The sequence below is a fragment of the Cyprinus carpio genome, chromosome A23 (assembly GCF_018340385.1).
Source record: "Cyprinus carpio isolate SPL01 chromosome A23, ASM1834038v1, whole genome shotgun sequence".
Taxonomy (NCBI): Eukaryota; Metazoa; Chordata; class Actinopteri; order Cypriniformes; family Cyprinidae; genus Cyprinus; species Cyprinus carpio.
The window spans coordinates 9574318-9715972 of record NC_056594.1 but is presented as its reverse complement, the minus strand read 5'-3'; the positions used below and the strand labels follow the sequence as shown (position 1 = coordinate 9715972).

At 37.3% G+C, this 141655-nt stretch overlaps 11 protein-coding genes across 18 annotated transcripts; 8 read left to right on the top strand and 3 right to left on the bottom strand.

Annotated features, from left to right (window-relative positions):
* The first annotated feature begins 9946 nt into the window (after window positions 1-9946).
* On the top strand, window positions 9947-15329 carry LOC109094524 (NSFL1 cofactor p47-like). Of its 2 annotated transcripts, none has more exons than XM_042712966.1 (9): window positions 9947-10103; window positions 10639-10736; window positions 10829-10897; window positions 11942-12110; window positions 12220-12315; window positions 12394-12503; window positions 12727-12864; window positions 14137-14304; window positions 14394-15329. In XM_042712966.1, the coding sequence occupies exons 1-9, from the start codon at window positions 10002-10004 to the stop codon at window positions 14554-14556; spliced, it is 1113 nt and encodes a 370-aa protein (XP_042568900.1). In that variant the 5' UTR covers window positions 9947-10001; the 3' UTR covers window positions 14557-15329. The 2 variants fall into 2 exon arrangements, with proteins under 2 accessions (XP_042568900.1, XP_042568899.1); XM_042712965.1 differs by having other exon boundaries at window positions 12391-12503.
* A 270-nt stretch (window positions 15330-15599) lies between these two features.
* LOC109093589 (epithelial membrane protein 3-like) lies at window positions 15600-17964 on the bottom strand. Of its 2 annotated transcripts, none has more exons than XM_019107308.2 (5): window positions 17638-17964; window positions 16732-16849; window positions 16526-16628; window positions 16287-16427; window positions 15600-16155 (listed from the first exon to the last, which is right to left on the bottom strand). In XM_019107308.2, the coding sequence occupies exons 2-5, from the start codon at window positions 16807-16809 to the stop codon at window positions 15980-15982; spliced, it is 498 nt and encodes a 165-aa protein (XP_018962853.1). In that variant the 5' UTR covers window positions 16810-16849; window positions 17638-17964; the 3' UTR covers window positions 15600-15979. The 2 variants fall into 2 exon arrangements, with proteins under 2 accessions (XP_018962853.1, XP_042568901.1); XM_042712967.1 differs by having other exon boundaries at window positions 16732-16824.
* A 1108-nt stretch (window positions 17965-19072) lies between these two features.
* Window positions 19073-27730, top strand: LOC109097289 (short transient receptor potential channel 4-associated protein-like). The gene is made up of 19 exons (XM_042712964.1): window positions 19073-19233; window positions 19490-19618; window positions 19716-19832; window positions 20727-20784; window positions 20912-20967; window positions 21073-21201; window positions 21455-21656; window positions 21751-21936; window positions 22020-22162; window positions 22732-22860; window positions 22957-23015; window positions 23107-23208; window positions 23314-23397; window positions 23485-23575; window positions 24142-24282; window positions 24383-24494; window positions 24577-24689; window positions 26923-27129; window positions 27219-27730. The coding sequence occupies exons 1-19, from the start codon at window positions 19111-19113 to the stop codon at window positions 27354-27356; spliced, it is 2319 nt and encodes a 772-aa protein (XP_042568898.1). The 5' UTR covers window positions 19073-19110; the 3' UTR covers window positions 27357-27730.
* Window positions 27731-29121: 1391 nt separating this feature from the next.
* LOC109060594 (myosin-7-like) lies at window positions 29122-44392 on the bottom strand. The gene is made up of 42 exons (XM_042713967.1): window positions 44237-44392; window positions 43880-44017; window positions 43415-43518; window positions 42798-42941; window positions 42490-42646; window positions 42298-42325; window positions 41984-42080; window positions 41435-41527; window positions 41284-41347; window positions 41092-41190; window positions 40843-40940; window positions 40603-40741; window positions 40407-40525; window positions 40168-40317; window positions 39259-39429; window positions 38954-39133; window positions 38609-38741; window positions 38447-38517; window positions 38042-38129; window positions 37803-37920; window positions 37457-37580; window positions 37216-37352; window positions 35404-35659; window positions 35027-35269; window positions 34762-34938; window positions 34420-34565; window positions 34221-34311; window positions 33741-34130; window positions 33437-33563; window positions 33117-33235; window positions 32548-32744; window positions 32264-32447; window positions 31996-32161; window positions 31754-31878; window positions 31539-31654; window positions 31263-31455; window positions 30489-30692; window positions 30286-30411; window positions 29830-30000; window positions 29629-29733; window positions 29448-29543; window positions 29122-29271 (listed from the first exon to the last, which is right to left on the bottom strand). Exons 2-42 carry the CDS (start codon window positions 43977-43979, stop codon window positions 29122-29124), a joined length of 5796 nt encoding a protein of 1931 aa, XP_042569901.1. The 5' UTR covers window positions 43980-44017; window positions 44237-44392.
* A 5659-nt stretch (window positions 44393-50051) lies between these two features.
* On the top strand, window positions 50052-51500 carry LOC109093414 (U8 snoRNA-decapping enzyme-like). Of its 2 annotated transcripts, none has more exons than XM_019107144.2 (5): window positions 50052-50198; window positions 50281-50411; window positions 50562-50602; window positions 50719-50944; window positions 51021-51500. In XM_019107144.2, the coding sequence occupies exons 2-5, from the start codon at window positions 50283-50285 to the stop codon at window positions 51225-51227; spliced, it is 603 nt and encodes a 200-aa protein (XP_018962689.2). In that variant the 5' UTR covers window positions 50052-50198; window positions 50281-50282; the 3' UTR covers window positions 51228-51500. The 2 variants fall into 2 exon arrangements, with proteins under 2 accessions (XP_018962689.2, XP_018962690.2); XM_019107145.2 differs by having other exon boundaries at window positions 50136-50202.
* Window positions 51501-55329: 3829 nt separating this feature from the next.
* On the top strand, window positions 55330-81901 carry LOC109093413 (SLIT-ROBO Rho GTPase-activating protein 3-like). Of its 4 annotated transcripts, none has more exons than XM_042712960.1 (24): window positions 55330-55413; window positions 62836-62986; window positions 63266-63437; window positions 63734-63896; window positions 64040-64102; window positions 65382-65555; window positions 65688-65816; window positions 66499-66720; window positions 67550-67651; window positions 67754-67939; window positions 68677-68761; window positions 69033-69060; window positions 69457-69553; window positions 73764-73824; window positions 73964-74041; window positions 74502-74630; window positions 75003-75108; window positions 75215-75445; window positions 76383-76438; window positions 76655-76826; window positions 77978-78073; window positions 78170-78349; window positions 79096-79177; window positions 80456-81901. In XM_042712960.1, the coding sequence occupies exons 2-24, from the start codon at window positions 62920-62922 to the stop codon at window positions 80660-80662; spliced, it is 2886 nt and encodes a 961-aa protein (XP_042568894.1). In that variant the 5' UTR covers window positions 55330-55413; window positions 62836-62919; the 3' UTR covers window positions 80663-81901. The 4 variants fall into 4 exon arrangements, with proteins under 4 accessions (XP_042568894.1, XP_042568896.1, XP_042568895.1 ...); XM_042712962.1 differs by lacking the exon at window positions 69457-69553 and adding an exon at window positions 73514-73541 and having other exon boundaries at window positions 62433-62986; XM_042712961.1 differs by having other exon boundaries at window positions 62433-62986; window positions 76700-76826.
* Window positions 81902-83299: 1398 nt separating this feature from the next.
* On the top strand, window positions 83300-85767 carry zgc:158296 (uncharacterized protein LOC791212 homolog). Its single transcript, XM_019102749.2, has 4 exons — window positions 83300-83575; window positions 84692-84879; window positions 84994-85181; window positions 85267-85767. Exons 2-4 carry the CDS (start codon window positions 84697-84699, stop codon window positions 85415-85417), a joined length of 522 nt encoding a protein of 173 aa, XP_018958294.1. The 5' UTR covers window positions 83300-83575; window positions 84692-84696; the 3' UTR covers window positions 85418-85767.
* An 840-nt stretch (window positions 85768-86607) lies between these two features.
* Window positions 86608-96163, top strand: LOC109088584 (NF-kappa-B essential modulator-like). Of its 2 annotated transcripts, XM_042712959.1 has the most exons (15): window positions 86608-86883; window positions 88197-88384; window positions 88468-88763; window positions 88855-88923; window positions 89117-89302; window positions 90131-90192; window positions 90388-90435; window positions 91491-91593; window positions 91703-91818; window positions 91904-92056; window positions 92164-92254; window positions 93094-93237; window positions 93373-93509; window positions 95232-95305; window positions 95490-96163. In XM_042712959.1, exons 2-15 carry the CDS (start codon window positions 88201-88203, stop codon window positions 95645-95647), a joined length of 1821 nt encoding a protein of 606 aa, XP_042568893.1. In that variant the 5' UTR covers window positions 86608-86883; window positions 88197-88200; the 3' UTR covers window positions 95648-96163. The 2 variants fall into 2 exon arrangements, with proteins under 2 accessions (XP_042568893.1, XP_018958299.1); XM_019102754.2 differs by lacking the exon at window positions 90388-90435.
* Window positions 96164-97506: 1343 nt separating this feature from the next.
* LOC109088585 (translocon-associated protein subunit delta-like) lies at window positions 97507-99679 on the top strand. The gene is made up of 6 exons (XM_019102755.2): window positions 97507-97667; window positions 97900-98018; window positions 98096-98170; window positions 98249-98338; window positions 98945-99010; window positions 99190-99679. Exons 1-6 carry the CDS (start codon window positions 97616-97618, stop codon window positions 99292-99294), a joined length of 507 nt encoding a protein of 168 aa, XP_018958300.1. The 5' UTR covers window positions 97507-97615; the 3' UTR covers window positions 99295-99679.
* A 968-nt stretch (window positions 99680-100647) lies between these two features.
* On the top strand, window positions 100648-108265 carry LOC109088583 (selenide, water dikinase 3-like). Its single transcript, XM_042712958.1, has 8 exons — window positions 100648-101165; window positions 103585-103688; window positions 103769-103876; window positions 104036-104190; window positions 104371-104461; window positions 104647-104746; window positions 105098-105310; window positions 105874-108265. The coding sequence occupies exons 1-8, from the start codon at window positions 100862-100864 to the stop codon at window positions 106146-106148; spliced, it is 1350 nt and encodes a 449-aa protein (XP_042568892.1). The 5' UTR covers window positions 100648-100861; the 3' UTR covers window positions 106149-108265.
* A 3858-nt stretch (window positions 108266-112123) lies between these two features.
* On the bottom strand, window positions 112124-126167 carry LOC109088587 (vasopressin V2 receptor-like). Its single transcript, XM_042712957.1, has 6 exons — window positions 125820-126167; window positions 117802-118188; window positions 116841-117086; window positions 116595-116741; window positions 115042-115678; window positions 112124-113679 (listed from the first exon to the last, which is right to left on the bottom strand). The coding sequence occupies exons 2-6, from the start codon at window positions 118183-118185 to the stop codon at window positions 113477-113479; spliced, it is 1617 nt and encodes a 538-aa protein (XP_042568891.1). The 5' UTR covers window positions 118186-118188; window positions 125820-126167; the 3' UTR covers window positions 112124-113476.
* Between the last annotated feature and the right edge of the window lie 15488 nt (window positions 126168-141655).

Sequence of the window (141655 nt, the reverse complement as noted above, 5' to 3'; positions counted from 1 at the left end):
ATCAGCTAAAAATATCAAACATGTCCAGTATCATCAGACCGGAAGAAGTCATAATCTGAAGTTAAAAAATCTGACTCTGGTGCCCACCATACACAACACGATTTGTTGTGAAATCTATCAACTCCACCTACCCACTATATGTAGCTCTCTGACTTTCGGTTGACTCATCTAGACTCGAAAATGGGGCAGAAGTCTAGGAAAATGGTGTAGTTTATTCCAGCCTTAAGCAGCATCCTTAGTTCATAACTGATTGATTTTGAACAGTTAAAGGGATACTCCATCCCAAAATGAAAATTTTTTCATTAATAACTCTTACCTCCATGTCGTTACAAACCCGTAAAACCTTCGTTCGTCTTCGGAACACAATTTAAGATATTTTGGATGAAAACCGGGAGGCTTGTGACTGTCCCATAGACTGCCAAATAAATAACAGTGTCAAGGTCCAGAAAAGTATGAAAATCATCGTCAGAATACTCCATCTGCCATCAGGAATTTAACCGTAATGTTATGAAGCGATTAGAATACTTTTTGTACACGAAGAAAACAAAAATAACGACTTTATTCAACAATTCCTCTCCTCTGTGTCTCTCCATATCAGTGTAGCGCCATTTTGCCAATTCTGAGCAGTACGCAGGCGGCGTACGCTCTTCTGTGTCAGCCGCGGTGCGCAGATGCGTTGTTTGCTTTGTCTGCATGGATGACATAGAAGAGCGTACGCCATCTGTGTACTGATTCTGACGATGCTTTTCATACTTTCCTGGACCTTGACACTGTTATTTATTTGGCAGTCTATGGGACAGTCTCAAGCCTCCCGGTTTTCATCCAAAATATTTTAAATTGTGTTCCGAAGACGAACAGAGCTTTTACTGGTTTGGAACGACATGGGGGTAAGTGATTAATGACAAAATTTTCATTTTCGTATCCCTTTAACATACGCAACAACTCCACACAAATAGCACTTCTCTCAAGAGATTTGCCTCATAACTGAGTTTGCTATTAGCATGTCGCTAAGCTAACGGTGCAATATTCGAATAATCCTAAACATATTGGATATAATTTTACATGTTTAATTACACTGAACTATTTTTATCTATAGTTTTCCAATATTAAATAAAATATGTGTGGAATTCTCTTGCCTCGTCTTCTCTCATAGATTTTTATCACTGAGCTCATCGCAAAGCATTGTGGAATCCATAGGCAGGTCACTAGGTTTTGAAACAACATCTGATACTACAGAATTTTTATCAAATCTAAATTCAGACCTGAGATTAGAATGTACTACCTTCCCTAGAGCTGCCTGTTTGTCCTGTCAATTTGACCAGCTTTGTTTGTCCAGTGGTTCAAAGCCTCTACCTGAACAAGACCTAATCCTGGGACCCCCTGCCACAGAGCCCTGGGGAACCTCCTCTTGGTGCACTGAGACACGGCTCAGCACAGTCAGAGGTGGAGAAGGCTTACAAACAGTTCAAGAAAAGGGTGGATGATACATACTTAAGGAACAACTTTTAGACTGTTTTTGGAATTAGCCTACTGGGTTATTTTAAGCAAAAAATGAAATTATATGTTAGCAGACTGTTATTAAACTTGGAAGTTCTGAAAGAACAAGGGGCTGTTCACATGCATTCCACTGCCCTGCTCTTCCATTATTTTTAGATGATGAATAGATGAATGTCATTGCGCTTTTCTTGCATCTTTTGCAGAGTTTTATGGAAAAGAAGTTTAACTTTAAGAAAACACATCTCCAGACCTTGCACTTTTCCTATTAGACTGCCCGCATCTCACACTTCTTAAAATGCAACAACACGTTCTGTGAGCCTCTAGGATGTTTTGCAGCATCAGAAATTTTACCAAACATTATACTTTTTTTTTTTTTTCTTCGGCATTCCTTGCAAGACATTTAAAACCCTATTGGCTATTAAAAAAAAAAGAACTGTCACTGAGCCTTTTGATATGTCTCACCCAAACAAAGAAAAATTGTGCTACCAATTTCATGGGATTTTTTAAAATATAATGTAAACATTCAAAATAGACTGTCTCATATCTACTCAGTAATGAAGTTATGTTAGAATTTGTGTAAGTGTTTTCTTAAGAGCTATTGAACTTGCAGAAAAAGAAAGAGCAAGAGAGAGGAGCAGATTATTAGCTGTGTAACCGGAGGCAGAAACAGAGGAGAGGTGTGGAATTTCACCAGTGAAAACAACTTGTGGTTGTCTAATGCATCCTTGCTTTTCTCATTGCTCATCTCGTGTGTAGCGCTGTATAGTATCACACAGGTTCTTTTCATCTCTTGATATTATGTGCTGTTATTTTTATTACTTGTCCCAGGTGCCTGCGGCCCACACTGCGCATCTTGCGACCAGTCTTGTCCAAGATGATCTGGCCTGTCCTCTGACTCACCTGAAGCCCTTCAGAGCCATGACGCAGATTGCTCCAGTAAAGGTGATCTAATCTCCGGATCACCTTGCATCAGACCTCGCTCTGTTTGGAGCGGCATGCTGCGTCTGCCCTACTGAGGGTGCTGCATTTCTGGGGCCCTGATAATGAAGCTTCCCCCTCCGACTCCTCACCTCTCCTCTCACACCCATCCTCCGTGTTTTTCATGCTGTGAGTTTATCTGAGCCTCCCAGCACATGCAGTAACGGTGCAACTATAGTAATGCAACTGTGTTATTGTTTAGTCAGCTCCTTTCTTGTTCTGAATCATTGTGGTTCAGTAAAAAAACATGTTATGTTGGTTTGTATATGGTTTATAATTTATGCGTGTGTCTGAAAATGCACAAGCCTAAGCCAAAGTTTACCTCATGTACTGATTTTGTGTCAGAACATAAAGGATTAGCTACTTGTGGCAGACTAGCGAATCGTCTCTCCTGCTGGTTTCAGATGAATTGTTTTGCTGTAGTTTGTGGCTGGTCACAGCTGCATATCTGTCATGCATACTGTCCCATTCAGACATGTTTTGGAGGGAAGATTGTGGTTGTTCAGGGAATGTAAATTACATGTTTCAAGTACCCTCACATAAAGGCGCAGAGCTTAGATGCTGCAGTATATAATACAGCCTCGTTTAGCATGTCTCAAATGATGTATGTTTATATGTTTGAAATTGAAAAAAGAAACACTATCTGCACACAAGTAAACATATCTCACGGACAAAGGACGCCTTATGAAATGCACATACCTCACAGGCACAAAATGCCTTATGAAAAATTTAATGTGCATTCGGGTGAGCTAGAGTCTTTTGAATATTTCATTAAAAGTTGTCTCTCTCTTTCTCTTGACATCATTATCCTTTGGTATGGAACTGGGACAGGATGCCACTCACTGCCACTTCCTGTCTGATAACAAAGACCAGTGGGGAGGGAGAGAGGAGAGCTGTTTTGTGGCAAGTTTTGTATTTTAAAAGTGGGCAGAGAATGGTATTTGGACAAGGCCGTTGAATAGTTTTAGACTGTATTGAAAGTTTGTACCTAAAAGTAAGTTGAATGGCATGAAAGAAACTCCTTTATATTCTATTGAGCTGTGATGTGCTTTGGTGGAACACAAAAAGAAAAACAGTGAACAGAATATTAAAAAGCATTCAACAAAACCCTTCAAACAGCATAAAAACTAAACACCATAGACCATAGGACCTGCTGTTTAAATGTAATTGCAAAAAAAGTCTCTCTCTCTCTCCTTTTTTCTCTCTTTTTTGCAAATGACACTGTTTTATATATAATGGAGGGATTTTCACTAGGGGTCTGGAGTTCCGAAATGTTTGTGAAATACATTTTACAAATTTATTTATTTTTACATTTTACAGGCCTGCTTTTTTAATGGTCACTTGGACTGTGTGTGAGTTCCCATTACATCAGCTGCATGTGTGTGCTTGTTACAGAGATTAATTTAGTCTTATGTACACTACAGACTTTGTTCAATCTCTCTTCGTTTCTAAGAAATTCACAAGTCTTTATTGTAGCTCTCATATTTCTTCCAGATCCTGTGCACCTGTTGTTTCTGCAATGTTCCCGAGTCATGGTAATAGTATGCGTGTTGATTACAGCTGTTGAAGTGCAGCTGTGTTCAGTTCTGATCCCCTTCTTTCTCTCCTTGTGTCTTACATGAAGACATGATGCTTCTTAAACACATACATTACTGTTCAAAAGTGTGGTGTCAGTAAGGTTTTTTAAATGGTTTAAGAAAAAAAAAAACTGTGCTCACCAAGACTACATTTATTTGATTAAAAAAACAGTGATGCTGTGAAATATTATTACAATTTAAAATAACTGTTTTCTGCTATATTTTAAAATGTAATTAATTCCTGTGATGGCAAAGCTGAATTTTCACCATCATTACTCTAGTTTTCAGTGTCACATGATCCTTCAGCAAATGCTGATTTGCTGTTCATGAAACATTTCTTATAATCATAAATGTTGAAAAGAGTTGTCTTTTTTTAGGATTCTTTGATGAATAGAAAGTTCAAAAGAACAGCATTTATTTGAAATAAAAAAAATTGTAACATTTATAAATATCTTTGGTCTCACATTAAAGAATCAAATGCCTAAATATGCACTGATCAGTTAAGATCAGTGAAACATACATAAAAAAGAACATACGTCTCATAAATGCTTCATTTGAATCTAACAACAAAACACAATTCAGATTAATCCCTTCAGTGCTATTAAATACACTGCCCTTCACCTCACACACATCATTTAATCTGCGTATACACACATATGCACACACACGGGTCACAGAGCAGCCAAATGTTCACTGATATCCTGGGCATGTAATTACTGGTGCAACCCAGACATCTATCCAGCCAGATGAGGTCCTCATTAGTTGCCATGGTGACTTCCCTCCTCTCACTGTATTAGTGAGCATGAGAGGCCATTGCCTGGGCATCTGGAGGAGAAATGCAGAGCTGAAGATCCTGATGCATGGAGTCTGAGCGTCTGGGAGAAGATCTGATGATGCTGTGATAGCAGGCCGTAAAGACAGGCGTAAAGGACAGACCTGCATACACATTTTGGTATGGGTTTGTCAATGTCTGTCATTTTGTGCGATGAATACACACTTTCATTGTCTTACTTGAGAGGTTCATTGTACTAATTGGGTCATAAAAACATTCACAGACTCTGACTAATTGTTGATTGCTTAAATAAATACAGGATGAGCTGCGGAAATGTCACACCTATTCTAACAGGATGTGATGTCTGTTTTCCTTTCACCTTCTGTCAGTAACAAAAGGATAGAAAAAGCACAAATTAGATTTTTTTTTTTAATTTCTCAGTTGTTTGTCTAAGACAGTGAGACTGAATGAAGTGCAAATGTAGACTTTTACATAAGAGAAATGGCAGTAATCTCAAATATATCAACAGTGTTATAGATTAGCCAAAATACATATTTCTTTATTATAAATTATTATACCAATTTCTTTAATATTACCAATTATAAATTAGCAGTTTATCATGATTTTTTTATTATCCAGCAAACTCACAAGTGTTGTTTAATTAAAGTTTTCACAGTGGTTGGGAAAGGTTGATAGAAGAAAGCTCTTGTTAGAGCACGCTAAAAATAGATAGAGTTACAGTACACTGCTACAGTAGTAGATTTACTACTCTCACTCTGTCAAATGGGCGATCAATCTGTCCTCTCTGTTTTATAACCTCTATGTTCTCTGCTGCTTTTGAAGACTGTGGGGTCTTGTAATAGCAGGGTGGGTCACACCGTGAGTCTTCTTCTCATTTTCTGAGAAGATATGATTTCACTCTGGGAGGTTTCTCCAGTTTGATGTTCCTCCTGTGATCTCTGCTGTTAAACAGGACTCAACTTTCAGAAAATAGTGGAGTGAAGCCACTTTAAAAACATCTGTGCATACATACAGGTGGATTGACAGAGAGAGATGGAAGCTGATTTATGGAAAATGGGAGGGACAAGAGTGAAACGGATGGACAGGAGGGAGGGGAGGAGGTCAGGATGAGTGAAGCTTGCAGTAGTAAAGTTGAACTCTGATTAAACTGTCAGAGTGAAAAATTGAAGGTCATAGAGAGGGGCATTTGAAATGCTATACCACACACAGTCACACACACTAAAAAGAGAGAGCATTCTTAAAAATAAAGGGTCTTTATTAACAGCCATGGTTCCAAGATAGAACCATTAAAATCCATGGAACTTTTCAAATGCAGGAAAGGTTCTTAAGAACACTCTTAAAAACAAAGGTTCCAAAACATGGTTTTTCGCAGCAGTGCCATAGAAGAACCATTTTTTGTTCCTCAAAGAAACTTTACGTGGTCAGTTCTTAAAAGGACATTTTTATAATCTAAAGAACCTTTTTCTACTATAAAGAACCTTTTGTGCTATGGAAAGTTTCCATGGATGTTAAAGGTTCTTTATGGAATCATCAATGCCAATAAAGAATTTTGTATTTTTAAGAGTGAAAAGAGATATATGTGATTGTTCTTCAGTGACGATTACAATGATGAAAAGATGGAAAAGTGTTGTAAAAGATGTCTGTAATGGGAAAGATGACAAGAGACGGGAGCATAATCTCATGGCTCTCTGGTCTACAAGCAGAGCTCTTCCTGTTGATCCAAACTTTATCTCCACATCTAACCCTATGAAGTGCTATAGAGCTCCATACAAACAGAGCTAATCCTGGAAGAGGAACAGATAGCACGGGAAAGTGGCCTTGCTAAGTAAACAGAAGTGTCCATTGATGTAAATTAAGATTAAACTAATTTGTATAGCAGTATAATTTGTTATCGTTATAATTATGAAACCATTTCCCTTGTCTACAGTGTCCAAATTTTACGTATTACAAGTATCATTCATGCTTAGGAGAGGATATCATTCATGATTTTGTCCATGCATCTGTAGTGCCCATGGGAATCGATTAGTAAAGGTGACCATCATTGGAGAAGAAGCAAACAGTGAGTTCTCTTTGGAAGCCATAAGCTCTGATAGGCTCATGGGTCAAAGGTCAGACCCCACCCAGAAAAGGATGCATTATGGTCTTATCATCACAGAAACTGATGCACGTAAAATCAGCTCCCGCTCTCTTTTAATCACCCCCATCCCGCTATATAAATGGTATATATCATCTCGCTGAACAGATCCACTTTCCTGTATGCACATTAGAGAAATCTATATGGTAAACTGATAAAGCACGACAGATGTTTTGTTGAAAAATCAGATCTCCCATGATTGTGACAAAATCAGAACTTACAATTACTCTCCTTGATATTGTAAGTGAGATTATTAATGTTGATTAATTTTATGATGGGGGGGGCAACTGCCCCATTTTCCATGCCATGTCAATTTGGACATAAAAAGTCAGAATTATGAGATAAAAGTTTTACTTAATATCTCATAATTTTTGACTTTGTGTCTCATCATTATGACTCATAATTTCTCATAACTCATAACTAGTAATGGTGACTTATTCCCTCATAATTTTGATTTTATAGTTTCATAATTATGACTTGGTATCTCATATTAACTTTATCTCATAATTAGACGTAGTACATTGTGGCGGAAATGGGTGTTCCGTGAAAACAAGCGGCGAACCACTTCTGAATTAGTTCATTAATGATTAATTGGTGAACTTGCATAAAACAATTTTGTATATAAACATCTGACACAACAGGAATAGATGCAAACTAAATTTTCTAATTCCCAGCATGCATTGCGACTTAAAATTAAGTTTAATACATAAAATGAATGCATATTTGTAGCCCTCTAAAGTCTGTGTATATGTGTGCTTGTGTTGTATAGAAGTTTTTTAGAACTCTCTGAGCATCACAGGTGCAGCTTTTGACCCTAAACGTCCTGTTTCACACTTAGTCTTCCTCTCTGATGCTCCCACTTTCCTGATCTGTCAGTAAGAACAAGCACAAATATCATACTGATAGAAACTTGTGAAAGCTTGTTATTATCTAGTTGTGCTGGTGGTACATAATACATAACCTCTCTAAAACTGATTTATATGAACATCCGCCGTCTCAGATCAGTCATATTGCTCATAGCCATCTTGCTAATTCACACTTGTCTGTCTTCTCTAGTATCACACCCAGTGAGGAAATTGCTATTTTGATATGTTAGCAGAACGTCCTTCCTCGTTCTGGCCCTGGGATACTGTCTGCAGTTTAGGGTCGCGGGCCTCTGCTTTTTGTATTGTGTGTCTTGAACTGCTCCCCTGCTCTTTAACACAACAGTGACTGGAGGCCCACAGAAGGCTGACGGGTGTTAAGGCTGGCTCTTCCTCTTTCTCCCTCGCTGAACACACCCACACTTTATCATAGTCAACAACTGTTTTAGACAGAGATGTTGCTTGTGCTTATGTTTCATTAGTGAACATTGGGCACTTTTTTTTAGACATACTTTTTGCATGATATCTGTTCAGTTTCCTGAGAATGGAACGTCAGAGAATCATGTAATTCTGATAGATTAATGCAACTTTAAAATCACATTGTTCTTGGATTCCTTTTTTTATGAGGAACAAGGGATATTCGTCAAGTAAATATCTGTAACTGATTGCAGACGAGGACACACTTTTCTAAATCAATAAGAACATGCAGCAAAAAAGCATTTAAAAGTAGAATTGTTTTCCTTTAAAGGGCCTGCAAGATGATTTAAAAAGTGCTCTGACATTTGAGGGCATATTGCTCTCTTGCAACAGCTGCAGTGAGTGTGATAGGGAAGGAAAGCTTGGGGCTGAATGATGACAGCAGTGCTCTGGTGTTTAGTCATCTACCAGAACCTGATTATCTGTGAAGATCAAACGCACTTGCAAACAAACAACAAAGCATCGCCAAGTTTCTCTCCAGAAACAATTTGTGCTGAATTAGATCCTCCCGAACTAATTTAGCACAGTGTTTAGGGACCTTTGAATCAGCAGTTGCTAATGAATGAATATTACAGGAAACAAATCCAGAGGAATCCAGGTCACACAATAAATAAGTTACTGTCTACTGAAGTGTAAAACTCGTGTGGTGTTAATCTTAGTGTGAGGATTTTTTTTGTGGAAAGATTTTTTGAAGTTAGGCCTATGTATTATTTCTTAATTGTTGTGCGTGGAAAAAAAGGCACTGTAATGTAGGCTTATTTTCTAAAAAAAATTATCATGCTTATATTATGAAACGTATTACTGTGCTATTATTATTATTATTACTATGCTATAATATTATGAAGTATAGGTATAGGAAGCATGGGATTAAATTTAGCTTGTAGCTTTCATGTCATTGTCCACGTGAAGATAATTTTGATATTTTGTGGCTATTGTTTGAGTTTCTGATATCAGAAAGTGTCTCTGTAATCTAACTGTTATCTAACTGAAAGAAATTCTTTGTGATGTGAAAAAAACAACTAATACATTAGGACTTGATTAACAGGGCGAACAGCATTGAAAGTGAATTTGAGGACACAAGAAAAATATGAACTGTTGTCCAATCAAAACCTTTTTTTCCTTTTCTTGTTTTATTTATTTATTTATTTTATTTTTATTTATTTTTTTGATCCGTCAATTTTTCACTTAAATGTGATTAACCAAAATGTACATCTTTAAAAATTGTAAATGTAACATTTTATCCAAAATTAACCAAAAAAAAAAAACATGATGTAGACCTGAAAATGCTTCGTAGTGGGAGTAATAGGTGGTCTGTATTGCCATCTACTGACTAATATAAATATTATACATCCTGACTCTTTCTTTGAATTCTCAATTCTCCCCAGGCATAAGTAGTAATATCTGCACTACATATGTTTTAAATACATAATAAAATAAGAATTATGCCAACGTATAGCCTACTAAATAACAATTTGCAAATCAAAATGTGTTCGATTTTTTGCGCCTTGATAGTACTTATATATCTTTAAACAAAAACATCATGACATTAACATCGATGCAATAAAAAGACAATAAATTAAAACAGAAAAAATACACTTTTATCGTTGCGCTCCAAAACAGCGGAACTAAGCTTTCGTTTCGCCCGTTTCCTGTCGGATCTTTCCTGCGCGTGACACATCAAGATGGCGGAGCGGGAAGAAGCCGTGAGGGGGTTCGTCGCTGTTACTGATGTTGATGAAGAGAGGGCCCGTTTCTTCCTCGAGTCTGCCGGCTGGGACCTACAGGTCAGTCGCACACTGGTCACTTCATCATTGAGATATTATGCCGTGAAGCACAAACACTGCAGACTGAGATTCAGCAGACTTTAAGACTCCACTGGCAGCCAGTGAACTGCACAACCGGCTAACGAAATGTGCAAGTCACTCTTCATTAAAACCACCAGGAATATCTTAAACTGGATTATCTGGTTAATCTCAACTCTACGTGATGAGATTCACGCTTCAGGATTTGGTAGTCAGTATTGCTTTGAATTATAAGATTTTAAACAGTGCCTGTATATTTTACATAGAAATTCAGCCTTAAGCTAGCAGCTCTAGCCTCATCTCAAGCTTTTGTTTACATCCGTTGGTGGTGTTTTTCGTCCATAAATATATTAAACTGAGCTATTTAGGAGTCGTTAATATAATTAAACTGATTAATTTGCTAGCTGCTGAAGGCGGATAGTGGGCGGTTTGTTTTGTTTCTGTGTCTGTCTGAGTGACATCTCTCTCTCTGTCTCTGTCTCTGTCTCTCTCTCTCTGTCTGTCTCTGTGTCCTCAGCTTGCTTTAGCTAATTTCTTTGAGGATGGACGAGATGATGATATTGCCACCCTCCCTCCGCAGGAGTCTGGCTCTGTCAGTCGATCCACGGGGCCAAGGTGACAAAAGACACAAGTTTGGGGTTTTCAATTCTACAGTATGGTTAAAGTCATAACAGTGCGCCGTTTAATGTAATCTCTTTTGATTTCAGTGAACACAGAGTGACATCCTTCAGAGACCTGATGGATGAAGATGAGAGCGGAGATGAGGAAGGCCAGAGGTAATCAGTTCTTGCACAGTTAGTAACAGTCACCGTGAACTCGAAGTAGAAACTTTAAATGAGTTATTCATGTAAATCCATATATTTTTTTAAATGGAATATTGTAGTGTTTATTAAAAAGGAATTATCTGTGCACATGATGATGTTCTTTATGGAATACTGCAGTGTGTTTATAGGCGACCTGTCACTCAATTGAGATTATCTGACAACAACAATCCAGTATGTTTTTTTTCTCACTTGAGATGCTGTTTCGCGTAGATATACTGCTCATTAAGAAAGAAAAGAATATCACAACTTTCATTTTGTGACGACTTTTATTTTGTGACGACTTTTAATTTTTGTTTTTTGTATTATTTATTTTTTTTTTATGTTTGATGGTATAAAGGAAACTGTGTCTTTTATGGTGCTTTTCCACTGCGTGGTACGCCTCGGCTCGGCACGCTTTATTTAGGCTCGGTTTGCTTTTCCACTGCAATTTAGTACCGCTTCAAAGTGGGTGGGATTATAGACTGATCGTTATAGTTGAGCCACCACCTCGTCTACTGAACACAATACAGCCATTTCTTTTTTAATTTGCATGTGTCGGTCATTTAAAAAAGTTGTGCGAACAAATGATACTGCAGTGGCTGTTGCTGACTGTTTAAATCTAGAGGGTTTGGTGTCTCGTGTTACAAATCCAATAAGGCTGATAGTGACAATTCTCTGTGACCAGTCACTGATCTGCAGTGTTTACACATCACGTTTTAGTATCGGTACAGCTCGCTTGGAACTTCAACTGAGGCGGTACTATGAAAAGTACCATGTAGTAGGTATTGTACACAGTGGAAAACCCCCAAAAGTGTTCGGTACCATGCAGTGGAAAAGCACCATTAGGTTTTGGTATGTCATCTACGCATATACTCTGTAAGAGGGTGCTTTCTCAATTGCTAGATAATGAAACAAATACTCTCACTTCTGCCTTTACACTCTTTTAATGCAATGTTTATGTACAAATGCCATTTAATGCTTTATTTTATTGAGAATGTGTGACGTTTCCTCTTGCAGGTTCTTTGCCGGGGGCTCAGAACGCAGTGGGCAGCAGATTGTTGGTCCTCCCAAAAAGAAGAGCCCAAATGAGCTGGTTGAGGACTTGTTTAAAGGCGCTAAGGAGCATGGGGCGGTTCCTGTTGACAAACCAGGCAAGGGACTTGGAGAATCCAGCAAATCCAGCAAGGTAGTTCCTCCACTGAATAAACTATAATGTAAATCAAAGATAATATGCTTGCTTGTTGTGCACTCATATCTCATGTGATTATGTTTCACTTTGTCTGCTTATTTTACAGCCGTTTGTGGGTGGTGGTTATCGATTGGGCGCAGCGCCAGAGGAGGAGTCGACTTATGTGGCAGGAGGCTGGAGACAGTCCAGCGGCTCACAAGATGTGAGTCACTAGCCTGTGACTGCTGAAGTCAGTGAGACGTAGAGAGAACAGCTACAGTGATTTGTACTGTGTCAGCAGGTGCATGTGGTGCTGAAGCTCTGGAAGACTGGCTTTAGTCTTGATAATGGAGAGCTGAGGAACTACAGTGATCCCGGGAATGCTCTCTTCCTGGAGGCCATCCGTAGAGGGTGAGCTCCAAATCCATTCACTGATATTTGGTTGTTTTGGCAGTTTGCAGAAGTTTAGTTTAATCAATAGAAGTTATAGTTCTCCCTCAGGTCAGAAATCACCCAACATTTTTCATTGTGTTCTTTGCACACATCATGTTTGGTCCTCTTGATATTAACTTTGACAAACCCTTACCTGTTGAGCACTGTTATACAATCCTCTTCTAACTTTCGCTCTCCACAGGGAGATTCCTCTGGAATTGAGACAGCGCTTCCGGGGGGGACAGGTGAACCTAGACATGGAGGACCATCGGGATGAAGACTTTACCAAACCCAAATCTGGTTTCAAGGCTTTTACTGGAGAAGGACAGAAACTTGGCAGGTTAGAAAACTCTTTTTTTATTTCTTTCTTTTTTTTTTTTTATTTATTTAGATGATGGTTGATTAATTAATTAATTATTTTTTTTTTTTTATTAATTTTTTTGTTTTGAATATTGTTTCTTCATTCCTCGTTTTCTTCCAATCACTGAAACAAAGATGTGTTGACATCTTTGATTCTGAAGTAAAACAGGTTATTGTTTTAGATTAAAAGTGATTAGACAAACTATGTAGAACCCTGTCAGTAGTGTAAGTGTTCTTAGTTTTTTCATTTGCATGGAACTTTATTACTCCTGACAACAACTTCCACATTAACAAACAGAATGACAGGAGCATTAGCATTTGATCTTTGATGCTAATTGTGACAGCCATTGTTCAGTAAATTATAAAAATCTAAAAATATTAGATAAAAAAAAGAGCTTTATTGCCAGGTATGTTTACACATACGAGGATTTTGTTTTGGTGATTAACAAATTGTGTGTAAAGTGAAAAAATAATAAAAAAACAAATATTTTGTTGGTTAACTTTTTAAGGCTTGTTTTCTAGGTACAGTGTATCTATTTTGCCACTAGTGGGCGGTAGTTTATTGCCTATAAGCCGCAGACCCTTTTAGTCTCATTACATGTTTGGTGCTGTGTATTTGCTTTTGGGAAATAGTAGGGCTTCATAATTTGGGGAAAATTGTTTTTTTTTTTTTTTTCTAAAAAAGCTCCATGTTTGCTGTGTTTATTTGTAGGGCTGCACAATTTGGCCCAAAATTGCGTGACTTTTTATTATTAAGTTTGTAATTGTTATTTTTATTAATATTTTCAATTTTATTGTTTGTTTATTTAAAAATGTTACTATTGGAGTATTTTATTGTCAAAAATATAGTATTAAAAATATAATTTTATTTTACAGAATGACTGAAGAAATCACAATACTAATATTTATGGCTCTTAATTTCTCAATTTTTTAATGTTAAACCATCAAGCTTTTATTTTGACCTAAAACTAGCTTCTCATTACAAGTTTGAGAAGATGCATACATATATTTATTTCATCGCCGCTTTTGTGATTTGATAATTGTACTAATCCATATCAGGATTTTCTTTTGTTTTTAATCATGCAGCGCCTAGTAAATAGTGGATTGTTTAGATTGATAGCTACTTTGCATTTCCAACAATTCATTGTACATTGCGATCTTCATATCGCTTCATCATTATAAGTTTTATATATTTGCATGTGGCTGAACTTTTCAAACGTAACTGTTCTTATTTCACACAAACCTCCCTCAGCGCCACTCCGGAGTTGGTGTCGCCACAGAGAAGCCCGCAGGACCAGGCCACCAGCGAAGCTGATGCCAGTGCTTCCATCAGTGTGGACAGCTCTCAACCGGTCACTAGCATCCAGATCAGGCTGGCCGACGGAGGCCGGCTGGTGCAGAAGTTCAACCACACCCACAGGTAAAAGCTTTGTGAAAATGCTTTGAAAGTAACCCTATAGCATGAAAATCTTCCTCGTGACTGACTTGTTCCATCTTTCTCCATCACAGGGTGTCTGATGTGCGTCAGTTTGTGGCGAGCGCTCGCCCAGCTTTAGCTGCCACCGAGTTCATTCTCATGACGACTTTCCCCAACAAGGAGCTGATGGACGAGAGCCAGACGCTGAAGGAAGCCAACCTGCTGAACGCCGTCATTGTGCAGCGGATAAAGTGACAGAGTCACCTGATGATCTAGCTTTATTAAAGCACTCTGGAGTTGGAGATACAGGGACTGAAAGGACTTCTGATTACTTAATTTTGTTTTCTTTAGTGATATGTTATTCCATCTGTGACAGTTTTGGGGTGGTGGGTGTTTCTGATAAAGCAAAAATGGAGATGAAGGTGAAGCAGTCGCACTGTGATACAGTTAAAGGGACAGAGGGAGGAACCGAAGAGAAGAACTAACAAATTTTACAGTTTTAGAATAACTGCTGAACATATTCAGATTGAAATAAAGCGCTTTCTGAAGAGTTTTGACATCCTTTTACCTCGGTGTCTATCCTGCAGCTTTACGCTGCTTTGCTTTACCTCCTTCTCAATTTTATTCCTCATTCTGTGATTCATCTCTTACCATTTCTCAGAACTGTCATTAAAGCTAAAGTAGCCTTATATTCTAGCCCCATACAGTGACACTGACCAAGATCAACCTCAACTGTCAATGAGCAAATCTTTTTTTTTTTTTTTTTTTACAATACAATACAATCTTTCTTTTATGATGTTTTAGGCTGTTTGTTATTTAGGATGTCACACTATATTGATTTTTATATTATTATATTTTGCTTGATTCTAAAATAATAAAAGTAAAAGTAAAATAAAAGTTTTGGACACTGCTGCTGGTGAACATATCAGTGGCCTTCTTGTATTCTATGCAGAAACTGGCTAGAATTCTGGACATATTGTGTGGTTGTGAGCTGTGGTGAACCTGATATTAAACCCCTTTGTCTGGCATTGGAGAGCACTTTATTTTTTTGGAGTGTTTCAGAGTATTGCACCACCAGGTGCTGATATCCTACATTTTCTTCCCCCATAAAAGAGACCTTTGCATGTCAGGAAACGCTTTGTTTGTTGTAAGATCAGGCTAGACGGCGTGATGGAAGCTATTAGTTCAGAAACTGGAGTCATGAGTTTGTCATGCACTCCCAAGGTCTGTGGAGTCCACTGTCTTGCAGTGTATTCGTGAAGAATATTTTCACATGATAATGAAATTGAAATCAGACATTAATGTCTTAATCAAATTTATTTATAAAAATACACCTTAAAATTTTAGCATATGGATACCACTATAATATATACAAGTATCCCTTGAGTATGAAACAAGATTAAGTTACATGGCCCCATTTATAATTAAATTATATATAATTCAGCTAATTAGATAGATTAGTCGTGGTTGCCCTTTAAGAGTTAACTACGCTGTGCTGATCCTGGGCATGAGCTGTTGGGGCCATATTTCAGCTGGGTATATTTATATATGGCTAAATACAGTCTAAATAAATGAAAAATAAGCTAGCATAAAGTCTATAATCAATCAGTAGAGTATGTCAACAGCGAACATTCTTCGCATGACTTGTCTTTTTTTTTTTTTTTTAGGAGACTTGTTTCTATTGCCTTTTGCGCAGATGGATGTACATGATTCCACTGCACAGGAGCAGAGGTACACAAACCCATGCCAAGTAAAAGCAGTAGCCGAAATGTCCCGAGCTCAACTCCCGAGAGTCCTGAAGGATTTCTTTATTGTGCAGAGTGTAAATGAGCACAGCGGTGAATGCGATGAGGCCTGAGAAGACAGAACAATAGAATCGTTTTTATCTATCTACTTCAGGGCAACTGAAATGGGTGTTATGTGTTTTAGCTTGGGCTGAAGATGGTAACCTCGAGTAACACAGCAAATTTACTTGAAGCACTTACCTGCAAATGCCTGGCAGATGCCGGTGAGGTAAAAGAGTCCTCCTTTAGATATGGTGAAGAGTTGTCCCAGGAATATCAGGAATGAGATGGCAGAGAAAACCACAGACAGGATCATCAGAACCTGGACAGCCTGAAGCCACTCTGATGGAAACAAAACAGAGACTGTTCTGCTTTAAACAGTGGTGATGGATGTTAGAGTAAATTCCCATATTTCAAAGTGCTCAAATGTATTATTTTACCCGTCTCTTCTGATGATGAACAGAACCATGCCTCTGTTTCATTGTCGAATCGGCAGTTGTACCAGAGGTCTGAGTGTTCTGTGCCGTCCCAAACCCACCAGGACTGAATCATACAGAAGATTAAATATGCATTAATGTGCACACTAATCTAATAAATGATCAAATAGTTTTTAGGGATCATTTGTTGCAAAGTTTCAAATACTTGCCTTCTCCATGGTGGCGATGAAGAGAACCGCCAGTGTGATGAGATGAAGCAGTGTGACAAACATCAGAAGGGACGCCATGGTGATAAACAGCACCTGTCAACATCTGGAACTTTCACATCTGTATTTTTGTGTTGTAAATCAGGGCGCATATTTCACTTTAAAAAAATATGTCAAATATTTTAGGTATAGTTTATGTATTATTATTTTGTTTATAAACACATCTCACTTAAAATGTTTTACAAATTTATATTTATATTAATTATGATATTTAAAAATATATATAATTTATGTATGTATTATTGTTTTATTATATACACTTAAAATATTTGAAATATTTTTATATTATATAATTATATATATATATATATATATATATATATATATATATATATATATATATATATATATATATATATATAAATAAATTAATGTATAAACAGGTTTAACAGTTCTGTTTTTGCTTAAACTTAAAGATGGAAAAGGGCAGGAAGTCAGAATACTAAGTAAACTGACTATGGCTGAAGTCCAGAGCTGAGAAATGAAGGCACTCATTCAGACTTTTCTAAGTCTTGAGACACGCCGTGCTTTTCCTCAGGTCAAAACTAGAGAAGAACAGCCTTTGGCAAAGATATACTCTCATAACCTGTCTTTAATAATTCTGTGAGATTGTTACACTAACAAAAAACATTTCTAAATGGTTATTTAGACTTCTGACTATTATAAAACTATAAGATTATGTTCAAGCACAAGTTGTTAAAATCATGTCATTTTTACAGCAGAGTGTGATGTGGTAAAGTGTTATGCTGTTGTAGTATTTTATAGTTCAAGTTTTGTTGATATAACTTTATTTGACCACTTCAAACCATAAACAATAGTAAAAGCAGACCAAATAAAAGGTAAACTCACCAAATGTGATCCAAATCCAGCAGAGGAAAATATACTATGTATTGACTCTTCCCGTGTTTATTCAGATCTGTTGCTTCTCTCCTCCCTTTTCAGCTCCAGTAAATTGGAGGATTTTTTGGGGGGTCAGCTTCAGCAAACGCCCATTCCCTTGTCGTTGAGTTAGTGCTGTTGTCCTGCACACAGTCCCATCAGATCCTTCTTGTGCGTTCATGAAACGCATGAGCAGGAGACGCAACACGTCTCTCTTTCCTTACGAGTCATTTATCATCTCAGAGGGTGTGTGTGAGTTCCTATGGGCTTCTATCATAACTTCAATCTGCTTTGATGATGTTGATTACATGTGTGTGGTTTTCATTCATCATCGTCCAAGAGATGGAGTTATGGTCATTTAACAGGGAAGGGAAAGCCACCCAAATTGGGAAAACAACAGGAACCTCCATGTTTGTTTGTCATGCTGTGTGGACCAAGGGAAAAAAAAATCTATAATGTTATATTATTCATATATCTGTTATTATACCTTTACTTTTATTATTTCTACAAGTGTTACAAATGCATTCACAATCTTTACATAACTGAAAATACATCTCTCCATTGTATTGGTTAGCATGAATTAGAAAGTAAACATTGCTCTCATCTGGCATTTAAAAAAGTATACCAAATAATTTAATTTATTTAAATAATATTTAAATAATTATAATGTAAGGTAATAGAAAATGATAACACAGAACGAGTTTTATATTTTATGTTCACATAACAAGTTCATAAATAATGCAGGAGGTAAAGGTTTAGTTTTAAAAATAATCAGTGACTTACATTACTGTACATTACAACCTTAAATGCTTGCTGTTCACTAGTTTAAAAAGATTTGAAATATATACAACAACAACAATAATAATAATAATAATAATTAAAAAGATTTGAAATATATACAACAACAACAATAATAATAATAATAATAATTATTATTATTATTATTATTAATTATAATTTAGCAATTATTTTTTTTTTTTTTGAGTAATAATATTATTATTATTATTATTATTATTATTATTATTATTATTATTATTTCAAGCTAAATATGCATTGTTTTTTTATTTTGAGATTTAATAGCACATGCATCAGGGTTATAAACCACAAAGAGCGGATGTTATTATGTGTTTTAACCAACCCAGCATGAGGTTTATTACATATGCATGACTGCATATGGCTTTATGACTTTCCAAAAGACCAAAGAATATTTTTTCTTTTGTTTTGAGTATTTGTATATAAAAACCACATAAATGTTGCCAATAAAGTCTAACATCAACTGATCAGCGGTTTCAGGGGGTCATCTGTGAACTGTGCAGCTGCTGTAATTCAGTGTGGCTCAGTAGCGCGCACTTCCACGCCAGTCCAGTAGGGGGCAGCATTAACTCTGTCATCCCCGCTGGGTTCCAGGAAACCTCTCAACGTCACAGCGTCAGAGGAACAGCAATGGCGACGAGGAGCTCTGGGTCTCCACGGACCCAAGCAAGCAGAGGAAATTCATGCAGAAACATTTTGACTAAAATCCGACAGGGCCAAATCACTGGTGCTGGGTTGACTAGAGGGTCTCAGGTGAGATTTTAAATTACATGAAGGTCTAAACTGCCTCCGACGCGTTTCTGAGACACTGTTTACATACGAGGCCCTGAAGAGCCATCAATAAAATAACTCTCAGACAAAAATACAAAGCATTTCGACAGTATTACTCGCTTAAGGTACTTAGTGCTCAAATAATAAATGATATTAAGAAGAGTAATAATAAAGCGCATGACCTGGTAGTCTTATTTGCGGTGTGTGACCAGTTTTGTGATTGTGTTGTCAAATGCAGTTTCCTGTGGCTCTGCTGGAGGACAGGGATAAAAGAGCTCAATGGCAGGGGATACCAGTGTTACTGAGGAGACTTCACGAGAGCAGCCATCCGAACAGCGATCTCTCCAAGATTCACAGCATTGTCACGGTACTCAAGAGTTCCTTGACTGTTCACACAATGCACCGCCTGAAACCCATTTGTATAATATGTGATCAGTGGTTAAATGAGTTGATTTGTGATGCAGGAGCTGTCATCACTGCTGTCTATGGAGGCCATGTCATTTGTCACAGAGGAGCGCAAGACACCACAGGAGTCGACTTCACCCAATACATATACGTTTGTCTTGTTCGGGGGAGTTGATGTGAGTTAATCTTTCATCTTGATCGAGATACATGAATGTCTGAAAACAACTGATTTTAAGTTATTATTCTTATTCCTAAAGTTTTGAATAGTGCTTGATCAAAAACTCTTAGAGCCTGTAAAACTGTACAGCATTGTGCAAAAAGTTTGGGATCAGTAAGATTTAATTTTTTAAAAATGAAATTAATACGTTTATTCAGTAAGGATGCATTAAATTGATCAAAGTTGACAGTAAGCACATTGAAAATGTTACAAAAGATTTATACTTCAGTTAAATGCTGTACTTTTACATTTCTGTTCTTCAAAGAATCCTGGAAAAAAAATATCAGTTTCCACACAAAATATTATACAGCTCAACTCTTTTCAGCATAGATTACAATAAGAGTTTTTAAAGCACCAAATAGGCATATTAGAAATAGAATGACTTTGAATGTTAAAGGATATCATTGCAGTCATTTTCTGATATTAAACAGCTGTAGATTTAGAAATTAACACTCTGAAAAATGCAGCCAAAGCAGAGTTTGTGCTACAAACAATTGCCTCTTTGATATACTGAGTTTCCCATCATTCCATCATGCTCTGTTTTTATCCATCAGTAAAAAATTGTTACACTTGGTATTTTTATATGACATTGATACTCACAAGAACTTAAGCGGCAAGAGCTTCTCACCAAGCGCTGTGTTGCATGTTCTTAGTTGTCGTCTTATTCCGCTCTCGCAGTGTAGAAAAGACAGCAGAAACTGAACTCTTACACATTATTACAACCAGCACTTTACCTTCTTGCAATCATAATATTTAAAATGAAAAGAAACCAGTTTGACTGGTACCATAATTATCATAATTGCAGAATGCAGAGATGATAGATACTTAGTAAGCTTTTGTCATTCGTCTGCAGTTATTTGTAGAGATTCTGATGCGGCCGACGCTCGCAGTACAGGGAGACCTACCCATATGTAAGCCAATTTAAATATTAAATCCATGTTTCTTTATTTCCATAATTTAAGGACAGTAATTATATTAGATTTTCTTTCAGTCATATATACCATCCCAGTCATTAAAGGTTTGCTTCATTGTTTTCAGTGAGTGATGATCTCATCAAGGATTGTCTAAGCGTCCTGTACAACTGCTGTATATGTGTAAGTATAAAAAAAATGTGCATGACTCTGAAAGGACAGAAATAATAGTGATGAATTATTTTGTTTGTTTTGTTATGAGTAACAACCTGTGCTTTTGTCTGGCAGACAGAGGGCGTTACAAAAAGCCTTGCAGCGAGGGAGGATTTCGTCATGTTCCTTTTCACTCTCATGTCGAATAAAAAGGTTTTCCTACAAACTGCCACCCTTATTGAGGACATTCTGAGTGTTCGAAAGGTAAAAGACAAAGTTTTGGTTCAGTATAACTATGTTCGGAAAGAAATTAATGCTTTTATTCAGCAAGGGTGCATTAAATAGATCAAAAGTGATAGTAAGAACATTTAATGACAGTTCAGCCTGGCCATCACAGGAATAAATGTAATTTCAACATGTATTAAAAGTGTTTTGTGTGTGATTTATTTATTTTTCTGAAATTTTGTCTGTACATTCACAATGTAGTAAATCACCTTTTTTGGTGTTTTAACTTTAGGAAATTATCCAGCTTGAAGAAATTCCCAACTTGGCCAATCTGGTCCAGAGCTTCAACCAGCAGCAGCTGGCCAACTTCTGTCGTATCCTGTCAGTCACCATATCAGAGCCAGACATGGGTGTAGATGACAAACACACCCTACTGGCCCGCAGTACCCAGCAAAAGACCAGTACATGCCCATCGCGTGCTGAGAACAACCAGGGTTAGAAAACACAACTGCAGTTAATCCACACAAACATGCATAATATACAGTTACAGTGCCATGTTATCTCACATTTGTTTTGATCTTTCTGCAGTGACTCTAGTGAACATCCCAAGCTTTATTGAGCGTCTTTGTAAGCTCGCCACACGGAAAGTTACAGAGGCGGCGGGTGCCTCTGCCCGACTGGAGCTGGAGGACTGGCACAGTTGGCTTGACAATGCACTGGTAATGGATGCTCTCATGCAGTTAGCAATTGAGGAGGCAGAGCAGAGCAGTACAGGTGAGATCCTCGTCTCTCTCTTGCTTTGGTATTTCCATTAGCATCCTCCTCCATACATTCTTGGCTGTTATTTGGTCTTTCAGAGTCATCTGATGAGAGCTCCCTGTCCTCTAGTCCACTCAGACACAGGCTGCCCCAATCTATGAAGATCGTGCACGAGATCATGTACAAAGTGGAGGTTCTCTATGTGCTGTGTGTGCTGCTTATGGGCCGACAGAGAAATCAGGTAATGTGATGGGACTGAAGTGATTGTGAATATTAATACGTTTATATATATATATATATATAATAGTATAATATAATTTGTATATATATATATATATATTTTTTTTTTTTTTTATATATATATATATATATATATATATATATATATATATATATATATATAAAAATTAACCCTTCAAAAGTTTGGGGTTGGTTAGATTTTTTTGCGGTTTAGCAAGAAGCCTCTCATGCTTTTATTTGATCAAAAATATAGTAAAACAGTAATTTTAATTATGGAACATTACAATTACAAACATAACTGTTTTCAAATTAAATAAAGTTTAAAATGTATTTTATACATGTGGTTTCAAAGCTGAATTTTAATTATTATAACGTTGGATTGTAAATGTCTTCATACAGTCTTCAGTGTCATCCTTCTAATATGCTGATTTGCTCAAGAAACGTTATTTATATTTATCAGTGTTGAAAAAGGATTGTGAAATCTTTCATGTCTTTCAAAAAACATCACACTGACCCTTAACTTTTGAATGGTAGAGTATTTTGAAACAGATTTTTACTCTTGTGACACAGGTTCACAGAATGTTGGCAGAGTTCAAGTTAATTCCAGGTCTCAATGACCTGTTTGATAAACTGATCTGGAGAAGGCAGACTTCTGGTCACGTCCTACATCGGCAGAACCAGAACTGTGACTGCAGTCCAGTAAGGAGCAGTCCTTTATTACTCTGACTATTTCATTGACTCTGACGTATGGCTGGCTACAGTGTGAGAATACAGCTCTTTTCCCCTCTGCATCAGGAGATCTCTTTCAAGATCCAGTTCCTCCGGCTGCTGCAGAGCTTCAGTGACCACCATGAGTGGGTATCACCAAGAGATGCAACACTAAATAATAAGAGACAGAGAAAAATGAACTGGACTGATATTAAATGTTTTCTTTATTGTTCACAGGAACAAATACCTTCTTCTAAGTGGACAGGAGCTGAATGAACTGAGTGACATCTACCTGAATGCAAACATCATTGAAATGGAGGCATTGAATAACACAGACAGGTATGAGGACCCTTTTCATATCATATTAATTGATTGCTTTCTTATTCTCAAGTTTTGAAAGGCTGGTAAATTGGTTTACAGTAACTTTGGTTAATTGGTTTACAGAAACCTTGTCTGTGATGGTAAAAAAGGTCTTCTTACACGGTTAATCTCAGTCATGAAGAAAGAGCCAATTGATTCTTCATTCAGGTAAGATCTTCAGTTACAGGTTGTAATGTCTCCTTCAACTCTGACTGGTTCCATGCCAATTCTCCATGTCTTCGACACTCGCTTCAGGTTTTGGCAGGCAAGGGCAGTGGAGAGTTTTCTGAGAGGAACGCCATCATATGCCGATCAAGTTTTCCTTCTCAGAAGAGGCATGTTAGAGGTGAGCAAAATATGTGTGTAATGTGTGTCTGTGTGAACACACACTATCGTTCAGCAAGTTTTTTTTAATCATTTTTTTTAGCAATTTTTAGCAAGGATACATTGAATTGATCAAATGTGACATTCAAGACATCTATAATGTTACAAAAGATATTCTGCTTCAAATAATAATGCTTGAAAATCCTGAAAAAATACATATCATGTTTTCCACAAAAATACTAAGCAGCAACTGTTTTCTACATTGATAATAATGAGAATATGTTTCTTGTGCACCAAATCAGCATTTTAGACTGACTTCTTAAGGATTATGTGACATTGAAGACTGGAATAATGATGCTGAAAATTCATCACAGGAATAAATTACATATTAAAATATATTAAAATAGAAATCAGTTATTTCAAATTGTAATAATATTTCACAATATTATTGTTTAACTTTAAATCAAATAAATGCAGCCTCGATAAGCATAAGAGACGTTTCGAAAACTTACCAAACTTGTTACAACCCCAAACTTTTGAACAACAGTTCTAGGACTATTAAGCCATCTCATAATTCTCTTCTTTCAGCATATTCTATATTGCATCATCGACAGCGGCTGCAAGTCACATGACGTCCTTCAGAGCTACTTTGACCTACTTGGTGAGCTTATGAAGTTCAACATCGATGCCTTCAAAAGATTTAACAAATATGTCAACACTGAGGAGAAGGTGGGTTTACAGTCCGACCCTTTATGATTTTTCTCATGGCAGACACACTGAAATGATCCAGTAGATCTCAAATCTGTCTTTCTCCCTTTTGACACCTCAGTTTCAGATGTTCCTGACTCAGATCAACAGCTCTCTGGTAGACTCTAACATGCTGGTGCGATGTATCGTCCTGTCTCTAGACCACTTTGAGAGCCAGACTAAAGATATGAAAGGTTTGACTCAAGTGATCGAACAGTAAATTGAGAGATGGATGAAAAACGAGACGGTTTAAAAAAAAATGTTTCTTTTTCTCAGTGGTTGAAGTGTTTTCAGAGTGTCGCTTCTTGTCCTACATGGCTCAAGTGGAAAACAGGTTGTCCTTCCTTTTTAGACTGACCAGCATCGTCAATGTCCAAACCCTCACTCAGGCAAGTTAAGATTTCTTTCTTTTTTTTTTTTTTTTTTTTTTGTTAGAGGTCGGAACTTATGGCACGAGTGCCAGTATTGACACAGGGAGGGGTAATCACTGGCACATGAGCAGTAGCAAAAGAGATCCATTTCATTTTGCACCTGCATGTCAGTCTACATTTTGAAGTTATCATTCTTGTGCAAATTAAGTGGATGACAGTTCACAGTTCTGCTGTATTTGTTCCTCTGAGAGTTGTAGCTTTCAGTGTGAAAGTAGTTACCAGTAACAATTTTGGAATTTTTCAACTCTGTATCCCCTATTTATCCTTTATTCCACACACTTTAATGGTGGTGACCAAACTACTACATTTATGAAGAATGATCACACACACACACACACACACATATACAGTGAGCTTCAGTAAGGTCACATTGTTTTAGCTGAGCTCATCTCTAAGTTTCAAATTATTTGGCCATTATTTAGATTTCTTGGTTTTTCAACGGTAGCTTTCTTTGTTAAACAGCTGTATAATGACTAAGCCATACACTCATGTAGGGTGACGTGAGGTTATTCATTTCTGAATGAAAACCTTTTTATTCTGTAATCATAATTTAATTGTCCTGAAATAATGTTTAAGATCAGTACATTCATATGTCTTCAAAGATTCTTTTGAAGGAAAATGTTAATACTGGTTCAACTAGAGATGTCAATTTTCGATCATTCCTATTAACGATCAATTAATCGTTAACCTTAATACAGCAAAATGCATCTATTGCAGCAGCAGTCATCGGCAGTGACGGGATGTGTATATGCCACTCAAAACACCAGCTTCCTCACTCGAATGAAAGGGGTTTTTAGTCTAAATAAAAGCTTAGTAGTAGGATTGTAAAATAAATCAATGTGATTATGATAATTTGATAAAACGAAAAGCACACGCCGTAGTTAAGTTTGGCATCATTTTACTTTAAATGGAGGTTACCGTTGGCTGTTCCCTATCCTGTCACAGAATACTGCTGTATTTCTAAAATGGTTTCAGGGTTAAATCACGGGTTAACTAGGGAACAAATTAATGAAACATGGACCGTGGCCACAAATTAGTAAGTTATAGGAACGAATTACTAGTTGTAGGAATTAATTAATTAATATATATTTTTTAATGCATTTTTTTTTCAGCATGTATTCACTTTCGCTTTCCTCAGCAGCTCAGCATCTGATATAAATGTCTCACTCATGCTGAAGATATTCGCTTTTCTGACCATTTCCAAACAGTGTCATTTGCTTTGCAATATTAGGAGAAAACATGAAGATATGAGACGAGAGATGGACTCTGCCCAGCCCTGTCAAAGCAAAATTATAAGTTAAACTTGACTTAGTTACTAAATTTCCATTGCTTTCCATGTTGATAGACTTTGTATTGTTTTCTATTTTAATGCATTTTTAAAATTTGGATCCCACTAAAAAGTGTAATTTGTACGTTGTGAATTATTTGCGTAAAAGATCCAGCCTCATCACTGTCACTCACAGCCATTTCTGCTGCACGCGTTTTGTGCATGAGCCACACACACCCCAAAACTAACTTACTTAATCGACCATCAATAGCTATAATTCATTACATTTCTTATCGACAAATTAATCAGTCGTCGATTATACTTTGTCATCCCTAGTTTTAATGCATGACAATTTTAGATTCATCAAAACCAACATTAATACAAAGATTACATTTGAGCAAGTGTTGAAAACTTGATTTTTAAGATTCTTTTATTATATATCATTGCCCCTTAGAGGGGACAACGGATGCCAGTTTTCCACTTGTTGGTATGATTCTTTAGGGTCTTCATGAAATGTCTGTAACATACTTTGGTTAAACTTCCTGAATGGTCACGTAAAACAACACCCTTTTTACCATTTCATAAACAGCTCCATATTTTTGTTATGATTCTTGAATGGTCACGTAAAACAACACCCTTTTTACCATTTCATAAACAGCTCGATTCATGTCAGCGTGGGGGTGTGTCGACAAGATGTGTGAATATATATAGCTAGCTATCTATGTAGAAACCGGCTGCAAATTGAAGCAGCTCGCTGAATGACACAGTTTCAGGCTCAGGCAGCCGATAACAAAATTACTGCGTGTTTTCATTTCAGTTTCTGAGCTGGCAGACATGCCACAAATTTCACTAAATGGAACAAAAGTGAAAATTTCACCCGATGTCCCCTTTAAAACTGATCGCCCTGATTTTGATCAATCACAGGAGAACGTGAGCTGTCTGAACACCAGTCTGGTGATTCTGATGCTGGCACGGAGGCGGGGCAAGTTGCCTTTCTACCTGAGTGCACTGCAGGAGAAGGAATATGCAGAGAAATACCCCGGCTGCCTGCTCAACAACTTCCACAACCTGCTGCGCTTCTGGCAGCACCACTACCTCAACAAGGACAAGGACAGCACCTGCCTGGAGAACGTGAGCTCGGCTCCATTGACCAAACACACACATTCTGTCACTGTTATGAGCTGTTAAGGCATTACTTTTCTGTCTCTTTCCAAAAACAGAGTTCTTGTATTCCCTTCACCTACTGGAAGGAGACGGTCTCAGTGCTTCTGGGCTCTGGTAGAAGTTCACGCTATGCTATTGCTACCTACATTGATGAAGCCTACAGGGACCTGGACAGAGACTTCCTGGAGCTGTGACTATAGAGACTGACAGGACTCTCTTTACATCAGAATTACATCATGCATAAGTTTATAAGACCTAGACCATTCAGATGCATTACAGAATAGGTGTATGTATGTGTGGATGCAAGTGTATCTGGTTTTTCATGGCGCTAAAGGTATTGATCTGCTTGTGTTCAATAGCATGAATGTGTGTTGGCTCAAAGTATTACATATGAAATGAATGTTCTTGGGAATATGTAATGCCAGGTGTGTTTGTGTTTGCAGTGGCACAAGAGTCTGGATGTTTTTCAATTGGTCCATAGAGTTACAGCTGTCTTGTTCTCTAGTGCTGAGCTCTCTCGCCCCCTGAAGGTTGGCTTGTTTTACACATCCAGAAATGACAAACTCCTGGAAGTAGTCAGGAAGAGCCCCACTGCCTAATATTGGTGATTGGCTTAGTTTACATACTACCTGTATATTTATGTTATTATGTATGTAGTTCTCACTTGACATAAAAATTTAACTTTTCAGCCCCAATCTCACAGAAGCATTAAAAGAAAATAAAGACGTTTTATCACAAGCATGTTTCTGTCTGTATGCCTACAGCAGTAGACTAAGTAATCAGTCAAAATCAGGTCTGTCATGCTATTGCTTAATTTTTAGAAATAAGGTCTGTCATAAACTTTGTGATTATTTAAAAGATATGATTTACGTAAGAACGTTTTTTTACATATTTTTTTCTTTCCATATTAAATCAGCATTAACAAAAAAGTTCTAGGAGACCAACTGTGACTAACTTAACTTTCACCCTCATGACTTTGCATGCCTAGAAGTAACAAAGTAATCGATTAACCCACTTTGTTGAAATTGGAAGCACAGGTTTGGTATATTATTTGGTGACAGAGGTGGTGCTGGAACCATAAAGACAAGAGCAACACATTTTTAGCATTTTTATTCCAAATGAATTTCGGTGCAACTTGACATGATCATGCAAGCATTTCCATTTAGGCACTGTTTATTTATCGTCCAAATAGCTTTTCAAATACCCTGTGGGTCCTTAAACTCAGTCCAATTTCAAATCAGCTGTTACAGAAAGATACAGGCACACAGCTGTTTCCTCGTGCTGGTCTTCAGCTGTACTGTGATTTAACAAAACACAGCAAATTATGAGCTCTGCAGCCTGAGACCTTTCCAAGAAAGACATATGAACAAACACTTAAAAAAAAAAAGCTTTTCAAGACTACTATTTGACATCTGAAAATCAGCATTTTATCTTTGAAGGCTTCAATCTCAACAAGAAAATTCAGTTTGCGTTGACCCTCAGTAAGCATTAAACATGTCCAAAATCTCTGTGCCTTGCAGCATTTTACAAAGAACAAAAAGAAAGTAAAGGTACTTGTCACACGTTACATGACTCTTAAAAGTCATGTGGCTTAAGTCAGTCTTCACTCCAAGATCTGTGAACAAAAAAGTATGTTTGTTATGACTTGCTTTTATTTTTTATTTCAATTTTTTTTTTACACTTAAAGGGTTAGTTCACCCAAGAATGTAAATTGTGTCATTTTTATTCTCATCATTCCAAACCTTTATGACTTTCTTTTTTTTTTTCTGTTGAAAAGAAAAGAGGATATTTTGAGAAGTCTCTTTTTTTTTTTTTTTTTTTTTTTGGTCAATACAATGAAAGTCTATTGGTTCCAGTGTTGTTTTGGACCCCTCTGATATTCACTGTATGGACAAAAAACAAAATATCTTCTCATGTGTTCCACAGAAGAAAGAGGGCGAGTTAATGGTGACAGAAATCTCATTTTTGGGTGATCTGTGTTCCACAGAAGAATGAGTCTCTCGGGTGCTTGTTGACCTGAGATTCGGCTATATCTGCCCTCTCCTCGGCTTCATCCAGCTCATGCTGGATCTTCTTGAACCGAGACATATTGCAGTTGGCCTGCTCCTCCTGCCGTACAACAGTAAGATACAGAGCTCTGAAATCTGTGTGCCTTAAAATGGACAACGCCATGTTGTTTAACAGTACGCATGATGTATTCTATTTTCAAACACTTTTGGCCCAATTATATACTGAAAGAATGAATTTACTGGGTTGCTATCGCAAAATGTACAGGAGATACGTACTGCATCCTCGGCTTGTCTCTTAAAGCCCTTTACTTTTGCCTGTAGTTTGTCAATCAGGTCTTGCATCCTCAGGAGAGTTTTCCTGTCTTCCTCTGTCTAGAGACAGAACAGCCTTTTAAATGCACTGCAGGTGACACATACAGTTTTTCCTGCTGTTTCGCGTGTGTCCTGTATGTAATACCTGGTAAGTGAGCTCTTTAATCCTCCTCTCATATTTTCGTATTCCTTTTTGAATTTCTCCGCTCTTCTTCTGCTCACACTCCAGCTCTCCCTCTAGCTCTCGCACCTGAGGATTGAAATGTTCCCACAGATGCAGGTTAATCCATAAAATGTGTTATATTCATGTCTCGACCAAATCTGGAATAGGCATTTTTCTGCTTACCCGAATTTCCAGTTTCTGAATCTGTTTTTTTCCTCCCTTGAGAGCAGTCTGCTCAGCCTCATCCAGACGGATCTGCAGGTCTTTGATGGTCTGCTCCATGTTCCTCTTCATCCTCTCCAGGTGGCTGCTGGTGTCCTGCTCCTTCTTCAGTTCCTCTGCCATCATGGCAGCCTAATGAGGGATAAATTTGGTTAAAAGTTATAATATCATCAAAAAGTTTCAGTGTTGTGCTTCATTATTGTGATAAGAATAGACGATTGCATTTTCTTTCAGATTGAAACTTGTGATTGTTGATGCTGGTTGTATTGTATTGCCTTAACAAGACTTTTTTTTAAATAGAGTAAAATTTCTTTTTAAAAACTAAAAATGAATGAAAAAAAAACCTTCTGCAACTAACACTTCCGAAAAAGTGGGCAGGCTCTAATGCACTCTACTGTTGTTCCAGTAGGAACTCACATCAGTTATGGCCTTCTTCGCTTTGTCTTCGGCATTGCGACACTCCTGCAGAGCATCATCCACCTCGCCGGACAGTGTGGACAGATCACTCTCTAACTTCTTCTTGTGGTTCAACACTACCGTGTTCTGTACAGATCAATGGATTGAGAGGTTTAATCATGACGTTTAATTATTGCTAAGTTGTTTCATTAATTGAGTTTTACCTGAGCGTGCAGCAGGTTCACTCTCTCAGTGGACTCCAGAAGCTCGTGCTCAGCGACTTTACGCATACGGTCCGTTTGCTCCACCACTCCACGCAGCTCCTCCAACTCTGCTGTTAGCAGGGTGTTTCTTCTTTCTGTGACCATCACCTGCTCCTTCAGGTCCTCACACTGATGTATAGACTCATCTAACTCTAACTGCAGGTCCTGAGAAGACAAACCAACTGCAGCTGATAAAAGGCCACTATCATGCTAAATTGAAATGATTATTTCTATAACGATTTTATTGTGTGTAATACAAATCAGTAGATAAGCTGGTAAATATTTTTTTGTTAAGTCTAATGTTAAAATGTATGTGATTTTGTCTTAATAATAATAATAAAAAAATCAGTTATTTTAAATGCTAGAAGTGAATTTGGTCATTACAACATTATGATGTACATTATGAAAATGGACATTCATTTTGAGATCTGCAAGGGATTACATTTGAAGTGTTATTAAATTATTCATATTTTTTTAAAGACAAAATTTAAATGAACATTAAATGACAGCAAAAGTATTCTAAATGTAAAATTAGAGGAAATGAGCATGAATAATTAAATATTCAATATCAGTGGATACCGATAATTTAAAAAAAAATTCTCTAATATAGTGTCACTATATCATGCATCCCCAAAGATTCTTTTCAGGTCAGTTGTTTAAGATAATTCAGTTCTTCAATATAGCTGATTATCTTTTTGAATCTGCATATTGATGCAACCAGTCCTTCTATCTCACCTTAATTTGAAGCTGTAGGTTGCGCACCATTTTCTGAGACTCCACAGCTTGTCTGTTTGCATGGTTCAGATGGATCTCCATCTCATTAATATCTCCCTCCATCTTTTTCTTAACCCTGACTGCCTCATTACGTGCCCTGATCTCTGCATCCAGTGTGGTCTGCATGGTGTCCAGAGTCCGTTGATGGTTTCGACTGCATTGATAAATAGCTTAATGTGGTTTATTTATATGCTGGTATTTCAATCGTTAGTATGTTTTCTTTTCTTTCTCTCTTACCGGAGATTGTCAATCTCTTCTTCTTTCTCTGCGAGTTTCTTTTCAATTTCAGTTCTTGTCTGGCTGAGCTCCAGCTGGATGCGTAAGGTCTTACTCTCCTCATGCTCCAGAGTGCCCTGAGTCACACAGAGTTAGCGCCACATTAGCTTAATTTTACCCAAGTATATAATGTCTGCGGAGGAGCATTGTCTGGTATTTCAGGTCATATTCATCACCTCCGCCTCCTCCAGTGCTGCCTGGATGCCGCTCTTCTCCTGGTCCAGCACCTTCTTCATCTGTTCAAGCTCATGAATGGTCTTGTTGCTATGACTGATCTGATCAGTCAAGTCAGTAATTTCCTCTGCAAAACAAACATATTGGTTGGGTTCATTTTGAAAATCATTCTGGACCAAAATATAATCTCCCTTGCAGTTTCACAGATATGCCCTGTCCTGAAGTCTATGTACAGACTTTGTACCCTGCAAGTTCTTGTTCTCCCTTTTGATTGTCTCCAGCTGGTCAAGGGCTTCTTCATAGGAGTTTTTGAGCTTGAAGAGCTCTGTGCTGAGACTACGGGACTCTTTCTGAGAGCTTTCCAGCTCAGCCTGTGTCTCCTCAAACTTCTGCCTCCATTCAGAGAGCACCTGGACATAATAATGAAAATAGGTGTTAGTAGAAAATAATTATGAACAATGCCTATCTGCTACTTCTGGTTAAATCAAATATTTAAATACTTTCATCCTGACCTTATCAAAATTGCGTTGCTTTTTGTCCAATGCAACAGCCACAGCATTAGAGCGTTCCAAATCAACCATCAAGTCCTCAATCTCAGTCTGCAGACGGTGCTTGGTCTTCTCCAGCGAGGCACATTTGGCATTGGAGGCTTCCACTGCCTCCTCAGAACTTTGGAGCCGTGCAACCAGCTTCTTCCTGAAGGAAGATAAATCAGTTTTATAAAATAAAGCAGCAATTCTGTTTTATCAGTGAACAAGACAAACTGTTGCACCGACTGACAACAGAGTGTTCTTACTTGGCGTCCTCTAGTTCATCGGTCCTCTGAATGGCATCAGTCTCATATTTAGTCCTCCACTGTGCAATCTCAGCGTTGGCTTTAGACAGAGCACGCTGCAACTCGGATTTGGCCTCCTGCTCCTCCTCAAACTGCTCTCTCAAAAGTTCACAATCATGCCTGGATGACTGTACTGCATGAGCTAAACTGTTCTTTGCCTGGCACATAAACACAAACCCAGTTTAATATTAAATATGATGCCCTTGAGATGAATTTATTAAATATAGAAACACTGTCATTCAAACGTTTTGTGTCAATAAAATTTTTTTCAATAATGTTTTTTAATATTCTTAAAGCAAGTCTCTTTTGCTCTTTAAAGGTGCATTTATTTGATCAAAGATATGGTAAAACAGTAGTATTGTGAAACGGTATTACAATTTAAAAATAACAATTTTCAATTTAAATATATTTTAAAATGTAATTTATTCCTGTAATGGCAAAGTAATGAATAATTGTGGTTAGAAATTTGAATCGATTGACCCTAAGAGATATGGCACAAATGCATCCAATTGATCTAAAATCTGGCTCACTTTGCATTCCTCTTCTAGCTGTTTCTTCAGCTCTTCCATGGTCTGACTGAGAGCACTCTTTGTCCGCTGCAGCTGCATAACCAGAACCTCTCTCTCTTCCAGCCTGCGACTGACCTCAGCTGTAAATGGTAAGACCGAAAAGAGAGAACAAAGCCTTTACCAAGTGCCAGTGACTTTTTCTCATATTATTTCAGCTCTGTTATGCCACTTGTTTCTAAGACAAATGTAAATCTGAATTTCTATTGGAGACTTCCAATCATAATGTGTAATATATTTCCAGCTTCTGATCTTTATTCTGTTTTAAAGCACAGGACACTGACCGCTCTCTGTCTGGGCCCGTGCTTTTTGAGAGGTGACATCCATTAGCTGCCTCTGGAGTTCCTCTGCCTTGGTTTTAGTCTCATTCAGCTGGTCTTCATACATCCGGCACATTTTCTCTGTTGTGGCCTGCAAACAACAGTCTCTTTTGTTATTTCTCTCATTTGGTATGTATCAGCAGTTCATAAAGTATTTTTCAACCCAGTTCATGTTTACTCTGTATGTTTTAACCATAAGCTCCATGGATGATAACACAACAGCATTATGAGTCTCAGAAACCACGTTAAGCACACTGAGATTTCTTACTTTGGCTCTGGAGAAATGTTCAAGGTTCGATGCCAGATCTTCAGACTCCATTCTGATTTCTGCCTTTTCCTTCTCCAGCTTCTGTTTGACCCTCTGCAAGTTGTCTAGTTGCTCCCCCAACTCAGCCACAGTGTCTGCATGCTTTCTCCTCAACATGGCCATAGTGGTTTCATGATGCAGTGAGGCTTCTTCCAGATCTCTCCGCAGCTTTAAGAAATCAGTCTCCCGCTTCTTGTTCATCTCGATCTGGGCAGTGGTAGCACCTCCTGCTTCCTCCAGACGTTCACTTAACTCTTCTAGTTCCTTTGACACTTCAGCACGCTGCTTGTCTGATTTTGCTCGAGCTGCTCTTTCAGCCTCAAGTTCCTCCTCAAGCTCTTCTATACGTGTCTGTAAAGAGTTTACCATAATACTCTTATAGTATAGTATACTATTATAGTAAACTCATTATGCCAACATGTAATTTACCCAAATGATTACCTGTAATTCTTTTATTTTCTTCTGCAGCTGAATGACCAATGCTTGCTCCTCTTCAATCTTTGCACCTATGTGAACCATTTCAAGGTCTTTCTTCAAAAAAGACCATATGCAGATCTAATTAGATCTCATTTGATAATACAGCATAACACAGTGCTTCCATTTGCAACATTAAGACTGCATAATGGCTGTAAAATCTCACTTCTTCAGTCTTTCCTCTAGCTGCTGTTTGTTGTTCTCTAAATCCATGGATGACTCCATGGAAATCTTTAGATCTCCCTCAAGCTTCCGCTTCACTCGCTCCAGATCCATACGCACTTTCTTCTCTTGCTCCAAAGAGCCCTCTAACTGTTGCGGTTAGGAAATAATAATAAACAATTAGGTCTAAGAAATGTATTCCTTGTCTGTTATGTAGGCTAATAAGCATTTTATTTCTACTTTAATGTGCTATGCAGTAAATCTTTGCTGTGAATAAGGAGTTATGGATTGTTATGGAGTCTTATGTTTATCTCATAGGGTTTAACTGAGTCCACTTCATACTCACATCATCCACCTGCTGCTCAAGTTTGATTTTGGCCTTTGACAGCATGTTCACTTTGTTTTCTTCATTCTGCAGGTCTTCCAGAGCCTGCTGATGAGCATCCTGGAGGGCTTTCTTCTCTTTTGTCAGCTTGAGGATGGTTTCATCCAGAACAGCCATTTCCTCCAACAAGTTTTTCACCTGAGATTCAAGTAAAAAGAATCGGTTCATTAGAGTATCTAGTGCAAACCACATTTTCCCATACAAGAATGTATCTTCCATAACGTACCTTGTTCTCAGTGGCATGTTTTTCCTTCTCCACCTTGGCCAAAGTAATCTCAAGGTCATCCAGGTCTTTCTTCAGCTCAATACACTCATCCTCAAGTTTGCGTTTCTTGGCCAGGAGAGTGGCATTTACCTCCTCTTCGTCCTCAAGCCTCTCCATCAGCTCCTTAATTTTCGCCTCCATCTGGATCTTAGCCTTGATCAGCATGTTACAGCGGTCCTCAGCATCGGCAAGGTTATCCTGCTCCTGGGGTCAGAATGTAAAAGATTCTTCCCATCGTGCCTTTGACTCGATGTATGATGCATCAAGATATGATCATGAAGCCATCAAGAAATCATAATGTTAGTAACTATGCGATTCTTATCCACTCTGACACTCACCGCTTGAAGCTGTAGGGAAAGGTCATTTTTCTCTTGCACCAAAGAGACCTGTCTCTCCTCAAACTCTTTCCTCTTCACCTCAGACCTCTCAAGAGCCTCCTTTAGCTTCTGGAACTCCTCCTTCAGTGTAGCCAGCTCCTTCTCTGTAGCTGCGCTCCTCAGCAGGGGTTTGATCTTGAAGAACAGACACATCCACGGCCAATTCTTGACAGCATAAAAGGCACGGATGTTCCACTGAATGACCATCAGAGCTTCCCTGAGTGAAGATAATCAGATGGTGGATTAATGACATACTGTATATGACTATTTCAAACCCTATCCCAAGTACTCAGAAATGTACTCTTTATATTCATGTTGGTTTCTAATTGTTTTGAAAAACTTTTCTCACTCCAAAAAGACTAAAAAAAAAAAAAAAAATTAATGTCTCTAAAAATGTCAGGTGTTGTAACCATCAAGTAAAATATAGTAACATTTTCCTTACATCTAAGTACATGTAAGTGTACATCTTAATCATTATTTCAGGGAAAAAAAGTAATTATTATAAAAATAACATTCATGAATGGATTAATTAATATAACTTTTAACCTTTATCCTACATCTTTCTGCATGTTGGTTGCACTACAAGCCTTTCTTCAAAAAGAATTTCATAATTTTAGAATGAGGCTTTTTTTTTCTTCATTTTCTTTTTCCTTCTGATATCAGGACACTCATAACACTCTAAAATATGTCGACTTAATATCAAAATGAATTTCATCTCTTCAAATTTTCATTATAGAAGCAGTGTATTCAAGTCACTGTGTGAATGAATTACATTTCAAACATATTTTTAAATGAATAGATCCAGGACAAAATGAGAATCAGGTCATTGACCCTGGTACTGGTACTAATAGAGTTGTCTAGGAAGTATTACAGATTACATAAAACATCAGATGAATACATTGCAAAGTTTCAACAAAAGATATTAGTGTAGGCCTAATTGAGGAGTATCAAGATATAAAGGCTTTTACTCAGACTTGGCTCTTTTGTCCAACAATAAAAGAAACCCCTTCCATTTTGTGGCCTGCACCTCACACTCCCTGCCCTTGTTGTTCTAAATTAGCTCAGTATGTCTAGCACCAAATAGGGCCAGGCTGCCACACGCCATTGTTACGGTGTTCTATATCAGTAATCCCACCGTGATACTGAACATGCCTAAAGAGTAAATCAATTCCGCATTGCTAAAGCGGCGACACAATCAGGGACAGTCAAAGGTCAGGCAGAGGTTGTTGATTATCTAAAGCTGAACCCATTTGAAGAAACAAGAGGACTTAATCCCCTGTCACCTGGGATGGCATTTCAGCTATTTTCAGCTTGCTCCCAGCCAAATCCATTCTGGACAAAAGAGGGTTATTTATAATAAAGACGAGGGGGGGGGGGGGCTCTGGTAAGGAACCGTCAACAACTGGTGTGTGCGCTGTTTGCGGGTTATATGACCCACCTCTACACCTGCTTTTGTAAATGCCATTTGGGGTGGAGGGGGTTTAACCGGCTTTTTCTGTAGCAACCGCACACACACACACATACAAAACATACAGACACACGCCGGACACACGCCACAACATAGTCTGCATACACTTTGGAAATTCCTCCCATTGATTTGCAGGCTTACAGCCCTATGCACACTCTCAACAGTTTATCGCAGTGCTTACAACGGGCTCAAAGAAGCAAGATCTGCAATCTTTCTTTAGTAGTGAGTAATAGCAACTATTTGCATTGGGTTATTTAGATACTTTATGACTATTGTCATGGTTTGGGCATCCAAACAGCACATACTTCTCTTTCATCATCCTCCTGCGCTCCATCCGCATGAGTTTGGCCCTGCAGAAGGCCTGCAGCAAGGTGAGGATCTCAGACAGCCGTTCGTCCCTCATGTCTTCCAGCTGGCCAAGAAGTCCCGCCTTAAAGAAAACCTGAAGAACACAGATTTGCAGGTCAGTGTAGACTAGGATGGGCTTTGAGGGTCTGAAAATAGTGGGTATGAAGGGAGTGACAGAGGACTAATTCATGAACCAACCTTACTGTGGCCAAACTTGTACTGGGTGTGGTCGATATCCAGAGACCCAAGCAACTTTTCTACAGCTTTCCTGCTGTCCACATATGTGTCCTCTGGGATGGCCAAAGGGTTCAGGATACGGTAACTGGTAAATCATAAAGGTTTAATTAAACATCTTTATTAATTCTTCTATTAGAGTTGTGTGCCATTCAGAATGGACTTTTAAGTAGCTAAATTTGAATTGAGCTAGTAAACCAGATGCAGAATTCCATGTTGAATTTGAAAATAAGTGGAATTCAAATAAAGTTAAAATCATAGATATTAATATGATAGAGATCACAAATGTGATCCATGAACAAAAACTCACCGCTGTTTGAACTCTGCATAAAGAATGCGATTGGGAAATCCCTTCCTGCAAATGCGGATCCCTTCCAGGACTCCATTGCAGCGAAGCTGGTGCAGAACCAGAAATGGCTCCATCATCCCTATCAAACAAGAATAAAACTGAAGACTGATTGTGTGTTTATGGTAGGTTTATGGAGAGCTTGTTGTACAACAAATGGTATTATCCTCTACACTGATTGTTTTTTTGTTTTTTTTTTGTACCTGGAGTCTTTGTCTCATTGGGGATAATGCATCTCACAAAATGAGGCTGAGTGCTTCTCAAATTAGCCATCAACTTGTTCAGATTCTCCTAGAGTGATAGAGAAGGAAAGATCATTCAACATACAGTCCATATTACACGTTCAGATTATTGTCTCTCTACACTAGTTCTGCTAACTACTGGGTCAGATCTTACCTGCATCTTTCAATCTGTAGCTGGTGAAAGCTGAGCCAGCACAGACTTAAAGTGATGTTCATGGGTCAGATTACCTAAACATCACTGCAAGTCTTAAATGGCTCACTCTCCAAAACCATTTCCAATATCTATATAGTTTTAACATTTGCAGATATTTAAAGAAGTGAAAATAGCTTTTCTGGTCCATTTAGATATAACATAATTTGACCCACCTTATGCAGCTGGGACACTGTTTGAAAAGATGCTCCTTTCTTTCTCTTCTCTTTGCTCCCTGGCTTTGCTTCTGTTCCCAAAAGTATATATGAAAAAAAAAAACTTAGTACAATCAGGTCCATTTGTATCAACTCTTGAATATAACTTACAATAATATGCACCTGAATCTAAGCTGATGAAGTTCTCAAAGAGGCTTGCCATTAACTTATTAGATGACCTCTGGAAGATTCCCACCACTGTTTCATTCAGAGGATCTCTGTTTTTGTCGAGCCATCCATTGATGTTGTATGGGACCTGACAACATGCATGTTTGTGAATAGATATTATATTTTAAGTGAATTATTTTGATCAAGGCTTGAGCTATCACCATTTTTTTAGTTGATTTTTTTTGTTAAGGGTTTGGGTTTTATCCTTTTTTTAATTTGCTAGGCAATTTACCTCTACTATATGCTATGGTAAAAATAGCTTTGAAATATGTGTGTAAATATAAAGTTATTTCCACTCACCACTCCGGCGTAGTGTACCAGCTCAAAGTGAGTCTCATATTTGCGTTTTTTGTCTAGCCTCGGTTTCAGGAAGTTGGGAGACTTGCCAAGGTGATTATCATAGAGTTTAGCTTTGAAGCTGCTCTCTGTGGCTTTAGGGAACATGCACTCCTCCTCCAGAATAGACAGTATACCCAATGGCTGCAAACAATGCAAGACGGATGTGACAGCTAGAGTTGCTTAGTGTACTCTGTATAATTGTATTAATGTAATTGTATACAGACATACACATGCTTTCACACAATTATATGTTATTCTATATCAACCTTCTCAATGAGGTCAATGCAGGCCTGCAAGTCTAATCCGAAGTCTATGAAAGTCCACTCTATGCCCTCTGTCTTGTACTCTTCCTGCTCTAGGATGAACATGTGATGGTTGAAAAACTGTTGCAGTTTCTCATTTGTGAAGTTGATGCACATTTGCTCAAAGTTGTTGAACTGTTCAGGAAAAAAGAAGAGAAAGAGTTTAAGGTACAATGAGAACTGAATAATGTATAGGGATGGGTATCAATACACATTTCCCGATTCAAATTTGATTAACAAGTTCTCAATTTTATCTGACTTTGATTCAGTTTTATTTCAGTTCATTTAGGTATGTATCAGTTGCAATGTCCATTTCGCTTATATACAATAAATTTTCTTTCAGCTATTGCTGTAAAGTATACAGGAAGCATTCTAACTTGATACACTACAAAAATATTTTGGTAAATTAACAACGGGGCCCTAACTATGTACTTCAGTTGCTATAATAACTTGTTGTTGATTCAGTTACCAAGGATTCAAAGAGCACATTCAGTGAATGATTTGTTAGACCGAGCTCATGAGTGTTTTTAAATGATTCATTAAAAGTTCATGAGTGTTTTTAAATTGTTTATTTAAAAGTTCTTGATTGTTTTTTTGTGATTCATTGTTTGGAATGAATTTTTTTGTTTGACTAGAATGTTTGAAATGTTTTTTTTTGTTACAGAAAAGTGGTGCAGAAGACCTTGTCATAAACTAAAAAAAAAAAATCTTAAGATTTGTGACAATGAAATGAGTTTTGTGATTAATGGGAAAATCCATGTTTTTACCCAGCCCTATTTTTGTGTCTTGTATCTTTAAGATCCACATGTGATGAACAGAGAGTGGTAAGGAGTGATGCAAAACAATTTGATTGACAGTAATTAACCGACTTACCTCAAAGATCTCAAAGCCTGCTATGTCCAGCACTCCTATGAAGAACTGACGAGGGAGGGCTGTGTACAGGGTTTTATTAATTCTGCTCACCAGCCATTTAAACATGCGGTCGTATGTGGCTTTGGCCAAAGCACCAACTGCATAGGTCACCTGTCATGACAAAAAAGCCCAAATACTCTCACTGTTAGATTAAATTATATGGCAGGGATGTTAATCCATCATTTACTGACCAAACTGACCTGTTCAACTGTCTGTCCTCTAACAATGTACTCATTGCCCACTTTCACTCTGGGGTGAAGCAGTCCCTTTATGAGGTCAGCTGAACTGATCCCCATGAGATAGGAGGCTTTGTCTGCACCTGGGTAACAAAACCACAGCGCTCAGCCAAACCAAGCCACTAACTGAAAACCTAGCTCATGATAGAATCCCTCTTACTTTCAGTGCCGTCCGCCTCTGCTTGCTCCTCTCTCTGCCTCACTTTGAACTTCATGTTGCCAAAGTGCATGATAGCACCGACTATCTTGTAACAGCCATACTTCTCCTCGGGGGTGAAGCCAAGGGTGTCCATTGCATGCTAGAGGTGTTTTTGGTGATTGATTTTAGGTTTTTTGTAATTATTTTTTTATGTGGATTTATTTGTATGTATGTATATCTTTAAAGGGATCTCCATCATACAACAGTACTCTCATCTCCATCATCCAGGTGGTCCACAGTTGTAACACCCTGCGAGCAGAAGTGGTAGTCAAAGGGATTTGAAGACACCAGCAGCATATCTGTGATGGAAGATGGAAGAGGTTTGGTTTTGGAGTCACACAGTGCACTTTGGATGGAATTTTGCAGGCATATAGACATCTATGCACAGTATATATTCCATGCTTAATCATGCTTAAATAGTAGTCATACTTTAAGTGTTCCTCTGAATACCTTGGAGTTCTGGTTTCCTGTGTGAGAGGATCTGGTAGTAGATGTGGTAGCTTCTCTCACCAGCTTGCTGAAAAATCACTCTGGATTTTTCCAGAAGATCTTAACAAAAGAGAATGTGAAAAGGAACAGGATTTGAAGGAAAAACAATATATTTAATCTGTTGACACAGTAATATTTTTCAGATCAGCTTACAGATGCCAATGTCAGCAGATGCTAGTTTCCCCGTTGGACCAAAATGTATTCGTATGAATTTGCCCTGTGTTAACGAGAGGAAAGAAAGTGAAACGGAGAACAATATTGAAAGGAAATAAGATGATAATCTCTTCTTATGATTTTCACTCACAAAACGGGACGAATTGTCATTCCTCAGGGTTTTTGCATTGCCAAAAGCTTCCATAGCTGGGTTGGCCTCAATGATCTGATCCTCTAATGTACCCTGTTTACATTGAAAAGAGAGAAATGTGTGAGTTTTTAATCCAACACCAAAATTACATCGATGAGTAGGACAGAACAAACTAATGGAAATGAAAATTAAATATTATACGTCATGATTGAGGGGAAAATAGATGCTGTCAGGGTTTCTCCAAAAAAGACAAAGAATGAAAATGGAGCATATAATGTTAAAAACAAGAGACAATAATGAGAGACATTGCAAAAAGGGCAAAGGGCAATGTAAAGAGTGGTATAAAAAGGGTTTATAAAAATATACTGGAACGGGAATACAAAACTAGGGTATCAAAATTCCTTATCGGTTAAAAGGATGTCTGTGGATCCAAAAGGAATAAACATTCAGACATTATTAAAAATCCCCAAAAACAAGATGTAGAGGAACAAAAACAAGGGAGAAGGATGGGTGATGACAAAAAGACAGAGGTGAAGTTTCTGCCCTTACTCCTTTTTTGCCCCCTGCATCGCCAAGAGCAGCTATAATGGCAAAATACTGAATTACACGTTTCGTGTTGACAGTTTTGCCAGCACCGGATTCTCCGCTAGGCATGGACAAAATTTATGTGAAATATAAATAAAACAATATTAAATCCAAGAAGTGAAGATAAAAGAAGAAAAAAAGAAAACTTTTCAAAATGGTAAAAAAAAAAACTTTTTTAAACCGCTTCATGATTAAATAATGAGCAAAAAGGATTTCAGATCATTTTGACCTGATAGTTGTAAAACAGAGATGTAATGGGGTAGTGGTGGGTCACTTACGTGATAAGCATTGACTGGTTTTCACGATCTACAGGAGAAAAAAAAAACAGCTCAGATCACTTAATTAGTACATGTTAAAGAGTAAAGACAATTAAATATATCAGTTATGTTATGACCTACAGTAAAGTGCTATTAAGAATCAACATTCGTGCTAAATATAAGATCAAAAGTGAAGAGTGTTTCAAAACATACTTTTTAGCATGTCATTGTAGGCATTGTCTGCTATGGCATAGATGTGAGGTGGAACATCTGTGCGACGCTTTCCCTTATACGCAGTCACAACTTCAGGAGAATAGACGGGAAGCCATTTATACGGGTTAACTGTCACACAAAACAGCCCTGAATATGTCTGCAGACAGACAAAAGAACACACGTGAAGACTGAGACAGCCCTAAAATAAAGAACTTTAAAGAATCAGATAACTTGACTCTCAAGTTATTCTTAAACCTCTTTTAGTTACAGACAGCTGTTCAGCAGTAAATGATAATGTGATGTCTCACGTAGATCATCCAGAAACTGTAGCGACGGCTGAGGTTGAAAAGAACAGAGGCCTCGTTGAGGTGCGTAAGCATGGCCATGTCTTCAATCATGTCAAACTTCGGGGGATTCATCTGCTGAATGTCTTCTTCTTTCACTGTTAACATCTGTCAGTATTAGATTGCAGTATTTAATTACCACCCTGTGATATGTTTTGTATTTCCATTGCAGATCAAATGTAGTTACTTGCATGAAAATATGCAAAACTGAGAAAATGTCGCTTATAAATACAATACACACATCACAACTAAACAGCTTTTTTCAGAAACCCACAAGATAACATCAGCATTTCTTTGATGTACACTGCATTAAAATATAATTTCTTTAATCTATATTTTTTTCTATAGTAAAAATACATTTAAAAAATACATACATTTATTATGTTTTTATTTTTTTTAAGCATGAACAAATACATATGATTTGATTTTAGTTTAAAACAAGAAAAAAAAATTGCCAGTGAGGTAGGAAAGATAAATGAAAGATTTTTCTCTTAAAGCAAGTCTTAGACAATTTTTTCTCAAGTCAAAATTGTTGCAGCGTGATCACGGAAAAGCACAAGGCCAATTGAAGCTTCACTGACCATTCCATCTTTGGTCTCCACCATGACTTTGTCTCCATCTGTATCTTTGATCTCCACCTCAGTGTAGGCTTCTTTCTCATCCGGAATCCAAACACGTTTCTTCCCTGCACACAGAAGTATGTAGGCCTATGGTGCTTCTGAAATGTACTGCCAGGTAACTAATAACATTATATAACATGGTAGGTTTCCAAGCACATGCTACACCAATAAAAAAAAAAGAAAAAAAAAAACGTTATTATTGTTGCATTATATATTGTAAATGTATTTTGTATTGTTTTGCATGTAATAAATAGCTTATGTCAAAATATCTAGGAAATATCAATACATGCACAATACATTATTTTCAATATGCTTATTTCAATATGTAACCCGTTCATTCAGAGTCGGATATGATTTAAAATCAAAACTTTAAATATTTTGATAGGCTTGTGCACCACAGGACACAAACAGGATGTGTGACAGTACCATCAAACGCATGGGACTGCGCAGCGAGTTGTTCCAGGTTGGTTTTACGCAGAAATGTGGCCGCGTCTCCGAATTCCCTCAATTCCATAAAACGGGACATGATTAACGCTTCTGGTCCCGGACCTGCGCTCAAAACACCTGTAACGTCGTAGAAACCTTGTTAGAAAAAGTTTTCTCCACTTTGTTGTGCCTGTGATAGGCATGTGCTGGAAAACATCTCTAATCCACAATCTTGGTGAGAATTTGTGTGTAAAAAAAAAATTAAAAAATGAACTTCAAATGACACGTTTCGTCACATGCAAGGCACTGCGCCCCATCCAAACTGCGCTGTGGAAACACATGCATTTGAATACTAACCTCAGTAATGTCTAAACGGGTTGGCCTCGAAAGAAGTGACCAGGTCCTCTTTTATTGTTTGCCTCAAGGTCAGAGTTGGGGAGATATGCCAGATATCCCCATGTGTCCGTGCGGGTTCAGTTGCTCATTGGCTGTGCGGTCCAGCCCTGCGCGTTCACAAAAGGCAAACAGGTTTGACAGAACCCTACTGTAAGGGGTTATTTTTAAACCGACATTGTTGTTGGTTGTGATTTATATACTGCTGTCCAGAGGTAAAATACGTGACCCCTCTATTTTTTTAAAGACATAAGTGATGTTATAATTGACCAAAAAGGGATTACAATTAAAAAAAAAAAAATGTTAAATGCTAATTTAGGATGTGAATTGTGGTGGCCTGTGGAGGGGTCTGGCCCTAAGGCTTAAACCCCCATAAGGGAATAAAAACAAAAGAGGAGGGTTTTTTGTGCATAGGCTACAACATTTTCAGACAATATTTCTGTAACCACAAAAGTTGGATAATCGCTATTTTATATAGGACTTATTTATATTTATATGAATACTTGCTAAATGTACTCATTAACTGTATGCACAAGATCTGCATAACGTTCATACTCGATTACTGATAGCCTACAATCAGATCCTCCTCAGCAAATAGGCGCCTTAGAAGCTGTCGACCTTGAGGGGTAAAGCTGAGATAAGTGTCCTCTAGCAGAGTCCAGAGCCCACTATGTAGTCCAAAAATAGAAGAGAATACAATTCCTGTTCCCAATAGCCGGCATTCTGCGCAGAGATAGCCGTGCTGTCTGGCATGGGTTTGTGGTTAAAGAGGCGGTGCTCTGTTTTGTTTCTCTTAGAAATTACTGAGAGTGATCAGCCAGTGATCAAGCACTGAAAGAGCATCCACATTACCTAAACTCTATAAATACTGTCAGAGGTGGACAGATGTCACCATTTATGTTTGGTTCATGTGTATACCTGTAACTATTCAGTGATGTAATTTATAATTTAGTGAAAGCTTACACCAAAACAATGAGGGCTTCTAAATGAATGATCAGTGAGGGTGGCTGTATTAAATTGAACAGACCAATTTATATATCCAATTACCATCAAACATATCCTATTTACATAACCAAAACAGAAAATAGTATATGGTTTGTTTGGAAGAATCGATTTATTAGAATAAATCTAACTGTCCAACGCTACATAGGACAGAGACAACAGTTAAAGAAGAACTGATTCGTTAGAAAGAATCCGACTTTTCAAAGCTAATCATCAGAGAGAGAGGACCATTTAGGTGAACACGTTCGATTATTTCCTCAATTCAGCATTTAAAAAGTGATGCAGCTTATAGTTCGTTTCTCTCCAACATTATAGAAATAATCATTTGCCATAAAAGAGCGGCTGACATGGCATGCCTGAACAAAGCTTCCAGGAACCAGGGTTTGAAGTTCTACACATGGTGAGCAGTCGTTTCAGATTATCGGCTCTCATCCAGTGGCACAAGGCTCTATCACAGAGACTAAAAGGTCAGAGGTGGAGGAGGGTGGTCGCATTCTGTATACCCACACACCCAATGGGGGCAAGAGAAATACACATAAACAGCCTCTTAATAAATGTTTTCCTCTTGCCAATCAAAACACACAGTATCTCCTGGACTTCTAAATCCTATGTGTGATCTATCCACCAGGCACAGATCTGTGAACCAGATCCCAGCTGAGCTGCATTCGACTCCCCACAATTCAGGATTCTACATTAATTTTTCCCACTGATCTGCCTCTGACAGTGGCGTAAGACCCTGGGACGCAGCAACACATCTGCACCTGTGTTTGTGATTGAGAGTGAGAATGAAGAGAAGGAGAGTTTGGGAAACCCTAGATGTCCAAATCTCAGGATTACCAGCTAGCCCATCCCCGCAAATCAGCAATAATGTAAGCTAATCAGTCTTTTAGCAAGTGACTCACTAGATGGAGACAACCAGTGCCATCTGCATTGTGTTAGGTCTCCATTGCTACACCATCAGTCTCTCTCACACACACACTCAAACACATAACCTACATATGAGCACCCACAGCTGTCTGCCTATTTTAGTCTGGATTTTGACAGCACTATATCTCTCCCCCCAAGATCCCCCATAACAATCCCTGACGCCTTCACCAGAACAATAGCCAGCAGCTCACATAAACCTTTTAAACTTAGAAAGCACTCAGGCTCAAGAATAGCGCAGCCATTCTGGCGAAATCCCCTGCAACACGGTAAGCCCAAAGAGGACGGACTGAGTTAACAGTCAACATTGACTTCAACAATCCTAGATGCCTGATTCGAGTCTATGTGCGCGGATGCTCAAAGTTTCAGTTACATTTTATAAAACGGATTCATTTGATTCTAAATTCTGATAGGATGAACCATGTTTAAAGCCATTGTAAAACATGCATATACACTCACCTGTGGCTGCACATCAGTTGATTTCTATATTAATGCACCAAGTTGCATTGTTGTTTGTCCAACAGTCCGCAGTAAGGCTAATGAACTATATTAATTGACTGAACAATTATTTCTTCTTCTCATTTAGTTACTATAATAACTAAAATACATTTAAATTAATAATAATTAAATTCTATAATTTATTAATTTACATTCTTCTTCAATTTACATATTTTTATTTCTAATATAATAATTTAATAATAAGAATAAGTTCATATTGTTGGTTAATTTTATTTATTTTAATTTATAATTGGCAAAAAAGGTAAATTACTGTAACATCTTTCCGGCTAATCACTTTAGAACTTGCTTTATCTCTCCACCTGTCTTATTGTCTCTTAACATACCCAATTTAAGCTTACACTATCATCATTGCTTTTTAAATAGTACATATAACCTGCAATTAAAATTCTCAGCCCCACTTACATACACCTGCACATCTACACATTCATTCACTGTCTCCTACCACGGGACAACTGGAACCTTGACAGATTGGAATGAGAAGTGAATATAAGTTAATTCAGTCAGTCTCTCATAGTCATTGCTATGTGAAACAATTCAGTTCGCAGGGATTGATGGAAACATCCAGACGGCTGACTCAGAAAACCCACGTTGGCCCTATCCAGCACTGCAACAACTGCTGGAGAATGCATGCACACACACACAACAGTACCATGTTTACCCACAGTTCTCATCCTTCGCCTTATAGTTAGTATATCTATGCCTGTGTTAACTGTAATTTATTTACCAGTGTAGTCTTACACCCTTGAGACGTCTAGCGCACATTTCCTCTGGGCTGCTACAACACTCAGATATTTAGTAGTTTGTTTATTAAATAAATTACAGAAGATGTCTTACGGGTAGAACGTTTAAACTTGTGTGCACTAATACCATTTTATGAACAGGAACCAAAGACCATCCTACAGTAATCTTTTTCTGTTTAACCACTTAATTTTTACAATATAGGATATGTACAAACATGTATACAGGTGCTGGTCATATAATTAGAATATCATCAAAGAGTTGATTTATTTCACTAATTCCATTCAAAAAGTGAAACTTGTATATTATATTTATTCATTACAGACAGACTGATATATTTCAAATGTTTATTTCTTTTAATTTTGATGTTTATAACTAACAACTAAGGAAAATCCCAAATTCAGTATTTTAGAAAATTTGAATATTGTGAAAAGGTTCAATATTGAAGACACCTGGTGCCACACTCAGTTAATTAACTCAAAACACCTGCAAAGCCTTTAAATGGTCTCTCAGTCTAGTTCTGTAGGCTACAGAATCATGGGGAAGACTTCTGAATTGACAGTTGTCCAAAAGACGACAATTGACACCTTGCACAAGGAGGGCAAGACACAAAAGGTCATTGCAAAAGAGGCTGGCTGTTCACAGAGCTCTGTGTCCAAACACATTAATAGAGAGGCGAAGGGAAGGAAAAGATGTGGTAGAAAAAAAGTTTACAAGCAATAGGGATAACCGCACCCTGGAGAGGATTGTGAAACAAAACCCATTCAAAAATGTGGGGGAGATTCACAAAGAGTGGACTGCAGCTGGAGTAAGTGCTTCAAGAACCACTACACAAAGACGTATGCAAGACATGGGTTTCAGCTGTCAGATTCCTTGTGTCAAGCCACTCTTGAACAACAGACAGAGTCAGAAGCGTCTCGCTTCAAAAAGGACTGGACTGCTGCTGAGTAGTCCAAAGTTATGTGCTCTGATGAAAGTAAATTTTGCATTTCCTTTGGATATCAGGGTCCTAGAGTCTGCAGGAAGAGAGAAGAGGCACACAGTCCACGTTGCTTGAGGTCCAGTGTAAAGTTTCCACAGTCAGTGATTGGTTTGGGGTGCCATGTCATCCGCTGGTGTTGGTCCACTGTGTTTTCTGAGGTCCAAGGTCAACGCAGCCATATATCAGGAAGTTTTAGAGCACTTCATGCTTCCTTCTGCTGACTTTATGGAGATGCAGATTTCATTTTCCAGCAGGACTTGGCACCTGCACACAGCACCAAAGCTACCAGTACCTGGTTTAAGGACAGTGGTATCCCTGTTCTTAAATGGCCAGCAAACTCGCCTGACCTTAACCCCACAAAAATTATATTTGGTATTGTGAAGAGGAAGATGCGATATGCCAGACCCAAGAATGCAGAAGAGCTGAAGGCCACTATCAGAGCAACCTGCGCTCTCATAACACCTGAGCAGTGCCACAGACTGATCGACTCCATGCCACGCCGCATTGCTGCAGTAATTCGGGCAAAAGGAGCCCCAACTAAGTATTGAGTGCTGTACATGCTCATACTTTTCATTTTTATACTTTTTAAGTCGGCCAAGATTTCTAAAAATCCTTTCTTTGTATTGGTCTTAAGTTATATTCTAATTTTCTGAGATACTGAATTTGGGATTTTCCTTAGTTGTCAGTTATAATCTTTTTGATGATATTCTAATTATCAGTTATAGTTGTCAGTTATAAACTTTTTGATGATATTCTAATTATATGACCAGCACCTGTATATGGGTATGTACAAGAAAAACTTTAGATTAGTTTTGTTGTTGTTGTCGTCACTAACAAAGTAATTTTGAAATGACTTGTCTGATACATTGCAATGTTACATGAGGGCCATAGCAGTTCACTGGTTCTTTGCAAACTAATGGGGCAATATGAAACTAGAGTCAGTGCATACTTGAGGAATTAACACTCATGACCGTGGAATCGGCTTTGCTTTTGAAGTCACACTGCATTTAGATATAAGAGGTTATTTCTAGTGCCATGCACAGGTGGCATAGATTCAGAGTGACATAAAAGAAAGGGGAAGCACTGTATCCATTTTGTCTTTGTCCTCTGGCTTCTTTCAACAGGAATACTTTTCTTTCTTTCTTTCTTTCTTTCTTTCTTAGGTGAATGCAAAATTCTCCAGGAGCACAATTTAGTTGCTACTGCCATCTATAGGACAACAAACGTACGTTGTCTGAGAAGTTATTAAAAACTACGCAATGACTCGAAAACTACGCAATGAACGCAATATGCATAACCTTTAAATATTATGCAACATTGTTACAAACTATAGGCCTATAAATATATTACCGATTTTACCATTAATTGTTCAAGCCAATCGTTTTCATTTGAGGTCTATATAAAATATTGTGTCCAAAAAATGCCATGGGAACAATAGTTTTTGCCAAAGTAATATCGTTAAAACAATTATTCTTGCTACTTTAAAATAATTATGAATTAATTTGGGAACACTTTTTGAACATTTGAAACATATTTCAGTATTTTTCTTTCTTATAACTTTAATTGTTATTGTTTAATTTGACAGATTTAGCAAATACAACACAGTTTTGTTGTTTTTAACTTTGTGTTTTATATTTATTGCATAATATATAATGTTAGAAGAGCTGCGTTCTCAGTGGACTATTATTTTGAAATAGTGAGCGTCAGGTGATTATAGTGGAACGTTATTGCTCTCAGTAGTAACACACACTCACATATTCAGTATGTATGTGTTATTCCCTGCTAATCAATGCGCGTCATTAAATATACACTTGATTAATTTGTTTGTTTATGGTTTGTGCAGGAATGGAGGAACAGTTCACGAGAGAAGATGCATTGAGACGGGAGGGCTACAGACATGCGTGTCACATCATGCTGTACGGAGACTCTAGTGCCAAACTCTTCGGGAAAATCCCAATCAAACATATAGTACTGGTAAGGAAGAGTGCACTTACTGTGATCTGCACATCTTTTTACCTTTATTTGACGAGTGCGACTACGACAGGTGCACTATATTAAAGCAGGAAGTTAAAAATAAAATGCAAATGAACGCCCTGAACCTGAATCCAGATTACTGTCATTCAGATGCAGATGCGTTTTGATGGCTTGCTGGGTTTCCCAGGGGGGTGAGTTCTTCTTTCAGCACACAAAACATAAGTAAATAACCTTGAAAAGAATTTAAAGTGTTGATAGATGAACAGGCATTATTCATGGAGGCTGTATTTTATTTTATGATCTGTAGATTGGTGAACCCATCTAAGGAGACCCTGGAGGCGGGGCTTAGCAGAGAACTACACGAAGAGGTGGGCGTGGCCGTGCCTGTGGGCGTGGACAATCACGTGTCCTCCTGTCTTTCTCCATCCTGCCCTCAGCTCATCACTCACTTCTACATCAAGAAGATGACAGAGGCAGAGCTGAAAGAGATAGAGAGAGCAGCAGTAGCTGCAGCCACAGACCATGGTTTAGAGGTTAAAACTCTTTGTCTGTTCTTTTCTTGTGTGCGTAAATATACTTATATAATGCAACTTTCTTATCTGTCTCCAGGTATTAGGTATGGTTAGAGTGCCGCTCTACTTCCTGAAGAATGGAGGTGGTCTCCCCTATTTCCTGTCCCACTCGTTCATCAGTAACTCTCGGGCCCAGCTGCTCTCTGCCCTGCAGCGCTGTAGGTTGCTGTCCCAGGGGGAGCTGGAGAAGGCTGTGAGACAGGCTGAGCAGATGAGACGCACACGCAGTGGTGATCCACACTGACATCAGTTTACACAGCGGTGCCTTTTCACCCCTGGGCCACAGCTACATCACAGTAGCCCAACCCCCCCACTGCCAGTAGAAACTCCCTCTTGTCCTCCTCACCATACCCTACCCTCAGTTCCTGATTCAGCCATGTACAGCATGTGCTCTCTGTAGATATCCTGTGTCTCAGAGGATCAGACCTGTTTAACATTGGCCTTAACTGTTTATCATAAATTTACTAACAATTCCTGACCCTAAATTCACTTAATGATATTATTTTTTTTACTTTTGTTTATTTTGTTATTTTTTTTACTTTTCTGGGATGTTGTAATAATTATTCCTTATTACAATTTAATTTGTTATATGAACATAATTTGCATGTGCAAATAAATAATATATTATTTATGTATAGTTGCATAAGAGACTTATACACCATTTGTTTATGAAAGTTAGATATTTGCAATAGAAATTGTGATTGCTGGTTTGACTAATAAAGAGCAGTCTGCATATAAGGCAAATTTTTAAAAACAAATTTGTCAAAATTGAGGTTACCTGCAGTACTTATAATGACCACAGGGTTGCGCTACCAAGCTGCCCCTTTTACAAGCAAGTCTTTCTCTCTGTTTGTTGTTTAAAGCTACAGTGTGTAATTTCTGAGCCACTTGTTTCACTGAACAGAATTCTAAAAATCTAGTTTTTTTCCCTCAACATTCCCTTATCTGCCATTGGTTAGCAAACAGACAGTCCCACACCAAACTCACGCCATTGGTTGCCAAATTGTTGCAGAGAGCTACAGTGTTTATACTTTTTTGGAGAACTTTATGAGTGGCTTACTTATTGTCTTACATCACCTATAAAATAGTGTTACATGATGTTACTATTTAGAAAAAATTCATAACACTCATCAATAATGAAACGAGAGTGCAGTTCACTTTAACTCTCATTTCAGCTTCCTCTTTCTTGTAGGAAACAGTTCCAGAGAAATCATGACTTTCAGAAACACCATTACTTTCAGAAACAGGTCTTTCTATGACATGTCTAGCTCATATGATTGATTTTACTAATTTTCAGTAAATCATTGTTCAAATAATTACGTTGTAGCAGTTTCTTGTAGCACGAAACTTTGCTACCTGTTTTGTTTAAAGTAGTACTTCACTGCTGGCAAGATGGAGTTTGAATAAAAGTTAACTATCTATGCAGTAGAAATGCTTTTTTTATTTAAAGTACTGTAAAATCTGTAGTTTTCACAGAAGCCCTGGAGCTGTCAAAAGTTCACCGGATTACGTCTTTTGCTGACAAATAAACAGATATTTTGTTCATATATCGACACTTTAACAATACAAAGCTAGTTGAAAATTAGCAAACTGACACTAAGCATTGTTTTATTCTATTTTTTCCAGTTGTAAGTATGTACTATGCTCTATATTCTGGAAAGCATACAGCTAACTTTTGAAGAGTCTTTAGATAATTATATATATATATATATATATAAATGTAAGGGGTCTAAATGTGTGAGACCAATCTACTAGTGAAAATATTTATAGTTTGCAGTTTTCCCATTGAATTTTCTAACTTTTTATTACAAACCATATTAATAAGTATTGTATTGAACTGAAAAATAATCCTAGTATTGGTTTGTTCCTCTTTTGCTTTAATGGCAGCAGCACTCAAATTTCATGCACTCTACAGGTATGTGTGAAACCTGATCATCATGTTCTCCAGATTTGAAAATGATCCAAAGAACATTTTGAGCTTCAGTGGAAGCAAAAAACCAATTGCACAAAGAGTCACATGCTGCAATGTCACCAATTTGCTTAAATATTTCCTATTTGTTCAAATTTTTCAGACTTTGAACCCCATGATCAATGCACACATGCCTAGGTCTATTTATGTCACTGCTGCATTCTGCAGTCCCTCAGCATCTCTGAACATCAGATTTGTTGATGTGTTCATCAGACCACAGCAGGTAAAATCAGATCTGTAATCACCACTCAGCGTTCATTTGCATAGCAGCATGTGCAGTTTGGACTGTATGAGCCTATGAGTACGCGTATGAAGCCTGAGACATGAAATAGGTCAAAGCTGTGAGGACTGACTGACCAACTGGAAACTGAACTGTCCCTAGGGAGGACAGGCCGGGGTAGTAAGGGTTGATGTGGGAAGAGGGGCAAGCGTAGAACCAATGGTATCAGAGGCAGCGCCGACAAACTGCCTATATGTTTGCTACCTGCCAGGCCCTATAAATGGCTTCTCGTACTGCACAAATCTGACAACTTGCTATAATGTTCACGTCTCATTGATGTGCAAGTCACATTATGGCTTCCCCCCAGCCTCCCTCACAGTGGAGTCGCCTTTCCAAGCACTTAAGGGTGGGGTGAAGGTTCCCGTAGACAATTTGTTTGCCACAAGGGAACTGGAACATGTGCAACAATCCTGGTCACAGCTATTATATCCATGATTAGTATAAGTCCTTACTGACCAACTACACACATGTATTGTTTATGCTCACTGGATGCATATATGGTTTCATTATATATGCACTCTGTTTAATAGTGCTGCCAGTGCACTGAATTTCTCTTTAGGGATCAATAATCATCAATCTGGTTAGATTAGGCAGCTCTACAGTTTTAGATATTTTGCTCAGCTGTGTGTGTTTCTGTCTGGTTTTATGTGTAATATATATATATATATATATATATATATATATATATATATATATAGAGTGTGTGTGTGTGTGTGTTTCACATTATAGGATTTAGGGGCTTAATTTCTCTTTATTTGTCACATCCTGAGGATTTTGCAGTGAGAGAAAGAGAGCGAACACCGGCTTAACACAAGAGAGGAAGGAAACAAGCACAGGAAAGATGGGGGAGGTGAAGGGGTTGAACTTCTCTATGCACCTTACAAAACTCAGGACAGGAATTTACTGTACAGTCCGCCAGAAATGTTGAATTATTTATTAGATATTAAACCACAAAATGTAAACGATTACATTGCTACATTTACATGTCATTACTCATTTTAGATGTTAAAGGGATCGTTAACCCAAAGATAGTAATTCTGTCATCATTTAGCATACTCACCCTCATGTCATTCCAAAAGCATGACTTTCTGACTTTATTTTCTTTCTTTCTTTCTTCACACAACCCACACACAAACACTTCTCAGTATCCTTTTAGCATCTGCAGCTGTTTGTTTGTTTGTTTGATAACTTTTTATATAATGATGCTGAATGATTTTGCATAACAATTATTATGGCATTGCACATATTTCCTATGCGAAAACTCTTAATGTATGCATAACAATTATGGATATAATAAGCTGCACGAATATTTGCACATGCATTGCATACTAGATGTGAGGTGGGAAGAAAAAGAACGTTTTGAAAAGTAGAACTTCGACAAGCGTAAAGTTGTATAGAGAAACATAACGCAGTGGAACGGAAGAAAACGCGTTCTGGGTGAACCGGCCGTTACAGTGCCAGCAGGTGTATCTTAACGCTGCATGTGTGTGTACAGACGAGTCGGCCATATGTTTGTTTATCGCCCAGCTTTGCTATTACCCATCCAATCCCTTTTGGATTGGCATTAGTATCACTTTTATAGCACATCTGCAAGAACATTAAATAGATTCATGACTGTACATTAATCCTGAACGCGTGTGTGTGGGGGTGTCTGTGTGTGTGTGAAGAGAAAGGGGGGCTGGTAGTCCGCGAGCACAATGCAAGGTCATCAGAGAAGCATTTCATGGCCACAGAGAGGGAATATTGGGAATGAGAGATGGAGCAAAACGGGAGGGGGCGAAGTCTAGGAGAACAAGACAGCATATTCATATCCATCCCTGTATTTATAGTAAGCCTGTGGGGAGGAGGGCGGAGCGGGCGTGGCTTCGGTTATGCCATTCTCTCTGATTGCCTGAGAACGGAGGAGACAGAGAGAGAGAGTGTGTGTGTAAACGTGAACCAAAGAAGGGGAGCTGTTTTCTAGCATGCATGCCTGTGTGTGTGCGTGTGCGCGTGTTTCCACCTTATTTTGAATGCTGTCCCTGAGAGAGAGAGAGAGAGAGAGAGAGAGAGAGAGTGATGTGTGTTGATTTTTTTAGAGTGTGTGAGATGGGGTTAGGTTGAATTGAATCTGTGTGACTCAAACACACTGTTCTCTGTGTCCAGCGAGAGGGAAAGAGAGACAGAACCTATTAGAATGAGGTAAGACTTGGTTTTCTTTATTATTTATGACTAGATATTCACTGTGCAGTCTTCTCAGCATGACCGGTTGCATGTTTATGTGTTCTCACTCCACCTCCTCCTCATACACGCAGTGGAGGCTCACTGACATGTTTGTGTGCGTATGACAGCGAGCATTTCTTAGATGCATGTATTGTCCTTTCAATAGGATGAGTGTGCGCGCATGTTTTTGGCAGATGCGTCCATATGCGTTCTTTTGCATATGACTGATTGTGCGCATGAATACCACAAAGCGAGAGAAAGCAGCTAACTGACGGGCTGCTTCCTCTTTCTGTGTGTCTTAGCATTGATTGTTCTCGGGCTGGCTTCATTCTTCCACCTCATCACCTCCCCTACCTCTGTGGTGTTGTCATTTGGCGGAGGGTTTCCCTCTCTGTCTCTCTCTCTTCCTCTTGACACAATCTCCCTTTCATTTTCACACTTCTAATCACCCTTAAAGGAACAGTATAGGTTGAAATGAAAATGTTGTCCTTGTTTACTCTTCCTCATGTCCCTCCAAACCTGTATGAGTTGTCTGTCTTCTGTCTAACATAAAAGGAGGTGTTTTGTAGAGTGTTCACGCTGCTCCTTTCCATACAGTGAAAGTGAATGGTTGTCGAGTAAGAGAGAAAAGTATCAGAAAAGTAGTCAATTTGCACAATATTCCTAGTCATCTGAAGTCATACTATAACTATGTGAGGAATAAACCTGCATTTATTTTGATCTTTGGAAAAAATCTCTACCTCTCAAATCTCTTTAATTGGATTTAAATATTCAAATAGGAAATACATAATCAAAAGATACATGTTCAGTTAATAAATATTTAGTTTTACATATTTACATTTATTGTCACAAGTGGTTCTAAGACATTTTAGATCAAAATGCATTTTGTATCACTGACGTTAAACCTACATGAACATGAATGAGATTTAATAGGAAAAATTGACCCAAAAATGAAAATTTATTTTCTGTGTGAATTTTTTGTAGATGTTTTGATCATTGTCAGTTGTCGATACAACAAAAGTCAATGGAGTCCAACTTATGTGTAAATTGAAAGTAGTTTGGGTGGATTGAGTTGTTGGGCATTTTTTTGGATATTTTATTTTTTGTTTTTTTTTATAAATATTTTTTTTTGTGTTTTACAGAAGATGGGTTAATGATAACAGAAGTTTAATTAATTAATTAATTTTCATTTTAAGAGTTAAATAATTGCTTACATTTCAGTCTGCTGCTCACAAAAAAAGGAATGTATGGCTTAGAAGACTTGAAATGATGGTCATATGGACCACTTGCGGTGCCATTTTTGCAGCTTGACAGTCTCTAGTCATCATTCACTTTCATTTTTATGGAAAAGAGAAGTGTCCTCACTCTGCTAAACTTCTCCATTTGTGTTCCAATAAATAAAATAATCATACAGGTTCAAAACAACATGTGTATGAGTAAACAATAAGGGGGAAGTCGTGGCCTAATGGTTAGAGAGTTTGACTCCTAACCCTAAGGTTGTGGGTTTGAGTCTCGGGCTGGCAATACCACGACTGAGGCACCCTTGAGCAAGGCACCGAACCCCCAACTGCTCCCCGGGCACCGCATCATAAATGGCTGCCCTGCTTTGGATGGGTTAAATGCAGAGCACGTTTCATTCTGAGTATGGGTCACCATATTTGGCTGTATGTCACGTCACTCACTCACTCACTCACTTATAACAGAATTGTCATTTTTGGGTGAACTAACCCTTGAAAAAGCAGATTATGGAGCAGCCGGGATAGATGTTCTCTTTATTGAAGGGTAGATGTATGAGTCAGAGGGAAAACCTGGCAGATAAGCAGGGATGAAACGCAGGAGAGGAGAGATGTGCTCCCGATACCCACTGAGCATGTCACAATGTCAGACTTCAGGGGAAGTGCAAGAAAGACTACATTGACTCAAGCTGCTTAATATGGGATTAGAGTGTGTGTGTGTGTGTGTGTGTGTGTGTGAGAGAGAGAGAGAGAGAGAGAGAGAGAGTGTGTGTCTTTGTGTGTTTTCATATACACAAGCAGAAAAGGCGCGACAGTGCAGGAAAGGGAATCGTGAATATCAGATGAGCAGTCTCATCTCAGCATGACCTCTACTCAGCTCCTATTTACTGCTCCGAGCTGTCCCTCAAAGCTCTTGCTATCTCTTAAAGATGTTACTGCTCAGAAGTTGCTCTTTCCTAGCTTATGTGAGTTAAGGAAAATCTCAGTAATGTTAGTAAAGACATTTTAGAATGATTTCTGAAGGATCATGTGACACTGAAGACTGGAGTAATGGCTGCTGAAAATTCAGCTTTGCATCACAGGAATAAATTAAATTTCAAAATATAATCAAAAGAAATCAGTTATTTTCAATTGTAATAATATTTCACAATATTACTCAAATTAATGCAGCCATTAATCAAATAAATGCAGCCATTGTGAGCATAAGAGACTTACAGACCCTAACCATTTGAACGGTAGATCTCTTCTGAATCTCTGAGTGAGATTACTGTACCCATTCTTCTGGAGCAAAATCTGAGACACTGGAGACTTAATAACATTGCTGACTAGGAAAAACCATTGAGATGCTTCAAAGATCTCATTTGTGATATTTCATTCCTATTGTCAGCCATCAGAGCAAAGCATATCTTAATTGAGTTATTAGTTTCAGGCAATATTTGCTAATTGCTTTTGCAGAAATGCGTTTTTCCATAGTCCATAACGTGCATTTTCAGAATTATGCTCACTTTAGTGGCTCTTGGTGCAATTGTGATGTTATTTCATTATTTATTGTAGATAATGAACATTAGCTAGCAACAAGATTTGTGGACAGACACACATCTGAAGATGAAAATGAGATCAGGGGTGTGTGGAGTTACTGTTTCACGGATGTGGTATGCATTATCAGTGGTCACAACATGAGTTTCTGAACTGTTGTGTAGGTAGTGATGTTGTGGTTTACTGTTGTGTAATTTGACGAGTCAGTGTGTTTCCATTTTGAATGACATTTGATGTTATGTTGCACTTAATAGTGTGGCTTCAGTTTTGTATTTTTTGTCAGGAAAGAGTTTGTGGGTGCTGGTGGGAAATATTTGTTGTTTGTTTAAGCCGTTTTGCATATCCAGTAACGTTCAATAGTTTAGGAAATTTGTTTTCTTCTTTTGAAAGATATTAATACACTGTTTCATGCAGGGATGCATTAAATTGATCAAAAGCAACAGTAAAGACTTTTACATTGTATATTAACTAATTTTCATTTCAAATAAATGCTGTTTGAACTTTATATTCATCAAAGAATCTTGACAAATGTATAACAGTTTCCACAAAAAAATATTAAGCAGCACAACTGTTTTCAATATTGATAATAATAAATGTTGTTATAAGAACTTGCTGCTTTGGCAAGGGGCATGGCAGTACTTAAACACTGTGTAAACTGTTCGCCAATCACTGGGACAGCTAACCTATCACATCACATTTAGTTTTTCGGAAGGCGGGCCTTCATCAAACCCGGAACTAATCGAGCCGTTTGTGCAAGGCTGGGGAGAAAGGTATTGTAATAATGTAAATTATGTAAAAAAAAAATGCATTTTTCGAACCACCAAGCTTGAGAGCATGTTCTAGTACACCCCCAAAATATATTCAAGACATTGTAAAAGAGCATGATAGGACCCCTTTAAAGGTGCTGTATGTAAGTTTTTGACTCTACTAAAGCATAAAAATACCATAATATGTTTGCAGATATTTAAGAAACATGCTAAGTTAACATACTTGTTTATCTGAAAAACAATGCTGCAGTCAGTTATTCGTTCTTTGTTTTGAGAAACCCGCCCACTGCCAGTTCACCCAATTGTATTTCGGCACTCTGGGTTGCCAGTTGGTGGAAAACACAGCTTATTTCATTTCATTCATTGTCAAGTGCTCTCTTTCCTGTTGGTGTTGTCAATCTGGCAACCTGCGTGTGCGTCAAGTCTGAGGAGGAGGGGCCGGGTGAAAAAACCCTCTCCAATATTTTGAATGTGGTCTGCAATACCTAGTTCAGCCACTCAGAGCCAATCCTACATACAGCAGCTTTAAATAATCTTTTCAACCCCAAACATTTGAACACTAGTGTATGTGCACTTTCACAGCTTATGTGCTTTGGTATTTCACCCCCAAAATTTTGTTGTCATTCTGTCTCACTGCCGTGTTGTTTCAAAGCCATTTGACTTCCTTTTCTCCATGGAATATAAGAAGAGGTATTAGACAGAATGTTCAAGTTGCAATTTTCCATGCAGTCAAAGTAGAGGTTAAGCTCCAAAAAAGACCAACTCATATTTTATGAGGAAAGTCTTTTGAAACCATACTATAGCTTTGTGGGAAGATCAGACTGAAATTTAAGTGATTATTAACTGAAAATGGTGCATATTTGACAGCCATGGTTATATTTATGAAAAAGCGCTGCTCAGATGTTCAGCATATTATTGTCTGTTGTGTTCCACTGAAGAAAGATGGTCATATGAGTTTGGAATGACATGAGGGTGATTAAATGAACTTGAAATTTCATAGTGGGGTTAGCTATAGCTACCCTTAAATAAACATTTTGTGATGCATCACGTTCAGCCTTTAATATCTGTGCCTTTGTCTGTGTGGCGGGAGCATCACTCCATGGCAATGAGAGAACGCAGCAGAGGTGGCTGTAAGTGTGTGTGTGTGTGTGTGTGTGTGTGTGTGAGGGTCCCTGTGGTCCTCTGCTCTGAGAGATAAGACCAGAGCTCAGCTCCTTCTCAGCCTCCACTGGGAGCGTAAAACAGGATTGATCCCATGGATCTCCAATTCCCCTCAGTTTCTTTAACTCCATACAGCAGACAGATCAAGTTTAAATAGGCACATTCACTCAGTCAGGACACCAGAGTCGTTTCGCGCAGGCATTTCACTACTGGATCAATATATGTGCTTTGGTTGCTTATGTGTAGCCAACAGTATACTGTATATATACATATATTTAAAAACAGGATTCACCACCACCATTATGCTGAATTGTGATTGCTAAGTCGATTATGCAATTAGATGAGTGGACAGTCTGGACACCATGTGGGGTTTTATTTATAGAAATGCAGCCTTGCATTTTTTTTTACATTTGAAATAGACCACAGTTAAAATGTTTTAATCTTTTCTATAAAATAAGAAACTAATGCCAAGAGTATATATCAAAAACGCACTGACATTCAGCAGTGCTGGCATACACTAATGCAATAGAATTCAACCCCATTGTGCACAAATCCGATTCAACTTTGTGAATCAATAATAGCATTATCATAATGAAGTCTCTGCTGAGTTCTGATTGGCTGGTTCAGGCTTTTGACCTCTAAACAGTGAGATGGAGGAAGTTAAGAGCAGACTGCCACGACCGCTCAATGGCTAAGAGTGCATGATGTGCCTTTTGCATGGAATCATTTGAAAAGAAAATGTGTTGCTAAACTATTAGTATTATGGGTATAGTGCAATAATTGTTTGTTTATTTGTTGCTATTGTTACATGAAAAGTTTTGTGCTCATGTGACAGGGTTGAAAAAATCTGGTTTTACAAAGAAACTGCCAGTAACACATTACATTTTCAAGTAGAAAGACTGAAATTATATTTTCTTGTAAAATGTACCCCAGTAATCTGTTTTATTTACAACTATAATTGTATATTTTTACAGTGTTTAATTTCTCATTTATATATAGCATCCAAAGGCCTAAAACAATGTTTCCCAAACTGGGATTCATGAGCTAACCACAGGGGGTTTGCGAGTTGATCAAAATCGAATAATTTAGTAAATCTTAAAAATGTACAATTTAAAATAAATAAAATTATTTTAAAATAATAACAATCAAAATAATGTATTTTATTTGTATACTTGTTTACTTGCATGAGTAAAGCCAAACCTCTTACAAAAGTTTGGGAATCCCTGACCTAAAACATAAATGCATGCCGTCGCCAACATATTTAAGTGCATACATGAGACAAATTACTATGATAAGAAACCTCTATATTTGTTTGTAAATGTATGCGCATTAGTTCTTAATGTGCAGAACATTTCTGTGTGTGTTTCTCAGGTGACTCACCATACATGTGTGCTACCCTAAATTCTTAATGCACAGTGCTAGAGCAACACTCTCTGGTCTGACTATGAGTGTGTGTTTGTGCCGAAAGCCATGATGACTCAGGTCCCTCCACCCTCTCACAAGACCAACGGCCATCACTGGCACAACTCACAGAAACTCTAGCGCAGTTCAGCCTAACGTCCTACAACAAACAATCAGTCACACAGGCAGAGTCAGAGCTTCTAAAAATTCCTCCCTTCCCTGTCTGATGTCTTTAAGGCCTTTAACTTGAGTTATTAGCTTAGCTTTAGAGCAGTGGTTCTCAGCTGGTGGGTTGCGACCAAAAATTGGGTCACAGGTTTGTCTGATTGGATTGCAGGCAGCGTTGAAGATGCTAAATGCAAATAATAAAATGCAGATATGTAATTGTTCATAGTTAGGATAGCAATATAAACAGACTTCCTTAAAAGGAAAAACTAAACCATTCCTGTAATGTTTGTTGTTGATATCAAAGATTGTGTGTCCAATTAGACTCAATGTTTGATGCAAGTTCATCTGTCACTTGGTGGAAGCAGCCAAACCATAAAGTAAACCTTGTCGAGAACTTGATAGGTTTGTTTTTAGAGGTAGAATAAAGTGTGGATACTTCATTTAGGATTGACAGGGTGTCTTAATGTGAGAATCTTTCTGAATTACACAGCATAGAAGACAAACAGGATGTGGGCAGGTGTACTCTGTTTGCTTAACCGTTTTTGTCTTCTGGAAGTGCCAGTGACACGTCATTCTGAAGTAACATTTTTTGTATCTCTCTTCCTCTCCTGTCACTTTTAACTTGTATTTACTTCCATATAGCATTTCTGGTTTGTTTCTGTCTTGTACTTTGTCTTTGTCAGTCGCCACACCAAACTTTTCTTCCTGTGTCTCTCTCTGTCTTTTCCAGGCAAGGGCAATCACGTTTAACCACAGTCTCAGGAAAAAAGAAAACTAGAAAACTATCAGGCCCCTGCAACGTTCTCAGCTATGAAAACGAACCTTTAAATGCACAAGCTCAGTGCTGAGAGAGAATTGCTTGGATTGGAACTCCCTCCGTGTTCACAAACACTCACGCACACACACACAAACACACACACACACGTGAACACAGAGACTTCCCTGTTCCGTTTCTGCTAAGGGCACAGATTGAAAGACTGAAAAGGCTTTAATAGCCCAGTATGAACTCCGCATCGAATGTGGCATGCCTTTCTGCACTATAATGGAAATATAACTCATTGTGCAAAATAAAAACACCAATTCGTTGAAACTGGAATTAGTGTAGTTTTTTTTTTTTTTTTTTTTTTGTGAAGAGGAACGAAGCCTGTGCATGATCATCTCAGACTGTGAGTCACTGTGAACAAGTCAACAGGAGCGCTACACCAACGACGGAGAACATGACATCGCATGGAAAACTTAGAAAGGAAAAGGGGAGCCTGGCGGAGTATGAGACACAAATCAAAGGTAAAAACGTGATCTAATGCTGTCTCTTTCACTTGGCTAGATAGTACAGACTAATGTACTTCTCTACATGTAATGTTTGTTCTGTGTGTGAGATGTAGGCCTGCACTGTGTGATGTATTTAAAGGCAATATTAGGGATGCTGTCTTCCCTCATCCAATCAGCTCTCAGCCCCAGGCCAGGGACACTAGTGCAGGGGGATACAAAGTCATCAGTTCATGCCGCTTTTTGTGCTGAAACCCATCGATATGTGATCTCTTTCCCTTCTGTCTTTTTGCTCAGAGGTGCGGGGTCAGCTCTCAGAGCAGCTTAAAATCCTAGACGCGCAAGTGGAGGTTAAGACACAGCAGCTGCAGGATCTTAGCGAGTACCTGCGCAGACGGGGGGAGATTGAGGCAGAGTATGCCCGCTCTCTGGAGAAACTCAGCGAGAGGTTCACAGTGAAGACCAAGAGGTACTTATCCTGCTTTTAGCACTGATGAAGTCAAACTGAGATGTGGCCTAGTGATGTATATCTACTTATCGTTGTTAGTTATCGTTAGTCCAGTTAGTGTTTTTTTTTTTTTTTTACAGTTAATTGCAAGCACATTCAGATCTGCCTCCCAGTCAATCAACAACTGATAGATAGATAGATAGATAGATAGATAGATAGATAGATAGTTTCACTCAGAATTATCACAATATAGAAGAAAAGATCTGTCACTATTTCTGTTACATTGAAACCTTTCATTCACTCCTGTCTCTCTTTAGGAAGGAGCAGTTGGAGCTATCGGTGGCTCAGTGCTGGTCTGTTCTGCTGACCCAGACCAGGCAGGAGAGCCGAGATCACAGTTCACTGAGTGAGCTTTGCTGCAACACACTCACGCAGCGGCTCTCACACTGCATAGAGGACACACACCGCCTGGCAAAACGGGTACAGAAATCTCTCTCTTCCACTCCATTACCAGATCTGACATCTAAATCCCCCTTCTTCTCTTCCTCTCTTATTAACCGGCATAATAACCGCACAAAAAACACAGCCAGACCATCTTCCTTATTTCTTATTCTCTGTTTCAGAGCAAGGAGGTGGGACTCCAGATGCAGGATGAGCTCTTGAAAGTCACCACAGAACTGCAGACGGTAGGTTGGAGGCCGTTTAGGTGTGAGCATGCTAAATTTACATGAATTACACCATCTCGCTGTGGCCAGAGACTGCATGATTAAACTTAACTAAATACCATTTGATGCACATATTTACTCATGCATTCATGATTGAATATGTCTGCATGTCTTTCTATAGACCCTTAAGTTTCAGTGCATTTTGGTCCATCCTGTAGCACAAAAAGCCCACACGCCCCCCTGCTTTCCAGAGATCATTTCTAGCTGTGCTCGGGTCAGAGCTGCAAGATCAAGCCCACTGACCCCGGCTGACAGCAGCTGTGTGCTCTCTACCCTCCAGTAGACAAACAGCTTGCCTACCGCAAGTGTCTTGGCTAAAGGCTCGCTGTTTTTTTTATGTTTGCATGCATGTTCTTTTTGCAGTCTTACAAGGTAATTAATGTCGCTGAAAATTAATACGCAAAGCTTGATCATAAAAAATAAAAATAGAGCTTGAAATTGAGTATGTCACAATATAAATATCGTTTTATTCATAAATAAACCAATAAAATGACAATTACTGGCATTAAACTGTTAAACAATAATGGAAAAAAAAAGTATATATATATATATATATATATATATATATATATATATATATATATATATATATATATATATATATATATATATATATATATAATATTATATTATATTATTATACTATTTTAAATCATTTTATTTGTAAATAGGCTTAAAATATCTACAGCTTATTGTGTTAAAAGCAATTTTAAAAAGATATGGAGTGAAAATAAACTTATTTATAATAATGCTTATATATAATAATAATAATAATAATAATAATAGTAATTTAAAATAATATAAACACTAATATTTATTAGTAATACTAGTAGTAGTATAGTTTTTATATTTTGTTTTATTTGTAAATATAAAAATAAGCTTAAAATATCTGGTGTATTATGTTAAAAACAATTAAAAAAAGACATGCCCATGGAGTAAAAATAAACTTATTTATAAGAATATTAATTATATAAAATAATTATGCATAGTTAAAAATATATCTATTATTATTATTAGTTTTTTAATCCTGTTTTATTCACAAATCTAACAATAAGCCAAACATTATCTGTCTCATTATGTTACAATAAATGTAAAAAACAAAAGTATTTGCCCATGGAGTAAAAATAAAGTTTACCATATTTTAAGGGTGTTTAGATAATACTGGAAAATTATTAGTGAATATGAATTAGGACAGTTACTTTTTGCTGTGCGTGTTGTAAAAGTGTTTAATTTCTGACAGGATTTGAAAACTTACCATCAGTACCACGTTGACTGTCTGGCTGCTGAAGGTAAGCTCAAAGAGGCCACACGACTGGAGGAGAAACAGACGGGCAAGTCATCTGATCTCGGGATCAGCCAATCAGGAGGGCAGAGGCGCAGTTCTGTGAAAAAAATAGAGAGACTGATGGAGAAGGTAAAAATGGTGGTTTGTAAGAATTAAAGATAGTGACATCCGGAGCTTTGCTCTGTGAAGATGGCACAGGAAGAGCAGTATCTCACATTATCTCTAACCCTCGGTTTTGACTGTACGTGTGTTTCATCACAGAGACAAGGGAAAGTACAGGAAACTCAGCTGAAGTGCACTAAAGCTCGCAACGACTACTTGCTCAACTTGGCAGCAGCTAATGTCTCCATGAATAAGTACTATCTGCAGGACATTTGCACTCTGATTGATGTGAGTCTAAAACACTGCTGTCCCATTACCATCTGTCTAGACACTCTTTATTTGATGACATTAGGTTTTAGTTCCCTTTTCATTTAGAAAAATGAGAATTGACCCCTGATCAAAATATAGCACAGTGCATTTTATCTAACGTTGGCATAATTTACTGTTGGCAGAATGTGTCCATTGAGAGAGCTCTAGAGAAAACCATCTACACTACCATTGATTTATGTTTCTCATAGTCTTAAACAACTTTTGATCTAAAGATTTATACTTACAGTAAATGTTTTAAATTACATTTAAAGACAAATAAATAGTGCCTATGTTCACAAAACTATTTTTAATGAATGAGTAGGAGCATAAACGTGCATGACACATGTCTAGCATACATATAAACCCCCTTAGTACTGTTTAAAAGAATCCCAGGAGACACCTCATGAAGTCACTAGATAATTTCCACACTTGTGTTATTCCATAGTTTCAATGACTTCACTATCGTTCTACTTTTTGACTGGTACTGTACATCTTTTGTGGCATTGATATCTTCAGCTCTCAAGTCAGATCTCAAAAGTGTCTGATGCTTTGTTATTCCCACTGCCTGAGGCACATCGTAGAGCAGTCATGTTTGCTCAAACAATGACTGTATTTTTCTCTTTTTGTCTTTGTCTCGCCGTCTGGTTGATGTCGAATGCAGTGCACAGATCTTGGGTACCACCTGTCTGTGTCTCGGGTTATACGCGGTTACCTCTCCAACAGAAACCGAACTGTCCAGAATATGAAAAATGGCCTTCAGCAGCTAGACTCAGCGGTGACTGGACTCAACCAGGGCCAGGATAGAGATGCTCTGCTCCAGGCCCACAACACGGCATTCTGTCTGCCCTTACGCTTTCAGTACCAGCCCCATGAAGGAGACCAGGTAATGCATGAGAATGACCATCTGCATTTAGTAGGGCTTTCAGTAGCTCTTGAATTAACGAAATCCTTGAAATATTTTAGTGTTATAATTTGTATAATCATAATTATATATATATAAATATATATATTGCAAACTATAACTTTTGTAATGTTTTAATGCAATACAAGTAATATTTTATATACACTACCATTTAAAAGTTTAATGACAGTAAATACTTTTAATCAAAAATCCTGAAAAAATGTCTCACAGTTTCCACAAAAATATTGAGCAGCACAATTGTTTTCAGTGCTGATAATAATAAGAAATGTTCCTTCAGCAGTAAATCAGCATAGAATCATTACAAGGATTTCTGAAGGATCATGTGACACTGAAGACTGGAGTAATGATGCTGAAAATTCAGCTTTACATCACAGAAATAAATGACATTTTAAAATATATTGAAATGGAAAACAATTATTTTAAATTGCAATAATATTTTTGCAATATTACTGTTTTTACTGTAACTTTTGAGTAGTGGTGTATTATAAATGAATATATTCTAAAATAAAAATCTATTACATCTATTGTTTATATACAATATAAATTATATTAATGTATAAAAGCCTAACTTAATGGCACAAGTAATTTTTTGTTTATTTTTTCACTGGTCTAGTACTTCATCCTGACTAATTTTTGTCACCTATGATAATTTTTTTGCTAACATAAATGGTTTGTTATTAAAGTGTTACTAAGTTACAAGTAGTATTCAGCTGGTCATGTGTTCATAATACAGTGGCCACCATGAGGGGCCATCGTTTTGTATAATAAAAATATCTGGTGTATGTGACAGGTGTGTGAGGTGAGCGCAGAAGGTCAGGTGAGGTTTGAGCTTGAGACCAGATTCCAGCAGCTTCAGTCCAGACTGGCATCTGTTACCTTGGAAACTGAGGAGGTAAAATCTGTGCCACACTCTTTATTTTTGCGCACTCCTTCAGAGATGCTCATAGCAGTACTGTGCGTTTCTCTGACTCTTATTTATGTGGAATTCCTTCAGATCAGTAAGACACTTAAGACAACACTCTCAAATCTTCTGGAGAGCATCTGTGATGATGACTGCAACCCCACCCCTGATGCCTCCACCACCCCATCAGTGGAGAGCACAGGTGATGCCACAGGAACCAAACCCACTCTTGCCAAACGCAGAGCCAATCAACAGGACACAGAGACCTTCTACTTCACAGTAAGATCCCCTCCTCCTGTCCCAGATTGATGTGCTTTATGACCAAAAATAAGTGGACACCCCCTACTATTCATTAAAGACGCATTATATTGATCAAAAGTCACAGTAAAGACAAGAAAGATTTCTATTTCACATAAATTGTTCTTTTGAACTTTCTTTTCTATTCATCAAATTTATTATGGTTTCCACAGAAATATTAAGCAGCATAACTGTTTTCAACATTAATAATAAGAAATGTTTCTGAGAAGCAAATCAGCATATTAGAATGATTTCTGAAGGATCATGTGACACTGAAGACTGAAGTAATGATGCTGAAAATTCAGATTAGCACCACAGGAGTTAATTATAATTTAACATATATTTAAATAGACAACAGGTATTTTAAATTGTAATAATATTTCACAATTTTTACTGTATTAATTCATATAAAGAAAGGGTCAAAGTACGCACATCCAAAAATGTCTCGGCCAGGTGCAAGATCGAAAGGTACATCAAATAAAATAGTTAAAAGATCTGCACACTGTATTAATTAATCAAATAAGTTAATTAATTAATTATATAAATGCAACCTTGGCGGGCATATAGAAGACTTCTTTCGAAAACATTAAAAAACTCAAACATTTGAACAGTAGTTATACTTTTGGCCATATTATTTCCATGCAAACCTTAAAGCAGATGACTGATGACTAACAATACATAGGCATTCATGTATTTTATTTCTTTTTTTCTTTTTTCAGAAAGTGAAGGAGCATATAAGTGGCAGCTCTCTGATCTCAAAACTCCAAGCCAAGCATGACCTACTTAAAGAGGCCATACAGAAAGGTAACTAACCACAACTAACCAGCTCTTTAAATAAGAATAAAAAGAAAGAAGGTAAATAAGAAATGAAAAAGAAAAAAAGTTTGTCACTGTGACCTAATAAAATATAGGGTAGGATGGTGTAAGATGTCTTATCACAATAGAAGTTGCAACACTAAAGTAGCAACAGTGACTTTAGTAACTATAGAATTTTGGTGGAAACTATGTGATGGTGTAACTGTCAACTGTAATTTTTTTTTTTTATCCTTATGTTCCCTCTCTGTCTGTTTTGCAGCTGAGGCCATTGATAGCGATCCCTCCAGGTACGTCTCCCATCCCATCTGTCTCTCTGTGACTATGTGCTGTTCACACAGTCATGTGCTGAAAACATTGGCCGCAATCCAGCAAACATCTGCTCTTGTTTCCTGGCCGGCGGTCTTTGCGTGTTCAGCAGAAATGAAGACGGCTCCTTTGAGAAATTTAATGATTTAAGCGTCTCCAGTGATCGAATGAATCATAGTCAGTTTCATAATGAGGCTAAAACATCTCATTGTGGGATAAATAGAGTGTGTATTGACCCAAAACTTAGTGCATGCTCTACAGTACATTTCTGTTGTGTTGTTGTCTGTTCTGTGTGAATTACTGTTATGTTAGCATGTTTGCATGAGTACACTGATGCCATAGTGTCACAGTGGAGTGCCGGTGTATATATTTCCCAGAACGCAACCTGGTAGGTCAGTGCGTGTGCGGAAAGCCAGGCCCTGCTCCCAGTACCACCACAAACTCTTCTCTGGAGATATGCTCTCCTTCATTCAGGTATAACCCTGCAGCTGACAGCCCTCTGATCTGTTACAGATAGAGTTCTGTAATGTTCTTGCTGTGTTCCTATAACTTCATTCCCTCCGTGGCTTCCTTAACACTGGTGCCTTGCTCGCATTGTGTTTCTGCTCATGTGTGTTGCATTTGTACACTTCTGGTATGGCTTTAAGCATCGCAACCCCTTCGTCGTATTATGGCTTGTGATACAATAACACATCAGGTTTATTAATGTGGCCTGTTAATGATTATTTGTGAATTGTGACCTTTTGGTTTGACCAGTCGGGCTGTAGATCTACAAGGTGAATGTTAGATAATAAGAATAACATATTTGGAAATAATGTGATCACTTCATGCTCCCCCAGTAAGATTAGAGACATTGGCACGGTTTGCATGATTGTATTAACAAATCTTATTTGAAATGGCATGCCGCGTTATTTCCATATAGTGACATGGCTGCTTATTAAATCGGGTGAGCCAGACGCGTTCACAGTTTCCTCTCCTGGCATCTGTGCAGCCTAATAATCCATGTGTTAGCCAACAAAAATGTGTGTTCACCTGTGTGTGTTAGTGGAGGCATGCATATTTTTGTGCATGTTCATGCTCATAAAATCCACTGCGCTGTTCTCTGAATACTGCAGTCATCTTTCAGTGCTTATCCAAGCCTCTTCCTCAGTGAAATGCTTGGTGATGCTTGTATTTATTGCCTCTTCCATGTTATGCTTTACTTTCAATGAGAAGCTGCATTTTTTTCAAAGGCTATAACAAAAAAAATAAAAAATCCAGCCTTTCCTTGAAAGCAAAGCCAAAAGAGTCCGACAGTGACTGTCCAGTTTTTCAACCCTACTTGGTTTCTCCATTAATTATATTTATATTATAAATAATAATTATAATATAAAATTATTACATATAAAATATATATGTACGTGTACTTATTTTATTAATTTTTTTTTTTATTTATTTATGTATGTTTATTTATATATATCTTGTTGTTGTTGTTTTGTTGATTTTTTTTTAATTTATTTATTTATTGATTATTATTTAATGATCATGGGAGGGGGTTGTTGTTCTTGAGCTATTTTTTGTCACAATTTCTACTTCTGTATGATTGGAGGAGCTCCCTGTGTTTATGGGTACTAATAGTTCTTCCCTGGGAAATTTATCTGTTAAACATATTTGCTCTTAAAGGGGACATCGGATGCAAAATTCACTTTTACACAGTGTTTGAACTTAAATGTTTGTAGGCAGTGTGTGTACACAACCACCCTATAATGATACAAATCCAAGCCATTCACAGATTCTTGGCAAAAGTGACGTCACTTTGCACAGGCCCCTCCCACGACTGTTGACGGACACTGGCGTTTTAGCATAGACCCGCCCTGAGTGAGCTGTAAACAGTCCATCATTGTTTCGACGCCACATCAGATGTAGAACAAGAATGGCTCCTAAGCGGTTGATGTGTTTTGTTGTTAGATGTAAGAATGAACGTAGCAGTCGTCATTCACTCCTGACATCTGAGCCGCAAAAGACGCAGTGGATTACTTTTGTTTTTGATGGGAATGTGTCCCCTGATCTACCGAAATGCATTTATATCTGCGCAAATCATTTTACTCCAGACTGCTTTTTGAATGAGGGACAAGTCAAGGCAGGTTGTGCTAAAAAGTTAGAACTCAAGTATGGATCAGTACCCACTGTTTGTGATCCAGCTGTACCTCCGGAAGTAAGTCCCACACTTTAGATTTCTTATGATTATTTGCAAATCACCTCTTCCACTGAAGAGAGGGGCGGGTTGAGTGGAGCTCATTAGCATTTAAAGATACATGCACCGAAACAGGTTGCTGTGAACAAAGCTGTTTTTGACAAGGTAAAAAGGGTGTTGTTTTACACGACCACTGAGGAATTTTAATCAAAGTATGTTGCAGACATTTCATGAAGACCCTAAAGAATCATACCAACTTCTGTAAAATGGGTATCCGATGTCCGCTTTGAAAAATGAATTTAAAACTACACTTGTGGCTTTGACTAACTCTCATTTGCCCTGCTTATAAAGTGTTGTACAAACTAAGAATAAGACTCCGAGCAGTTTCAGGATGTGGCCCTCTGATAGCGCTGGGGAACTCCAGACTTCACACTTTCAGTTTTTTGAGCGTATACCCTAGCTTTTAATGCATAGAGGTCTTAGCAGCTTGTGCATTGTACCCACTAAATTCTGCACCATCTAAGAGGTGTCACTTTTGCTGTCTTGCTTATCTACACTTGATGTTCTTGGCCCATTAGCGTGTCTTTAGAAGACCACCAACACCAGTCCACCCTGCTGAAAAGACCAGCTTAGACCAGCATGCATTCGGGTAGCTGACAAAAAATTTGCATAAACCATTTTTAACAAGAAACTTTTAAGTTAACTATTAATGTAAAAAATAATAATAAAAAAAGTGACAAACACTACCAGTCAAGTTTGGAATAATTAGGATTTTTTGTGTTTTTGGAAAAAGTCTCTTCTGCTTACCAAGCAGTAAAAACAGTAATATTGTTTCAAAATAACTTTTTTCTGTTTTCAAAATGTACAAACCAAGCGGCAACCTCCCGCTCTCTCTCTTGAAGCCAACAAGGAAGTGACTTAAAGTGTAATTCGTCAACTAGCCGCTAGACAATGCAACAATTTCTGACCAATAGTGTACATTTTAGACATATTTAGGTAATTTTTTTGCCATTTTAAAGCAACATTTTGTCTTTTTGTAGTTCGCTGAATTAGACCTGCAGTGTGATGAGTGAATTTTATAAACATATTAAAAATTAATATGAGACCATCAAACTGCACAATATAAAAAAGCATTTAAAAAAACTATACAGCATGTCACACTCAAGACACTGTTGTCATTGCATGAACTTTGATGTCAACTTTCTGTTTCAAAGATAGTCAAGGATGATTAATGTTGGTCTGAGGATAGCAAACATAGAAGATCAAATTGGTCAACCAGCATGGTCATTCTGGTGAAGCTGGTCAGCGGTGGTAATCTTGCTGGTTAAGCTATTTAAGAAGCCTACTGAGGATGCCAGCATCAACCAGACAGCATATGCTGGTGAGCAGTCATGCTAGTGGTTTCAGCAGGGTGCTCTCTATTCTTTGAGATTCCCACCATGTGTCTCTCTGTCCCTCTCTATTCCTGGGAGCTCAGGCCTGTAGAGCACTGCTCTGCCATCTGGCTCCCTGCGCCATGAGAAACGACTTCCCTCTCTCATCCACTCACTTCCATTCTCTCACACTTTTATTCTATTGTGGTGGAGTATCTAACAGTGTCTGCTACATCCTGCATTAGCAATGGCTGGTGTATCTCTTCATTTTAAGTGGACAGTAAATCTATGAGATGTGCACTCTCCTTACACCACTAATAATTGGATAATGCAGTCAGGGCCACAGAACTGCTTTGCCACCAACACTTTTTTTTTCCTCTATTGGTTGATTGATGGGTGCAGCCCAGTAAAATGGACATTTTTCTGGCTAAGTGGATTGAAATCGGATTTAGAAACATGGTTGGCATTGAGCTATGCTCACATGTTGTTTCTGACACGAAAAGATCCAATATTTCTTAACGACGATAGTTTTGTGCCCTATATTGACATATTTCCCATTGAAATAGGAAATAATAATACACAGACTAAAAGCCACAACTAATTTTGATTTAATGCAGTCTTTAAGCACATTATTCATATCTAGCCAGATCTAAATTAAAACAGAGCATCCCTGACATGTTGCTTTTCATCTAAACTCCTTGTTCTCTGCTTTTGTCTTTCTCCCTCACCCCGATTTCTCTCCCCTTTTTCTGACTGCTTTTGCGTTTGTTTGCTATTCTCTCCCTATTTTTCATGTTACACTCCTTCTGATCATGCCACACAATCTACTCCTCCTTTATACGTCCCTCCTGTCTCTTTCTTTCCTTGCTTGGCCGGCTGTGACTGTAGAAGGAGGAGGCGGATGTCGAGGACTCAGGTATAGCTGTTTCCTCTGTCATGCATGCATCTGTTTGTGTGGGTTAATGCATTTCTGTACTGTCTGCACTCTTTGACTCTCTCTTGGTGCACTATTTTTACTGTACTTCATATATATTTATTTGTTTGATTCCTTTTATTATTTCTATACAGCTATAGTTCTAACCAGATGTGCATAATTATTTGTTTTTTTCTCCGATTTCCTTCATTCTCTTTCTGTCAGAGCTCCGGGCAACAGATCCCTCTGGTGGTGGAGAGCTGCATTCGCTTCATCAACCTGCACGGTATTAAAATTGCACTCTGTTATTTTTCCTCAGTACGATGATGACTAGTCAAAAACAAAATTTACTGTATGCATCTTTAATGCAGGTAGGATGAATGTAATGGACTGAGTAGTTATGTGCATGTGATGTTTTTAAACAGGTCTGCATCATGAAGGCATTTTTAGAGTTCCAGGATCACAGACTGAAGTCAATCATATAAGGGATGCCTTTGAAAGAGGTACAGTTATGTCCAAATTGATGAATACACATGTATCATAAGAATGTAACAAGAAGTATAATGTACATTTGCAAATCAGCATATTAAAATGATTTCTGAAGGATCATATGACACTGAAGACTGGAGTAATGATGCTGAAAATTCAGCTTCGCCATCATAGGAATAAAGTATATTTTAAATATATTACAAAAGAAAACAGTTCATTTAAATTGTAATAATATTTCACAATATTACTGTTTTTACTGCATTTTTTTATAAATGCAGCCTTGGTTAGTATGAGACTTCTTTCAAAAATTTTCAAATATCTTACCAACCCAAAATTTAACATGGTTATTATTATAAAAAATAAAATAATATATAAACTTTATATACAAATATGCCTTTCTTTCAGTCTCTTGTCTGTTTTGTCTTCTCTCTGACTGTTCTTCTCTGTTTTGTTTTTTTGGGGGGGGTTTTGCAGGAGAGGACCCGCTCACTGACAGCGAGAGTGACATTGATTCAGTGGCAGGGGTTCTGAAGCTCTATTTCAGAGGTCTGGAGAAACCACTGTTCCCTGAGGAGAGCTTTAGCCAGCTCATGGAGTGTGTCCGTAAGATGCCTTTTAATCTGTTTTCTCTGCTTCTTTGTGATTGTGTGCACATTCAGTCACCCATAAAAGTATTTTGACATTTAATTTGCATTAGTTAACAACACATCAAGCCTAGTGGCATCTGCAAGCAAATAATGCTAGAGCATTTCTCAGAACAGTATGGCATTTACAACGAATTTTTGCCAGATGGTCACAAGCTAATACCCTTCAAATGAGTCAAGAATTTTTTTTAAAAAATATGATGACTACTTTTACTCAATAATGACTCACCATGTATATCACTTTAATATAGTTAATTTTAATAAATTTCCTGTTTTTGAAAGTCTTAATTCCAGTGTGTTGACTAAATTCTGTTAACTCTGTCTCTCTCAGAGATGGAAAACATGACAGAAAAAGTAGCGCAGATAAAGACAGTAGTCTCGTCCTTCCCCAGACCCGTCATCATAGTGATGCGGTATCTCTTCGCCTTCCTTCATCAGTAAGTCCTGCTCTTTTTTTTTTTTAAAAGCTCTCGTAATCATTCCAAACCTGATTATGGTGTGCAGTGAAACAGTCCGTAACCTGTTTTGTTTGTGTCTGTTCAGTGTCTCTCAGTACAGTGATGAGAACATGATGCAGCCGTATAACCTGGCAGTGTGCTTCGGCCCCAGTCTGCTCAGAGGGTCGGAGATGGATGGTGATGAAGTGACACTGGCACCTCAGATCAATGACCTTGTTAAGACCATGATCATCCATCATGAGAACATTGTCCCGGGGCCATCCGAACTCCCGGGCCCCATCTATGAGAAATGCATGACTCTAGAGCAGGAGTACTGGTGAGTCTTAAAGGCAGAGTTTAGCAAAAAATCACAATTCTGTCATCATTTCCTCACCCTCATGTTGTTTCAAACCACTTTGCTTTTATTTTTGGGTGTCCTGCAAAAAATCTTCATTTTTGAAAAATAGTTCACCCAAAAATGAAAACGAGCTGAAAACTTACTCACCTTCAGGCCATCAAAGAGTTAGTTTGTTTCTTCATCAGAACAGATTTGGAGAAATTTTGCATTACATCACTTACTCACCAATCAGTCCTCTGCAGTGAATGGGTGCCGTCGGCTTTGGCAGTCCAAACAGCTGATAGACAAATTACAATAATCCACACACCTCCAGTCCATATGAATTAACATCTTTTGAAGTGAAAAGCTGCGTGTTTGTAATTACTTTGCTTTTTTGTATTGTTTTTGTTATTAATGCGTTTTAATTATAAATAATAACGCTTCCTCCAGTGAAAAAGTCCATCCTCTGTTTGTCCTCTCACATCAAAATCAACCAATATATTTGTTTAGAACTGTTTTGGATGACTTTTTCACTGGAGAAAGCAATGTTATGAATAGAGGACTAGTATTTTAGCCAGAAGCAACAGTTTGAAGTTAAAAGCTCTTAATGATGGATTTGTTTCTTAAAAACATGCAGCTTTTCATTTCACAAGGCGTTAATTGATGTACTGGAGTGGTGTGAATTTTTTGTGATGTTTTTATCAGCTGTTTGGACTCTCATTCTGACGGCACCCATTCACTGCAGAAGATCCACTGGTTAGCAAGTAATGTAATGCTGAATTTCTCCAAATCTGTTTTGATGAACAAACTCATCTACATGAAGGTGAGTAAATTTTTCAGCGTTTTCTTTCCAGCAAACTATTCTTTCGATCAGTTCTTGGCAGAATTATTCTATTTGGTTTTTTCCTTTTATGTAAATCCAACCTCTTTTTTCCAGTGAACCCATCATGGAGGAGGGCGAGGGAGACGCTGAACATCCTCCCAGCGAAGATGGTAAGAAAACACAACACATACATCATGCCAATTCATTTTTTTAAACCTTTGAAGGTTTAATTAATTGCTTATCTAAATGTGTCCATGTGTGTTCCATGTTGGGTTTTTGTGTCCTGTTGTTGCATTGTGGCCATTCCATGTTGGATTTTGGCATATGTGGCATTTTTGTTGCCATGCTTTGTGTTGTGTGTTTGTATCTGTGCATTGTATGTGCAGAATGGGACGCTGTGGCCATGTTTGATTATGTTGCACGTTCTGCAGCCGAGCTGTCATTCAAGCAGGGTGACCACCTCCTACTACAAAGCAAGGTCTCTGCTGATTGGTGGAGAGGGGAAGCAGGAGGAGTGAAAGGCCTGATCCCCCATAAGTACATCAGTGTGGCAGAGGGGTGAGACCATAAACAAACTTCACCATAAACTTTAACTACATGAGGTTCCTACAACTTTTACATTGTTATTACTCTAATCCCAGTTAAAGTTTCAAAGCTTATTTCTTATTGGCTACACAGACCAGATCCTGACTTAATAATGCAGTGATTTAGAACACTCTACATAGTCAGTAAGTTGCAAAGCTTTGTCATCACAGGAAAAATTAATAAAATTAATTATTAATTTTAAAATAAAAAACGGTTATGTTATTAATATTACAAATTAACTGTATTTTTGATCAAATAAATCTTGGTGAGCATAAGAGACGTCTTTCAAAAACATTAAAAAATCTTACCAACCGTAAACTTTTTAACAGTAGTGTAAGTATAAAAATACATAGCACACACAAACACAGGGTAAAATAATCTATTAAACTGAATTATATTTATCAGTATTCTCAGTAATGAATCTTGCCTCTGTGGGCAACTCATTAGGTTTTGCAACAGAGCTAATGAGTATAATTTGCCAACCAAAACAGTTGTGATGATTAGTGCACTAATTCTGCTTTTATATTACCATGTTGAAACATGATTTATAAGACGCACAACAATTTATTTAGTTCTGTCATGAATAGACTTTTATATAGAATAGATGCTATATTTAATTTGACACAGACACAAACAAGACTGTCAGTGACAGAAATAAAGTCCATTCAATAGCTCATGCTGAAAATAAGGTCCAAGGTTACATGTAATGTTCTGGTAGCAGGAGAGTCGACATCCAGGTATGCAAACACAATGGGCCGCATTCATGAAACACATAAAAAAATATTTTTTATGTCCACTCTTACATACATTGTCATATTTAATTCACTGCAACCAATTATGTAAAAATGGATTCATTACTGATTTACACAGAAATTATGCTTGTGTTTAATGAATGAAACCCATTGAACAGACTGTAATTCCGTTCCTCACATTCCTGTTTTTAGTTGTGTCAAATCAAATATGGTGTCTTCACTAATTTAAGTCTAGAAATCTATTGCAAAGACATGTGACTAAGGAAACACATAATAGCTAAACATGTTGTTTTACTTTTTAGACAACATCTTGGTAGCCATGACCTTACCACTAGCTTTGGTGACCTCATCTCGTTGTCTTCTCATTCTCAGGGCAGAGCGTAAAGAACGAGGGAAGAAGGAGGACAGCAGAGGGGGCAGCACAGGAAACCTATCAGAGGAACAGCAGCTGTCTGAACATAGCACCCGGTACATTCACTCAGTCCGCTGATAATAATGCACCTTGCATGTTCATCACAGCCGCAGTGAGATCTTAACTGTACTGTGTCTGCTGTCATTTCCCAGTATGAGAGTGAACAGTGACAGCGCGTCTTTGCCCGGCCGGCAGAGGACAGGCAGCGGAGGCAGCAGTATAGGTGGAGGCAACAATGGGAGTGGAAGCCCCATACGGAAGATCCTGCAGGTGCCCGAGGGACGCTTCATCCTTCCTCCTCAGACAACTGCAGTTGCACGGCAATTCTCAGGGTAGGAGAACAGAAGTCGTTTTGATGGTACCTGCTGCTGAAAGTCATGTGTATGAGAAATGTGTATGAGTGTATTTCCACCATTACACCTCAATGAGCTTACAGAATTATTCTGGAGATGACAAAAACAGTGTTTAAGCAAAATCAAAAATTCATTTGTGTTTTTTTTTGTTTTTTAAGAAATGTATACTTTTATTTAGCAAGGATGCATTGATCAAAAGTGTCAGTAAAAGTTAAAGATGTCCATTTTAAAATAATGCTGTGCTTCATCAAATAATCCTGAATGATCTTAATTTTTTTAATCCTGAAAAATGTACCTGTAAAAGTACATGTTTTCAACATAAATAAGTCCTGAGAAATAAATTGGGATATTAAAATGATTTCTGAAGGATCATGTGACACTGAAGACTGGAGTAAAGATGCTGAAAATTCAGCTTTGGCATCACAGGAATAAACTATATTTTAAAATATATTTAAATAAAAAACAGTTATTTTAATTTATAATAATATTTGACACAATTTCTGTTTTTACTGTATTTTTAATCAAAAAGTAAAAAATATTCTGCACTCTAAAATATATTTATTATGTTTGAAGCAGGTTTCAGCTATCTGCCTCGTTCAGTGTAACAGTTCACTGTTTCAGGAATTTCTTTTTCTGAGTTACACTGAAGAAGGCAGATAGCTGAACATATAATAAAGTAAGTGCAGCCTTGTGGAGCATTAACTTCTGTCTTTCTTTCTCTTCAGTCATCAGGAGCGCAGACACACTTTAGACACTCTGAGGCCAATAGGAGTACCAGCAGACAGACAGACAGTACATATCGACAAGGTCTGATTCTTTTACTGATATTTCCACTGAAGGAATAGTTTGCTCAAATATTAATAAGGAGAATGAGGAGTCTTAAAGAACCCTTTCATATACAGTGAAAGCATACAAGTGAGCAAGGAAAATCAAGCTTGATAAATAACAAAAAGAACCATAGAATAACCATAAAGCCCCAGAAAAATAGGGCGTATGACTCATGGTCTATATTCATGTTATTTCACCATATGATAGCTTTATGAGATGAACAGAATTTAAATCATCATTCATTGTCATATGTGTATATATATATATGTAAAATTAAGCACATCAGTCTATTACAAGACACATAATTAATGGCATTCGGTATTATTGACATCAAATCTGAACTGGCCATCCCATATTTGAATACACACGAGGTATTCCACACTTATGGACAATATGGATATACACTAGGAAATTGCTAATACACACGAGGTATTCCACACTTATGGACATAAAATCTTGACAGTTATGGCAATTTCTACAATGAATCCTAAATAATTTTTTCCAGTCTTGGGAAAGTCATGGAAATAAATTGTTCTGCATGAAGGCTTAGAAAGCCGAATTATCCACTGAGCCATTTCTACACTAATAAGTAAAGTCATTTAAATAAGTCCTTGTCAACCAGGAGACAGGGACCCACTAGGGGGGCTCGGCACAATTCCATGGGGGCAGCATGATGGCTTAAAAAGATTTACAATAAGAGATCATGTGCATTTATATAAGCTAAAACTCTAGATATAAACTAAAATCATATTCTTTTATTTCATTTTGTATACCTCAACAACTGTCTTTTTTTTAAGAAGCAGGGTTCCCAAAGTCTTGGCAAATTCTGGGTAAAAATGTGATTTCTAGACCTGGAAAAATCATGGAAATTTAAAGTTTTAACTCTAAACTATTTCATCAGATAGAAATTGCTGAGAAATTGCTATTTGTTAAGAACAAATGATAATTAAAAAAAAAACCCTGTAAAAATCCCACATGAACTACTGTAAAATTCCGTTTTTGAAACATCTGGAATTACAGAATTGAATTATTATTATATAAATTATTTTAATATATTTCCACTGTGTAAATAAAAAACAAGCAGCTTTAGCATTATACTGTAGTAGAAGAACCAGAAATATCTTACCGACATGCCTACGTGGGGGGAATATTATCTAAATAAATTTAAGTTTAAATCCATAAATTTGCAGGGCTAGCACTCGTAAAACCCAAATGGATATCCTTATGTACTGATGAACGATTCTCTCTTTCTCACAGGAGGTCAGTCGCCAGATGAACTCAGTGTTTAAGGAGCTGTTGTCCCGTCAGCCTCCTCTGGAAGCCTCGGGTTCGAACCCTCCTCCTTCCTCTCCTCCCACATCTGTCCCTTCAGTACCCTCCGCTGCTGCTCGTCCTCCAGTGAAGAAGGGAGGCTTCGGCCTGCGTGGCAGAGGTCTCTTCAAAGCCCAAGACCAACAGGACTGAGGGAGAGGAAGGGATGATAGACGAGTGAATCTGAGTATGAGTGTTGGGGGAACGGCAAACTCATCACAGATATGAATATATTTTTCCAGACATACAAGATTTGGTTCTCTTTACGCCTTATTAACTAAAGTGTATTCTAAAAGATTTTAAGTTTACAGTGGCTAAATATGGTTTTGTTTTGCGTAGGACCTTCACTGATCCTATTATTGGTCGTATTTGTGTTTTAGCTTTGACAACTGTTAATCTGGTCCTCATTTAAGAATCTCCCTCTTCCTATCTAATCATTCATCGCAGTGATGTCCAATGTGTCTAGTGTTTTTGAATGTAGTGTAGACTGTGTTCATTTGGAGAAACATAAGTATCTGCTGATGATGTATTCATGGAGTACCAGAAAACAAGTGTTAAGTCTGTCAAAGCACATAGATTTGGACGGACAAGTGACCTGTGGGAATGACATCCATGACAGACAGAGTCCACATTGTTATTTTAGATAAATAAGTGTCACCCTGAATGTAGCAAGAGATTTATGAAGGCCAGCGTTACTCTCATATGTTTGCCAACCAAGAGTTCTGCTTCATTATTGGATAGATCATTTTTTAAATGCTTTTTTATTGCTTTTTGATAGTATGCATAGCTCAAATAGTTCAAGGTACGACATGATGAATATTAAAATGCTCCAGTTTTCCTTTGTTAGAAGACTCATTTAGGATTTATTATTTGCTATTTAAATTTTTTTTTGCATTCAGTTACATTACTTTTTTTACAATTATTTGCATTACAATGGATTATTCTTTAAAAAGCATTCTAACATAAAGGAACCAGCACACATGCATGCAAACACACTGACGCGGATAGTCTCATGTGGGAACAGGTGGAGCGCCAAAATTAAGCACAGCTCTGTAGCCGATTTTACCCCTACTGCTCCATATTCTCTCTGTCACATATGAAAACTGGAAAGACAACTGTGAAGACAAGTGCCACTCAGAGCAGCTCAGAAACTGTCCAACAGAGAACTGACTGGAGAAAAGATCAATCTGTGAAACAGCACATGTAGTCGCAGGAAGTACTATGGCACGCACTTCCTTTTAGCTGCACATTAGTGCCCCCGGTCACTGGTCTCCTTCGACTTCCACCCCGTCACCCATGCATTCCCTTTAGCAGTGTGTGTCTCTGGTAGATGATGTCACCGTTGATGTGTGGATTACAATATTATCAAAATAAATTATATTGATTCTAAAATACTGTCGGCTTGCCAGATGTTTCATCATACATAATAATTACTCTTGAAATGCTAGTTTCTTTATATTTTGCTGGTATAACCAGTGTTATTTTATTATTAGTCACATAGTATTATTGTATTTATTACTATTTTGAATTAGATTAAACTGTATGTATTTTCAGTTTTTGTTTTAATTTTAATTTAGTATTGTATGTTGTGCTTTTGTCATTTTTCTACATATATATTACTATTTAACTGTAATCCATTTTTATTTCAGAATTAATGTTTCAACTTTCATCAATTTAGATTTTTCAAGTTATAGTTTTACGTCTCATATTTTATTTTATTTTATTTCAGATTTATTTCATTTAATGAATCAATTTTAAATATTTTTATGTTTTTGTTAACATTAACAAACAGTTTCCTAAAAACTTTTAATTAGTAATTGGCTTAAATATACAGGGTTCCTACGCGGAAAAGTATGGAATTTGATTTTAGTAATTTCCAGGTCTGGGAAAGTATGGAAAAAAGAAAGCAGAGTATGGAAAAAAATAGCATTTCCAGACTTTTGCCCCTATTTAGTTTTATATAATAGAAAATTAAGAATTGGATGAAAATAAATTTATCGTACGAGAAGTGTGTTTTCATGGCAGCTGTTTAGTGATTTTTTTAGTGATTGTCAAACACTGAATGAATTCAAGGCGCACTTTTTCATTATGTAAAAATGCAGGTTATAAGTGTTTTGAGTTTCTTCTCACAATATTCTTAGCACCGTATTACAGAGCCTCTATAAAGATCTTTGCAAAAAATAAAAAATATACAGACTTTCGTGTGCGCATGAAACCATTAAACGTAGCATATAGGATAATACACACTAAGCCACTTATTGTGCCATCAGCCCATTTCACGATGTGTTTTTTTGTAAGTGATAAATATCCCTGAAAATTTTTTGCACTATTCATGAGTATTCCTAAACTGAATTTTTATTTATACATATATATATATATATATATATATTCAGTAATAATAATAATGAACTATTTGATGTAGAGTTGACTAGTTGATGATGTGAATTTTGTTCAAACTGATTTATGAAATGTCAGATTTTGACATCTACATTCATACAGTAGTGGGTTCATCTCATCACTTTTCTGTCAGACAAGTAATATTACAGTTCGATGTATAAGCATACAGAGTACAATTTAATTTTACTTAATAATAACAACACTGTAATACAATTATATACATTTTTAGAGTCTGAATATTTTTGAAGCCCACTACATGTTTCCTAAAAAGTTTAAATTAGTAATTGTTTTAAGTATGAGAAGATATGTGAGGAAACAGGCTGTGTGTGTCTGTCCAGTAACCTGATCGGTGGTGCCCTCTCCATTCCTCTCCCCAAAATAACTCTACGCTCAGCCTGCTAATTCTTCACTGGGTACAGACACTTCCACACACCAGACTATGGCAAAAAACACAAGGCAGAAAGAGTGAGGTCACACCTCCATACTGTAAGTCCCCTCCATGCCTCCTGCTCCACAGTTATAGTTTGATACAGGCCACATATTCATCTGTTAGAGATCGGAGATTGGCAGTGTCTCTCAGATAGCTCAAAATAGCTGCTATTGCTGAAGTTACTTTTTTGACCTGCACCAGGATCACAGTTTATTTTTGGACCAGGACTATTGAATAGGGTAAGTGATAAATATTAATAACTGGTAAATATTTTGCATTCATGGGTATTCCTAAATTGAATAATAAACATTCTTAATAAATATTTGGTAATAATAATAATCATATTTATTTACTATAAAAAAGAAATGCATCATCATTGTTTTAATTACTAAATATTTTAGTGATTTATTTAATTTTTTACATTGATTAAATATCAGATGTTGACATTTGCATCCATACAGTACTGATGAGTTCATCTCATCACTTCTCAGTTGTGTTACAGTATGGCATATGAGTAAAAATAGTGAGCAAGAGTTGCCAGGGTGTGTCTCATCTGATCTGAGTTGTATTTGTGACATGTTAATTGTAGTTTGTCACGTTAGTTTCGTGGTTCTCAGCAAGGGGACCAGGACCCTCTAGGGGGCCTCAGCAATAAGACAAAACAAGGTTAAAAAATAAGCAAAAACAGTTAAAAAACAAAATGTGTGCTATAATAATTTTTTCTTATTTAAATTGCCTCCCTTCACAACTGCCATTATTATTTAAGAACCAGGTTCTCACAATCTCAGCCAACCTGGACATACTGTTTGAGGGAGTTTTAAAAGTGTGATTTCTAGACCTGGAAAAGTCATTTAAATTTTTTATTATGAAATTATATTAAGCCCTCTCATGTCATATATTATTGTATTGCTACAAATTGATATTTGTGAAAAGTAATTAAAAACACACTGTTTTTACAAAAAAGAAAAGTCATGTAAATTAATAAAAAGTGTAAACCATGAAGAATACTCAGTTATTGGGAATATAAGATTGAATGATTTAATTTTATTCATTGCTACTCCAAGTTTCTGAAAATAAAAAGTTAGAAAAGGTGCAGCTTTGTCATTATAGCAGAAGTATCAGAAATATCTTGGGGGGCCTTCAGATATCTTACAATGGAGTCCTTGCAATCAAAACGTTTGAGAACCACTGCTGTAGTTTGTCTACTGTTAACTAAACCATTTAACCCACAGATATGCTAAAAAACTAAACGGTTCATAGAAAAGACTAGTTACTGTGTTGTTTGGTTCTGCACTGATTTGGAGATGTGAATGAGAAATTGCACACAAACACTAACCCTGTGTTCTGCTTTGCAGTCAATATGATGTCAGACGAGTATTTGGTGGAGTGTAATATTGATGATGATGATGATGATGATGATGATAAAGATGATGATGTGAAGGAGATCCACTCGTCTCCGCCTCCTCCTCCTCAGTTCTCCTCCACCCCGTCCCTCACTCAGGGTGAGATCAGGGATCCCTGTGGCATCAACAAACACTTGAAGGTGAGCGCAACGCTCACTTCTTATCCCAAGGATGCATATGTTTCCACATATGGAGGGTTATAAGTGAAATAAACATGACCAGCAATAAAATCTTCCTGTTCACTGTGACACCAGATAGAGTTTAGTGATGTTTTGGCGGAGCCCGTGTCCACACACAGCTACGACCGCGTGTGGGTGTACAGCGGCATTGCCTTCGAGTCCATGCGGCTGTGGGGTTACCGCTGCCTGACAGCGCTGTGTGCGGTTCCCCTCTCCTGTCTCTGTGGCTGTCTCTTTGCCCTCCTGGCCTGTATGCACATCTGGTAAGCTGTTAAGGCAGTTATTTATGAAATCTGTTACATTAAGAAAGGTTTCAATCAAAAGTAATGTCACTGTCTCTTGCCATAGGTGTGTGATGCCCTGTCTCCAGGTGTTTCACAGCTGCCTGCCCTGTGTGAGGTCACTGTGGATGAGTGTGGTTAACATCTTCATCGCTCCGCTCTGCACATCTGTGGCTCGCTGTTGCAGTGGCATATATGTGGTGGTCTCCAAAGAGTGATGAAACGCTGGAAGGAATTTGAGGAAGCTTGTCAAACTGCTTTTCTCTCAATTAAAAACGAAACAAAACATGAATGCTTAGAATACCTGAACCGTTTTGTTATTTGAAGCTAACTATGAGACATTCAAAGAAGAGGATTACATGTTATTAAATAGATTTTTATTTAATAACCTTTTATATTTATTTTTAATCCATCTTAATGTCATAAATTCTGCATAGGTTTGTCTTATATACGAAATTACAATATAACCTTTTTACATAGAATCTGTTGATATTTTTTTCCTGATGTTTGATATAATGCTTTGATGCCATGTCATACATGTTCTTGATTAAAACAACCACTTAACCTGCATCTTTGTACACAAGCTGTAAACTCTCTTATTTACTTCAGTCTTCAGTGTCACATGATCTTTCAGAAATCATTCTGATATGCTGATTTGCTGCTCAAGAAACATTTATTAAGTATAATCAATGTTGAAAACAGTTGTGCTGCTCAATAAAGTTTTCTTTTCAGGATTATTTGATTAATAGAAAGTTAAAAAGAACAGCATTTATTTTAAATATAATAATAATAATAATAATAATAATAATAATATCTGTGTATGTGTTGTAGAAAGAGAACATATTTAATTGCATATTTAACAAATAAATCTTTGTAATGTAACAGTCAATTTTCCCATCCACTGGAACAATTCCATTCCTTTAAAAAACATCCACAGCATGGTGAAATCCCAATGCTCAAAGGGTATCAGTTTGATAATTTTTTTAAATCAATATTTACACTTTTATACTTAATCAGTTATCGTTTTTCTAATATCAGATCTACCAATAAATAGCCATTTAGTGGATCTCTAAACACATCTTCACATTTAACAGAAAACAACTGTGTTTATAGATAAAGTAAACCTAATAATCTCATCTAGAGAGCTGATAATAATAATTATTAGTAATATAATATTGATAATATTTGTAATGCATATAGGCCCCTATTTTTTTTGCGTCAAAACATAAATAATAGTTACTAGTGGGAGCGGGATCTCTTGCGTATTCTTGATTAAAAATCATGTCAAAAATTACTTTTAGACATTAAAAGGGTTTAAAGCCTCATTTTGTATTGGTAATAACAAAAACAATCCTGCTGAACAAGTTTCTTGAGAGTTTTTATTGTAACGTGTCTTCCCATAATTCCCTCACCCGGAAACAGCGCACAGTGTGATGAAGCGCGGAAGCGTCGCGGGGGAATTCCTCGACATTCTGCACCTGTCCGAGCTTTTCTGGACGTTTTTAGCTCATTTACTTTATCAAACTCAGTTTTAACTCTCCAGCTGGGTGAGGCTGAAGATGTTTGCCGACCTTAGCGTCTGTGGTTGACTGTAAACCGGGCCGTGTTTCCTCGGCGGAAGACCCACCTACCACAGTGGATCTGTGTTAGCGCAGTTGGTCAAACACTGAGCGGCTTAAAACAGGTAGTAATTACTTACCTATTACATCCTCCGATATATTTATCACATAATTAATGTACGTCTAATGAAATTGACTCGTGTTAGTCTGTGGTTTTGAATGTTTTAGTGTTTTAAATGCGCTGATGCTAGTCGTGTCGTTAGCTGAATGCGTCTGTCCTGTAAACAAAACATTGGATCTCGCTTTTCAGAAGATGTGAGAAGTTATTTAAAATAAACTTGTCAATAAGAAATAATTATCGGCTCAATATTAGACTTAACCGTTTTTTTTTTTTTTTAAGTGTGTGTTTGTTTTTAGAAGCAGTAAACCGTTTTTAATGGGAAAGGATCATTAAACTATAGTTTTTGTGAACTTAAATATGATTGGAGTGATTATTTAATTTGAACTGTAGCGGTGTTAGGAGCAGAAATCTTAATGCATCGCCCCATTTAGCCCGCAGTTCATCCTTTGCAATTTTAAACTTAATGTGAGGGTTTGGAATAACATAATTAATAATATAGTATAACCTAATCCATCACTGAAAAACCTTAGAAATCAATAATTTTGTTTAATAATAATAATAATAATAACCTTTCAGGGAAAATAAGTTGGTAATCGTTGGTAAACTAAATCTTCAACTAAAAATGAAAAATACTTCTTACTTAAGAATTTATTAATCTTAGTTAATGTTAAATTCAGCATTTACTAAAAATATTGAAATCAAAAGTTGTGTTTGTTGATATTATTTAAATGAACCTGAGCTGGCATTGGAGTAACAAATAACAGTTGTATTTTTATTAACTTTATTGATTGCATAATTGCTTAAATTTACAGTCATTCTCTCTCAAGTGAGCAGTGTAATATTTTATAGTCCAAAACGGAGATGAAAATAACTTAGAACTTTGCATAAATGTAAAGGCACAAATGTAAATCCCAATAATAATAATAATAATAATGATAAAAAAAAATTTTCAACTTTTACTAATACGTTATTAAAATTAAAAGTTGTATCTGGTAATACCATTTAATAAACCTGAGATAACATGACCTTATAATGAATAGTTGTATTTCTATTAACTGACAGAGATTAATAAGTACTGTAACTGCACTTAATAAATGAATTAATTATAGCACTTGTATATCATTGCTCTTTTGTTGTTTTTGATTGCTTCCATTGTCCTCATTTCTAAGTCGCTTTGGATAAAAGCGTCTGCTAAATGACTAAATGTAAATAATAAAAAATTTAATAAATGCTCATTGTTTGCTGCAGCAGTTGCTACAAACTGGAGTTTAATTTCAGAGCTCCAGATGTTTATTATTGGCTGGTCTTCTCTCTCAGGATCATGGTCCAACCGCAGCCGTCAGGTGGCTGCACACTGCAGTGGGAGCTGACTGGAGAGGAGACTGTAGGTGCAGAGGGTCAAGGGTCACTGATGGCCAGTTCACAGGGGTCTATGAGGGTCCCTCCTGAATTAGCGGGAAATGAAGTGGTTAATAGACTCATAACAGATAATCATCAGCTACGAGGTGAGACTTAAGAGATCGTCTGTGCCAGACACATTGGCTATTGATAACATAAAAATACATAAACAACTCTAAACGATCTGCAGAGGCTCTGAAGCGAAGCAATGATGCCCTCAAAGAGAGATGTGAAGAGATGGAGCGGTGGCAGAGGAGGTCGAGAGAGGAGCGCGAGTTCCTGAGCTGTAGATTTCGGGAAGCCAGAACTTTAGTGCAGCGACTGGCACAGGAAAACCAGAGCCTGCTGGGACAGCTCAACCACAGCATCAGTCAACCAGGGAGTCCGAGTGTCGGCATCCCTAAAGAGACTGGAAATCAAAGCCAGGACCAAGAGCTGAAGTGCACCAATGCAGAGAAGAATCTCCTCATGGACTCACCAGAAGTAGGTTCTTTTGTGAAGCATTTGGAACTTGCAGGAAGGTGTTAGTTCATTGAATTAAAATTAACATCCCTTGTTTGTTTCATTCCACAAGGATTTAAATGAAACTTTACTGACAGGCCGAGCTGAAGGAGATGCTGACAGACACACAATGCCTCAAAGTTTGGTAATTTACCACTTTATATATTTATCACTTTTAATGTAACAATGAGTTTGTCTGTACAACAGAGCTTTATCAGCATCTGCTTTGTCTTCTTTTGGATGTGGTGTGTTTTATCCTCCTCGTTTTTACTGCGTTAAAGTACAGTCCAAACGTAGCTACAGATAAGGTCATCTTTACAAATCTCTTTATTCTTTAGCCTGCTGAGGGCTCTAATGAATTTCTGAAATTGCTGAAAAGCCACAAAGAGAAGCTGGAGGAAGGGATGGGGGCACTGAGGAGGAGGAATGAGGAGCTGGAGAAGGAGAAGACAGAGAATGAGAAAGAGAGAGAAAATCTCCTCGCCACTGTGGAGCAGTTACGCTCCAAACTCAAACTCACTCAGGTATGAGGAGTTTGATGTGGTGGAGACAGAGAATGAGAAAGAGAGAGACTCAGGTAGAGCATTTCATTTCCATTTGTTTATTGATACAGTTTTTTGTATTTTGTGTTTTTGGAGTTAAATTGTACAGTGTATTTTTTGCTCAACTATAACAAGGTCATAATAACTGCATTTATAATAATTATTCAAAATTATTATTTAGATCAGTTCTAAATGATATACAGTAGTGTTCAAACGTTTGGGGTTGGTAAGATTTATCTGTTTTGAAAGATGTCTCATGTTCACCAAGGCTGTATTTATTTAGTAAAAATTACTGTTAAGCAGTAATATTATTACGATTTCAAAATAACTCTTTGCTATGTGAATATATTTTAAAAAGTAATTTATGACGGTGATGGCAGAGTTGACTTTTCAGCAGCCATTTCTCCAGTCTTCAGTGTCACATGATCCTTCAGAAATCATTCTAATATGCTGATTTGCTGCTCAAGAAACATTTCTTAATGTTATCAACATGCTTTTTCTGGAAACTGTGAAACATTTCCAAAAGATTCTTTAAATAGAAATGTCAAATCAACAGCATTTATGTGAAATAGTAATCTTTTATAACATTATAAATGTTTTTAATGTCACTTTTGAGCAATTCAATGCATCCTTGCAAAAAAAGAAAAAAATCTTACTGACCTCAAACTTTTGAATGGGTCTGTAGCACATCACAGCACAGGACACTATTGTTACTGGTGTTCTTACAAAAAGTTAAATAGCTATTATTTATTACACTTTGAGCTTAGGAGGTAATTAACTTCTTCAATTGATTAATCCTTTCTTTATTAGAATGTTGGTGTTACTGAAGAGTCAGTTCAGCAGACAGGTGCTCTCACCGTTCCTGCAGAAAGGTAGTCTCAAATGTTCGGTTTACACTGATCTTTCTCCCTGCAGGCTGTAAAGAGCTGATAGTGATCCTCCCTCAACTCTGCATGCTTGGTTTCTATTGTAAAAAATCTCAAAATGCTTCGGCTTCCTCTCTTTTAATGTGAATGGTGTGGAATCTCTCTTTTCTGTCTTCTGTCTTGATCCATGTGTCTGCTTAGCTCTCACTTGGCTAAACTAACTGAGCAGCTTCAGGCTACACAAGGCAGGTGAGGGGAACTATATCTCACTGTGTGCGTGCTCGAGTGTCCATCCCCCAGTTGGTGTTCCCAGAACACGGTGTCTGTGACTGGAATGAGACAGATGCACTGTTTTGACATTTGAGATTTCAAATTTAGAATTTTGTTCTAATGTTTTGTAGTTTTTTTTAGTTTTTTGAATTTTGAAATTAATAAATTTTTTTTTTTATTCATCAAGGACCCATTAAATTGTTTAAAAGTGACAGTAGATACATTAATGATATTACAGAAGATTTTATATGAACTTTCTATGAATGAACTTGAGAAAAAATTAGCAGCACAACTGTTCATTCATGTGACATTGGAGACTGGAGTAATGGCTGATGAAAATTTAGCTTTGCCATCACAGAAATATATTTAAAACTAGTTATTTAAAATTTCACAATATTGCTATTTTTACTGTGTTTTTGATCAAATAAATGCAACCTGTTGTTGACCATAATAGACCTCTTTGAAAACATAAAAAATCTTACCAATCCCAAACATTTGAACAGTAGTGTATAATTATTTTTGTATTCATATATTTTAGAAATAAAGAATTTATGATGTTATAATGCAACCTGTTGTTTATATATTTATTGGCATATATATATATATATATATATATATATTATATATATATATATATATATATATTTATATATTTTTTTTTTTATTTGTTTTTTTTTTTAATTGGAGTTAAATGAATAATGAACATAGTAAATATACCAAACAAGTGCCTAGCACACATAAAGAGCTTGTTGTCTGTCTTTCAAATGTAAGAAAATGGCCAGAATTTGCATCTAGGCAAATTCTAGGCAAGTATTTTAAAGAAGATAAAATATAAGAGAGTTTGATTTGTTTAACATTTGGTCTTTTCATATTCCCCACACTTCCATTAGTTTTTTTTTTTTTTTTTTTTTATTTTGATGACCTTAAAATGCTTATGATAAGGAATCAATTGATGTGCAGACTTGTAGTGCATTTGGTGGTGAACTGCAGTAAGATGGACGGTTAATCCAGTTTCTGTCTTTGCTGTGATGTAGGTACAGGGAGCTCCAGGAGAAGCTGGACTGCCTTCAGAAGAACTCTGTGCAGAGAGACAGAACTGAGGCTCTACTCAAACAGAAGGAGAAGGACTTTATTCAGGTACATAAACACAGATGCAACCTGTGATACAGGCCACTTCTTTCTATGCTGAGCTGTGGCAGTATTCTCAGTATTTTGGGATTAGTAATCATCATCTTTGGGTTTTTAGCTGACAAAGGATAGTGAAGCTCTGAGAGCTCAGGTCACGTCTCTACTCGGAGAGTTGAATGAACGACAAAACTGGCTGGAGACAAGTGAAGCAGAAAGACGAATTTTAGAGGATAAGTGAGTGAATCTCTTAGTCCTTGTGCATGTGTTTGTGTATGAGAGTCAGCAGCTATGTGTGTACAAGACCTGTGTGATCCCTCAGGTTGTGCAAGAAGACCGAACGCCTGCAGAATTTAGAAAGAGATATGGAGCAACAGAAGAAGCAGCACAGTGTGACAGTGGACAATCTTTTACTGCAGACACAGAACCTAGAAACTGCGCTGAAGAACGAGAGGCTAGTCATAGTGGAGGAGAGGTGAGTAGCGGGTTGGAGAGCCCTGTAACAAACGCAGCTTCCTTTTTTTTTTCCACTGTTATGGTTGTATCAGTAACCCACAATCCCTGTTGCTCTTCTACATCTAGGAGGAAGTTGGCCCAACTCCAGCATGCGTACACGTGTCTGTTTCAGGATTACGATAAAAAGCTTAAAAGTGAAAAGCAAGCCAATCAGAGGGTAGGTATCTGCTGTTTGTATTTTTTTTTTATGTTAAAACAGAATTTTCAGCATTTCTATGTGTGGGTCAATGATAATCACACAACTGTCCAAATATCATATTAAAGAAAAATAAGACTCATAAAAATATTTAATAGTTTTTCAAGCAAAAATAAAATTAACACAGTTGTTTATTAATATTTGATACGGTAATGCTAAAGCAAAGTCATATGGTGAGGTATTATTTTTGTAATATCTGTTTACTACGAGTATAGTACATTTTTGTAATTTTGTTATGTGCTATCATAGTTTTAATTTGATTTTTTATTTTTTTGCTGTGTATTTTAATATTTAGCTTTTAGTTTTATTAATTATAGTACTTAAATTTATTTAATTTCAGTTAGTTGACGTCAACATTTTAAAATTTTCATATAAGTTTTTCATCAATATTTATATTTTATTCAGCTTTTTCAGTCATCGAAAGCGATTTGTAATAGTTTTAGTTAACAATAACACTGATATGGTGCAACCAACATACAAAAAAAAAACAATATAAAATAGTACATTTATATAAATAAAACCCATGCAGACACTTGAGATTGTGTGTGAAAGTCAGTAAGCTTAAATAAATCTTTATTAATAATCTGTAATATTTGTAATAAATATGAAAATAGTTTTTCCTTTTCTTTATGGTGTACACCCTTATTAGTCATTGACCCAAGTCTTAATTTAAATGCTACAAATCTAGAAAACGGTGACTGTTTGAGGGATGTGGTAAGCACTTTTGAAAATAGGTCACTGCATGGTTCGTACTAAAAATGTGTTAACGGAAAGTGTAAATGTGGTAATTTCCATTTCAGGGAGGAGAGGTGGACACTCTAGCTAACAGGCTAGCAGAGGCTGAGAAAGCTCTGGCCCTGAAACAGGAACTCATTGATAAACTCAAGGAGGAAACGGAGCGGCTGAGAGCTACATTAGAGACTATACCAGTGCTGAACGCTCAGGTAAAGATAAGACCTGCACACTCATGTTATAGAGCTCTTACAGAACTTACTCTGTCTTAGCCTGTTATAAATACTTATTTTACATACATGCTGCATATAATAAAACAAACACAATCACACATTTTATTTTTGCAGGCAGAGATCTATAAGATGGACTTCCTGGCTGAGAGGGAAGCCAGAGAGAAACTCAATCAAAAGAAGGAAGAGTTGCAGGAGGAGCTAAGTAAGGCATTAGTCGAGATAGACAGACTCAAGCAAGAAGGAACTTCACGGTACGAAAAGAGATGGACAGAGTGACTACTTTATCATATATGTTATTGAATGCTATTAGTGTGTGTTTTATATATATATTTTTTTTATTGGTATCCATCATATTGGATGTTAAGTTGATAATTTCCTTTATTGTTACATTTAAATGACCTGTCCTATCATATAATATTGCTTATTAAATTATTCTTGTTTTTAAAGATTAACTAATAGGGGTGTAACGGATCATAGTTGTTCCATGATCTGTATGGTACAGGCCCCACAGTTCAGCATGTGACTCGTGGATTAATTGCAAAGTTCAGCCATCACAGAGCGAATGTTTATCATTTTCACATGTTTTTAAGTCTTGCCGAAAAATCAAACATTCAAACAATTTTAAACCATTCAAGTGCAAGAAGGTGCAAAAGAGAACTCCGTTTGAAATTCAAGCACCAAGTTCTCTTAAATGTCTTGTGCTTGAATAGACACACACACACACAAAATGATCTTGGTGAGTATCCTTGTAAACACAGTCGGTTATGACGTAGGTGACTGTACACAGTTGAGAAGGAAATCAGATGTGTAACATTATATTGGATCCTTGCATTTGGTCTTAAAGTGACAGGAGCCTAATTTACCTGCTGCTGTCTGTCATTAATGTTAATCAAACAACAAAATAAAAAGAGAAAAACCCTCCCTGCTCTTCACTGAATAACTTAGTAGATTTAACAAAGATTAATATGTATTTAACCTAAACAATGAAGACTTATGAATGTTATTTTACATTTGAATCTGAATTAGTGCTGTCAATTGATTAAAAAAGTTAATCACGTTTTTTTTCTGAAATTAATCACGATTAATCCCACCTCACATTAAAGTTTTTAAGTATACTTTTATATTGCAATAATTTCACATTCAATCTTTAAATATACAGAAATTGAATAAAGTTATCAATCGCCAAATTCTAAATTAAATATAGATGAATCTAAAAAGTTACTGATTTCCTCATTTTCTTTTGTTCTTTGATTAACAGACATCACAGCAGCTGGATTTGCTGATCTGACGCATCGTATTTTCTCATAGCGCTCTAGCTAACTCTCTTCAGCTCTTAAAGTCTCTACTAATGAGCTGAGCAATTGAATAGGATGTGTTAGATGAGGGAGACCGTGCTGGGTGCTCTAGGACAGTTTTGAAAACCACTGCTTTTCACCGTTTCACCATACCTTTTATTTCATGCTCGCCATTTCTTGAAGTTGGAGTGCGCTTCTGAAAAGTTTCCCATTTGATGTGGTCGTAAAGACGTTATGTGTCTCAATAAATGCAATTCTTGTCAAGGAAAAAGAGACCGAAGCAGCAGTTGTGAGTTGGGTGGCCAACCATAGCTCCGCCCATGCGTTAATTGCGTGAAATAATTTTTATGCATTAAAATGAAAAGATTAATCACATACTTTAACGCATTCATTTTGACAACAATAATCTGAATACAAATGTTAGACCTAAAACTTTTTTTGCTGAGCATTTAAAATAATGGAATTTAATTTTTATTGTATTTTTCTTTAAACCAAAAATCTACTTTTTTTTTTTTATCATATTCATATTAGAAATGCCAACTGAGAATTTTAGTTGAAATAATTAGATGATATGCCAATTGATCAAATTCAATTTAAATGAATCACATAGATATGAATCTTCATTTATAAAAACTTCCAGATGTCCAAGAGTTACATGTGAATGTTGTTTCCTCACAGAGCTCGCATTGAAGAGATGCAACAGCGACACTTGGAGGACTACAGGCCTCGTCCACACCTGCCTCCTCCAGCCGGTAAAACATCTCATTCAGAGTCTGCATCAACTAAAACACGCACGCACTTTCCTTTGTTATTAATATAATTGTTGTTAGTTTCACTGATTACATGGCAAATGCAAGAATTTTATCTTATAGTCCATTATATTACTCGTCACCTGAACATGTTTTGGGTCTCAACTTGAAATTTCTGCTTTTGAAGCACCAGGAGCGGCCATGTTCAACCCAGCCCAACCTCCATCTGCACGCAGAAGAGACGACGATCAAGACGAGCTGCCTGATTACCGCTGTCCCAAATGTATGTACAAGGCACCAGACATGGACACACTGCAGATTCACGTCATGGACTGTATCCAGTGAGAGAAGATCTTCAGGTGTTCTTTTGACACCTGAGTGAACTATAACAACAAACTAAAAAAACTAAATACCAGAAGAGAAAATCGAGAACACAAGACGTATCTAAGAACATTTAATCCTGCTGCAGATTGACTTGAAGTAGACAGATAGCAGATCTTTAGCAGATGTTTTTATCATGTGGCTATAGAGCAGGCACTATGTTTCTGTACACTAGTGTGTGTATCTCTTTACAAAAAAAGGCTCATCTGTACTGCCTTTCTGTGACAGCATAGTGTAATGTACTGCACGTGTGAATGTTTGTGTCTGCTTTATGTCTGCACACATCTGACAGTGATGGCGTTTCCTTTATTCCTGTGGTATTTGTTTCTCTGGATGTACGCACGCTTGAGGATTCATGCCCGCCTGTATTAATGTTGTGTATTAACAGCCAAAGTGAATATGGGAGAAAAAAAAAAAAAAAAACCTTTGTACAGACTATTGTTATGGAAAGATTTAATGAAATAAAAGTATGAATATGAATCCTTTTTTTTTTCTTTTGGCAAGCACATGCTGTGTGTGCTGCAGAAGACTTTGTGTATTTTCAAATTTGCGTACATTTATGAGAAACTCCGCCAAAAGAAGGAAGAGTTGCAGGAGTAGCTGAATAAGGCATTCGTCAAGATTTTATAGAAATAATAGCTATATTATTATGACAAATAGAGATATTTTATTTTCATTGGTTTTGGTCAGTTTTTGATATTTAACTGTACACAAGATCATTTTTAAAAAATAATTTAAAACTATTAACTGTAATCTATAGCAAATCTCAAAATATCCATTTTTTTATTTAGACCAAATAGTATAGAATTAAATTATTTTATTATAATATTATTTTGTTATTTGAATTGTAAATTAAAGTTTAATTTTGATTTGTGGTTTGATTATTAATTTGTAATATTATTTAATTTTTTATTGATTTTTGATATTTGAATATTATATCTGCAATAGTTACAAATAGCAAACCAAGTGAAATTTATTTGATGTTTTTGTGTTAATTTGCACAAGCAGAACATTTCACAAAAGTGAGTTTTAATATATATGTGTGTGTGTGTGTGTGTGTGTGTGTATTGAATGTTAAATATTTTTGGAAATGTAAATATCAAATATTTATTACATCACAATGATACAACAATGCATAATACTTAAGTTTAATAAAAAAAAATCACCTTGTTCAGTTGGTTAAAAATATTAATGATGGTATGTGGAAAATCATTACGCAGATGTGGCAATCATTAGCAATTAAAATGCATTTTAAAATTTCTATATTCTTCCCGGAGATTACAACTACTTTTGAAATGTCTCCCCAACTTTTCAAATATTTTCTAGACTAGTGGTTCTCATTCTTGTTTACTTCAAGGCCCCTCACTTTCCAACACTTTTTATTTGGTATAATAGGGACATTTTTTTAATAGTAAATAATATTTGCATGCATTTTTTTTAGCATGTAAAGTGTGATTACTTAGATGTAACAATAAAATTAACATCAGTTATATTAATAATTATATATTATTATGAATCACTTGGAAGCTTGCTAAGTCTCCCCTAGTGGCTCCAGCCCCTAGTTCCAGACCTGCAAAAAGGCTCTGGTTTCAGCCAATTGTCATTGACTCGTATTTCAAAATAAAACTTTATAAATTAAACATGGTTTCTAGTTGATCTAAAATAAAATATGCTATATACATAAATATGTCTATATAAATAAATATGTTCCGTGAGAGATATCTGGATTGGGGGGATATCACATGCCTGTCTGTCAGAGGGAGGAAGCCACGCCCCGTTTTGGAGCTCAGTACCGGCGGCTTTCACCAGAGGCCGCTCTCGCTCTCATACACGTCATGCTTCCGCTGAGGTGACGTGTCTGTCTGTGTTTCGTAGGGTTTCTTTCCTCAGGTTTGAGTGAGTTGAGGTGACTTCTGCTGCCCAGGGATCAACATGATGCGAGTTATAACAGCTATTTTGGCTCTTTGTCTGAGCTTATGTGCAGGTAACTTGCCATTGTCTTTCAATGACAGCTCGATATACAGCACCGTTCATTCATTTCTTTCGATCTGTTCGCCGATCGTCAGGCTAACATCGTCTAAAGCTGACGCTGAATTGGTTCTGTTTGATCACAGTTACCTATTACAAACCTTTATAGATCACTTAAACTACTTAAGCGAGCAAACCCGAGCTGTGACATCTAAATGTTATCGGTGACCGGTGTTTTCTCTCCTCAGCTGAGACGTGCACAGATCCAGCCATTTCTCCGTCTTCATACACGACGACAGACGCGCTCATCTCCTCCGAGACCGTCTTCATCGTCGAGCTCAGTCTGGTTTGCTCAAACGGAGCTCAGGTGAGTGGACTAACGCTTCTTCACTCGTTTCATTGGTACAGAAGTGTGGACTGAGCAGACTAGTGTTTTGTTTTTAGAGTGTTGCCCTGTATGCAGACGTCAATGGCAAGCAGTTCCCTGTGACCAGAGGCCAAGATGTTGGCAAATACCAGGTACAGAGGACTTAAGCCGTACATGCAAGTTCTCCCTCCTTATGTAAGCAACTGCTTCATTTATTTCTTTTTGTCCAGGTCTCGTGGAGTGTTCCTCATAAGCAGGCCAGCTCAGGCACGTATCAGGTCAAATTCTTCGATGAGGAGTCTTACAGTACTCTAAGAAAGGTTGGTAAAATTAAGGAATGATTGGGATAATTCCTCCATATGTTAAAGTTTTGTCATCATTCGCTCACCCACATGTCATTCAAACTTATATGACTTGCTTTTGTGGAGCATAAAAGAAGATATTGTGAAGGATGTCCAATGAGCACCAATATAGTTTGGTTACCAGTATTCTTAAAAAAATAGTTTTTTTGTATGTGTGTGTGTGTTTTGCATAAGAAAGAAATTAGTAAATTTTTGTATGAGTAAATAATGACAGCTTTCAGTTTTGGGTTAGTTATCCATTTAAAATACTTGATGAGCAATGGCGGAGTTTTATACATGGAATGGCCAAGGCTTATTCAATATCGCAATATCGCGTTGATTATCGAAGGCGATTCATCTGGGATAATGAACGCGATATTGCGTACCTTTTCAGTGATCTACGGCTCTGTCTATTAAATGCCGCTCCATTTGAAAGCAGGTGATGGCGATTTAGCGGTAATCACGGAACCAGATTTACTGACTAGATGCGCATGATCATATCATTCGATATATCGCCCAGCCCTAGGCCACTGTTGATGAGAACCGTATATTCAGTGTTGCTGATGAAAATGTTAATGCTTTCAGGCTCAGAGAAACAATGAAGATGTTGATGCCATCAAGCCATTGTTCTCTGTCAATGTGGATCACAGGGTAAATATGCATACTATCGCCTTATCTTTGTAATGATTAGGGCTAAGAAAAACCTATAAACCGATATTAACAAAAATATACCTCCACATGGGATTGTGTTGCTACTACTTGTTTCCTCCCTATGGTTTTGTGTCATTTGTCTCTGTTTGTTTATTTATCAGTGTATTTATGAATTGCAGGGTGCATGGAGTGGTCCCTGGGTGTCCACGGAGGTCTTGGCTGCTCTGATTGGCATTTTGGTCTACTACCTGGCTTACAGCACTAAAAGTGCAATCCAGGCTTGAGATTTTTCCTCCACACTGTTCGAACTGGTCTTTTGGCATTCTGTATTCTGACATTTAATATGCAGATATTAGTGCCATGGACACCTTGGCTAAAACATGAGACTGGTTTGTTGTAGAGCTTGAGTGAAAATATCAATACGGATATTAATTATAACAGCCAAAGTTGGTGTTATGTTAATATTTTTTTTTTTTTTTTTTTTTTTTACACAAACACAAATTTAAGAAATAAATGTTTTCATTTGTGCTATTAATATTAAACCTCAGAAAGACAAAGACTGGGGTGATTATCTGTGACTTATCATCATAGTCCACTTCTGTATTGTGAAATGTCCCAAATATCGATGAAATTCATTGACTATGGGAATAAACAATTTTTCCTAACTCATTATGTATTTATTTATTTATTTGTTTTTAGTAAAGCTTGTTTAATTTACCACCATAACCCAGATTTCTATTTAAGGAAGCAAATGTTACGTTGACATAATTTGCTTCGAGTATATATGTGATTGTCAGTATATTTGCATGAATACAGCCGTCTGGTGCACCTTTATTGCAGAACCACAATTGATATCTTCAGTCACGTGACCGTCTCGAAGACCTGGAGGACAAAACATCCATAGAACTGCAGCACAAGCCTGTCAATTTTCCATATGTTTCACAGCCGCAAATATTTAGATCACCTCTCAAAAAATAAAACAGGTTTGTGAACAAAATGCAAGTTTTGGCCACTTGCAATCCATATTAATCACCCGCGCAATATTTCAAACAGCGCGACAAACGTTGTAAAACACTCAAAGTGCCTTAATATATTTAAAACGGTAATATTTAAAGATCAAATTAAGTAATCACTATATTAATGATGCATAGGCATAGGCAAGCAGATGAGGTCGGAATATGAACGCAATCCGCTAAATGGTTCAGTGTTTTTCTATGGGAAACCATTTAACATGAGACTGCACATTGTGTTTCTATTCTGGGTTCATATGCTTGCCTGTACAAAATATACATAATAAGGTGTTTACCTTTTAATATCTGCGTTTTGCTACATTATTACTTAATGCAAACTGCGTAAAAATACCTGGCGCTCAGTGGCCAGTGGAGCAGGGCTTCGTTTTGCCCGCCAGGTGGGCGTTCCTATGAGTGTGTGACGTCACGTGAAAACTATCAATAGGCGGAGCTCACGATAATAGACGATGCGAAGTGTATTTTTGAGGGGGTTTCAGTGTGACCAGTCAAATTCAAAACATCCTCGAGGTAGTTCATTTTTGTGCAAGATTAATTTTCCTACATTTTCTCTGCCAGTGTGAGAGTAGTCTGTCAGTAATATGTATGTCAGCGATAAATTGTCTGAAGTTGTGTCATAAGGTGACTCTCAACTCCCCTCTGTAAGGTGTGATGGTTTAGTCCGCAAGCGCGCCGCGTACACACTAGTTTCTACGATCAAGAGTGTCCTGTAGGTAAAACACGCTCTCTGTCAGCCATTTATCCCGTGAAACGACTCACCCTTCTGTTACATTTCCGCGTGTTTCACTATCTGACTGAGGAATAAAATAAATTCACGGTAGCCATGTCAGTTTCCGAGCCACCGTCAGTGGACTCTGGCGGAGCGGGAGGGTACGGAGCCTTTTACCCGGCTGGATACCAGGCGCTGAACCCGGAGGAGCACGGCCTAGACCGCGGCTTCCGACTCACGGCCTTCTCTGATATGAAAGGATGAGGGTGTAAAGTCCCGCAGGAGACTCTGCTCAAACTCCTGCAGGGATTAGAGCCTGACCGTCCGCCCGGGGAGGACGGCGGCTCGGTGACGGGTGTTGGAGACGAGACCGCGGAATTCGGGCAGCTTGTTTCAGTTGCTCAGGGTCCTCGACTAGGTAAAGTATCTGACCTGTCCCACCATCACTGTCACATAGCGAGCCTGTCAAATTGAGTCGGATCTTTTCCATTATTCATTCTGTTGAACAGTTTCAAAATAGTTCATGATAGTAGGTGCATTTGACTTGTAGGGCGAAATTTAGATTACCTAAATAACCAAAAACACAATTGTATGATAGAAAGAAGGGTAAATTTAATAAAATAATTAAAAAAAACACATTTTGTTAATAGAAAAAACAACATTAATAAGGAGTAAAATGTTGACTACTTATGCTCTACAGTCAAGGCCAAAAGTTCTGGCAGTGACATCAATTTTGTGCTTCACAAGGTTTGCTGCTTAAGCTGTTTTGTTGTTCATTTACATTGTTTCTAGAGTGATCAGATGTCTTTTAAATATTTGCTAAATTGGCCGAAAAATGTCCTGACACAAAGTGACCAGCTAACATTAATTGACTAGTCATGTCAGCAGCACATGTGAAAGTGTAAATGAGTACAAGTCGGGTAAAATCACTATTATACTAATTAGATTTTAAAAGCACAGTGGTTGCTATAAAAGGAGGGAAGAAGCGCTTCCAGTGATTGTGTTCTTGTAAGCATTGGTTACCGCCAAAGAAACACGTGCAGCCGTCATCGATTTTCATCAAAATGGCCTCACATGCAAGGAAATTACTACAAAGAATATTGCACCTGAAAGAACCATTTACAGGATCATCAAGGACTTCAAGGAGAGCAGTTTGACTGCAATGAAGAAGTCTTCAGGACGTCCCAGAGTGTCCAGCAAGCGCCAGGACCGTCTCCTTCTGAGGAGTCAGCTACAGAATCGTGTCTCCAGCAGTGCAGCTTGCTCAGGAAAGGCAGCAGGATGATGTGACGTGAGAACATCTGCATGCACAGTGAGGCCAAGGCTTTTGGACAGCGGCCTGGTGTCAAGAAGTGCAGCAAAGAAGCCAGTTCTCTCCAAGAAAAACGTCAAGGACCGACTGAAATTCTGCAGTAAGTACAAGGATTGGACAGCAGAAGACTTGTGCAAAGTTATTTTCTCTGATGAAGCTCCCTTCCGACTGTTTGGGACATCTGGAAAATTGAATGTTCGGAGAAGAAGAGGTGAACGCTACCATGAGTCCTGTGATGTGCCAACAGTGAAGCATCCTGAGACCATCCATGTGTGGGGTTACTGTTCAACCAAGGGAGAGGGCTCTCTCATAATTCTGCCAACAAACACTGCCATGAATAAAAATTGGTATCAAAAGGTCCTGCAAGAGCGACATTTTTCAGCGATCCATGAGCAATTTGGTGATGATCCATGCATTTTCCAGCATGATGGAGCACCATATAACAAAGCAGGAGAAGAAGTGGCTCGAAGATCATTACATTTAAATTTTGGATCTGTGGCCAGGCAACTCAATCCCATAGAGAACCTGTGGTCAGTCCTCAAAAGGAGAGTGTACAAGCAGAAGCCCACAAACTCTGATCAACTACGAGAACTAATAAGGCAAGAATGGATCGCCATCAGTCAAGATTTGGCCCAGAAGCTAATTTCCAGCATACCAGAGCCTAAAAGCCTTTTAAAACTTATGCTTATCATTGTTTTTCAGTATACCAAAGAAACATGTGGAAAAAGAATCTACAAATACTGAAGCAGCAAACTTTGCAAAACACAAAATTTATGTCACTGCCATGACTATATTGTGATCTTTAAAAAAAATCACTGAATCGTTTTGTAAACCGGTTCATGGAAACGAATTGTAAAAAAGATCAGAGTCGTGGAAATGAGTCAGACTTCCTATCATTGCCAAATGTCTAACTGAAATAACGAAAGCGTTCATGTTATCTGTGCGTATAGACAGGTCTAACAGCAGATAGTTGATGGTTAACCAGCCGGTTCTGCAAAGAAAGCCTTGTTTATTGCAACGTTTTTGCTGTAAAGTTGCCAAAATAAACTGTTTTGTTTTCTTGTATCGGTCCTTTAATATACCCCGATTAATCTGACTGTATAATGACTATGTTAATTTATTATTATTAAAGATGTTATTCAGCATGCTACATGTTGTCATCTATGTATGTATAACACAGAACTGCAAAGTACTGTTGTTTTTATGTTATTCATAAGTCTTGAGCTCAAAAATTGCGTAACATTTGTGTTATTAAACTCTGTTTAACCTTTGGCTTATCTTGTTAATTAAAAACTACTGGGAAGTAAAATGCAACCATTTGAAAGAGGTGTGAACTATGGACCCAGGCTATAAGTTAATGCTTTGCCCTGCAAAATGGATCATAAATAATCTTACTAAAATGCTTCTTACCATTGCCAACGGAAGATTTAAGTACATGTATTATATGATTATTCAAAGCTTCTTTAAAAATGCATGCACACTGTTCATGAAATTACAGAGGGTTTCTGTTCTTTCTTGGATTAAGGTATTGGAATGGACTCATGTGTGATCCCTCTGAGGCATGGTGGTCTGTCCCTGGTCCAAACCACAGATTTCTTCTATCCTTTAGTGGAGGATCCTTACATGATGGTGAGTGATCTCTATCAATATTTCGAAAATGCTAGCATGGAACTTACAAATAAGTGGGACTCACATCCTTTTGTTTATAGGGACGAATTGCCTGTGCAAATGTTCTGAGTGATCTGTACGCCATGGGCATCACAGAGTGTGACAACATGCTCATGCTTCTCAGCGTCAGTCAGAAGATGAATGAGAAGGTGAGCTGGGATCTCTCTGCTTTCATTTTCTCAGTCGTATAATTTTGAAAATAATTTTAACATTTAATTTGGATGTTTACTATATAAAGGTTTTTGCAAATTCAAGATACAGAGTCTGAAATGGTTCCTTTTATTTGTACTGTGCTGTTGTTCTCTCAGGAGAGAGATCAGGTGATGCCTTTAATGATGAAGGGCTTCCGTGATGCGGCAGAGGAGGCTGGGACTTCGGTAACCGGGGGACAAACAGTCGTCAATCCCTGGATCATCGTCGGGGGCGTGGCCTCTGTGGTGTGCCAGCCCAATGATTTCATCATGTGAGTGTCTGTCTCCTCTCTCATGAATCAAAGGACCATGTGTCTGTATACACTTGGTTCTGAATGATCCAGTTTTTCACTTAATAGATATTTACTGGAAATATAACAGTGAATATTCCTTGTGTCAGACTTCCCAGTTTTTATTTTGTAATGCTCACATATGTTTGTGTTTGCGTGCAGGCCTGATAGTGCTGTACCTGGAGATGTGTTAGTTCTGACTAAACCTCTGGGAACTCAAGTAGCAGTGAATGCCCATCAGTGGCTGGATATAGTGAGTACCGCTCTGTATTAGTCTCAGATATAACTGACATCTTTGGAATGATTGCTTTCATGGTTCTTTCCCCCTTTTTGTGTAGACACTACAAAGAGATAACAGCTTAACATGTTTGTCACATCTCTGTAACCTCATCTAATTTCTTTCTGTATCACTTTTATGTTTATACTTAATTTATTTAGCCTGAGAAATGGAACAAGATAAAGTTGGTGATATCCAGGGAGGAGGTGGAGCAAGCTTATCAAGAGGCTATGCTCAATATGGCCACCCTCAATCGCACTGGTATGTCATTGCATAAGCGTCTTAGCGTGGATTCATTTTAACTGTGGCACCAATATACAGTGAACACACAAATGGTGAAAAAAAAAAAAAAAACATTTCTACAAGACCCTTTTAGGTTTATTCACCACTGTTCAAAAGTTTGGGTTCAGTAAGATAATTTTAATAATTCATAATATTACTTTTTCTGTAATATTTTTGCATCAATAAATGCAGCTTTGGTGAGCATGAGAGTTTTCAAAAACAAAAAATGCAGACTTTTGAGCTGTTGACTATAGGGTAAATTTAAGCAGTTTAATCTTAAGCAGTGTAATCTTGTTTGCAAATGTTTTTTTTCTCTCTCTCTTTCTCTAGCTGCTGCCTTAATGCACAAATTTAATGCACACGCTGCCACGGATGTCACAGGCTTTGGGATCATAGGTCATGCACGGAATCTCGCCCAGCAGCAGAAGAATGACGTTGCCTTTGTCATTCACAACCTCCCGATTATCTCCAAAATGGCTGCAATCAGCAAAGCTGGTGGCAACCTGTTTGGGCTTTTGCAGGGCACCTCTTCTGAAACATCAGGTGAGAGTCACAGCTCAGTGCACAGACACAATTGTTATAAAGAGAACCAACAATTGTTATAACTTTGAAATTGCACTAAAACCTGAAGCGCCTTAACATAATCAGTTTTGGATAATTTCTTCATAAATAAAGATTACTTTCACTTCAGATATTTTAACAAAAAGTGCTGCTCCTTCTTTGGTCTCCCTGCATCATCCCAACTGACAATCTTAAAGGCAAAGTAGAAAGAAATGTTCAAAATGAAGTTTTAATAGAGAAGGATTTGTATCTTTATTTTTATGTGTTATTATTAATGGTAATAAATTAAAGACAAACAAAAAATTACATTGCACAACCTAATTATTTTAAAATACAGTGGACTAACAATATCACTTCTCACATTTGTTTGGTTAAATTTTAATAAAAATAAATACTCAAGGTCTTCCACAGGTTTTGTGGTGTTAGCGTTAATAAATAATCAATTAATCATTTATAAAAAATCCTGAAAATGGACATTCCTGCTCAGTAGAGCTTTCAACAAGCTCTTGGGTAGATAAGAAATCTTTCTCCTGCCTCTCTCTCAGGTGGTCTGTTGATCTGCTTGCCGCGGGAGCAGGCAGCCCGGTTTTGTGCCGAGATGAAATCCAGTCGTGTGGGTTTGTCGGGAGCAATGGGGCATGACGGAGGGGCAGGCGATGGGCAACAGGCTTGGATCATTGGCATCGTGGAGAAGGGCAATCGTTGCGCCCGCATCATTGACAAACCTCGGATCATCGAGGTCCCGTACCGTGGCTCTGTGGTCAGCGCACAGGAGGGGAGCAACAATAATGCCAGTCCTCCTGAGGTGCAGCTGACATAACAGCTCCACAGCGCCACGGAGGCTCTCTCAGTGATCATCATTCTTTACCCCTGTCCCTTACTACGTCCTCAGCGGGCTTGATAGATCTGAATGTGTGTGGTCATAACAGACGTGGTGTTTGTGTGAAGGACAGGGTATGTGTGTGGTAACTTCTGCTGTCCATTTCCTCCCCCTGTTCAACCAAAGGGTTGAGAGCAACAGACCAAAAATGTTTTAATTTACCTGGTGGGAGAGGGAATGGACAACAAGCAAACATGTTTTCATCTCTCATTCTCCAACTCATTCTTTCAAACACACACACCTCCACTTTGTTTCCCTTTTTTGATTGAGCATTTTTCAATGTTTACCAGCTGTTTTTTAAAAGAATCAAACACCCAAACATGAAAAAGCCAAGTTATTTATCATCATGTTGCTAAAAACCTGTATGCTGCTACGTGTTCATTTTTTACATTTTCGTGGAACACAGGCTACAGTTTTCAACCGATCATAGTGACCATGTCTATCAAAAAATGTCGCAGAATGTTACCGTCTGCCCCTCATGTCCTGTGAGATAAAGCACGCCAGTCAGCAGAGTAAACTAAAAGCAAATCCACAAAATGTCCTTTTGAGGCCAGACCCTGCAAAAAGTGGTTTGTCTACTCCTTATTTTTTCTTATTTTCAAGCACACACATCTAAAGAAACATTTACCTGAGAAGCAAAATGACATCTTGTTTCAAAAAACTGTAACAAAATGAGTTTATGCATACCCCATAGACAATTTTTTCTTACTATGACTTTTCTTAACACAGATATTTTCTTGTTTTAAGTTTAAACTCACTTTTTGTCCCCATAAAACAGAAAAAAAAAATCATATCTTTATGCTTCTCAAGGAAATGTTGAATGTATAGATATTTGTGCTTGAATAAAAAAAAATACTGAGTAATGAAGTCACGTTTTTCTGTCAGCAAACAACTCGAGTAGCGGTCACTGAGTAAGTGGATAATTATGGTTATATGGAAAAGTTCTCAATTCATTTCATGTTCCTCGAAAAAATAACAACATACGGGTTTAAAATAATGTGAGGTTGAGTAAATAATTAAATAAAATTTACATTATTGGGTGAACGATTCCTTTCTCTAGAAAACGTGTGACCAATAACATTTTTTTGGGACTTTTTTTCCATAAGTTTAAACCAGTTTAAACCAGCTCAATTCTTTCTGCTTTATGAGGTGGTGGCTTTGAGACCTCACACTAAAATAAAGCCAGGCTTACTAAGAAAACATTCCAATGAGTTCTTGATCAATCGAACGCTTTGAACAGCAATGATCCTAAAATGACAATCAAAAGTGTTTTCTTTTAAGCCGTCTGACTAATGTGTCAAAGCTGGAGACACTGCCACACCAATGCATCCTGGGGCCTGAATAATCTCAATTGTTGGTTTAATCAAGATATTTAATTGTACAATCAATATTTATTTTGTGTTAAAGATTTAAATGCAATTATCCAAATTTCAAGTGTTTTTCATGTGTTGTTGATCTCGTGTGGTCCACATAAGTCTGAATCTTCCACCTGTCTTAGTAGGACATCCATGTAACATTGACATATGCCTGGTAAAATGAGGTTAATGTTCTCTCTTGTGGTTCGGTTTCCTGAATAGAGTGACCTTCTGCTGGTTAGATTAGGTAAGACTGGTTCTTCATTCATTAGAATATGGACAACATGTGTCATGGTTTTAGGGGTAGCAGTTAATTCTGAATGATTGTGTTGAGTCATATGGATGATGTGCATCGTAAACTCTTTTTCTTCTCTCTTATTCAGTCTTTTGACTTTGAGCAGAAGATAAGGTAGTCTGGTTCTCCTCCTTGTATCTGAGAAAGGGTTGAGCAGCTTTCTCTGGTCCAACGTGTGAGCCCAGAATGCCTGTTGTGCCAACTGAATGGCTGGGACAGAACAGCAGTGTCCACAGTCCTCTTTATGACACCTCTCTCTTTCACCCCAGCTCATGGGACGGGTGAGGTTGATGTTAGATAGGAAGGGATAGGCTGATCTGCCATGCTCATTCACTTGCCACTGGTTTTTTCATTGCAGTTTTCATCCATTAAACATTGCAACTCAATAAACCAGTAATTTCTCTAAACTGACTCTGTAATACTCTTTGAAGCTTTCTTGATGGTGGTTTTATGGTCTCTGTTGTAGAGACTCGAGATGTGTTGCACATGGTTCACCACAATGGGTCAGCAGAGTGCAACATTGTAAGATGGAAGCGGCCAACAGATTCTGTGCTTTGTTCTCTTTGTGTATTGGCTTGTCTCAGCATCATGCTGTTTCAGTTTACTTTTTTTTGAAACCTCAAAAGCAATAAATGACAGCTTAATTAAGTATTTGATAAACAATGCATTTTTGAGTGTATGGCAGTTGTTTTTTGTGCGAAGGGAAAACTGAAAAAAACAAATGAACTTAGTGGTCATAAATGTGCATGATCAGAAACAGATTTTTTTTCATCTTCTGCCAATGAACAGATGAAGGCTGAAGCATTTATGAATTTGTAAAAATCTGATAAAATATGATGGAAGATTTTTTATTTTTTTATTTTTTTTTAATTTTCTTTAGTGGAATGTTAACTTAACTTACATATTAAATCACGTTTTCTGTAGGTTCACGCAGAGAAAAATTTAGTACTGGAGAATACAAAATTGTGTTCGTCACCTTGTGCACTTCAGCTCAGAAAATCTTCCATAAATCCATAAAGAGAAGAAAAAAAGTCTTCCTCAGAATAATAAGACTATTCCAATGCTCAAGTATGTGTATCAGCGCAATATGAGAATATATAGGAATTTGTGAAGGGGGAATTCTTCCATCTCTATGACATCCTTGTTTTCATCTTTAGGTTTTGTCCTTTTTTGTTCTCCTTTTCCACTCTCCTTGCTTGAATCTGCAATTAGACGATTATAAATCATCATCTGTCATTTTTATTGATCTAAAACATTTTGTTTACCAGATCTTCTCCCACTATCATCTGCTTTGTTTATGATAGCAGAGGAAGAGGAAGATTCATAATTGCTCACTGTGTGCATATTAAGTTTTTCCCTTTCACATTCTGCAGCCCCCCCTTTCTTTTTCATAATGTCCTTTTTGGTGCAGAGTCTGATCTCAGTGAGGAAATAGTTTAAGAGCTTGTGATTCCACTCATTTTCTGTTCACGGAGCCTGACACCATGCCCAGTCTAAACCTGTTCAGCAGAACCCTTGGAGGACCAGTGTTACACTGTGTACTAATGCTCCCTGTACAGCAGAGTCTTGTGTGTTTGTGCATTAAATAGCACATAAAGGTCATTGTCATCACTGATTATTACGTTTATGTGATTAGGGCTGGTATATCGATTTAGAAAATTCCCCTGCTGTCAAATCTAATCAGACGGTGCTAAATCATCAGCCCCACAGCAAAACATTATTTTACCAGAGTTGAATTAGCAGTCAGTAATAAATGCAATAAAAAAATAAAAACACATGTTAAAAAATTATGACAAAAAAGTCAAAACTTTGAGATATAGTCAACATTTTTAATTATGACTTTTTAATGTCATTAATTTGACTTTTTATCTCATAATTCTGACTTAGTATCTCATAATTTCATCTTTTGATCTCCTAGTTAAGATTTATCATGCTAATGAGCTGGTTCTTGTGAATTGTTCTCAAACTCAAGTTACCATTTCAGTCTGAAATGCTGAGCTGTATAATCGGTCATTAGCAGAAAGATTCTTTATGTTAGCAAAGTTAAATTTAAAACAACTATGCAAATGAATCAAAATCAATCCAAATGTGTACAGCCATAGATATAGAGATAGATATTTAAGTGTGTGACCTGGCAATCTGTTGCACAAGCAGTAACAATATTTCATATGAGTTTGAGTAAAGTTGGATAACAGATGATGGTTTGTGAGTTCTGTGTGGAGAGCATGAGCCCCAAAGGGTCTGCATAGATGGAACACAACAACTGCCTCTGATGTAATTGCATTTTTTCAGCCAATCTCCAAAAATACCTTTTGCAGCCGTTCTCAATTTCTAGACATGAAGACTGAGTGGTGTAACAGTCGAAAAGATCCCCTTTTTTGTCTTGAGAAGGGAAAGTGAGATAGCAGGCTGCTATATATTATTTAAGAAATGAACTGTATTCAGTAAGGATGCATTAAATTGATCAAAAGTGGTAGTAAAGACATTTATAATGTTATAGAAGATTTTTTATATTTCACATAAGTGCTCTTTCTTTCAACTTTCTATAAAAAAAAAAAAAAAAAATGGTTTCCAAAAAAATATAGAGCAGCCTTTTGAACATTTTTGTGTTATATAATTATTTCACTGTATGCACCTCTACACAGTATTCAGTAAGTAGCAAGCTAGTATTTAATTCCGGACATGTCCAGTCATCCATTTCACTCTCTTCACTCTTAGTCTCCCATGTGGCTCTTTAAGAGTTGACACCACAGGCTTGAATAACCAGTTAATAAGGTTTAATACACACATAAGAATGTGGTGTGCATTACAGTCAATCTTTTCTTTCTAAGTATCCTATGATGGTGATGATCCCTTCATCTTGTAGAGTGTCCTGCAATAGCACTCAATCTGAGATTTTAGATTAAGAGGAACCACAGTATACACATCTTCTAATACTCTTATCCCAGCAATGTCAGATGGAATTAAACTTACATTACAAACAACACATTTTAGCTGCAATTTAAGTTTCATTTAAAATTATTTTACAATCAATGTAGGATGGTATTATTATACAGACAAGCTGCAGTGTGGTTTTTGACCCCAGACACGGCACCCATCTGCCCCTCATCTCCCGTGAGATAAGCACGCCAGTCAGCAGAGGCAGAGTAAACTAAAAGCAAATCCACAAGCAGACAGTTTCTTCTGTCCTCTCTACACTGGAAATCCGTATCTAATGCATGCCGCTTTTGAGTTGTATTGTTTTATAAGCCCTTCCAACAACATAGGGCCATTCGCATGCCACAAAATATCCAGGATGAGGAACAGTAGAGGCTGAAACATTTTCCAATCATTTTCCATATCAGCTAGTGCATCAAAAACTCTGTCCCTTTACAAGTGCTCAAAACTTGAATTCCTCTTCATTTAGACAAAGCTTCTGGTAAGATAAATTTAAACTCAAATTATGTGATGAAAAGTGATGTAAACACACTGGAGAGCACATACTGCCTTGAACTGTTATTGGTTAAAAAATGGGTTTTACTATTTAACTATTTATTACAATGTTGATCATATTTTAGGTACTGGACATCTTGTCAATTAAATGTTAAATGATTTTATGATTATCCATCATTATGCATTAAGCATAACAAAAAGTTCACTAGCAGTTTTCTCAGTGTTTCCAATATCTGATCATTGTTCTTTCTAATATCTAATGGTTAGTACTTTACAGTTAACCACAGTCTTTGATGTACTCTTAGACAATAAATATCATATTGAGAAACAGTATATTTGTCCTAATCAAAACTGCTTGTTCATGGAAATGACATGATTTGTTGTGAATTCCTCTCTGTTAAATAGGGAAAATATTAATATATTTCCGAATTTCAGTCCTTTTGAAATGTGAAGCGTGATAGGTCAATATATTTCAAAACGTAAAAAAATGTCCCTAAAATGGGAGTTTATTTCTTCTCAAGCTGTGTAGACTAAGAGTAAGCGAGTTTTGGACTTCCAGAATGAATTTAGGTTTGAAATGCATGTTTATAATAATAATTTGCAGTGGTGGGATTAGCAAGCAAAAGTGTGAGATTGAATTTGACACTACTGAGTTCTTGCAGTGACCGAGTACCTCAAGAATCTGTGCGTTACAAAGATATGCATACATATATGTATAGAATACTTTTTTTTTAATAATAATAAGGTGCTTAAGTTGTAATGTAATAATTTTTTTCTTAATCCTTCAACACATCTTTATTATATTTATAATGTTTATAATATTTTCTGTACAAATAAGTTACTCTGAAGCATGTAAATGGTCCCCTGATTCCAGATGAGAAAAAAAATATATATAACAAAATCAAGCAAATACCAGAGGTAGAGCAAAAAGAGTGAATGTTAATGAGTTAGTTCATGTGTGAGGCTGAAATCGGTGTGATTAGTGTGTACATATATTCATAACGTAGAGATTTTGCTACCTACAAATATTTAGATTAGAAATTGACCTGTATATTGCTGTTCATTTGCCATTATAATTTCTTCTGTTAAAAAAAGTTATTTCTTACCTTAAGCATACAAAAAGAAAAAATTAAATGCTATTTTTTTCTTAATGATTTTCACAAGGATTTCCCAGGACTGTGAGGAAATGTACATAGTAATGATTGCACTGAAATGCAATATACAATCAACAGCTTCTAAACAATGTGTTATTTCTCTGCTTTGGTACATTAAACTACTAAAATGACTAACACAGAGAATGAAATTTCATTCTGCTCAGCTTTTGTGTCCAGCGGCGGTCAAATATAGATTTCTGCCCACTGCCAGCACTTCTAATCTATTAATAGCTGATACTGTAGACCAACTCAAATCACAGTGTCTTCTGAATGCTTTACATTTGATATATAGTTTAAATACGATTCAGAAAGTCGCTGTGTTACTAAACTGCCACTGTGCTTGTTTCCCACAACCAGGCTGAAATTTTCATAACATTCTTGCTGGTGGTGGATATGTTCCTTTAAATTTCTGACACTCTCATTTGCAGCATCTTGCCGCTGGTCTTCTGAAGCTGTCCGGAGTACAGCCAGATAACCTTTTGTCCATTCTGTATGCATTGTTCACATGCCTTTTTTTCTCACATTTTCCACTCCTACTTTGTACTGTAAAGTCTGATATAATCCTGCAACCCTAATCTATGAAAACACTTGGTTGAGACATAAAGAGAGAAGGAGAAGACCTCCGACCCATCAGCCTCCTCTTCCTCTTCATTCATCACTCCAGTCTGCGTTCATGTAACTGAATAGACAGCTATCTGTAAAATGCACCGGGCATGTTAATGTGATTTTATCTTTGTAACTGGTGTAACAGTGTTGATGACAGGTCTGCTTTTCAGATTGTGTAACTGAATCTAAAGTAGCCAGGACATTTCCTAGCCCTGTATCAAATGGCACACTTTTTGCACACTTGTGCAGTTGGCACTTGTCCGTGAAGTTCACAAGACCGTAGGGCATCCCATTTGTCATTTTAAATTCTGAAAAAGCTGTTTACGAGCCCAGCTGCCCCGTTTGGAGTACTACCTGACAGTTTATGCATTATTATGTCATCAACATGTGGGCAAAGAGTAGCATGTAGTCGGGTCAGACCAGAGGTCAGTATGTGGAGTCCTTGGTGTTGGTTGACATGTGAGTTGTGGTTGAGTCGTCCGGCAGCGAACCTCTGCGTGGGGATCCGGTGTGGCAGCGCAGCAGTGCGAGCAGCTCACGGGACACACTGTTGGAGAAGGCTGTGTAGATCCATGGGTTAGTGCAGGAGTTTAGACTGGCTAGTAGCATCAGGATAGTGAAAACTGCCCCTGCATGAGAGATAAAGACAAACTCAAAGCCAGGAAATAACATTTGCATTTATGAAGGTCTTTACTGACATTTTTGTACAGTAATGTATAATTAAAAACAATTCAGTGAGATGCAAAATATAATAATATAAGCCATATGGAACACAGTTTAAGGCTGACTTCAATATAGGGCTCACTTAATAAAAGACTGAAATGCATCGATAGAAGTAAGTTTGTGCTGATTTTCATAGTGATTTGGTTGCCAGGTGGCTGGTCAAACTGTGCAGAAAGCCCAGTCTAATACAGAGGTGTAAATACCAATGAGATTACCCAACACTCAGGTGAGTGAGCAGGTGTTTGTCTGTTTATGTGTTAAGGGGAAAGAAAGCAGGGGACTGTTAAATAAAGAGGGAAATAATAAAAAAGGGGACGCTTGAACACATTATTGATTATTTCTGCTCCTGGAGATCTCCCCTCTTGTAGACTTCAGTTCCAGTCGAGCTCTAACAAACCTGCCTACAATTTCCAAGCAACCTTGAAGATATCCTGGTGAACTGATTCATGTGTTTTTTATTGTACTTGGAACAAAACTCTGCTGGAAGGTAGATTTCCAAGAACAGGCATCACTGTTTTTGAGATATTCCTGGAGAATATGTTGCTTGTTTTGTTATGAACACCACCCTGCTGACAGCAAAGCTGAATTTTCAGCATCATTACTCCAGTCTTTAGTGTCAAATGATCCTTCAGAGATCATTTTAATATGATGATTTGTTGCTCAGGAAACATTTCTTATTATGGTGAAAACTGTTGCTGCTTCATATTTTTTCTGGAAACATTGATTTTTTTTTTTCAGGAATTTTTGATGATTAGAAAGGACATTTATTTGAAATACAAATCTTTATAAATATCTTTACTGTCACTTTTGATCAATTTAATGCATCCTTGCTGAGTAATTTTTTTTTTCTTTCAGCAAAAACAATGGTATACTGAATTTTGCTTCTATTTTTTTTTAGCTAAAATTACCCTGAAAAAAAAATCTCTGGTTTAGCTAGTGCACATGCACAAAAAAGTCTGTAGTCTGTATCAGAAAACTGATTGCTTCTTTTAACTCAACAGTAGGACTTCCATACCTATGGCCACCATATTGAGCTTTGTGACTTCTCCCATCAATTTTTGACAAGTGGACAATCTCTTCTTTGTTATATTGTTTCTATGGTTTGATGAAATGTGTTGCCTGATTGTAGAGCAACTTCCTGTTTCAGAACATTGCCTATTATGATATGAACCCATTTAAAAATACATCATAGTGTTTTTAGCTTTTAAGAAGCCTTATTGTGTGACTGTACAGGAGATGTATATTCATCTGTTTGCTTAATGTCTGACCTTGGTTTGGTGGGTTGGGGTCCCAGGCTGCCCATAACTGAACAATAAAGAAAGGAGACCAGCAGATGGTGTAGACCAGCACAATGACGAGAGTCATCCTCACCGTTTTAGACATGGCCTTAGTCACACCTGGGAGAGGCGGTGGGTGCGAATAATCGGTCGGAAGGGGAAAAGCATCTGGCCACAGTTCAGAAGCTCCAGAGCTATTTGGGTGTCCAGCCAGTGCACACACGCTATTGGCTGATAATGACTGAGAATGGGAGGGGTCTGAGAGATGATTGGGGGTGTTTTGCAGATGAGTTTGGATAGAGGGGGAGGAGCTGTCTGAAGAGGGGTGGGGCCCAAAGCAGGGCTCGCAGATAGAGCTCTTACAGTTTATAGTCTGAGAATAGTCATCATATAGACTCGAGGAGCACGCTTCCTTTCCTGCATGATGTGAGGGACTGGAGTGAGCTTGACTGAGACTGCTGTCAGCATGGTGACTGTGTCTGCTCTGTCTGTTTCTCTCTCTGCCTCGTCCACTAACCCCCTCCCGCTGAGCAAAGTGGAAGAAGACAGAGTTCCTCTTAAATTCTGCCGTCACCACCCGCTCAGACTTCAGGTAGATGTTGTCATGGATTTCTCTGAAGATGCGAACCTGGGATGAAAGAGATACGTCAATGTAAAAATATTCCTATCATGGTCCAGAGTCATGTGCCATTTAGAACTGAACTAAGAATACTTTTTTTTTTTTTTTGCTAAGTGCAGTAACGTGGTGGACATTTTATGGTGCTATATGGGAAAATTTTAATCTTTGTTTAGACCATATTAACCTTAATTAAACCTAATTCAGATAAATAAGGCTAATCTGTTGAGGAAATCGTTTTCTTAGATTGCGCACAGGGTCACATGACACTAAAATAATGCAATAAACATGAACTAAATAACAGAAAAGGCATCACAAAAACAATACCCTAATGTGCATTACTGATAACAAAAAAAAAGAAGAAGGAACAAAATAATTTATTAAGTGCATTCGTTTGGGATATGTTTGGTATTCATTTACATTTACATTTATGCATTTGGCAGGCAGGCAATGTATGCAAATTGTCTAGCATTTCATTCAAGTTATATATTTTATTAGTTCATGCATACTGGGAATCAAGTCAGTGACCTTGGCATTCCAAAATAAGTAAAAAGAAAGCCAAAAAACATTGAAATTATTAGCAAACTTGTTCTGGACTACAGAAATTCCTCTGTGGTGTTACAGTGAATTTCTTTGAATTGCAATTAAGTATATCCCTCTTCCTGTCCTTCAAATTCATGTCCAACTCATGAATTGAAAAGAAGCCAATTATTAAATTCTGAATTTCACCCAATGCTGGCACAGCCATCAGGTTGTACCCTGCTGTACATCTAATTCCTATTAAACATGTCAAGTCTTTGACATTTGCATAATATACACCATGTTCTTATGCTGTAAAACATTGTTAGACAAGATATGTCAAAACCAAATATTTAATTTAAAAAAAATGTGTAGAGAGTGAAAGATTGAGAAAAAAAGCTGGAGATACCTGACAGACAGTGATGATTAAAGCTGGCAATACGAATACAGCTACAGTCATCCAGGTGACGTATGCTTTAAGACCCCACGCCTCAGCAAAGTGGCCCCAGCATTCGAACACCCCAGGGGACACCTCTGACCGCGAGAAGATGAACACCTGTGTGCAAGCAAGGAGACAATTATAAGCTTGAAAAAATAGTTGTGATGCAATTAAATAAATCAGTCAGGAACGATCTGAGATTTTTTTACTCCTCACCTGTGGCAAGCTAAGCACTAGGGCCAGGCCCCACGCAACCATAATGGGGGTGTTCCAGCGGGAGGGCGTACCTCCGCGATATGCTTGAAGCGGGCAGCAGATGGCATAGTGCCGATCCACAGTCATAGCAACGATCATATAGGAGGATGCAAACATCCCGACGATCTGCAAATACTTGACGGAGCGACACAGAGCATCAGGCCCCTGGAAGTGCTCTGTGATGTCCCACACCAACTGTGGCAGCACCTGGGACATAATAAAGACATATATCTAATTCAGGCACAAAACTCTAGATGGTGCAGGCTGATAGGTCCTTTTACATGCAGTCACGTCATTTAATACATGGCACAAGCTGATTGGCCTTTGCTGATTCTCCAGCCAATGAGATCACAACCCTCCACCTCCCTCGGCACAACTTGTCTAAAAAAATTGCAATTGCGATTTAATTTCATTTGTTTTTTTTGTTTGTTTGTTTGTATGTATGTTTTGTTTTGGATGTTTTTTTTTTTATTTTGTTTTGATGTAATAAAATATATTACTATTAATTACTACAACTACTAACACTTTTATTTTACTGTAAAATTACAATATTAATATTTATGGCTGTCTAAACATTTTTTTCAAACGTGAAATCATGTAAAAGAAAACAGTGCTGCACTTTACTCTTAAACATGCAGGGCATTTATTTATTATTATGATATTGCAGTTATTGAGATTTGATAATTGCACAAAGCCCTATCACAATTTACATTTTATTTCAATTAATCATGCAACTCTACTGATATCGAGAACTTCCCTGCTGACACAACATTACTCCCATACCTGATACATCAACTGCATTTTAATAAATGTAGTCTCACTATATTTTTCCATTCAGGTCAATGGTTACTTAACCATATAAGCTCATTTCAAAGCACTCATCATTTTTTCACTCATCATAATAGTCTCAAGAGGCTGTTACCTGAAAGAAGGCCACTACCAGGTCAGCTACACATAGATTGACCATGAAGAGGTGCATGGGAGCGTGATGTTTCTTCCTACGCAGCAGCACCCACAGCACGAATCCATTACCCAGAGCAGTGAGGGCAAGCACCAACCCCAGCACCCCGATCTCCGCCTGGGCCAAGGCTTGGTCCCGTACCCGTGGAGGGGCAACTGGCTGGATTGTGGGCCACGCTGTGGTCCATGTGAAGTTCTCTGACGGAAACAGCCAGAGGAAAGCCTCCGTGCCCCCATAACTGCTGCTGAGATTGAAGAGGGAGCTGGACACGTCTGGTGACCCCTCAATCTCCAGCAGTGAGTGATTGGGGTGACCCAAATTCTCTTCCCAAGAGGCCATCCTCATAACCTACAACAAGAAGGACAGACATGAGAGGAAAAACCAAAACATCCTAACACTGATCCCTCACTTGCCTAAATCGGCAAACAAACAGTTGTAAATCATTTTAATAAAATTAGGTCAAATTAATTTCATTTTGTTGGCTATTTCTGTAGCTCTTCTGCAACAGTAAAGGAATGGTGGCATCTAAATCAAATGAATCATTAGGATGTCTCCCATATCATCTCAAATTAAATTCCCCATTTCAGCTTCTGTTTTTGGGGATGTTTTTAGAGAACGCTCTTAAAACATCATTTTATCATTAAATCATTTTTTTTTTAGCTGAAACAGCAAGAAATGTACACATGTACTCAACAGAGTTTTGAGGTTAGTTTTGATGTTTGGAACAAAAGGAAACTAGAAAACAAAATTATGAATTTATTAAATACAGCTTTGAATCATTGTCTTTCAGTTTTGAACACTGCAGTCTCCACATAAAACATTTAGAAACCCCTCCGATCTCTTTATATCTGCCTCATTAAGATGCTGCATGGATTATTATGACCAGCTGCTAAAACTCATTTAGCAAATATCTGAAAGGTAAATCTGAGATTGTTTACTCAACCTTTGTCTCCAGACACAAAACATATTTGTGGTAACACTGAGAAAAAAATATATGAAAGAGATATGTGAACAATTATGGTTTAAATCCTTCTTATGGGATGGAATGGATGGCGGCGGTAGGCAGGATTTAAATTGTAATAATATTGCAAAATATTTTCTTTGATTCTTCTGGTGTTTGTTAGCTCATATGTGCTGTTTAGCCTTCCATGAGTGTATTCCTGTCAATGTGTTTATGATTTATGTGAGGATTAGCAAGAATGGAACCAGAAAGCTTTCGAATGCGGTTCGTTTTAAAATTAGCTCTTGATTCAAGTCCAAGTCTTTGAGACCTGCAATATTTCATTCAGTTCATTCATTCTCACTCACTCACTCACTCTTCCTGCTCTCACTCTCTCCATCCATCTGGAGTGGTGGTTTTCATCTGGCATTTGCATAATCAATGCACAACAGAAATAACCACTTCAGAGCTGTGCTGGTTACAGAGTCCTAATGAAATCCTTCCAATTGTAACAAAGCCTGGCAAGGTCTTCCACTGACGTTGCCTGCGGAAAGCCTCTCAGTTGCTCTTGCTGTCCAGTTTGTTGTCTGTTTGCACTCTTTGCATGTCCCAACTACTTTCCATTACCTACTTTGAGACCTCCTGGGAAATTACAGAAAGAGCCTCCTCACACGCTCTGGTTCTTTAAATGTGTCTGATGCACGTGTGCTAGCATTGGCTATTCATCAAGAGGCTAAAAGTGGCTCTGTGATGTGCCCCTGCTGGGCATGTGTGTATTAGATTCATATCGCTTTTGTTTCTCATGTTGAGATTACACAGACAGCAAATAGAATCTCCATCTCAGATTTTTCAACTAAGAAAATCTCCAGAAATACCACTTGTCTTTTCTAAGGTTTTTAAACTCACATTAAATAGCATTTTTATTTTCTATTATTATCTTATGAAATTTCCAAGAATTTCTTTGGTAATTTTTTTAATTAAAAAAAAAAAAAACTTTTAAAATGTAGTGAATTATGACATTTTCCCACCCTGTTTCTCATCCTTTGATTCCAACAGTCTATTTTTGGGTTTGTTTCCCCTTTAAGAGTTCAGTGTTAAACGCCCACTGTTATGATTGGCTAACGACAGTGCCTATGGATCAATTTTAACACCCCCAGCCAGAAACATTTGCGATTGAACGGAACTGTTTAGTAGCGGGTGATGCATTCGAAGCGATGGCTCTTGCAATGATAAAAACCTTATATGTTTGAGCACATCTGCGTGGGCATTGTAATTTTCCTGTACCACAGACCCACTCGCTGTCCGTCGAGTGAACACTTGTGAGGCGCCGCGCGCGGCGCGACAACGATACGAAATGAGCGTAGTTGTCTTGTGCTGGAGGCGGTCATATGCAAATGGTTGGAACGTCACTTCGCACCGTGACGTCACTTCTTACCATGGATCCAGAACGAGCTGTATTTAGAGCTTGATTAAATAAATGGCTCGTTTATAATGGGGAGGACGTCTTAAGCTATGAAACTTGCAGGACGTTTTATTGGTACAAAGACCTCTTATATTCCAAAAGATCAAGGCAAATTTTGGTTTCTCATTTCATGACCCCTTTAAAGGAAATTGCAATAATTTCACACAATGTGGTCAGATTTGTCAAGAGACCAGAATCTGCGATAAAATGTCAGAGATTTTAATAACTCATAAAACATTGATTGCTCTGAAAAAAAGTGTAGGTTTTTCTTAAAAAAAAATGAAATGTCAGAGATGTATTTTCTAAAATGTTAATATTATTAAATGTGAAAGTATTTATACTACATTCTCCATTTTTACTTATTCTTCATAACTACGCATTGTCATTTTTTCCCATCTTGGGACTGAACAATGAAGCAACAAAAAAAAAAATCTTTGTATATTACAATTACAAAGAAACAGCAAGTAATACATTGAATAGTTTGTTGCCATATATGATCCTATGAAGGACCTTTAACATCCATGGAAACTTTCCATTGTACAAAAAGGTTCTTAATAGAAGAAAAAGGTTCTTCTGATTTTTAAAATGTTCTTCACATTAAGAAAATAATGGCTCTTTTTAAGAACTGTTCCCAAAAGGTTCTTTGGGGAATCAAAAATGGTTCACTACATGATTTTTGCCCGATTTTCCGCCAATTTACAGTTAGAGTTAGTCTGCAGATTTGAGTTGACAGATTTCATATTTAATGGATTTTTTTGAATGATGTTTAAGTGTTTTGTTTTAGAATATTATTCTTTAGAGTCTGATTATATCAAGTATGATTTTATATTTTATGTTTGTTTTAGAACAAATATTGTTTTCATTTGTCACGCGTCTCCAAGCTACAAGGCGCATGTTTCTGCGTGAGTTTGTTATGATCGGAACAACTTTAAAGTCTGCTAGTGTATGATCCTCAGTCATTTAGTGTATGATGGTCTGTTTTTCATCAGTCACTATCACAAAGTCACTAAGTGTATAATGCCCAGTATTTTAAGATCTGTTCACGTTGTGTATTCCAGCCTTAAGGTATTGTTGTGAAAACCAGCATTTTGAAACCTTTATTTTTTTTAAGAATGTCTCCTGAGCAATCAAAGAATTGATCCAAACCACACCAAAGCTAACAGAGAAGTGTTCTCTGTCTCTCAAACCTCCATCTGCTGGTTATCAGACCGACACTAAAAATATTTCACGTTTCCCATGGTGCTCTGCTTAGAGGTCAAAGGGGCAGTGGAAAAAGAGGAGACTGGAGTGGAGGATGTGAAAGCCAACTGTGGAGAGCAGCAGTGCACTCATTCGTCTCTCTCGCTCCTTTGCTCCTTTCTCAGTTTGTGTCCTCTCTCTGTTCACCACTGCTGTTTACGATATCTGACTTCCATGTAAATATCATCCTTTTACCATTCCAGCAATGGCACAGTAACAGTTTTAGCAAAACTCAGCCTGGTTCTTCACAATGTTGATGGTCAGATGTAACTACTACCTTTCAGATCTCATCTGCTGAATGGGTTTTAAAAGTGATGCTTCCCAGAACTGTGCCTTTTACAAAATGCTCGGTGCCAAGGAAAGGACAGTCAAGGCACAGCAATGGGGTGCACTGGGACTTGAGCCCATGACCCTTAAGCGGCTCTTTCTAAAGGTGCCTTTTGGCATCAAATAAATAAATAAAGAAATGCGCTTTGAAAATTGAGTGAATTTAAAAATCAGAGAGGAAGATGATATAAAACCCAAAATGTTGAATCCAAATATTTTTATGAAAAATGTGTACAAAAAGTTTTTTTTTTAAAAATATAAATACTTATATACTATATAAAAATACTATATAAATATATAATAAATATTATATAATTGGTTAAATTAACAGTAAAAAGAAATTGTATTTGGAAATTGTATATGGCAAAAAATACACTTTAAATATATTTCAAAATATACAAAATGGGCCAAAATGGCTAATATAGAATTTAAAAATATATTTAAATAAATATATAAAATTTTTAGTTAATTGTATTTCTTTTCTCTTTTTTTTTGACTATTTATATGTCTTAAAAATGTTTCAGAATATATTTATAAAAACAATTTTCTGTTTTCTGTATTTTGGTAGAATTTCTGTAAAGTGCTTTTAAAACTGGTAAAACACAAATCCTCCACAAAGACCTACATTAGAACAGAGAAAAAATTTGAGAAAATAGCAGATGACAACAGTTTCTAAAGTAGGACTGGTCAGTAATGTCTTTAATGCAAGGCTTAGCGAAGGGTCAACTGGTCTGTGAGCTTTTTAGACAGAATACTACTCTTACAATAACAATGAAACAGTGACCAGTAAAGCAATGATTTATTTTGACCCAGTGGATGCTGGGAGCCAAAATTTTGCCTCCAGGCACAGACATTACTATTACCTAATAAATTAAATTTACAATTTAAATGTAGAGTTAATGTACAGTTAATCATGCAGTAAAGACTATGTTTCATATTCATATCAAAAGGTTTAGATGGTTTAGATGGTTGACCAGGTTGGTTTATTTTATCCTTCTGCCACTGAGTATGAGTGAACTGATCTCACGCTGAGCAGTGATGAAGTGCTGATAAGGAATTTATCAATGTACGTCAGCACATCAGAAGAGTGCATTATGTGGCTACACTGGAATCTGTGTGTGTGTGCATGTCTGGTGGACTAGGTAGAAAAGATGTGTAAGGAAAGTAATCCCTAATTTATAAATGCCTCACCGCAGGAGAAGCTACTGTGTAGTGCAGCATATCTGAAAATGAAAAGCAGGAGAGATAGAGGAGAGTAAATGAAATGAAGAGAAAGTGGCAATGAACCGCAGCAGACCACTTTTGTGTCTCCTTTCTAATATACTGTAAGTAGCTGTCTGCCAGATACATACTGTCTGAGACCACATTCAAATCTGTATTTTCCCCAGTGAAGCCTAGAAGTAATTTAAAAGTTTTAGGATTTTGAAAAATTAAAAACAAAGAAAAGTTATAATGTACAATTAATAAGAAATATTTCAGATTCTGCACCTTTTTTTTAATGTGAATTTTTGTGACATGTCTCTGTCACTTTTTTTTTGGCGATGCTAATAATGTGTATATATAAATATATATATATATATATATATATATATATATATATATATATATATATATATATATATATATATATATATATATGGACACTTGCAACTACATCTCACTCACTCATCACTTTATTTTACGTCTTTGTCAATCACAGGAAAACAGCCACTCCACAGAAAGGATGACTGAGTGATCCACCTGTTTTCATCTGTTAGCGCTTTTGTTTTTCTAACCCATTTCCACCATCTTTTCACGTTTCAGCTCTGTTCTGTGCTCAGGTCCATCCCAAGAACGCACCTGCATTCCTCCAACACTGACATACATTTTAGTACAGTATAGTTACTTTTTTTTTTTTTTTTTTGCAGTTTTTTATTTTTTTTTTAGTGTTTTTAGGTAGTTTAAAACTGTAGTATTATTGGTTGTTTTTTGTGATGAAGACACAGAGAGTTTGGAAACTGGTTCATGCAAGACTACTCCACATTTACTCATTAACTGGTCACATATATTCCTGTTCAAACAGATCAGTCTGGTAGTCTTTAAATGCACACTGAAACCATGAAAAAATGATAGTAACTGAAACTACAAAAACAATATGTTCAAACAGTCCATATACCCTATTGTCCTGTTTTATTGTGAATAGTCTGGGTCATACACAAGGAAATAAGTGAATACATCATCAGCAATCAATGAACTTTGAAACCTCTCAGGTTCACAGTGAGAAGCTATGTGTTTGTTTACTTATAAGGGGATTCTGTCCATGATTTCAAAGTTCTTTGGGAGGCATGAACCCAGTTTACGTTAATGCAACTGTGGTAAACACTATTGAGAATTGGAACAGCTGTGTCTCAGTTCACAGATTCATAAAGCTTTGTGAGGTTTCAACAAAAGCAGGTCACCCATGTTTACTTAAGACGACTGTGATTCCAGGTTTGCAGTGTTAACAGGTTCCATTGCATAGCTACTTTTGTTTTCTAAATCCCGAACAATTAAGCATGCAGTGCTCTGAAGATTTTAATTAGTCACTGCATTAAGTTTTTGTTCTCTGGTTTAATGCATGTAATGTTAAATGAAAATATTTGTAAGCCTACATACATTAATCTAAGCCACAAAATCCTCCATAAGTCAATCAATCATAAATGTGACCGCCCCACATAATCACAAAGACCAAATGTCTAGTGACTCAGCGGCCGTTCATGAGTAAAGCTTTTCATGAAAGACTGTAAAGCATTTTAGAATCTTAATTAAGAGGAAAATGAAAAACATCAAGTGCAATTAGCATCGCTCTGAAACACACAGGCTCCTGTGTGTGTACATGAGGATGATGGATGGATGTACTGTGATCATTCCAGCTGACCTCAGCTATCAAAACCCACAGTTCTGAATGGGCGTTTACCTCGCAATGAAGCACAAAAATGTAAAAAAAAAAAATTATATTACATTATTGTGTTCTAAAGTTAATTATTTACACATTGTACTGTAGATGACTCTAATGGGCTGCTACATTCATGCATATTCTGCCCATATTCTGCAATGTAAAAAATCCAGATGTATTGTCAAAACCTGGCAGCTATATGGTTGACAGAAATTCACGAATAATGATGACAGTGTTTCAGGCATTTCAAGATGGCATTGTGGCGGCTGTGTAATACAATAATATATCAACCTACTTGAACTATTAAAACATTACTCGATGAAAAAAGCTCACGAAGACAGCAGCATTTACTATATGTTTAATATTACCCACATAAACACATGCCAATCATGATGCAATAAATAACTAAGCAATATAAAATGTTACCTACACCTATTTAAATAAAATGTGATTAAATGTGATGCATGACAGGGAATTCGAAACGTCCTTTTACTGTTTAGCTTACCAGGTGACTGATTTTACTAAGCTACAAAAACATAAACAGTCATTTAAGTTAAGGTAAATTACCAGTTATTTTACTGTAGTATATTAAATTATTCTCCTGTCCAAAGTACGAACATTTAAAAAAAAAAAATCATAAATTCAGATATCATAAAGTGAGCTAGACACGATCTCCACGTGATTAGACTTTTCTGTCTGTTTGTTTGTTTTTTGCTGGACAGAGACATTTATTCATCATCGTTTTCTAAGCTCAAGTCTATAAAGTAAGAAAATACGGTAATATATACATTTTTGGAGTTAAATTAAAAACACATTTGAGACTCACCTCGTTGGTCCTCAGGTCATTTTGAAAAAGGTAGGCTATAATATTTAGCTGTAATTTTAATACAGGCCATCATTTTGTATTATTCTTACACATTGGGAAAGCAAACTCGTTATTTTCGTAAGTGATTGAATACTCAGTAGTACATAATAGTATTCTAATACTTGCATGTATGCAACAATGTTAAAGCATTGTAGGGAGCACGTGAGTGACACAGTGGCGCGCGCGAACGGAGAGCTCTATATGTCCGCGCTGATTGATTAGCAGCACTTACCGTCAGTCAGCTCCGTTTCTTCACTGTAAGTATTTCACTTTGCGTTGTAATCCACAGTTTTCTTCACGAACTAAGCCATATAATGCTCTGTCCATGCCACGTCCACGCCTTCTATGTTGACACTGAAACAGTTTTAGATATCCGCCGTCTACCATTGTAACTTTGTTTGGCAATTATGTAAAATAAATTACTATATTGCCAAAATATTCTGTGCTCTCAGTCAAAGCTCATTTTACCTACAGATTTAAATGTACCCCTGTCCGTTCAGCTTTCTGATCGAAGAGGAAACTGCGTCTGTATGTCAGTCTCATGCTCTCTGTCTGTTATGTTAAGTATATTCTCTGCTCTGCTGAGCGCACTAAACATAATTTGCTTGAGCTACTTCTGTTCCTCCTACTGTCTCCTTCTCCCTCCCTCTCAGAGAACTCCTCCCCTCATTATCCTTCTTGCACACTCCTTCATCCAGTTGATCAAATGAGCTCCTTGGATGAATGGGTCAAGTTTTAGTTCACAGCAAAAATGTAGTTACACTTCTAAATGTTAGGCTATTTAATAGACATTTAATCATGTAATTGTAATACTTTCCTATTTAAATTAATTAATTGATTACATTAATATTAGTTTATCTGCATCATCTCAATGAACTGATCATTTTAAATAGGAACAAACTCTGGCCGACATCTCAAGACAACAATTTACTAAATGTGACAAAATTCAACAACAAAACTGTACAAACACCTGCAAATAAAAAAAACAATTATACCCTTAACAAAAAACAAATCGATTTTTTTACAGTGTTTCAGCTTTTTTTTTTGAGTCCACAATAAAAATTCAGTTAATATTTTTACACAGATTAATGTAAATTAATTTTCACAAGCTGTTCCATATCAAATAAGAATTAAAGAATGTGTTCCAAAGGGATTATACATCATTATATAGAAAATATATATGAAATGCAAAACTTTCTGACAGTGAAAAAAATGACAGATCTGTGTGTCAGGAATGAATGATGACTTAGAAACTCAACACTCTTCATCCATCTTCGTAATATATGTGTGTGCAAACAGCACAGAACAAGAAATCCCATGTTTTTGTTTTCCCTGAAGGAGGACGAAATTAGACCTGACAGGCTCATTATACAATGAAATTAATCACATTAAAGGACTGATTAAAACATGGAAGAGATTACACACACACACTGAATACATAAACATGACAGTGTTCAGCCTCTGAGCGTTTCAAACACCTGCTCCCCTGAAAGGGATTAAATTAAAGTTTGAGCAAATGACCGTCTCTCTTTTCTCTGCAATTCAAATGAGCGCAGAACTCCATCCTCAGCAGTCAGTCCCAGTGCTTGAGTCAGCCAAAACATAAAAAATGACATAAATCCCTCCCCCCTTTTCAAGCTCTCCCTCTGTCCTGCCTAATATTTTTTTCCTCATGACAGAACAATGGATAGATAGATTAAACAGATGGATGGATAGAGAAGAAGAAAGAGTGGGACTGATTTGAATGTTTAAAAGTAATTAATTGGGTTAATGTAATAGATCTACAGAGCTGATTCATGGTTTGGTTGGCGATGACCCTCCGTGCAGTCGATTTGCTCTCACAGAGAAACAGAGGTGTTGTGAAAGAGTCTGTTCATTTTCACTGCAGAGGCAGCGCGAGTGTCTGTGCACAAACTAGCGGCACTGAAAGAGGGAGAATGCTACATTACTTAAAGTGTATGTCAGAGTGAGAGAATTTAAGTTTTTTGAAACTTTTCTTCCACAGGACAAATTAATTATCAAACCTATTACAACTTGTCTCAACCGAGCAGGTCTATGTTCCCATTCATTGCAATGGTAGTGGCTTGGCTGGCAGAGAAACCCCCAACAATATGTGATTTGATTTCTGCTATTTGTTCCTCATGTGGGTTCGGCTCTGGCCAATCACTTGAGCCATAAATGCCATGTGATTTTGGAGCTGCAGGAAAATGGCATCATAAAAATTCTGATTGACTTAAATTTGGAGCCCTACACTAGCAGCGACTCATGCTGTGACATCAAAGGCAGCAGAACAATGCTTTTAAAGGGGTCATATTATGCGATTTCAATTTTTCCTTTCTCTTTGGAGTGTTACAAGCTCTTAATGCATAAAGAAGATCTGTGAAGTTGCAAAGACTAAAGTATCAAATCCAAAGAGATATTCTTTATAAAAGTTAAGAGTCAACCACACCCTCCTGAAACAGTTCGTTCTAACACGCCCCCACATGTCTACGTCATTTGCATAACGCCGCCCAAATGTTCACGCAAAGAAAGAAGGCGTAACTTTTATTCTCACTGTTGCTGGCGCCGCCGCCATGTCGTGGAGACGCTGTTATTTATAAAAAATAAATTATAAGTCATTATAATCAGTATTTATGTCCCCACTGGATGCAACAAATGCCTCGTTTGTAATGGGTTTTATTGGTTTTGTCTCATCACGCCGGGACACAAAGCATCACAGTATGGTAAGGGGCGTAAAATTTCCGTCACACGCTTGAGGTATTCAGCCAATCACAACGCACTGGATAGCTGGCCAATCAGCGCACACCTCGCAGTTTTCAGACTGATGAGATTTGTAAAAATCGACGCGTTTCAGAAAAGCGGGGCACAGAGGAGCAATAATAATGTACAGTATGTGGAAAATAATGTGTTTTTTAACCTTAAACCGCATAAACACATTGAATTACACCAAATACACAACATAATGTTCTTTTTAGCAACATCATATGACCCCTTTAAGAGTCCTAACAAAAATATTTGTCTGGTACCAAAAGTCTGTTTACTGTGACATGTAACTTTGACTTTGGAAACTTCATCTTAACTACATTTACATGTGATGTAATAATCAGTTTGTAATTCGATTGATGGATAAATTATACTAGAAAAAGCCTTCATGTATCCACCTTAATCAATCAGAGGAAGAGGATTTACCCATGTAAATTCTTAAATTTGAATACTTTCTTAATTTGATACAATAGCTTTGATACAACAATAACAATAACTAATAACTGCACAAATGCAGATTTGTTGCATATGTTTTTATACATCTAATGACCCAATACATGAAAAAGATTGAATATTTGCTTTATATTTACTTAAAACACCCGACACTTTTTTAGTCATCAATGCGAAAAAAGCATTTACATTTGCAGTAGCTCTGGTGACATTTTTACAGTGGCTCTCTCCATTTACAAACGTGGGGACTGAGCACTGCATATGTGCTGAAATTTTGTTCAGAATACACCGAATGCACATGTGTGATTCATAATACATGAATTGGATAAAGTCAAGGAATCATATGCACAAAACTTTCAGAATCTGAAATTGGATTGGATTCATTCGAATCGATGAAAACTAGTGCATCTAAAAACATACCCAGCTGAATTTCCCTGGCGACGGACCAGTGTGAGTGGCATGTCAGCTGATCAGCACATGAACTCAAATTAACATGGGAGTTAAGGCCCGCTCACACCAAGAATGATAACAGACATCCACACCACAGCTATAACATTAACAAAACAGAGGAACGATACTGGAATCACATTCAAAACTGTTTTTGGTGATAAATCAAATAAAAACATTGACAGCCAGTCACAATCCACTGACTAGAGTACAAGCGTTCAAACATTTAAAGCGGCAGATGACAAAACTGCAACATATGCTCATAAAAAAAGGACATTATAGTCTGTTAATGTGAATTACAGTTTTGTTATTGACAGTTATTATCTTTATAGTTATCATTCTTGGTGTGAACGGACCGTTGCACAGATTATCCTATAGTTAAATTTTTGCTATAGTCTGAAAGTATTTATTTACACTCTCTGTCAATTTTGTTTTATATTGGTTTGCAATCCGATGTCCAGCTTCTTGCTGCAGTCTCACCATGTGATCAGAATTATAAGCGAGTGGTCAGAGGTGAGACTGAGGTATAACAGCTCCTTTCACGACTTGGCTCATAAAATGCTGTTCTCTGCAAACAATAAGACAGCACCTATTATGACACTTTGAGTGGTGAGTTCACTATTATGGAGCATTTGGTGCACATGTGGACAAAGTATTAGAGATGATTCTCTGAAGGTTACATTTCCTTTAGGAGGGGACTTGTCTGTCTTTATAATGGACTTTGATCAAAACTTCCTCTTGTTCTAGGATTTAGCCCAAACTCATGTCCTTGTAGATGCTATGCTGGAGACTACTTTTGGCTCTCTTTTAAAGTTTCAGATTCCCATTCAGGTGTCCAAAGATAATTTATATTAGACACATCTAGGGGTACTGATATAAAATGTGTTTTACAATAAATTAATCTTATGGGTTTTATGGTTGAGGTACTTGTTGGTGTGTGAAAGCCTAGGGGTTCATCAAGGACCAGATTTGTTTCATGATCTTAGTTTGAGAACCCATGGAGCCAGAAGAAAGGTTTGGCCAGCCAACCAAACAAACATGAGCTGAGAGAAAGGTGTGGAAAACCAGAAAATCTCTTTTTGGTTTTCTTATCTTGTAATTCTGCTTTCTGTTTCCCTGACCTTCTATATTTGCCCCTTTATATTTTCCGAACAATGCCTTTCAGCGGTTATATTTTGACATCCATTTTTCATAACCCCGGTCTTATTTTTTTCACCACTGACCAAAAAAGAAACAAGAAAAAACGGACTGTTGAGCTTGCCAATAAATGAAGCATTAACAGTTCATTTAGCCTTTTCTACTAATTGAAATGAGCCCAAAGAAAAGATAAATCACACACAATATCTCACTTATTAATTCTGGACATCAATGAGATCAAATTGAAAGCAAATAGAGTCTCATCAGATTATCCTGACAAAAATACCTCATGTGTCTCCTCAAGCGTTTCAGATGAAATCCTAACAATGTATCAAAATGTATTTATTTAAAATGATCAGTATTAGATATTTAACTGTTCAGGACCAGTTTTACATTTAGACTAAATTTGCTGTCATCAAATCAGGGTTATTTAATTAACTAAAACTTTTAAACCATTTTCAGTGTTTGGGGGAAAAAAACAAATTTTTTTTTTTTTGTTTACATTTATTTTATTTCAGATAGATGCCAAGGCAATATTTCTCATTTTTGTTTAGTTTAAGTTGAAGTACTTAAGTAACATGAACTAAAGAAATAAAATTAAAACTTAAGAACTATATAGACATTAAAAAACTAATAAACATGACAAAAAGCTCACAACAAAAACTATAATACTGCATATTACGCTTAATCTTTAAAAAACACTAATAATTTAATAATACAGTCCATAAGAGTTTTCTTTTTTCATACTGTACATTTCATTATGTTGTGATGGCTAATTTTACTTGAACCATATAAAAATGTTATTTTTTAGTATTTAATTGTATTTAATTATTTAATTTAGAAAGAATTTTGCAGTATTTCAGGTAGTATAGCTCACGTATCACTTATTAGCCATTACATTAAAATAATTATCTGTTTATCGAACATCATTTTAAAATCGGTGCATCAATGCTAATTTAACTGTAGTATCCACATAAAATCTCTAAAGTTGCTTCATTTGTGTTTATTTTTCTCTTATTAGACATATTTGACCATGCTTGTGCAAAGCTGGGAATACCATCAAGTCCTCTAAGCTATGAAAGAGAAACTGTTGAGCAATAACAGATTCCTCCGGGGTGAGTACAGATCGCAAAGCCTCGAGTATATGTATAACTCATTACTGAGCTGTAGTGAGAGAGAGAGAGAGAGAGAGTGAGAGAGAGAGAGAGAGAGTGTGTGTGTGTGTGTTTCATCATACAATACTTCACATGACATAGGGCCATTTCATATTCATCGATTACTCAAATCCTCACATGCAATATGCTATCTTTGTTATTAATTTTTTATTAATATTTTTTGAATATGTGTCTAAATAATGTGTGGATCTTGAGGGCACATCTAACAACTATCTTATCAGGAGAACAGTGGTTGTTGTGAGCAGTGGTCCTGTAATATATACAGAGTACATTAGGGTGAAAGGTTCAGTTCATTGGGTGGCATACGTCGCTTGATGCAAATTCAGGGTTTGAGGTTATTGTATAAGTTGAGTTCACACATGTAACTAGATAAACAAGGTCTGATTGACAGAATGAAGGGATGACTGCATCTGGATCTGGATTACAGCAAGTGCATCTGATTAAGTTCTGAATCCTTTGAGGAAGGAATGAGGGAGAGAAAAACATTTGGATTGGGATCCTAGAGTTGGGTGCCAAGTTAGACGCCTATCACAAATCCATCTGGAGGCTACAGCTATCCAGCCTCTTACTGGACATTTCATTTAAAACAAACTTAATATGTTACACACATTAATGTCTGAACTGATGTTTCAAAACTTCAAGTTATATCAAATTAAACAATATAAATTCATGACACCTAGTGATCTGTGAAGAAAGATCGGGGCATTGTATAAATTCTGTTTTATAGAGAAAATCATAAACATACAGTATGTAAACATGCTCTACAGCTCAAAAGTTTTGGGTCAGTAAGATTTTAATTTTAATAAAGATATTAATACTTTATTCAACAAGGATGCATTAATTAATCAAACAAATTAATCAAACGTGACAGTAAAGACATTTATAACATTTATAATGTTACTATACATTTATAATGTTACTACTATATTCGAATCCTGAAAAACATGTATCATGGTTTCCAAAAAAAAAAAAAAAAAAATTAAGCAGTACAACTGTTTTCAGCATTGATAATAACAATAATAAATGTTTCTTGAGCAAATCAGAGTATTATTATGATTTCTGAAGGATCATGTGACACTGAAGACTGGAGTAATGACTGCTTAAAATTCAGTTTTGCCATCATATATTACATTTATTTTAATTTGTAATAATATTTCACAATATTACAGTTTTTATAATTTTTTGTAATCAAATAAGTGCAGCTTTTGTTCTAAAAAACTTTTTTTGACATGTCAATGACGTGACTAATGCTTTTGTTTGGATCTGTCAGTTTATTCAAATGAACAGATTTGAATAAATGTAAAATTAATAATTTATTGTTAATTTATTCATATGTATGCAAATTATACATATACTGACCTGAATACACTTCTTCTATAAACATGTTTTTTTTTTAAATATGTCTTAATATGTTTTCCCCCAAACTCTTTATATTATTTATAAAATGACACATATTTTTAATACCAGCTTTTTTAAACCAAAATGAATACAAATAGTACATTTATAAGAATTTAGAATGTAAAATGTGCTTTAAGCTGGATTTTTAAAAGATGTTTCTTTCCTTCATGGTGTACTCTCTTATTTGTCATTGATCCTACTATCTTTTGCTCAGAAACATCATTATTTTTTCCATGGTAACAGAATCCACAGGAAACAGCCCAGTCTTTAGCACATGAGCTGATATCCTTTATGTCTTCTATAGCTTTCCTCCTATCCTTTCAAACCTGCTCTACCACCACACACATATTTCACACCCACCACTTTCCTGTTGTTTGATGAAAGACGGATGTACGTAGGTATCCCAGAACAGCTCTCAGTGAGGTGCATTAGTCATGCTTTGATTAATCGTTATTATATGGCTTAATTAAAAGGAGCATTGTGTAAGTGAGCAATTACATCATACCGTTACTACTCAGACTGTCATCTGTACTACTCTCTCACCACCTCACAATAGGCTCATTACGATGGTTCCACGTCTGGCCATGTTTCTCCTCTCCCCAGATAACTTATTCTGTTTTCCTCAGTCAGTGCTGTGGGAATTGCAGAAGCAGCTTTTATCCAGGCCAGTCTGAGAGTATATGACAGCACTGTTGGGTCAATAATGAAGAAGGGCCAGGACATTCACCCAGCTGCCCATGCAATGAGAGTGGGGCTCCTAATACCTGCATCCTGTATAGCTTTGTGTATGACACATTCATGCAATATAAAAATGGATAAAAACTAAACTACATTAGTAAAAAAAATTACTGAAACATAATGAAATAGTAGCTATATGTATATACTATATAAACACTACCATTTAAATGTTTTAGGTCTGTAAAAACCATTCTTGACATTAAAACATTTAGAATGTTAAAAAAATTCTAATAAATGCTGTTATTTTGAACTTTATATTCATCAAAAAATTATCAAGATTGATAATGATAATAAGCAGCAAATTTGCATATTAGAATGATTTCTGAAGGACACTGTGACACTGAAGACTGCAGTAATGATGCTGAAAATTCAGCTTTGCATCACAGATATACATTTTAAAATATATTCAAATGCAAAACATTTATTTTGAATTGTAATAATATTCCACAATATTAGTGTTTTACAATATTTTGATCAAATACATGCAGCAAATACATTTTTAAATAGCCATCATTAGATGCCACATAAAAAAAAATGTCTTCCAGCAGTGGCTAACAAAGCTAAATAGCCAAACCTTGACCTCTTGGATCTTCCCGATGTTGGTCATTAGCATATGTTGTCATTTGGATACTACCGTGATGCTGTTCCCATTGGCTTTTTAAGGAGAGAGTTTTCTGTTATCATTTACTCACCCTTTTGTTGTTCCAAACCTGTATGACTTTTCTTCTGTGAAACACAAAAAGAGATATTTTGAAGAACACTGGGCTCTCAACAACACTTTACACAATTTACTTTCATTATATGGACAAGAAAAATATTGTCTCTCTTTTTTTTCTCTAATGAAGAAAAAAATACATAGGTTTTAAGTTTTGAAGTTGCCAACAGCTAGACCAGCACTAACCAGCATGGTCCAACAAGGAAATTAATTAAACTGAGAGTGTGTGCATCACAGTGGACGTTCATGACAGGTGTTTCATTACAGCAGAAGTGTACAGTATGGATTCTGGCATATGTTGTCATGTTGCATTAGCAGAATCCATAATGAAAGATATTGAAAGTATAGCTAAATGTGTGGTTAAAAGCTTAGAAAATACTGTAACTAGTTTAAGTTGTTTGTTGCAGTCTCACGTAGTGAAGATGTAATGATGAGGGGAATACAGTTGTCCACAAGGACTTAACGGAAATGAGCGTAATGGTAAAAGAAGCAGATGGCTCACACTGCAGGTGCATGAACCGTGGAAAACATAAAGGGTATCATGGCAAAAAGAGAAGGAGAGGAGAGAGAGAGAGGTGATCATGATGAATGGAGAAGGCAGTAAAGGAGGACACTCCTAAACCCAGGAGAATCCATTTTGATGCATCTCAGGTCTCAACACCACTTTTCTCACGAACGCCGCTGAATTATAAAAATGCTGAGGAGCGAAACCAATATTTATAAGCATAGTGCACACCTTCAGGCTTTAGATAAGACATTTTTGGAGAGGGTGTGATAAAGACCCTTTCGTTTTCTGGATGGCCAGTGTGGAGTTAATTTCCGCTGATATGGCTAATTAATTGCGTTCAGTTAGCATCATTAGCATACGTGTGGATGAGGGCCCATGCTAATCATTCCGTTCCTTGCATATCTCGCTGGACTTAACCAAATGACTCTCTCCATGAGGAGTTTTGTTTTTATCAAGTTATTTGTGACTGGGTCATCACAAGCATTAAAAGTGCCTCATTAAGCCAGTTTGTTGTTTCAGTCTCAAATTTCCATCTGTTGCATCCTATTTACTGTCAGTCTGAACTACAGATTTGTGTGTTTGCACTTGACAGCCGCTATCCGGGGCTTACATCATTGTGTGAGCAGGGAAGCAAGGCCATGATGTATTTCTCTAGTAGATAGTAAAAGCTTTATGAAGGACTCCCCTCTGCATTCATCTTGATAATCTGTAATTATGTTGTCAGGGCAACTGCTGTTGTGAAGTGAGACATCGAAGGATACACGTGGAGGAAGCTCAGTCGAGGGCACCTGGGGTGAAGTGTCCATGTAAAACAGAATCAATGGAAATGCAAAAATGAATGTTATGAAGATACAGATTTTTTAGCCATATCATACTCTGCAGGTTTACTGAGACCCAAGTCTGTTTCCAGCTGTAGGATTATAAAAGCAATGCACCTGGCGATGAAATGGACATATGGTGATAAACATTCTTATATAGAGTGGGAAAGATAGGAATCCAAAGATAGATGGATAGATAGATAGATAGATAGATAGATAGATAGATAGATAGATAGATAGATAGATAGATAGATAGATGAGTGTGTGCGTTTGTTAGATGTGTTGGTAGGTAGATTCACTACTTATAGTGAAACAGTGAATAGTGAGCTTAACCGCTTCAAGAACAGTGATGTTATTACCTTGCTATTAAGAAATGTCATGAAGCTTTTCAGCTGCGAAACAATTTTATTGATAAAGTCATGGGGCATTGCTCACAATAAGATTCTGCTGTTTTCATATGTTTCCATCTGTACTATAGGTGTGTTTGTTTGTATGAGAGAGTGGGAGAAGGAAAGCATATGTTCAGTCAATAATAAAATGCAATTTTGGCAGGAAAAACATAGAAATAGTAATTTTTATCCTATTATTGGTTAGATTTATCGGCTTGGTTATTGTTTTTGTGAGTGTTCTTTTGCTGTAAGGACCTCTGAAAGAACTGAAGTGATACTAAACTGTAATGGAGTCAAGACCTGCCTGGAACAACTTTATTTGTTTTTTTTGCAGAAAAAAATTTTTGCACATTTTAGTGTTTTTGTAGAAAAAAGATTTTAGAGTTTTGAGGAGCCGTGTTTTTAATCTATTTTAAACTTTTTGTTTGGATACTATTATTGCCAGGACTGTAATGTCTCATAATCATTTCAATATTTCAAAGCAAAGAATGCTTAAGCACAAAACAAGCCAAAAACTACATAGCCAATCATTTGCAATTGTTAAGGATCACTTTATTATTATTATTTTACCAGAAAGTCAAAACCTCATAACATGATGTGTTAAAACAGAAAGGGATAAAAGACAACAAAGAGAAAGAGGTGGAGAGGAGAGGTGTGGATGGATGGATGGATTTGTTTTGTTCCATGTGTAATTCAATAACATTTAATTCCTTTGAACCAAAACATTCCCTGAAGCTTCAAAAAACTGAGCGAACTTATTGATCATTGCTGCTTCTTTTACAATGGAGACATTAAATCAGCTATTAGTTTTCAGCAAATAATGAAAGCCTTTTTTATTACTCTCTGCCTGGTTTTGTTTAAGCTGTGGTGCCAAATACAGATTCAGACAGGCGACTGGAGCAGCCGATATCCTGTCTGCAAGCACATGAATGGAGAGACTGCGTGGGGAAAAGCAGGTCCTTTGAGGTCAAGAGATGGTCTGAGAGGAAGAAGATGCCTTTGCGTGACACTCAGGGAATGTGCAGAATGGAAGAATAAAAGAGAGAACAGACTACAGACGAGGGTAGACAAATATGGAGAGAGGAGGAATCAATGTGAGGAAATGTCATATGGTGAGGAGGGAGATGAACGGAGCGGATATTGTAATACACTGAGGGTGCAAATTAGTACTTCCTGTTTATCAGTGGGAAAACAAACAAGGAAGCAAACAGTTTAAGAGTGTGCAAGTGTGTGTGTGTTCTTTTATACAACAATAGACAAGAAGTTAATATTCAGTAAATTACATTTTAAAGACATTGCCAGCTACTTTGTCTATTTCCCTCAACAAAAAATAGTTTGTTTTGAATGAAACAGTTGAGTAAATGATTGAACAAATAGTTTAGGAAGGCACTCATTTGTTTAACTCCAGAATCAATCAATGTTTTTATGCAAATCAGTTGAGTGAATGATTCTAATAATTCATAAAGGCAGTCATGTGCGGCCACCTGTTGGTGTGACGATGTAACCTGCAGAAAGAGTCACTAAAAACAGACAGACACCAACACATACAAGGTAAAGTGAAGGTTAAAGTGAAAGTGACATGACATACAGCCAAGTATGGTGAACCATACTCGGAATTCGTGCTCTGCATTTAACCCATCCAAAGTGCACACACACACACACACCGTGAACACACACCCGGAGCAGTGGGCAGCCATTTATGCTGCGGCGCCCGGGGAGCAGTTGGGGGTTCGGTGCCTTGCTCAAGGGCACCTCAATCGTGGTATTGAAGGTGGAGAGAGCACAGTACATTCACTCCCCCCACCTACAATTCCTGCTGGCCCGAGACTCGAACTTGCAACCCTTTGATTGCAAGCCCAACACACTAACCGTTAGGCCACGACTGCCCCATGATTGTTATATCAGCATTCTTGGAAAGCAGCATAGCCAATTAAATTTGAGGACCAGAACAAATTATTGTATAAAGGTACACTTATTCAAAATAATGGTAGATTGACCTGCTGAGGTCAAAAACTCTGCCGTAAAGACCAGTGCACCCTGTTTACCCAAGACACCCTGGTAACTCTAAACACATGCATTGCCCACATACAGTACATGCACGCGGTGAGCACAGCACTCACAGTGACGTAACTGTGAGATGTCTGGAAAACATATGTTTAGAGATGATCACACATTCCAGGGGTGTCATGCACCTATTTTTCACTCAGCTCTTGCTTTTTTAATCTACTTTCTCCCTCTGTTTTAATAGGCACTTCTGATATATTCTGTGTGTCGTTCATTGTTTCTCACTCTCTCTGTTGTGCTGCCCTGTAGAGATGTGGTTCGACAGGTGTCAGCACACAGCTGCCAGTATGAAACTACAGCCCCTGATATCTGACCCAAGTAATGATCCACAACATCTTTCAGTACACGAAACACTCGCACGCACATTCAGATTCCATCCTTTGAAAAAATAGGCTGGATCTTGAAAAATGATTAAACTCTTCATTAAAACATCAGCCGTTTCCATTAAACAAATGCTAAACAGAAGCGCTGTCAGGTGGATGTGGTCATCTGTGAATGAGAGCATGTGTGATTGAGTCACAGATCGCTCCTTTGCAGGTTCAGCGAGGTCCAAATCTTTTTCCAGCCATTGGATTATAAGAGCAGTGCACCTGGTGAGGCTGATGAAGTGGACAGAGGAACGGTGTGGAAAAACGGACAGATGGTGGCAGAAATTCTTAGAGAGTGGGAAAGAGAGGAAGCCCTGGAAGGAGGGGTGGGGGAGATTGGAAAAACAGCAGCTGTTTGGCACTGAGGAACAGGAGAACATAAGATGCTAAAATGAAAGGACACAGACGATGCAATGTTCTTACGTAGCATATCTCACCGTAAGGCCTGTTTCACGACGCAAGCAGAATTAACAAGTTTATGCTAATATTAACACTTATTCACACTGCCCATGTAACAGAGGAATCCTGGTGAATGGAAGGTGCTAAATACGCGAACACTGTTTACAGCTAATCCCATTGCTTCTTTGATTTAATTTTTTTTTTTATGTGGCATTGTAACACTCATCATGGCTGTAGAACAGTTGTACCAATTAATGGAGAGAATGCTAATGCACATTATTAGCCATATTGTTTTTTTTTTCCTTTTTGTGTGTGTTTGTGTGTGTGATTTATCTAAAGAAGTCAAAATGATGACACCATTTTACCACATTTTATTCCTGATTTGAAATATGTTTAGGAGGTTTCAGTATTTTCAAATTCAAGTGGATAGGAGCTGTATTTGCATTAATGGAGACAGCTGAAATTAAATGGCTGTTTTAATGACTTGCCTTAAAGGGATTGCGTAACAAATAGGGTTTCAGTACCAAACCTATATTTGCCACACATTGCACATGAAAAAGAAAAAAAAAAAACTGAGAAAATGACAGTTGAATGACAGTTGTGTGTAAAGCTGTGTTTCAGTCACTGCTAACCAAACCTCACAAAGAGAAACCTGCACAGTGGCTGTAGAAACACATGAAGACTTATTTTTAAATAGTTTTATTCACTTACGAATGCTGCAGTACAATGGATAGTCCAGATAAATGGAGGAAGTTGATGAATGGCCATCCTATTCCAATGAGACTGAGACATCAGCAAGGAGGCGGTGGGTGATGATTTGGGTTGGAATATTGCGATTTGGGTTGGAATATTGCAAAAGACTTCTGCAAGATATGTTGAGTTCATAACTGACATTTTTGCGGGGTGTAAAAAAATGAATAGTCTCTCTTGGAAATAAAAGGATTTTCATGCTAACACACTATCCCATGCTGCATTAATACCATTGTGCTAAACAGTTTAAAAATGTGTTTCTACAGCCACTGTGCAGGTTTCTCTTTATGAGGTTTGGTTAGCAGTGACTGAAACGCAGCTTTACACACAACTGCCAGTCTCCATGGAGAGGATCTTGAGACTCCAGTAGCTTTAAACACCTGTCTGCTGCTCAGCAGTGGCTTTTTTACAGCTGGCATTACACACTCTCTCTCCTCCTTCTCTCCACTCTCAGAGACACATTATCAACACCTTTCTTCACCCTGGTACATTTCCTACAGCATTTAAGCAGGCTCGGATAAGCCCACTGCTTAAGAAACCATCTCTAAATCCTAGATCTGTCTGCTGATTTTGATACAGTTAACCACCGGATTCTCCGGTCCACCCTCAGAAAGATGGGCATCTCTGGAACCGCACTCCTGTGGTTTAAGTCCTACCTCTCAGGTAGGTTCTTCAGGGTGTCTTGGAGGGGTGAGGTTTCACAACTTCTTGCTACTGGGGTTCCTCAAGGCTCAGTGCTTGGGACCACTTCTCTTCTCCCTCTACATGACATCATTAGGATCTGTGATTCAGAAGCATGGCTTTTTCTCATCACTGCTACGCTGATGACACTCAACTCTACTTGTTTCTCATTCCAACCAGATGATCGGACGGTAGCAGATGTAAGCTGCGTGTAAGTCAAGCAGAAGTCAGAGCATGCTTTCACACTACTGAGCGTTTCTGCGGCCGCACCTCTATAGAATAAAGTGATTTCTGGATTACTAAGACATCTCTTTTCCCAGCACTTGACCACAATACTCGCCTACCTTACCTTTTTGAGTGAATCTTTTAATAAGTTGGATAAAATGTTATCAGGAGTGGTCCATTGAGAATTATTACAAATGTGATCATCTTGAAATTCACAAATCACATTATGTCACATTTACTGACAATATGTTTTAAAGCATTTTATAGCTAGTTTTTATTTTGGCGTTCAATTCAGTGTAATTTACCATTAAGACATGTCACAGTAAATGTGACATAATGTAGATTTCAAGATGATCACATTTGTAATAATTCTCAATGGACCACTCCTGATAACATTTTATCCAACTTATTAAAAGAATCACTCAAAGCAGTAATCCAGAAATCACTTTATTCTATAGAGGTGCGGCCGCAGAAACGCTCAGTAGTGTGAAAGCATGCTTCTGCTTGACTTACACGCAGCTTACATGTGTGTGGTGTAAAACAGGCCTTGCAGCAAGACTGGAAAGCTGCATTCGCCCCCGAATGTTACCATGGAAATAAGCAGTGGCCCTTGGATAAGCAGTGGCCCTTGTAAGTTATTTCCTGCTGGGAAAATTGAGCACATCCTGCTGTTGTTTTCATCATGGCTGGATCTCTTGCGCACGGCCGCTGATGCCGATCTGGGATGACTGCAGGTCTCGAGGAGGGCAGCGGGTGTCTACACTAATTACTACAGCCTACAAGAACCTGCGCTTAGCAGCATGATGGACAGACCAAGAGGGGCAGAGATGTGTATGTGTAGTGGAGGGAAAAAAAAAGAAAGAAGAGATGGAGTGTGAATGCATATTTGGAAGAGTAAAAAAAAAGCAAGAATCAGAGCAGTTACGTGAGCAGCTATAGACAGCGTGATCACTGGCTCCACTAGGCTTTCAACTGCCCTGAATTTTGGCAACATTTAGGTCAAGACGTCTTCAGTTTCTGATGACATTAAGCAGCTGCTTCAA

What these genes read in the sequence shown, in the direction of transcription:
- LOC109093413 (XM_042712960.1), top strand. Translation starts at nt 62,920, where the DNA reads ATGACATCGCATGGAAAACTTAGAAAGGAAAAGGGGAGCCTGGCGGAG. An exon ending in CCAGCTCATGGAGTGTGTCC is followed by an intron (nt 74,631 to 75,002) that starts GTAAGATGCCTT and finishes TGTCTCTCTCAG; the next exon opens with AGATGGAAAACATGACAGAA. An exon ending in ACATCCTCCCAGCGAAGATG is followed by an intron (nt 76,439 to 76,654) that starts GTAAGAAAACAC and finishes TTGTATGTGCAG; the next exon opens with AATGGGACGCTGTGGCCATG.
- LOC109097289 (XM_042712964.1), top strand. Translation starts at nt 19,111, where the DNA reads ATGGCGACGAGGAGCTCTGGGTCTCCACGGACCCAAGCAAGCAGAGGA. An exon ending in TCAGAAGAGGCATGTTAGAG is followed by an intron (nt 23,576 to 24,141) that starts GTGAGCAAAATA and finishes CTCTTCTTTCAG; the next exon opens with CATATTCTATATTGCATCAT. An exon ending in ATGTCCAAACCCTCACTCAG is followed by an intron (nt 24,690 to 26,922) that starts GCAAGTTAAGAT and finishes GATCAATCACAG; the next exon opens with GAGAACGTGAGCTGTCTGAA.
- LOC109060594 (XM_042713967.1), bottom strand. Translation starts at nt 43,979, where the DNA reads ATGTCCCGTTTTATGGAATTGAGGGAATTCGGAGACGCGGCCACATTT. An exon ending in CAGTGTCCCAGCTGCATAAG is followed by an intron (nt 38,130 to 38,446) that starts GTGGGTCAAATT and finishes CTATCACTCTAG; the next exon opens with GAGAATCTGAACAAGTTGAT. An exon ending in AGCTAGAAGAGGAATGCAAA is followed by an intron (nt 32,745 to 33,116) that starts GTGAGCCAGATT and finishes TTTATGTGCCAG; the next exon opens with GCAAAGAACAGTTTAGCTCA.
- LOC109093414 (XM_019107144.2), top strand. Translation starts at nt 50,283, where the DNA reads ATGGAGGAACAGTTCACGAGAGAAGATGCATTGAGACGGGAGGGCTAC. An exon ending in CAATCAAACATATAGTACTG is followed by an intron (nt 50,412 to 50,561) that starts GTAAGGAAGAGT and finishes ACTGTCATTCAG; the next exon opens with ATGCAGATGCGTTTTGATGG. An exon ending in CCACAGACCATGGTTTAGAG is followed by an intron (nt 50,945 to 51,020) that starts GTTAAAACTCTT and finishes ATCTGTCTCCAG; the next exon opens with GTATTAGGTATGGTTAGAGT.
- LOC109088584 (XM_042712959.1), top strand. Translation starts at nt 88,201, where the DNA reads ATGGTCCAACCGCAGCCGTCAGGTGGCTGCACACTGCAGTGGGAGCTG. An exon ending in CCAAACTCAAACTCACTCAG is followed by an intron (nt 89,303 to 90,130) that starts GTATGAGGAGTT and finishes TTTCTTTATTAG; the next exon opens with AATGTTGGTGTTACTGAAGA. An exon ending in AAAAGCAAGCCAATCAGAGG is followed by an intron (nt 92,255 to 93,093) that starts GTAGGTATCTGC and finishes TTTCCATTTCAG; the next exon opens with GGAGGAGAGGTGGACACTCT.
- zgc:158296 (XM_019102749.2), top strand. Translation starts at nt 84,697, where the DNA reads ATGATGTCAGACGAGTATTTGGTGGAGTGTAATATTGATGATGATGAT. An exon ending in GCATCAACAAACACTTGAAG is followed by an intron (nt 84,880 to 84,993) that starts GTGAGCGCAACG and finishes CTGTGACACCAG; the next exon opens with ATAGAGTTTAGTGATGTTTT. An exon ending in CTGGCCTGTATGCACATCTG is followed by an intron (nt 85,182 to 85,266) that starts GTAAGCTGTTAA and finishes CTCTTGCCATAG; the next exon opens with GTGTGTGATGCCCTGTCTCC.
- LOC109088585 (XM_019102755.2), top strand. Translation starts at nt 97,616, where the DNA reads ATGATGCGAGTTATAACAGCTATTTTGGCTCTTTGTCTGAGCTTATGT. An exon ending in TTTGCTCAAACGGAGCTCAG is followed by an intron (nt 98,019 to 98,095) that starts GTGAGTGGACTA and finishes TTTTGTTTTTAG; the next exon opens with AGTGTTGCCCTGTATGCAGA. An exon ending in CTTACAGTACTCTAAGAAAG is followed by an intron (nt 98,339 to 98,944) that starts GTTGGTAAAATT and finishes TAATGCTTTCAG; the next exon opens with GCTCAGAGAAACAATGAAGA.
- LOC109093589 (XM_019107308.2), bottom strand. Translation starts at nt 16,809, where the DNA reads ATGGCGTCCCTTCTGATGTTTGTCACACTGCTTCATCTCATCACACTG. An exon ending in TCATCGCCACCATGGAGAAG is followed by an intron (nt 16,629 to 16,731) that starts GCAAGTATTTGA and finishes TGTATGATTCAG; the next exon opens with TCCTGGTGGGTTTGGGACGG. An exon ending in CATCTGCCAGGCATTTGCAG is followed by an intron (nt 16,156 to 16,286) that starts GTAAGTGCTTCA and finishes CTGTCTTCTCAG; the next exon opens with GCCTCATCGCATTCACCGCT.
- LOC109094524 (XM_042712965.1), top strand. Translation starts at nt 10,002, where the DNA reads ATGGCGGAGCGGGAAGAAGCCGTGAGGGGGTTCGTCGCTGTTACTGAT. An exon ending in AGTCGATCCACGGGGCCAAG is followed by an intron (nt 10,737 to 10,828) that starts GTGACAAAAGAC and finishes TTTTGATTTCAG; the next exon opens with TGAACACAGAGTGACATCCT. An exon ending in GGAGATGAGGAAGGCCAGAG is followed by an intron (nt 10,898 to 11,941) that starts GTAATCAGTTCT and finishes TTCCTCTTGCAG; the next exon opens with GTTCTTTGCCGGGGGCTCAG.
- LOC109088587 (XM_042712957.1), bottom strand. Translation starts at nt 118,185, where the DNA reads ATGAGGATGGCCTCTTGGGAAGAGAATTTGGGTCACCCCAATCACTCA. An exon ending in TAGTGCTTAGCTTGCCACAG is followed by an intron (nt 116,742 to 116,840) that starts GTGAGGAGTAAA and finishes GCTTGCACACAG; the next exon opens with GTGTTCATCTTCTCGCGGTC. An exon ending in TAATCATCACTGTCTGTCAG is followed by an intron (nt 115,679 to 116,594) that starts GTATCTCCAGCT and finishes CTTTCATCCCAG; the next exon opens with GTTCGCATCTTCAGAGAAAT.